Source organism: Oryctolagus cuniculus, chromosome 4 (assembly GCF_964237555.1).
Source record: "Oryctolagus cuniculus chromosome 4, mOryCun1.1, whole genome shotgun sequence".
NCBI lineage: Eukaryota > Metazoa > Chordata > Mammalia > Lagomorpha > Leporidae > Oryctolagus > Oryctolagus cuniculus.
The window spans coordinates 130,350,841-130,472,736 of NC_091435.1; the positions used below are offsets into that span (position 1 = coordinate 130,350,841).

At 43.9% G+C, this 121,896-nt stretch overlaps 1 protein-coding gene and 1 long non-coding RNA gene across 2 annotated transcripts; one reads left to right on the forward strand and one right to left on the reverse strand.

Annotated features, from left to right (window-relative positions):
• Nucleotides 1-68,740: 68,740 nt before the first annotated feature.
• LOC138849501 (uncharacterized) lies at nt 68,741-80,008 on the reverse strand. The gene is made up of 3 exons (XR_011388388.1): nt 79,530-80,008; nt 76,762-76,832; nt 68,741-70,722 (listed from the first exon to the last, which is right to left on the reverse strand). It is a non-coding gene; the product is annotated as an uncharacterized lncRNA (long non-coding RNA).
• Nucleotides 76,998-121,661, forward strand: CLRN1 (clarin 1). Its single transcript, XM_002716269.5, has 3 exons — nt 76,998-77,392; nt 106,488-106,667; nt 120,063-121,661. The coding sequence occupies exons 1-3, from the start codon at nt 77,140-77,142 to the stop codon at nt 120,326-120,328; spliced, it is 699 nt and encodes a 232-aa protein (XP_002716315.1). The 5' UTR covers nt 76,998-77,139; the 3' UTR covers nt 120,329-121,661.
• The last annotated feature ends 235 nt before the right edge of the window (nt 121,662-121,896 follow it).

The window sequence follows — 121,896 nt, forward strand, 5'->3', positions numbered from 1 at the left end:
TATTTTACTTTAGCTCTTATTCTGTTATCCAGATACAAATGAAAGAAACATAGAATCATTAGTGGAATACTTCAAAATTTCATAGAAACAAAAGAAATGTTTCCTTTTCCTATATTGACAGAACAATCCCTTGGTCTATACTAGATGTTTTGTGGAATGCATGTGAGTCAAACCTGCAGCAATGGCCAGGCACAGAGCAGAGTTAGAGATGCGAGACCATGTGTTGGAGTTTGTATTTTATGATCTGAAAAATGTCACCTTACTGATTCCCCCCCCCCCCCTTTTTTTAACAACAAGAAGTATTTATTACACTGAGGTGAACAGAATATGTTAAGAGATACCAATCACTTAACTTTCCTTAGCGCTGGTATCACTGATAGAGTTTGATCTTGGAATGGTTTTATTCTTCAGCGTAGATACAAACCTCAAGAAGAGGTATGGATTTATATATGATGTTGTCTTTACAAATGAAGGGGGGAGAAGGAGCTGTGGCATAACTCACTACTTTTGAACTTAAATAACTCCCTGTGCTTCAGAGTGAGTGGATTTGACCTTTAGGGAAAGATCTTTTCTACAGGGCAATCAATTCTTGCCATTCCCTGGAGCATTTACTTAGGAAAGGCTTTTCTGTGATCAAGTCTCCCCGGGAAAGACATTATTTATAACAAACACCAGCTCTTATCTCACAATTCTATGGGCTAAACTCCGCGCTTACAGTGTGCTGCTGGGGTGGAGAGGCACCATGACTTGAATGGATAACTTTAGATTAGGTTGCACAAACCCTGCGTGCAGACACTGTGACCTAGGAGGAGTTTTTCTATCACAAATTGTTTTAACAGTTCCGCCATCCATTTCAGATCTCTTGGTATTGCAAAAATGGAATTTATAAAAGGAGACAGTCCCCTTTTCTTCTTTCTGATTTAACTCAAGGGACATTTTGGGGGAAGGTAGACCTTAACAGACTTGGAGGAAAGACATCAACAGAATATTTATTATTCTCTCCACTTCCTTTCTTCAAAGTATTATAATTGAGGCCATTATAAATCTTTGAAAGCAACACTTCTTTCCTGCCTTCTATACCCACTACTAGAAGATATTTATAGAAATAAAACAGTATCTCACATCCCTTCAGTAAAGTTCCATCAAGCTGGTTCCAAAGAAAAATGAATAAATAATGTTTATCTAGGCCTGTAGATAACACTAAAAAGCAAAAAAATTGATTAGTCCATCAGTTCTGTTATGTGCTGACACTAACACCCTCACATTTTGGAGGTTGGCTTATTTTAAGAGAAAATGGTTTAGAAGCTGCAAGAAAAATAAAACCAGGAGAAAAACCCATTAATAGGTATTGGTTTACTTGGAATATTAATTTGATAACTGCTATTCCATTTCAACAGTGGCAAACTAGTTGTTAATAAGATGGTGAAAGATTATGTATGTACACAAATTTTACCATTTTTATGCGTTATGTAGACAGACAGAGAGAGAGACTATTATTTCTACTTCCAGCTCAGAGAAAAATCTAAGGTTTGAAAATCAACTCGGGGCCGGTGCTATGGCACATCCCATATGGGCGCTGGTTCAAGACCCAGCTGCTCCTCTTCTGATCCAACTCTCTGCTATGGCCTGGGAAAGCGGTAGAAGATGGCCCAAGTGCTTGGGCCCCTGCACCCATGTGGGAGACCTGCAAGAAACTCCTGGCTCCCAGCTTCGGGTTGGTGCAGTTCCAGCCGTTGCAGCCAATTGGGGAATGAACCATCAGAAGGGAGACCTCTCTCTCTCTCTGCCTCTCCTCTCTCTGTATAACTCTGACTTTCAAGTAAAATAAATAAATCTTAAAAAAAAAAAAAAAGAAAAGAAAATAAAAATCAACTGCAGGGGGCCCACACTGCAGTGTAGTGGATAAAACTACCACCTGCAGTGCTGGCATCCCATATGGGCACTGGTTCAAAGTCCTGGTTGTTCCACCCCCGCCCCCCGATCCAGCTCCCTGCTAATAAGTCTGGGAAAGCAATGGAAGATGGTCCAAATCCTTGGGCCCCTGCACCCACATGGGAGACCTGGATGAAGCTCCTAGCTTCTGGGTTTGGCCTGGCCCAGTCTTGACTGTTGTAGCCATTTGGGAAGTGAACCAGCAGATAGAAGATGCTCTCTCTCTCTTTCTCTCTGCTCCTAATTCTTCACTGTAACCCTGACTTTCAAATAAATAAATAAGTCTTTTTAAAAATGATTAAAATCGGCCGGTGCCACAGCTCACGAGGCTAACCCTCTGCCTGCGGCACCGGCACCGGCACCGGCACCGGCACCCCGGGTTCTAGTCCTGGTTGGGGAGCTGGATTCTGTCCCGGTTGCTCCTCTTCCAGTCTGGCTCTCTGCTGTGGCCCGGGAAGGCAGTGGAGGATGGCCCAAGTGCTTGGGCCCTGCACCCCATGGGAGACCAGGGGGAAGCACCTGGTTCCTGGCTTCGATTGGCGCAGCGCGCTGGCTGTAGCAGCCATTTAGGGGGTGAACCAATGGAAAGAAGACCTTTCTCTCTTTCTCTCTCACTGTCTAACTCTGCCTGTCAAAAAAAAAAATGATGAAAATCAACTGCATGATACCAATATGTATTAGAAATCAATTCTCAACCATGGCAATTCAGACTGCTTATTCATGTTAACCAAAGATTAACTACAAATCTTGATAAAGTTATAAGGATTACCTTCCAAATTCTGTGGCATTTCAAAGAAGGTTCCTCTCTCTTGATGAGATACACTTGCATTCAAAGCAACAAGTGCTTTAGTTAAGTTTGGGTTACCCCTGCGATTTCCTCAAAATGTGTACACTGAAGGCCCAGGGAGCTGTCTGCTCTTCTTTGATCCCTGAATTTTTTAAAAAAGATTTATTTATTTATTTTACTGAAAGAGTTACACAGAGAGAGAAGGAGAGGCAGAGAGGCAGAGAGGCAGAGAGGGAGAGAGAGAGAGAGAGAGAGAGAGGTGTTCCATCCTCTGGTTCACTCCCCAGTTGGCTGCAACGGCCTGAACTGTGTTGATCCGAAGCCAGGAGCCAGGAGCTTCTTCCTGGTCTCCCACACGGGTGCAGGGACCCAAGCACTTGGACCATCCTCCACTGCTTTCTCAGGCCACGGCAGAGAGCTGGATTGATCCCTGAATTTTGAGGTGGCCATCTACTACCTTCTCTTTATCTCCCTGGTTCCACACATGATGTTATACACATAGCAGGCCCTCTAAAAATGTCTGCAGGATGAAATGATCGTGACTGACTAAGGCTTTAGGATGATGGAAAATCCCATAGTAAGCCATTTCCCCCCTGTTATGATTCCACCTACAGCGTTCTGCATCCTCTTTAGTCAGAAGCAATTGACTGTCACATTTGTATGCTGGTGTGCATGCAGCCCTGGTCTTTTAAATACTTTGGGCAAGAGGAATCTTAGCATACATCACATGATTGGACATGTGTGCTGAGTGTGCTCATCTCTCCTGGAAGTCTCTGAACTCCATTGTTTCTCCAGTTTCACATTCCTGCACTTACGCAGTGTGCGACAGACAGACAGTAGGTCTTCAGTGAGCATTCCATGACTAGTTGGAAAACTTCTAGGATCACATCCGAGCTTTCCGTGACTTGACTCTGGGTAAGTCACTGCATCTCCAGGGTCACAGTTTCCTCTTTCATAAAATGAACACATTTATTATTCTGTGACTCCTGCCTAACAAACTGGAAAGAAATAATTGGCTGCAGAAGAGTAACAAAAATCGGGTAATTTATGGGATTATTTTCTCCCATGTAGAGTTTATTAGGAAAGGAGCGAAGAAAAGGAGGTGGAATTTATTATACGACTTAAAGAATCCCTTTTGCAGCCACCTTGTGAGATAGGATGTTATCCTTCCTCTAGGTAAAATCTGTGTTATTTTATAGATGTAAAAAATTAGCTCTGAGAGGTATGCTATTTGTCTAAGGTCACATAGTCAGTGAATGATTGGGCCAGGATTAAAATTCAGTTCTGCTGACTTCAAAGTCTGTATGTTTTCCTTTGTGCACATGATTCCACCTGCTCAAATTCTGAAGCAGGATGGGCTGGCATTGTGATACGGCAGGTTAAGCCTCTGCTTGTGACGCCTGCATCCCATATCAGAGTACCATTTTGAGTCTTGGCTACTCCACTTCCAATCCAGCTTCCTGCTAATGCACCTGGGGAGGTAGTGGAAGATAGTCCAAGTGTTTGGGTTCTTGCTACCTGTGTGGGAGACCAGGATGAAGCTCCTGGCTCCTTGTTTTGGCTGGGCCCAGCCTTGGTCGTTGTTACTGAGGAGTAAGCTGGCAGTTGGAAAATGTCTCTACCCCCTCCACCTTTCAAATAAATCTTTTTTTTTTTTTTTTTTTTTTTTTTTTTTTTTTTAAAGGTAGAATTACAGACAGGGAGAGGTAGAAGCAGAGAGATCTTCCATCTGCTGCTTCATTCCCCAAATGACTGGGCCAGGGTGAAACCAGGATCCGGTAGCTTCATCTGTGTCTCCCACATGGGTGCAGGGCCCAAGTACTTAGGTCATCTGCTGCTGCTTTCCCAGGTGCATTAGCAGGGAGCTGGATCAGAAGTGGAGCAGCTGGGACACAAACTGGTGCCCATATGGGATGCTGGCACTGCATACAGAGGCTTAACTAACGGTGCCACAGCACTGGCCCATAAATAAGTAAATCTTTAAAAAAAATTCTGGTGCCAGCATTGCGGCATGGTGTGTTAAACTACCGCCTGTGACACGAACACCAGTTGGAGTCCCAGCTGTTCCATTTCTGATCCAGCTCTCTGCTAATGGCCTGGGAAAGCAGTGGAAGATGACCCAAGTGCTTAGTCCCCTGCACCCACATGGAAGACCAGGATGAAGCTCCTGGCTCCAGGCTTTGGCCTGGTCTGGCTCTGGCTGTTGAGGCTACTTGGGTAGTGAACCAACAGGTGGAAGATCTCTCTCTTTTTCTCTGTCTCCCTCTGTCTCTGTAACTCTTTCAAATAAATAAATAAATCTTAAAAAATAAATAAGCAAATTCTGATAAGAAAAGGGAATGGGTTTGCACTTAGGATAGGATATACTATTTTCATTTTGTGCCTTTTCCTTTTATAATTTGAGCAGAGCAAAAATATGAGTGATTCTTGCAGGAAACATATTTCATAAGTTCTACTTCATCTGTTTAAGTCTCAATGAGGGTACAAGGCTGTGTGTTCTATCCTCAGCAAGACACATCACTCACTGGACAGCGACATAAGAAGGACTGGCAGAAAATCAAGCCAGTGACAGGGAAGGCCTGGTGGGGCTGGCAGAGGAGCAGAGCAGCTTATGTGAAAGGGAAGATGCTGGGGGTCGACCAAAGAAATGACAAATTGGTGGTAGTTTCACAGGAGAAGCCCCACAGGACCCCTGCCGCCTGTAGGGGGTTAGATGGCTACGTGCACCGTGATGGGCACAGGCCCTGCAGTCGAGTTATAGCTCTGATCTGATACCAGACCTCTCATTGTTTTAAGGACTATTCCTCAAACCTTTCACTGCTTGATTTTAATGGGTTAACTTCCCATACACTATTTTTCAGTGTTGTAAAAAGAACAATTCTAGAGATCTGTTTGTTGGTGAGATCAAAGTGTCCCCACACAATCATAGGAGCAGTATGGGATGCATTTGTGTCTCTGTAGGAAACCTGAAGCAAGGTGATATCTTTGACAGGAAATAGAAATGGATTTCAGTGATGCTCAATTTTCTTTCCCTTGCCTTAGCTCTTCTCAAAAGTTACTCATTAATTCACCATATTCCGGTTCTAAAATAAGAAATTTTATCCAGTGGAAGTTTTAAACATCTAAATTTGCTGGTAGTAATGAGAGAGAGAAACTTCTAGAAAGAGTGTGTGTATGAGAAGGCAGGTGATGCAGGGGCACTAGCCAACAGTGGCAAGTCGTGGCTGACTCAGTCTGGGGGTAAATCAAAGGGAACGTGGTGATTTTTCTTCACACTTCAGAACGAGACATTCATCTTAGTTCTTCATTGCTAGCACCATTCTCCTACAATGGGAGCCAGGCCTCCTTAGAGAAGTGGATGATTCTATGTCTGAGACAGGAAAAGGATGAGTTAAGCTTAGAGCACCACACAGTGCCAGAAAGTAAGGAAGTTCTCAAATGAACAAAGAAAATGAAGCCATTGTTTGGGGTATGCCAAAGGGACCCAGGAGCCAAATGAAAGAGCTCCCAATTGGCAAAGTTGGAACAATTTGAGCAAATAAATAAAGGAGTATTGGATGATAGCCCAAAGTACAAAATAAATATCCCTGAGTCTACACTGATATAAATAAATTATTAAAAAAATAAATAAGTGGAGGAGAAGAGACAGATCTTTATGCAGAAGCATTCCAAACAATTTATACAACACTCTGTCTTCAAGGAGGGAGCACCTAATCACCCAGTGCTTCTGGGAAGGCTCATGGGGAGCACAGAATGGAAAAGGAGTGGAGGAGAAGAGTAACTGTACAGTGGAGAAGCCGCGGCCCCTGCGAGCAATCAAGGTCAGCTTCAACAGCAAAGTGTCACGTTCATAATGTGATTTAAGGAGAGGCGCTTCACCTCTGCGCTTCTCCTCCCCAGATCTCATACCCAATATAATCATGAGACAAATGTCAGAGCTGTCCCATTACAGGGCATCCTATAAAACACCTGGCGGGACTCCTCAAACCTGTCCAAGACAGCAAAACAAGGAACGACTGAGAAACTGTCAGTATAGTGGGGTTCAAGGAGACAGGGCAGGTTATCTTAACATAGGCTCCTGGATGAAAGTGTGGAACAAAGACTACGCAGATGAAGAACTAAGGAAATCTAAAGAAATTATAGACTTTAAGGAATGACAGTGTATTAGTATCACTTTATTAATTTTAACAAATGCATCATACTAATGTAAGATGTTTAGAATAAAGGAAACTGGTATAGAAAGGAAACAGTATAGAATGATAATATATAAGCTAACAATGGGCTGTGTGGACAACAATAGTTTCATAAAACTGTCATGGAGTTCAAGTATTCCTATCACCCAGTGATGCTGTAGCTATTTTATTTTTTTATTTTATTTAATTTTTTAATTTTTTTTTTGACAGGCAGAGTGGACAGTGAGAGAGAGAGACAGAGAGAGAAAGGTCTTCCTTTGCCTTTGGTTCACCCTCCAATGGCCGCCGCTGCAGCCGGCGCACCGCACTGATCCGATGGCAGGAGCCAGGATCCAGGTGCTTTTCCTGGTCTCCCATGGGGTGCAGGGCCCAAGCACCTGGGCCATCCTCCACTGCACTCCCTGGCCATAGCAGAGAGCTGGCCTGGAAGAGGGGCAACCGGGACAGAATCCGGCTCCCCGACTGGGACTAGAACCCGGTGTGCCGGCGCCGCAAGGTGGAGGATTAGCCTATTGAGCCATGGCGCCGGCCCGCTGTAGCTATTTTAAAGTCATAGTGCAACATCTAAATCAGGTGCTTTGGTGGTGTTGCTGGTGTAAATAAGTCTACTGGGCTGCCAATCTTCTAAAAGTACAGGTGGACCATTTAGTAATTGAAAATATGAAATTGAAAAGACTCCTACATCCAAAATGGGAGCATCAGCATGACATCACAAGTGGAAAAATCTCACAATTTGAACTTTTTGTTTTCACGCACAAAATTATTAAAAATGCTGTGTAAGGGCTGACAGTGTGGCATAGCAGGTTAAGCCCTTATTGGAATGCCAGTTTGAGTCCCTGCTGCTCCACTTCTGTTCAGCACCCTGCTAATACACCGGGGAGATCAGTAGATGATGGCCCAAGTGCTTGGGCCCCTGCCACCCACATGGGAGATCTGAATGGAGTTCCTGGCTCCTGCCTTTGGTCTGGCCCAGCCCCAGCCATTGAAGCCATTTGGGGAGTGAACCAGTGGATGGAAGATTTCTTTCTCTCTTCATCTCTCTCTCTCTGTCACTCCATCTTTCAAATAAATAAAGTCAATCTTTAAAAAATTATTGTATAAAATTATCTTCAGGCTGTGTGTAGAAGATGTACATGAAACATAAGTGAATATTATGTTTAGCCTAGAGTCCCAGTTCTGTTATCTCATTATGTATATGCAAATATTCAAAATAGAAATTAGAAAGATTTCTGTTCCCAAGTATTTCACATAGGGATGGGGATATCCGACCTATTGAGAACATATAATTATGTCTAATTTATAATACTTGATAATAATAAAAGACTGTGGTACTCGCTTATGCATTTACCATGCTATACCTTCTGGTTCTACTTTAAAGTATACTCCTCTAAATATTTATATATATTTAACCATAAAGCTGCTTCAGGCAGGTCCTTCAGGAGTTCCTCTAGAAGGTGTTGCTATCATAAGAGATGCCAACTCCACATCTTTTTGCCCCTCAAGACCTCCCAATGGGACAGATGTGAAGGTGGAAGGCAGAAGTGGAGCCAGAGCTGTGAACAGATACTCTGCCTCTAAATCCAGTGACATTTCTCCCCCCAACATTAGTGACTACTCAGTGAGTCATGGGACTATTGCTCGAGAAGAGACAAGAAAGACCCATGAAGGTCTAGGCTAAGGTGTGTGTTTGTATCTTAGATTTTTTTAAAAGATTTATTTATTTATTTGAAGGTCAGAGCTACACAGAGAGAGAAGGGGAGGCAGAGAGAGAGAGAGAGAGAGAGAGAGAGAGAGAGAGGTTTTCCATCTGCTGGTTTACTCCCCAGTTGGATGCAACAGTTGGAGCTGCACTAATCCAAAGCCAGGAGCCAGGAGCTTCCTCCGGTCTCCTGTGCAGGTGCAGGGGCCCAAGCACTTGGGCCATCTTCTACTGCTTTCCCAGGCCACAGCAGAGAGCTAGATCAGAAGTGGAGCAGCCAGGACTCGAATCTGCACCCATATGGGATGCTGGCACAGCAGGCAGCGGCCTAATCCACTACGCCACAGTGCTGGCCCCTTGTGTCTTAGTTTTTAACAAAACACTTAAAAAGTAAAAAATAAAAAAGATTTTTAGATTAGAAAAAGGTTATTGAATAAGGATAAAAAGAATTTTTATACAGCTATACAATGTGTGCTTTAAGCTGAGTGTCATACAGAAGTCAGGAGTTTAAAAAAATTGAACAGTTTATAAAGTAAAAGTTACAGTAAGAGGTTAATTTATTGTTGAGGAAAGAAAACTTTTTAATAGGTTTATTGTGCTCCAGGTGTACAGTGTGTATAAAGTACAAGAGCTAAGGTAATGCACCAGGTCTTTACATTCACTTACTTACCACTCATTTTCTGCCTCACCCAGAGCAATTTCCAGTCCTTCAAGCTCCATTTATGATAAGTACTCTACACAGACACACCATTCTTGACCCTTTATGTAGTTCTTTTACAGTACCTTTTAGCTGTTTAGACACACGAATACCTATTATTGTGTCACAATTGCCTACACTATTCAGTACAGTCACATGTAGTACAGGGTTGTGCCCTAGAAGCAAAACGCTATACCAGTGGCCTGGGTGTGCTATAGACTATAACATCTAGGTCCATGTAAGTACACACCATGATGTTCACATAACTACAAACACTGAATGCTGCGTTCCCCAGAACATACTTGTCATAAGGAAATGCATAACCTTTAAATGCCACAGTTGGATTAAGTGTCTGCTCTCTTAATACCCTACAGGGAGCAAGGTTCAGCAAGCCAATCAACGGGAGATCCACTTAAACCAAGCCTTAGCACATGTATGAGTAGTAGCTCATTCTCACTGGGGGTCTTTTACTGTATGTATGGCTGAAGGTTGGGTAGATTAGAGGGGAAAAGAAAGCTGAGACTGCTGTTCACCTTATACTGAGGAGGAAGCAGAAGTGGAGCCAGAGCTGTGAACAGATACCGTGCCTCTAAATCCAGTGACATTTCTCCCCTCAACGTTAGTGACTACTCAGTGAGTCACGGGACTATTGCTCGAGAAGAGACAAGAAAGAGACCCCAGCAGACCCTGACTGCCGAGCCACATGTCTGTGGATTTAGGGTGAGCGCCTTCCTCCACCTTGGAAGGAATGTAGAGCATCAGTGAAAAAGATTCAATTTGTCTCCTGCAGACAAAATTATAGATGACTTAGAGGCTTGCAATATGTTCCTTTCCTTCTTCTTTTCCTACCTCTCTCCCACCACCATTTCTTTCGTTTTGCCTAATAATATTTCACTATAAATAATTCTATGAATATTAAAGTGTTTCAGGCAAAAAGAGAAACATTCTGCCTTTTTCGTCTATTCCCACCATCTGATGGCCATCCAAATCTATTTGGAGTGTGTATGTGTGTGTGTGTTTATAACATGCTATGGATTCCTTGTGTGGTTGCAACTAGGCCCCCCAATAATAGTCCCCTCTTTGGAAATGACCCAAGATACCCAGGGATAGATCTTGGAGACTCTGGAGAACTCTCCATGCATTTCCAATCTTTCTTGGACATGATCAATGATCCAGGAATGGAAAACTGACCCAAGTCAAGGCCATCAGAGTCTCTCTCCAATGGAGGGACTGGGGGCTGGGAACTGGGCCACTTCTCTGGCAGTATCTAAAGAGCAGATCAGGGCACTGCTGCCACTGGTGCCCACTGTAGCCCTGGTCTTTTCCTTTCCTTTTCTGGATCTTGGTGCTTACCCATGTGCCACCAGTTGATCAGGTGTCTCAGTTCTCATCCAAAAAAACTATTTAATTTTTAATTTTTTGTTCAAGCTGACCCAAACTACTTTTCCTTACAATTAAAAACCTATGATGTACAAATATACACACATTGAATATTTCTGAAATGGATTCATAGAGTTCGTTATGTTCTGAAATTTCTCCTCTACTTTGTGCTATGTATTGTGAACACCATTCTACACACATGCATAGATTTACCCAGTTCATTTTAGTGGCTGCCTAGCACTTTGGGTGTGGATGCAGGGTTATCCCCCTTTTGCTAGGGTATTTCAGGGATTTTGTTTGGTTTGCTCTTGTTTTCGCCATGAAAAAACAATGCTGAATGCAGGGGATGGGTAGGATTATGGGAAGTTGGAAAGGACATGATTCCTTTTTTCTCCAATCCTAACTCCAATCTTTCTGCCTCTCCTGAGACAAACAGCTATAGGAGACTCTAGGGTCCATAAATGTTCAAGGAGAAATTTGTACTCTGTGGATTGGGGAAAACAGCTAGAGAATTCTCTCCACCCAGTCCCCATCCTGGGAGTTTTGCATAAATCAAGGAATCTAGTCAAGAGTGGCTCTCCAAGCCAATGACCTCGGCCCTACAGGGGTGGGCCAGATCTCCTGGGCTCCCAGGAGACCTACAGGAAGTCAGCTCAGCAGGCAGAGTCCAGCTCTGACCATTGTGGCCTTTAGGGGAGTGAACCAGTGGATGGAAGACCTCTCTCTCTCTCTGCCTCTCCCTCTCTCTGCCTTTCAAATAAATAAAATAAATCTCAAAAGAAAGAAAAGAAAGCTTACACACAGGATCCCATAGTGGACTGCGGTGGGTGATCTGGTCAGAAGCGATCACAGATTCTTGCAAGCAGGGCAGCAGGTAGGGGAAGGATTTCCATGCTTACAAACCAGAGCTGGGGTAGGAGATTCTCTTCCAACATTCGTCTGTGCTTGCTTTAGAAGCCAGCCCCTACGCATTGTGTTGGCATTCCTGACCTCATCAGGAAGACTCGTGATAGCACTGAAGTTTTCTGACCAGAGAGTGGCACCACTAACCAGCAGGTGGTCAGTGTCCTTCTGAAGTTGAGGGAGAGGTTAAGATGGAGGGACAACACTCTGCATGATGTCACTGTGGTTTGCTTTCACACAACACGCCAAGATCTCAAAGCCTAGACGTTCGAGCGTGGGAAGTGCTGAGTCCTGGTGCCACCGAGATCTTTCCCAGAAAAGAAAAAAAGGGAAAGGAAGGAAACAAATGTGTTCAGAACTATGGGAGGTGTTCACCTTGGGGGAAAAACTGCCAGCTTGCTTTCAAGGAGCAGAGGAAAAAGTTCTTACAGCATAGGAATAGAGAAGGTACTTGTTGATACACTATAAAATAGTAACAGATGTTCCATATTAACACAAGACAACAAAATGAGGGGAAACCTAAAATTTATCAAGCTGGCAAAGAAAAGTAAAGAATAAAATCTAATCCTCTTAAGAATATTCCAAGAAAATCTAACAAATGGAAAGCACAATCCAGGGCCAAGGGAGAGCTTGACCAACACTAATAAGTCGAATACTACTTCCCTTCCCCAGGCTGATCTTACTGTATAAAAAGTCCAGTTTTGGAAAAAATTACACATGTAAATATATAATAAGTTCATATATATGTATTATATAAAGCTATAAGAGAGCTCAGTAGCTGGGCACAAAACTTTTCTTTTCCTCACAAAGCACACTTCTTTATTTCCCATCACGTTTTACATTTTTATTGAGGGAAAACAGGTATACACAAAACACACATATTTAAAATATTTAATTTGATGAATCTTGCCATATGATTAACACCACCACTGAAACCACCTCCACACTCAAGATAAGGAGCATAACCAATACTCCCAAAGGTTTTCAGCGCCCTGTTAAAATACATTCCTCTTTCTCCATTCTGCCCCCATGGGTTCACGTGTGCATTGCATTTCTCATCTTCCCGTCTGGGACAACCAAGTGCCTCGGTGCTGCCCAGAGGGATGTGAGTGGAAGTAGGAGCATTCCTCCAGACCTGGGTCAAAAACCTCCCTTGTGTGAGCCTTTCTCTATTTCCCTATGTGTCGGCTGCATCTGAATGCCAACATGACCTACGAAAGAAGTCACCATGGAAGCAGGCAGAGGGAGCCTTCACGGGCCCTGGTCTCTGAACAACAGTGTAGGGCAGAGTATCCACATCCCATTGCTGGTAGACTGAAATTCAGGTGTGTGTTATGGCGACTTTGTATTACCCAAGATAATACAGTAATATTCACAGATTCGTATAAATTGACACGAAATGATCAAACAACAGAATGTGAAACGTTTGGTAAGAGTCAGTTCACATAAGAGCAAATCCACATTGAAAACACATGAAGCATATGAAAAGATGTACTGGCAAATATGGAAATTCAGTGAAGTAGCATAGACTGGTAACCATTAAGGAGATGAACAGGGGAAAACAGGAAGATATTCAAACACTGGTGATAAAAATGTGAATTGCTATAGACTGTTGGGAAAATGAATCTGCCAACATACGCTGAAGTGAGAAATACAAATATCCTTTGATTTAATAGTTCCCCTGCCAGGAACCTAGCCCATGGGAACAAAGGCAGTAAGACTAAGGGTAAAGTACATATATTTGTAAGAACTTACCTTTGTGTGAGAATGTTTATTGTAGATTGTGTGCATAGAAAACAAAAAATTAAAACACAGCTAGGAACAAACGTAATACTTATTAGAAAAAATGCTTGAATAGATTATCAGAATATTCATTCCATGGAAAGTTATGTTGCAAATTTGGAAAAATACCTTAGAACGTATGATATCTGTTTTAGGGACGGCTTATTTCACTAAATATAATGGTTTCCAGCTGCTTCCACTTTGTTGCAAAAGATAGGATTTCATTTTTTACAGCTAAATCGTACTCCATAGTGTATATATTAATGTTTTCCATGATCTGTGGCAACTGATAGAATACCTAAAATATTTGGGGTGCCAGATTCTGTCCCGGTTCCCCCTCTTCCAGTCCAGCTCTCTGCTATGGCCCTGGAGTGCAGTGGAGGATGGCCCAAGTCCTTGGGCCCTGCACCCACATGGGAGACCAGAAGCACCTGGCTCCTGGCCGCAGTGGCCATTGTGGGGTGAACCAACGGCAAAAGAAGACCTTTCTCTCTGTCTCTCTCTCTCTCACTGTCCACTCTGCCTGTCAAAAAAAAAAAAAAAAAAAAAAAAAGAATACCTAAAATATAATGTATTGGAGTGAAACGGACATTTTGAGTTTCGATAGTTGTTTACAGCCCTTGTCTCTACTGTTGAGGGACAGTGTTTTTGTCTTCATACTATTTGTTTATTTTATTTTATTTTATTTTTTTATTTTTTGACAGGCAGAGTGGACAGTGAGAGAGACAGAGAGAAAGGTCTTCCTTTTCCATTGGTTCACCCTCCAATGGCTGCCGCAGCCAGCGCACTGCGGCCGGCGCACCACGCTGATCCGAAGCCAAGAGCCAGGTGCTTCTCCTGGTCTCCCATAGGGTGCCGGTGTGCCAGCGCCGCAAGGTGGAGGATTAGCCTATTGAGCCACGGCGCCGGCTCGGGTAAGAAAAAAATTTAGAAAATTGGCCGGCACCGTGGCTCACTTGGCTAATCCTCCGCCTGCATTGCCAGCACACAGGGTTCTAGTCCCGGTTGGGGTGCTGGATTCTGTCCCGGTTGCCCCTCTTCCAGGCCAGCTCTCTGCTATGGCCCGGGAAGGCAGTGGAGGATGGCCCAAGTGCTTGGGCCCTGCACCCCATGGGAGACCAGGAGGAAGCACCTGGCTTCTGGCTTCAGATTGGCGCAGTGTGCGTGATGACCATTTGGGGGGTGAACCAATGGAAGAAAGACTTTTCTCTCTGTCTCTCTCTCTCTCTCTCTCTCTCTCACTGTCTAACTCTGCCTGTCAAAAAAAAGAAAAAGAAAAAAAAAAAGAAAATTGTATATATAAGGATATTTTCATTAAACAATGACCAAAAACTTCCAGTGTTTATGCTTATATATGTAAATGTGTGTATACATGTGTATGAGCAAAATTAAATGAGTATGGAAAAATATTTAAGGATAATATAAGACATTTAAATAAGAGAAGAAGGCCCACTTGTGCCCTTTTATTGAACACAGTAATAGACATCTGAGCCAGAGCAATTAGGCCAGAAAAAGAAATGAAATGTATCCAAATGGGAAAGGAGGAAGTCAAATTATCCTTTTTCACAGATAGTATTATTTTATATATAGAAAAACTTAAAGACTTCACCAAAGAGCTCTTACACTGAATAACTGAAGCCAGTACATTGTAGGATGCAAAAATCCTTTTACCAATATTATTATTGCTTTTATACACCATTAATACATTTGCTAAAAAAATTAAGGAAGCAATTACATTCACAGTAGCTACAAAAAAAATGAGGAAAAAAGTTAACTAAGAAAGTGAGTGATCACTAGAGTGAAAATTATAAAACGCTGATAAAACAAAATTAAAGAAGATAGGAACAAAATTAAAAGATTCCCCATATTCATGGATAGAAAGAATTAATATTGTTCAAATATCTACAGTACTTAAAGTGATTTACAAATTAAACTTAACTTTATCAAAATACCAAGGGCATTCTTCACAGAAGTAGAAAAAAAATACTAAAATTCACATGGAATCATACAAGACCCTGAAGAGCAAAGCAACCTTGTTCAAAAGTAACAAAGCTGGGGGTATTGCAATTCCTGATTCCAAAACATACTTCAAAGCTATGGGATGTGCTGGCATAAAACCTAACACATGGATCACTGGAACAGAATAAAGAACTCAGAAATGGATCCTTGAACCTACAAACAATTGATCTTCAAAAACAACCAAAAACATGCATTAGAGAAAGATAAATCGTGCTGGGAAAACTGGATATCCATAGGCAGAAGAGTTAAATTGGGCCCCTATCTTCGCCAAATGTAAAAATCACCACAAAATGGATCAACGACCTAGATGAGACTGGCCGAAGAAAACAGAGGACACACTTCAAGATATAAACAAAGTTTTTTTGGATCAGATCCCAAAAGCACAGACAACAAAAACAAAAACAGACAAATGGGCTTATATTAAACTAAAAAGCTTCTGTCCAACAAAGGAGAGACCACTGACAGCATGGGGGAAATTATCTGCAAACCCTCTGAAAAGGGACTAATATCCAGAACATGTAAGGAACTGAAAAACTCAACAGTAACATTAAGAGCAACCCAAACCATCAAATCAATTAATGGGCAAAAGATCTGCATAGACATTCCTAAAAAGAAGATACACAAATGGCCAAAAACGTATGAAACAATTCTCAACATCATTAAGCATCAGGAAACGGCAAATCAATTAAGTAAAGTATCTACCATCCTGTCCTAGTTAGAATAACTATAATAAATAAGATAAAACCACAACAAATGCTGATGAGAATTCAGAGAAAGAGGAACCCTTATATGTAGTCAGTGAATTAGTATAGTGAATATGTAACGTAGTTAGTACTGTCATTACAGAAAACAATATGGAGGTTCCTCAAAAAAAACCCTAAAAATAGAGCTTCCATATGATCTATCTTACTACTGGGTATTTTTCCAAAGGAGATAAAATCAGTATATCAAAGAGATGCCTACACTCTTACATTTATTGCAATATTATTCACAATAGCCAAGATGTCTATCAACCTAGGTGTTCATCAATGGATAAAGAAAATGTAGTATATATTCACAACAGAATATTACTCAGCCATAGATCAGAACACAGAAGAGAAGGCAGTAGGAAGATGGAAACAGGGATGGGAGTGGTGCAGCTACAAAGCAAGGCGTGTCTGCTGCCAACCAGAGCTGAGACTGGCAAGGAATGTACTCTCCCCTGGAGTCTCCATAAGGAATTAGTCCTACCTTGATTTCAGCCTCAGAAAACTTATTTTTTGGAGTTTTATAACACCAAATTTGTTTTAAGCCATTATACGTATGGTACTTTTTTTTTTTTTTTTTTTTTTTTTTTTTTTTTTTTTTTTACAGTAGAATACTACTGCAGGGGTGTTGCTGGTTGAGGGTGTGTTAGGTAAGAGTCTAAGATGACCCCACACTGACCCTCACCCATGTGTAATCCTCTCCCCCTGAGTGAGGGTGGAACCTGTGAATATGATGGGACAGTACTCCTGTGACTGTGTTACATAGCAAAAGTGATGGAATTTTACAGATGCAATTAAGGTTTGGCTTCAAGTTCGTCCAAAGGGAGATTATCTTGGGTGACCCTGATGCAATCAAGCAAACTCTTTCCAAGGGGGATTAGGCCTTCCTTCCCTGGGATCAGAGGCATGAAGCAGCAGAGACTTTCCTCACTGCTGGCTTGAAGAAGGGAGTCGCTGTTGAGTTCTGCAGCCACTGGAATGAGTCTGCCAATGACTACGTGAGCTGAGAGGATGATCCCGGCCTCAGATGAGATCCCGGCCGCAGGAGACACCTTGATTGCAGCCTTACATGAACCTGAGCAAAGGACCCAGCCACGCCATGCCCAAACTCTCGACCCAAGGAAATTGTGAACGGGTGTTGTGCTAAGCCCCTGCGTTGGCAGTAATTTCTTACACAACAATAGAAAACTGACACAGATGGTGAAAAGATAGAACAGAGGGAAATTCAAGGGGATGAAAGAAACAGGGACACTAGAAATGTAACATTGACTACACTTGCAATCAGGAAAAGCTGCACAGATATGCATAAAGTAAAAGTGACTATTTTAAAAATGAAAAATCTAATGTAAATTTGAAATTTGACAGAACAATTGTAGACTAAGTTTAGAAAATCTGTGGAATTGTGGGTGAGAGAGGAGGTGGAGATATTTGTATTGCTGTAATGCAGCTATGAGAAAGATATAGCTAACCTGTGTGTTGTAAGCAAAATTCCCTTTGGTACGTATTTTGAATATTTCAGTCAAGATTTTCATTGTATTCAATGACTTGGGAATGTCAGTGACATCAGGGGACCTCAAAGTTTGTGAAGAAATGAAATTAAAAAATAAGTTTATTTTGTTGCAAAAATCATGAAATGCACACATATGCAGGGTCTTCAAAAAGGTTGTGGAAATGTGTTATTATGAAAAAAATGCATAGATTCCAAAATTTTTGGCACCAAAGTAAACTTATATTCTAATTCCACTTTCCATGAACTTTTCAGCGTATCTTCTTTTTTAGAATATGCACATTAAATTTTGATTGAATTCAAACTTTATACTTTTGATCTTGTTTGTCATAAAAAGCCAGTAGCAATCTATAGTCTCTCCACAAAGGTACTAGAGAGCCCATTTGCCCACATCTTCCTTCAATATTATAAATATCTACAATACTTTCAAAGTTTTAAAAAATTTTGCCTAGCAGGCTAAAAATAATAGGAATACATTTTTCTAATATGCATCAACCATTTGTATTATTTCTTTGACTTGTCTGCTCAAAGCCTTCCGGTATGAAATGATTGTTGCCCAATTATAGGCAAACCATCTTCTGTGGGATGTATCGAGAGAAAAACCTTCCCCTTCCAGCAATGTCACCACAGAGCAGCGAGGACTGAGTACCACACTACTGAACTATTCTGTTACTCTGACAGCACTGCTTTGGGAAAACATTCTGGGGAGTAAAACTGAAAATATTCCTGCCTACTAAGGTATGTGATGTAACACAAATGAATCATTAAAGCCGCTTTAAGACTAGCTCTCATGGAAGTATATGGAAGTCAGCAGGGGAATTTTTTTCAGGGTTTGCTACAGTAATCTACGTTGACTTAATAGCTTCCCTGTTACAAGGTTCTAAAAGCCTTGCCAAATTTATCTGATTCACCTGCATCACTCCACTGACTTTAAAAGGAACTAGACCTACATTGTTGAAACTTTATATAGTAACATTTACTTATCTTTCTCTTAAATCTCTCTAGATAAGTCAATAGGGACAGTTCCCTCCATTCATGCATGTATGCATGCATTCACTCATGTACCATTCAAAAAATATTTAGCACTGATTATGTGCCAGAAATTCTGCAAGACTGGGGACACACTGATCAATATAACTGACATGTTCCCTGTCTTTGTGGATTTACACTTTAGTGGAAGAGGACAGTTAAATAAACAGACCACTATTACACAGTGCAATGGCTGAGGATATTCATGAAAACATAAACGAGAGTCAGATGTCATTTAGACAAGGCCATAGTCAAAGTGGAAGTTCTCTCCTCCCTTCAGAGAAAGGTACCTCCTTCTTTCTGGGTGCAAACTGTTGAAATCTTTACTTAGTATATACTAAATTGATCTTCTGTATATGAAGATAATTGAAAATGAATCTTGATGAAGAATGGGATGGGAGAGGGAGTGGGAGATGGGATGGTTTCGTGTGGGAGGGTGGCTATGGGGGGGGAGCCACTATAATTCAAAAGTTGTACTTTGGAAATTTATATTTATTAAATAAAAGTTTAAAAAAATAAAAAAAGAGAGTCAGTGTATCTGGTTTGGAGTGGGATTGAGGAGAGTGCTCCAAGCAGAAGAAACTGCTTGTCTTTCATGGAAGAACTGGGACATGATCACATATTCTTAAAATGATTTAAGAGCTATTCTTAAAATGATTTCCTAAGGATGCACAGCTAGGCATGGAGTCAGTGATAAATTCTTGGTAGAAGTCTTAAGAACTTCGATGCAGAAATCTCAAGACTGCATTCAAAATTACTACTCTACTAGCATCTCTGCCTCTGCCAAGCAGGGAAAAGTTTTCTTAGGGCTGCTGGAATCTCTTGCCTGCTCCCACAATCCTTCACACGGCACTCAGAGAGCACCTTTTCCATTCCTGGCTGGGTGCTGGGCATGGTGACTTTCCAGCTGAATACGACACTTTTGACTCTCATGGGTTAATAGTTTCATTGGAGTTGGGAGGAGGTAGACAAATACATAACTATAATTCAACTTAAGAACTGTAAAGAGGAGGTATGCATATGACAAGGAGAAAATAAAAAGAATGAAACAAACTCATTCCACCGGAGAGTTAGGGAAGAATTCACAGGTCTGGATGAGTACCCATCTTCTGGGAAGTCAAATCAATGAATGATTTGTTGTTGGTGGTGTTCATTTTTGTTTATTTGTTTGAGAGTCAAGAAACAGAGAGAGAGCAAGAGTGAGAGAGAGAGAACAAGAGCTCCCATACACCAGTGACTCTCTAAATGTCCACAATAGCTAAGACTGGGGCTGACTGAAACCAGGAGCTGGGCAGGTCTCCCATGTGAGTGACAGAGACCCAATTCCTGGAGCCATCACTTGCTCCCCTTAGGTCGGCATTAGCAGGAAGCTGGAGTCAGGAAGTGGAGCTGGGCATTGAAGCCAAGTATGCAGATATGAAACACAAGCATCTTACCTGCTTTTACTTTCATTTCTGTTTTTCCATAGGGGGACACAAAAAAACTGAACATGTGAAAAAGTGTGCAGGAAAAGTTAAGAATTTGCCTGTGGCTGGAGAACAGGATGCATGATGGAGAGAAACAGAAAAGCAGCATCTACCTGGTCAGGGTCTAAACAGGGTACCCAGTGATTAGCAATAATGTTTGCTCTATTGTTGCCAGGAAGGGGTGGTTAAGAGTGTTACACAGGGAGTGTCGTGGCAACCAGCATCTAAGCAGTGGGGGACTCGCTTTCTGTGCCCACTCCGAAGAGGAGGTAGCACTCACACCATTGGAAGTTTAATCTGCTCTTGCCCCTCTTTCTCTTCAATCACATCTCCAAGTAATGCAGATCCCACAAAGACACTGCTGACTCCAGGAGGTGCTGAGACAGATTTTCCCAAGACCAAACATTCCTGAGACTAATAATGAGATGATAAAAATGATCTGCAAAAGTAATAAGAAACAGAGGCAAAAACTGAGTATCTTTGAACAGGCTTCCTAGGAATCAAATAATGAGAAGCACACAGAAGGGTATTGGTGAAGGCAATGACCAGTTTCTTAGGATCGGCTAGAGACAACTACAACAACCCATTATATATCCCTTATGGCCAGCTGAATATCCCCATATATATATGTATATATATATATATTTGTATATATATTTATATATATGCATGTATAATATATGTATATTTGTATATTTATAAGATAGCCTTTATCGAGTTCTCATTTCAGTGTGGCTTCAGTCACTACCTTTGGTCATCTTCCCAAATTCCCTTGCTAAAGGACTCCTCATGGTATGGTATGACTGTACTGAACAGACAGGGGGATCTAGTGTCCAGACTGGGCAAAACCAAACCATAAAGCCTGTCTGGACGTGCTATTCACCAAACCAGCATAAGGTGCTTGGACTTTCTCCTAACCTCTGTGCAGGGGATACTCCACAACAGATACCGACCCTTCCAGACCGCGGGTAACCAGGCAGGACTTGGGACATCATAGCCCTGAGGTGTCCCTTTCAGCCACAAGTAACGTCTCCAATTTAGCCCATGGTGCATCTAAAAATATTAGTTTCCTGTTTGGTAATAGACAAAAAAAGACCAGAAAGCACCCCATATAATGAGGAGCCATAATGAACTCTGGCCATTATCCCTCCATCACCCTGAAACACGGGCACTCCTGACTCAAAGCCTTGGATGCCCCTGGGATGCACTGAGGAAATAGGCTTGTAGGAGAGAAGACCGGGGGCCTCCTCGCTGGGGTAATGAAGGCAGATTAGCAGGGAGGATTAAGAGCAGAGAGATGAAGTCATCGTTAAATTACCCTTCGAGATGCAATTATATGAAAGATAGTGAATAGCTGCTATCCATCTCTTCTTAGAAATGAAATGCAACTGGGTTTAAACTGCAGCCTGAGGAAATTAACGTTAGATGGAAGGATGCAACAGGACCACTTCCATGTTCCCAGGGCGCTTGCATATACACTATGGAGGCTTCCTTGCGTACCTATCACGGTCTGCTTTGATTTGGAGCTACTGGGTATCCATTCCTTGGCCATTTCCATTCATGTTTGTGTCCACAATACTCAGCAAAATGCCTCACACCGACTGTTATGTGCATTAACTTGTTAAGTGATAGTGACCAGGAAAGACAGGCTGATGTTCTCTGAAAGTTATTAAATGCAGAACAGTTTTTCCACTGGGAATATCTTAGGAATCACAGTTCATGGAGCTATCGTGGGTTCTTTTGTTCTCATTTTACTTCTCACATCACAGTCTCCCATGTTCCACACTGAGAAATTCATATTTCCTCCCATGGAGGCAGTTAAACTTGTTGAATTTCTAAATGCAGAATTTTATTGGTTATATTCCTTTGGAGATCCAGTCTGTGAAATGAGATGAATACATTCTTTTTTTTTTTTATAAGACTTATTTGTTTATTTTGAAAGAGTTATAGAGCGAGAGGGAGAAACACAGAGAGACCTTCCATCCACTGGTTTCCTCCCCAGATAGTGGCAATGGCCAGCTCAGGGCCATGCCCAAAGCTAGGAGCCAGGAGCTTCCTCTGGGTCTCCCACCGGAGTGGCATGGGCCGAAACCCTTAGGTCATCTTTTGCCATTTTTCCCAGGCCATTAGCAGGGAGTTGGGTCAGAGGTCGAATTTCTAGGACTTGACTCAGTGCCCATAGAGGATGCTGGTGTCACAGGAGGCAGCTTTACCCGCTGTGCCTCCATGCTGGTCCCAAGATAAATCCGCGCTGCAGGTGAAGGTTTACTGTGCCGTTTGCTGCATGTCAGGAGTGTATCATGCTGTTTCTGATTATTCATTTGCAAGTTCTTCACCTCCTTTCCTGTCATCTTGCTCCTCCCTGACTATGCACCTTGCCTGGCTGGACAAAGGACCAATTAACATATCGTTATTTCCTGCCCTATAAGCCTTATTAACCTTGAAACAGGGGAGAGGGAAAAAAGGGAAAACATTGTCTTTATCTTTGTCTGAATTTAACAATCTCATAGCTTTACTAAGGTTTTTTTTTTTTTTTTTTTGAAGTGAATCATTGATGACAAATAAAACTCCAATCTGCATATAGTGACACAAATCTTCAAACCCACTGTGTCAGTCAGGGACCTGGCAAGGAGCAGATGCCACGCAGTGAAGAGAACTGAGGAAAGTTTAATGAGAGGATTATTTCACAAAAACGGAGCGGAGTTATGGGAACCAGCAACAGATAGTGCAGCACCTTGGGATGAGCCCCCCGGGGCTGCTGTTATCATCTGGAGAATTGGAAAGGACAAAGAGAAGGGAGCTGAGCCCTGGGAGAGGCAACTGCCAGGCAGGTGCCATGGTCTTAGGCAGAGAAACACAACAAGGCCAAACCAAAGCTCCACAGGAGATGAACAATCCATTCCTCTCCTCTCTCCTCATCTCATCCAAGGATCAGGGCTCCCGTTAGCCAAACGTAGTTGGTGGTCTGTCGATTTCTGCCTGCTGGGATACAGAGAATGGGGGAAGGGGAAAGAGCATTTCAGAGGTCCAAGAAACACAGCACTCACTCCCTGTGTTAGTCACTGTCCGATAGGAACAGATAGCAACCCCTGGTTAGAACAGCTTATCGACAGATCATGTACACACTGTCTACTTCCAATAGTGTAGGCAGGACGTAGAGGAACCGCCAGGGATGGTGCAGTAACCTGGCATTAGTCGCAGAGAGATTGACCTTCCTAGTCCCCAAGATGCAAGGAGAGAGCACTGTTAGCAGAACTGAGGCAGGGGGCTGCCTTGGGAGGTGAGGCAAGCTTTGGAGAGGAACACAGTCAGCCTAAGGGATGGCCAGGTACCCTGACTTCTACTGCATGGCAACCTCCCGGCTCCACTGGGGCTTTCTATGGGTCAAAATGAACCCGGGACCAGCAGCAAAGGAGGCCCTGGTGATGGGTGCATATGGGTCAGCCCTGGACAGAGAATTGGGTGGAGAAAGGTGAAAAACAAATCAGAGAAACCAAAGCTATCTGGCAAACCTGCTTGTAACTGAGTCCCTTGCTACATCCTTCCACGCCGCTTCCCTCCCTCTCTTCTCTGGCCACATGTCGCACAGAAATGTCTTTCTTCAACGCTCAGAACTTCTCTCTAAGGCTGGAAATGCTGTCTTTCCCTAAGTGGACCCCATCGCGTTCACCTCTCAGCAGTGTTCAACCTTTTCCATAGAAGACCTCTTTCCAAAAAACCTCTGCCCCTGCAACCCCAATATCTAGTATCAATAAATCAGCACTTTCAGGGAGAGAATCTGAAATGTGACTGCACACAACCCTTTCTTCTTAGGAGCGGAGCCAAGGAGAACGACACCGATATTTGCTGACCAGCGCCTACATTTGACATCGGTTTCGCTGCCCTTGATGCACACCAGCAGCCACAAGCGTTGAGAGTCTCCTTGAAAGCAGAGTTTGACAACTGTTGATATAAGAGGCAGGGAAAACACGAAGCTTTAATTTTCCCAACCTATAACTCTTCAGCAATGCCCCCTTTTGTCACCAGAATCTCATTACTAGAACACATGAGATAGAACTGACAGCTTTGCTTTTCCGGTCACCTGTTCAGGAAACGTCTCATCCCCCTGAAAACTCAGCCTTTACGCCTCACTTATCAAATACTTTGGAGCAGCTTAGCCCAGGAAATGAAGGCTCTTGTTAAAAATATGGAGATTTAGGAAGCCAGGACGTGATTAACCATGTGGCATTTTGCCAAATGAGCAGTTAACAACCAGGGCCAGGAAAACAAGTGCTGATTAGTAATCCCTGGGCTTCCAAAAGGGGTTTAGACCCAATTCTAACAATCTACTGCGACGGACCAGAAAATTCCTAACCTATTGTAGCTGGAACTATGCTGCCTTAAAAGAAAGTATTAGAGTAATGAAAATTTATTCATCAGTGCCTCTATGCGTAACCAAAAAAAGAAAAAAAAACCTGCAAATTTATATTTAAATTTAGCAGACTGAAAATCTCCTAGGCATTCTCCATACAACATAAAATTAAACTTTGAACTTACTCATGAGATTTCTAATGGTTAATATTTGTTTTAAAAATGCTTTGATGTTGAATTGGCTAATTTCATTCACTTAACACATATTTGAGTGCCAGTCATGTACCAGGAACTGTTCTACATTCTGCTGATAAATCTCAGTGGGTTATACCAGAAAACACACTGGCTTTGGAGGTGAACGGAATTGCTATACCATCAGAAATACTAAACTTGCTTGTGTTCAAACTGTCCTTTTCAGTCCTGCGCAGTTACAATTCTAGAGGGAAGCCGCTGCTGCCTGTGGTTCAGGGGCTTGACCACAAGGCCACAAAGAACCCCATCCCTGCAAAGCTCCTGACCTTGAACTCGAACTCATCACTCCACTGAGACCAGATGGCTGCAAGAGGAGGATAGACATGGGGGAATGGGATGGGAGTAGTGTGGGGAGGAAGGGCCATGATGAATGTTGAGTTTCATTGGGGACTTTTGAGTCAGGGGGCTTGGTGATATGATGACACTGAGGGCATGTGTCTTACAGGTGATTAGAGATAGGGAATGGTATTTGAGGACAGAAATTTAAATATAGGAGAATAATTAAAAAGGCCAAAAGGCCCCAAGGCTCTAGATCACAAGCAAAGGGGATGCATTTCTTCTTGGAACTGAGAGAGAAATCCTCTGTCCGTAGACAGAGAATGACTTGCAGGGGAGGTGAGCTGCAGACGCAGCAGTTGAGGTTTAGCTGCTCCACTAAAGTGGGAGGTGAGGTCTCCTGGGAGGGGGCTTCCAGCTCCATTGAGCAGTTAGGTTGGAAACAACCACTGAGGGGATATACAAATGTTCAGAGAGCCTGGCTGCACTGGTGGCGTGATGACACTTGTCGTGACTCAGGTCTGCGTGTTTCCAAAGCTTTGAATGCAGCAGTTTTGTGCCTAGGTGTGGAAGCAGAGCTAGAGGATGCAGGTGATGCTCAACGATGACTGTGGGATAAGAGAGGTGGGAGTGGCCGTGGTGACCAGGCAGAAAGGGCTGACTGGATTCCGGCCCAGGCAGGGAGTGCGTGCAGGTGGTCAACCTTTTAAGAATGAGCCACCTGGGGTTATGTCTTGGGTTCCTTCTCTGGACCCACCATTCCTTGGGGTTCCTCTCCCTACAAGACCAGTTGTGTGTAGGGGCCACTGGTGGGTGGATTATCCAAGAAAAAAAAAGATAAGGGATCATGGGAATCACAACCCTGAAGACAGCCTGACCCCAGATTCCGTCAATTTTTTTGTGTGTCATAGAACTTTATTTCCAGATTCTGACTCATTTCTGAGGGGTTAGCCCTTAAGTCCCACTGGACTGAAATTTTCACTCTTATCTTTTTTTTTTTTAAAGATTTTATTATTTGTTTGAAAGACAGAATATCACAGAGAGGAAAAGGGAGGGAGAAAAGGAGAGGGTGAGGAAGAGGGAGGGAGAGGGAGGGAGAGAGGGAAACAGAGATTAAGAGAGAGAGAGAGAGAGAGAGAGAGAGAGAGAGAGAGAGATGGGGCCGGTGCTGTGGCGTAGCAGGTAAAGTCACTGCCTGCAGTGCAGTGCCGCCATCCCATATGAGTGTCAGTTCAAACTTGGTTTGAGTCTTGGCTGCTCCACTTCCGACCTAGCTCTCTACTATGGCCTGGGAAAACAGAAGATGGCCCAAGCCCTTGGGCCCCTGCACCCACGTGGGAGACCAGGAAGAGGCTCCTGGCTTCAGATCAGCACAGCTCCAGCTGTTGGAGCCAATTGGGGAGTGAACCAAAGGATGGAAGACCTCTCTCTCTCTGCCTCTCCTCCTCTATGTTACTCTTTTTTTTTTTTTTGGACAGGCAGAGTGGACAGTGAGAGAGAGAGAGACAGAGAGAAAGGTCTTCCTTTTTGCCGTTGGTTCACCCTCCAATGGCCGCCACGGCCGGTGTGCTGTGGCCGGCGCACCGCGCTGATCTGATGGCAGGAGCCAGGTGCTTCTCCTGGTCTCCCATGGGGTGCAGGGCCCAAGCACTTGGGCCATCCTCCACTGCCTTCCCGGGCCACAGCAGAGAGCTGGCCTGGAAGAGGGGCATATGGGACAGAATCCGGCACCCTGACCGGGACTAGAACCCAGTGTGCTGGCGCTGCTAGGCAGAGGATTAGCCTAGTGAGCCACGGCACCGGCCTCTATGTTACTCTTACTTTTAAATAAATAAATAAATTTCAAAGAGAGAGAGAGAGAAAGAGAGAGAGAGAGAGAGAGAGAGAGAGAGATTGATTTTCCATCTGCTCGTTCTCTCCCCAAATGGCCACAATGACTGGGACTGTGTCAGGCTGTAGCCAAGAGTCAGGAGTGTCTTCTAAGACTCCCACCTGGGTGCAGGGGCCCAAGCATTTGGGCCATCTTTGACTGCTTTCTCAGGCACATCAGCAGAGAGCTGAATCAGAAGTGGAGCAATGCCATATGGGATGCTGGCATCGCAGGAGGCAGTTTTTACCCACTATGCCACAATACCATCCCCTTCACTCTTATCTTTATCCTTTGTCTCTTTTTATTATGTTTTCAAGAGTAGAGTTCTCCAAATCTACCCTCCCATATGAGAGGGTTTTAACTTAGAAGAAAGACATCCTAGCTCCTCCCTAACTGAAACCAGCAGAGGCATTGATGCAGAATTGGTTATCCTTTTGTCTCAGGTGGTCATAGATACTTCCATGCCTTCCAGAATTGTCTCTGTCCTTGGAGTTCCTGGAAAGTGCCTCACACTCCTGCACTTGTCCCAAAAAAGTGGAGGGCTTGTGGGGAGGCAGGAGAATGAGGAGTGACCAGATGGTTGGAGGGTCTATTGTGCAGAGGGGTCAGAGGCTGAGGAAGGAAGGCCCTTCGGTTGGAAGACAGCATGGATGCCACGTGTGCAGTCTCAAGTGCAGGGAATGATGCCATGAGGGTGGCTGAGCTGATGAGACCAAACGATAGTTTCTCCACATCTTCACTGGGAAAGGACTTTAACCTTCCTCTTAGAAAAGGAAGGTGGTTTCTCTAATCTCACAGAATTCCAGGACCTCAATCTTGGAAGATCATCAGCTGGCCTCCTAGTGCAGGCTATCACTCCCTCCGTTCCCAAACTGCTCTCGCAGCTGGCTGTGTGTCATCTCCCCAGATGTTGCTGGGCATAGGTGCCTTCACTCGGTGTAGTTCCTTCCTTTCTGGGCAGGCTTGATTTTTAGACAGCTGTCTCTGACATGGGATTGTCATTCTCTCTGCTGTGGCTTTGATTCACTGGTCCATGTTTTATCTTCTGGTGTCTCCTGAGTAGACATTCTTTCTCAAACAAGTTTCCTTCCAATGTTTCAATGCTCTTCTCAGGCTTCCACTGTCTGTCTGCCTGCCCTCCTTCCTTTCTCTCCTTCTCTTCTTCTTCTTTTCATTTCTCTCTCTCTCTCCTCTCTGAGAGCCAACATCCCCAACTCTTCAGGCTCCCCTTCAGTGATGTGGTTTTAGACCTCCTCACCATGCTGCCCTGCATCCCTCAGCTGCTCACGCAAGCCCGAGGAACCCAGAGCTGGACACAGCATCCTGAACGTAGAGGGAGCAGCACGCACAGCAGTGGGGCAGCTCCCTCCCTGTAGTGGGACGCTGATGCTTCCACCACCACAGCCCAAGACTGCATTTGTCTGTTTAGCCTGGTGAGGCTATAACCCCATCTTCTGGGGTTTTGGTGTACTACCACTTAGCTCTGCTTTCCTCTTGTGGATTTGCAACTACAGGGACACTCAGAATCCGTCTGAATTCTTCTGCTTTAATATCTTGGGGTAAATTCCACTGCTATTTCTTACTCTTTGGAAATTTTTTCACTATCAACTTCCTGATGGCTGCTTCTATTTCCTTAACTGAGGTATGAGTTCTATTTAGTTTGGTGACATCAGAGTTCATGCTGTATGCCAGGAATTGTATTTTGTGCTATGGGGGAGGAGAGTGTAAATGAATGAAGGTGGAGAAACTCACTGGTTAGAGGAAGACACCCATATAAACACATCATGATGATGAAGTTTAGGAAAAGCAGTACCATATGTGCTCAGCAACCATAGGAATCTGGATGAGGGACAGTGGGCCCAAACTGGAAGTTCAGTGAAAGGTTACCAGGAAGAGAAGGTTTTTTGAATGGTACATAAGAGAGAACAGGTACTGGGAAGAATGTGGGAAGACAGAAAGAGCAACGTCAAAGAGGCAAGAAGCACCACTCCAGTGAGGAGCTACTGACTATCTGGTGATATTAGAGCATCAGGTACTAGCCAAGGAGGGGAAAGTCAATGAAAGCCGTACTCTTGAGCTAGGGTTTGACTCGGTAGGCAACAGGGAACCTTGAAGTGTTTTAAGAGGTATGTGTGGGGGAGGGGGTAATCAAATTTACATTTATCACTTTGGCCCCAGTAGAAAAATAGTTTTCAATGTGGCTAATCTGGAAATCAGCAAATGGATTGGGAATACTTAGGAATTTACTGTGCTAGTTCAAGAAAGAGTTATTGAGGACCTTAATTAAGAGTGTGTAAGTAGGATGGAATAGATGGATAAGCAATGAGACAGAATTGGCAGAACTGATGTGAAGATCCACGAATGACAGAGAACAATAAACAAAAGTCCACATTAACTCCAGATGTCTGAACTGATTGGCTAGGAGGATATGGCTGAGAGTATAAAGGAGATGTTCAGGTTATCAGGAATTCAAGTATTGACGTGTGAAACTTGAATTGCATATTAAACATCCAAGAATAGCATTCAGAAAAATAATTGGGTTTATGAATGTGCTCATCACTGGAGAATCTAGGCTGAGAGCTAGGGACCCTCAATTGCTCTGAGGAAGTTAAAATCATGAGAATAGACGAGCTGGTATCAGGGACATGTAAAGAAATAGCCACAAAGTGATTGTGTATGTGGTAAGGCACACCAATATTTAAGGCAAGTCTTATAAACAAGTTCAATGTGTTTTCCTTGTTTGGCACAACCAAATTTGACTTTGGTCCCAGCATTTAAAATTTAGGAAATTTCATCTGTAAATGAGGACTTTCAGTTTCTCTTCAAAGAAGGAGCTCTGGTCCCATTGGGCTTGCATTTTCATATAACAACATTCCACCAGAACCTAGTAGCTCCCCTTCTTTAATGGAATATACATTATTGAATTCGTTATTGCCACCACTGTCTTTCTGAAAGCAAGGCCAAATTTTAGCTCCTATTAATCCTACTCTGATGCTGTTGTTTCTTGTACCTGTTTCATTTTTTTAATATTGCTTGACTGGTCCTGGTAGATATATGAGTTTTTAATACTTGGCCTAAAAAGTGAATAAAGAGGATTCCACTGGGGACACCAAGAAGCATGGTCAGAGCAATGGGGAAGAAATCAGGAGAGGAATCTCTTTGTTGCCAAGAAATTGCAAGAATGAGGGCTTGCTTCAATAGTGGCAGGTACATACAGAGGTCTGATACAATCAGGACCGAAGCACACTTTGGTTTGTCAATGTGAAGAACACTGGATCTCTTCAACAGAATCATTTTCAACAGAGGGATGGAGATGGGAAGTGAGAGCTCAGAAATGTGAGGAATGAGTGGGAGGTGAGCGAATAGGGACAACATCTTCACTTCCCTCTCTCCAGAAATCTGACTAGAAAGGGAAGCAGAGACCTGGGCAGTCACCAGAAGCACTGGAAAGTGGACAGGACTTTCTCCTATAGATGGAAGTTTTATGTGTGAACAGGCAATAGAATTATTGTGCACGAACAGCCAATAGAACAGGAAAAATTCATGATATATTAGAGATGACGATTCCTAGAGGAAGATTCCAGAGATGGGGGTGAATGAGATTGAGCCTACAGGTGAAGATACTGGCTTTGAGCTGAAAGAGGAACTCTGTATCCTCACAAATGGTGCAAAGGAGAAAACTGTGGAGAATGTAAGCTTGTAGGCAAAGTAGTTTATGTCCAATCACTTTTCTTAATAAAGTAGAATGGGAATCACCTGCTAACTGTGTCAACTGTAGGCTGGAGTTGAGACATCAGGGGGGACTGATGAAGATTGTCAGAGTTCCTGGGTGAGAAGGGGAGTGGAGGCTGAGAACTATCACAAGGGATGTTACATGATCCAAGTTTTCAGTAATATCAGTCCGCCTGGTTGAACAATTTTTCTCGCCTCATGTACCTGGGAATACTCAGGTATGTAGTGTGTTTACAACAGCCCATGGCATAGTATCCTTAGGTGTGGCAAACACTGTGGCTAAAAACAGAGCTAGTCAAAACCGTGTGTCACTGCACTCTAAGATGTAGGTGTTCTAGAGATCTCAACTAAAATCTTGCTGTCATCTTTCATACACTCTCCCAAGTTTTAGCAACAGTTGGAAGATAACACTTGGCTCAAGAAGACTCTCACCGTTTTCTAGTCTTCAGAACTTGAAGTGTGAATTCTGGTCTAGCAGAAGTTTGTCATGTTTCAGGGCAGTTCCAAGATTAAGGAAAGGGGAGAATCCAAAGCCCAGTCAAGTCTTGAATGGAGAAAATACTGTAGAGGAAGAGCCAGGGGCCAGATCTCTGTTGCAGCAGGTTAAGCAACCAACTGTGGTGCCTGCATCCTATGTGGTTCGTGCCCCAGCTGCTCTACTTCTGATCCACCTTGCTAATGCTCTTGGGAAAACAGCAAGGGTGGTCCAAGTGCTTAGGCCCCCCATACCCATGTAGGACACCTGTGGGAAACTCCTAGCTCCTGGCTTTGGATCAGCCCAGCTCTGGCCATTGCAGCCATCTGGGGAGTGAATCAGCAGGTGGAAGATTTCTCTCTCTCTCTTCCCCTCCCTCTTTCTCTCTCTGTAAATTTACCATTCAAATTAAATGAACAAATCTTTATAAAGTATATTTTTTAACTTTTTAAAGATTAAAAAAAATAGAGACATAGCCAGAGAAAAGGCAGTAAGAATTAAAAGACAAAGATTGGGGTGGGGTTGCAGTCAGGATCAGAGGGAAAAGGGAATGAATGTTACCCTAGAAAGACTGGGAGAAAGTAAGAAAAGAAAGAAAGGAGGGGGTGGGAAAAGCGTGAAAGTGCAGAAATGGGGGCAGGTAGCAAATGTAGTGATTGAGATGCCCATTAGGAAGCCTGCCTCCCACACTGGACTATCAGGGATCAACATCAGCTCCAGTTCCTGACACCAGGTTCCTGCTATTGGAGACCCTGAGAGGCAGCAGTGAGGACTCCAATAGTTAGGTCCCTGCCACCCATGTGGCAGACATGTGGGAGACACCCATGTGGGAGACAGGCATTATGTGTGCGATTTCTAGCTTTGGCCCAGGCCCAGCCCTAGTCATTGGGGGGCATCTGGGAAGTAAACCAGTGGACAAGAGCTCACTCCCTGTCTGTTGCTCTCTGTCTCCCAAATCAATAATTTTTTAAAAGAAAGTGCAGAAAGAAAGCTGTAAAAAAGAAAAAGCAAAGACTAAAGCAAGAAGGACAAGGATAACATCCAACTCCAGAACAAAGAAGCCTGCCTGGGAGTCAACACCTTCTCTCCGTCTGCCTGGAGAGTGGGGCCTGGGGTCTCTCCTGCATAGCTCTCTTTCACAAACTCGGGGTGGGGACCTCCCGACTCCTACCCGCACCTTCCACGCTGCCGCTGAGAGTCCAGGCCTTTTTGTTACACAGGATCTCCGACAATCAAATGGGAGTGATGTCCAAGAGAAGCCACAAACATACAACCTGATAAATGTTCTATTTTTATTTACCCCCTCTATGTAAATGTAATAGGGCACCGCTGAGCCTTACAGTCAGGCCTGTTTTGCTGATAAACGTGAAACTGAGAGCTTTAAAACTTTCATCATTCTACAAAATGATCTTGTCTGAGTATGGGGAGACAAAGACCTTGCAACACACTCCCTTTCCTCAACATGCTCACTGACTAGCAAATGAGAACACACAGTTCCCCCCAGCACACCCTTTAGGGGACTGCCAGCTCCCCCAAAATATCCTTCAGCTGTTACCCCAGCAAATAATCATCCTCTTGGCTGTGACCTATTACAGGGAAAAGACACAAATCACAGGAAAAAGGACACAAGGGCAGAGTGCAGAGAAAGCCGGGCACAAGCTGCCAAGACTCCTCCCCAGAGGCACATGCGTGGGGTTGGGTTCTTCTCGCCACAAACTGCCCGAAAACGTTGCCTACTGGGGAAGCTCCTTTGTGATTCAGTGTCTGGGGTTTTTACTGGCAGCTGGTCACATAGACACCCTCTGCCTAACAGGTACTCAAATCCCCGACTCACAGAAGGAAAGCACGTTTTCAGCATAAACTGGATTGTTTGAACAAACCGTTTAGGCACAGGGAACCATTCTTATCACTTACAGAAAGCTTTGTATGAGGCAAGGAAACTGGTTACTATTCAGCCAAGGATCAACCTTGCAAACAGCATTTCTAGGCATAGCAGCCTCAAACCTGCTCTGTTAATTCTTTTTCTGCCTACCAACGTTATTGAGATACTTGTTGGTCATAACAAGCTCACCTTGCAGTATGGCCTCAGAGAACTCACTACTAACTCAAATTATATTATATATGCTTGCATGTCTTCACTTGCCCACTTGTTCATTTCCCACCTCTCTTACTAGTTGCCAGCTATGAGGGTAAACACTTGACCACAGTCATTGCCGAGTCTCTAGCACTCAGACCCAACCTCCCCCACACTAGACGCTCAATAAATACTGGTTGACAAGCTAACAGTTCAGCCTAGGACAGATTCAGACGTGTGCTTCCTTGGAATATTCAGGCAGTACAAGTTCCCTGTGAGTGGCCATGACCATCTGATCAGACAAAGGCCTGAGCTGTGCCTTTCCCAGGCAGTATTGTCACTGAGATTTCTCGTCTAGTGCACTTCTGAAGTGTGAGTCTGGAGACCTCACCTGCAGCTGTGTGAAGATAAAATAAACCTGCTCCATGTCTGCTTATTTCTCTCCCATTCTCTCTTTAAAAGTAAATATTGTGCTGATCCATCCCACTCTCAGAAGTATTTTCAATGTCCAGATTCAATCTTTCTGGAGGGGAGAAAGCACCGTATCCCTTTTGAAAAATGACCACACATGCAGTCTTGGAGAAACCCTGTAGGACTCATGAGCTAGAAAGGGATCTCGGGACCAAAGTCAGTTCTCACTTGATGTCTTCTTTGGCTATTGCTGTGGGAGTTGAATGGAATTGGGTTTTCATCTTACATAACATGAAGGGACAATTCAACTTCTGATGAGTACAGCAAATCTCCCTAGAGCTATGCAGGAGAAGAGTTAAGTGGTTACATAAACACACAAGGAAATGTACACATGTGAAAGAGATGCTAAAGACTCAGAGGGACCTGTCCTGCTCAGGGAAGCCAACAGCTGGGTCAACAAGCCGAGCTCTCCTCCAAGAACAAACAATGGATCAGAGATCCAGCAGGAAACAGCATGCTCAGAAGGATCTACTCAAAGGATTTAATTGCACTATTAGTTACACAGGTGTGGACAGGTTAAGGGAACTAACAAAAGAGGTGAGGTACAAGCCTGTCCAATGTCACATGCTGAACTGCTCATACAGTGGAGGTCCTGTAAGACTGTCAGATAGCCCAGGTGTAGTAAGCTATATCATCTAGGGTTGCATACAAAATCGCCTAATGACACACGTCTCAATATGTATCCCTATTATTAGGCTTAAGCAACATATTGACTGTATTTCTCGGCCTGAAAGTAGCAAAGTATGTAAATGGTGTGAGCGGAACTGGCAAAATCTGTACTTGTGGAAGAGAAGCCACCCAATAGTAGCTATAGCTGAAGGCAGACAGGATCAGAACCACTGGAGCACTGGAAGGAGAAGGCATCGGAAGAGGGAGCCATGATAAGTTCCCCCAAACTCTCTTTCCTCCTACTCACCAAGGTGCTGATGCTACCTCCCACTGGCCCAACCCAATAGGAAGTCAACAGGGTGGACAAAGTGTGTGAGATAGAACATAGAGGTCAGCTTCCTGGCAGAGAAGGTCATAGAAAGGCAGAGAAGGATTGGAGCAGTGGGGGAGGGCATATGGACACAAGTCAACGCAAATGATCCTTACTCTCCTCACTACCAGTCCACTGCCAACAATGGCTAGCATTTCTTAAGAGTCTTAGGCACATTTCTTTTTTTAAAATTTTATTTAGGTTATACAAGTTTCATGTATTTCATATATACAGATTTAGGAACATAGTGACACTTCCTTCCCCTGCCCCACCCATGCTCCACCCCTTCCTCCTTCTCCTTCTCACTCTTAATTTTTACAGAAATCTATTTTCAGTTTATTCATGATCATATAGTTAACCCTACACTAAGTAAAAGAGTTCAACAAAGAGTATGAAAAGTTAGGCATATTTCTAAGTCCTTCCTATGAATAATCCCCCTTTATATTCATGGTGTGATTTCTCATAAAACCAACCAAGTTGGAGCTTTGATGCGCTTCACCTGTGTAGACACCTTTCAAGATCCAGAGAGGTACCCCAATGATGAATTTACCCACTAATATTTATGTAATTTTGTTAACATATCTTTATCTTAATTCACATTATAATCTCTCTCGATTCAGACTTCACTGCCATCACAGTTCCGTTACTGTCTGATGGCCTAGAATGCCAGTGGGAATTTTCTGGAGGTAACTACCAGGTTGCTGAGTTGAGATTTCACTTAACTTGGGTATAGCGGGACATTTTAGGGGATTTGCACGCATCCTGGTGTAGAAGTGGTTCCCAGGGGTTGCCCCTCTTCCAGGCCAGCCCTCTGCTGTGGCCAGGGAGTGCAGTGGAGGATGGCCCAAGTGCTTGGGCCCTGCACCCCATGGGAGACCAGGAAAAAGCACCTGGCTCCTGGCTCCTGCCATCGGATCAGCACGGTGCGCCGGCCACAGCGCGCCGGCCGCGGCGGCCATTGGAGGGTGAACCAACGGCAAAGGAAGACCTTTCTCTCTGTCTCTCTCTCTCACTGTCCACTCTGTCTGTCAAAAAAAATAAAAAAAAAAATAAAAAAAAAAAGAAGTGGTTCCCAGGAACTCGCCTTCTGCCCGCTGTGCTGATTGATCACGAAACAAAGCCTCAGGCCAGGGGTTGTAGCACAATATGGAAGTAAATAACAGCATATCATGTTGGATTTGTGACTACAAGACCTGAAGAAAATAAAGGCAGAAGCAGGTCTCTGGAAACTTCTTTCCATCATCAGATGTGTCAAATTGTAAGGGGAGGATTGGACTCTCATTAATACTTAGACAAATTGAAAGTTCTTTCTTGGCAAAAACATACTATAGGATTCAGTGCATACAACTGCAACAGCATTGTACTTTTCCCTCCATTTTTGGATGGGAATTGTGTGAAACAGAACAGAATTCCTTTGTCTGTAGGCATTAATCAATATCAGCACTGCTTCTCATACATGTATGTTTGAACAAATATCTTTTATTATGTATTTTGTAGGCCACATAAGTGAAGCTATAAAAAAGATACATGTAAGTATATTCTAAAATAATTTAGCTAATATGAGTATTTAAGAGCATGTACTATATGTTGGGCATTATGCTAGGCACTTATAGATATTAACTCATTTAATATTCACAACATTTTGACAGGTACTATTGTTAAGCTCTCCTCGACTTTTATTTTCAAAAGCCTAAATTCATTGCTTTTGTTGTTGTTGTTAAGATTTGTTTATTTATTTGAAAGAGTTAGAGAGAGAGAGAGAGAGGGACAGAGAGAGAGAGATCATCCATTATTGGTTCACTCCCTAGATTGTTGCAACAGCCAAGACTGAGCCAGGACAAAGCCAGGAGCCAGGATTTTATCTGGGCCTCCCATAGGGATGGTAGGGGCCCAAACATGAGGGCCACCGTCTGCTGCTTTTCTCAGGCCATTAATAAGGAGCTGGATTGGAAGTAGAGCAGCTGGGACATGAACCAGCACTCATATAGGACGCCAGCGTCACAGGTGGTGGCTTTACCTGCTACCCCACAACACTGGCCCCTAAACTCATTGTTGAGACCAGAATTTGATGTGAGGGAGCAATACTTTTTGGAGAAGTGTAATCAAATAGGACTTTTCTCAGAATAAAGTGCTGAGACTGAAGCAGAGCGCAGTGAGTGGGTCCTGGGGTGTTGCTATCATGTGCCAAGGGATCCAAGGCTGGCATGTCATGTGTGGAAGGAGCTGTGTGCAGACCTGAAGGAGATGCTTAGGCTGGGCTGGTGGACATATCAGCAGAAACTGAGAGAACAGCTCAGAGACTGGGGGCCTCAAACTATAACTAAGTTGATTTATAGACATTAAAGAATTTAATTTTTTTGCAATTTGGAGTTCGAGGACTATGATTTACATTTTCCACCTAAATTGAAGTCATTCTGTGAAAATTAAATCAAAGGAATCCTGCAGCTTGGCTCCAACACTTTCCAAATCTGGGATAACTAACTGAAAGAGCATTGGTTTGAGATCCAAAATCAACTGGCTTCCAATCCCATCTCTGCCACTTATTAGCTAAATGTCCTTTAAAACTGTATGAGGTCTGTCTGAGCCTCATTCTCTCAACTGTAAAATGGGGATACTATGGACTTCATAGTGTCATGGTGGGAATTAACCCAGTCAGTTCATTAAAAACCCCGAATCTCCTACTGCCTAGCAGACACTTACAGACTGGTTCCCTTTTTAAGTGAAAATAAAATCTAAACACATTTTCTGGAGGAAAGTGTTGCAGAAGCACAAATTATACAGTCCTGTTTCAGCACCACCTAACTAATATGTTTTATGAAGAAACCCAGCTGTAATTTAAAAAATTTTTTTAACTCACCCAACATTCCCCCCTCCTGCTTCTAAAACTGGAAACCAGGGAGGTAATGAGCACCCATCTGTGCACCACACCCTTCTGAACATGAAATTTAAATAAAAGCCTTCTCACTCTGTTTATGCAGTACTCGGGCTTGAAGGCAGATAGATATGCTTCGGTTAGAACTAATCCTGCTCACTGCATACTTGCAATGCTCTCACCAAAACCAGTGAGAAAGAAAAACAATAGTCCAGTTAATTAAATTATGCTAAAGACTGGATTCAATCCATCTGTGTATTAAGATGTAAGATCTGGAATATTTATTACTATTCCCTGCACAAAACTCCACGACCTACTCCCCGAGCCTCAGTAGAAATGATATTTCTCCCACCTCCCACTCTTGCAGTTTTCATTTTAAAATAAATTAAATGTGTCTAATTCTAGACAAAGAAGAGTTTCATTGCACCCTAGACCCTCCACCCCCAGACCCTGCCTTCAACTCTCCATTCCTGGGTTCTGGAGAATTCTCTCTGTCCTTACCTATCCCAACTCAGGTGGCCACTTTCCTCTTGCTGCCCTATGTGGTCTTCCATTCCTTGGGCAGCACCCAGGGCTAATGGTAACCCTTGAAACTTAAGCTCATCTTTCCCAATCCTGTTCAGAACCAGCAAATACTTAGTCTCCACCATCAGAAACTCCATCATCTATTCTATGTCCAATGGTTTGGGAAGGCGACCATATCTAATTAAGGCATCCTATTAAAGTCTTCCTTCATAGATAAACTTTAGTGGCAAGGTATCTCTCAGACATTCTTGGACTTCAGCTTTTTTGGGGAGATGAAGGAAATGAATCCTTAATCCAATGGTTCTCAAGCTTGGCTACACCTAGAATCACCTGGGGAATTTTTCTTAATTCATTCCTCTGAGATCACAATGAGGCAAAGATAGCTGCTTTTACCACGTCTGTGCTATATAGCATTGAAATCCTATTTCAGAGAAACTAGGCAATAAAAATAAATATTTTAGAAATAGGCAATGAAATTAGACAATAAAATAAGCAACAAAAAGAAATAAGGCATATAAATTAGAAAGAAAGAATTAAAATTATCTCTGCTCATATATGACATATTTTACATGCAGAAAACCTTAAACATTTCATATATACAAGAATCTACCAGAATTAATAAATGAAGTCAGTGAGGGTGCAGGATACAAAACCAACTCATGAAAATCAGTTCATTTCTATAACTATCAATGTATAGAAATTTTCTAAAAGGAAATTAAGAAAAAAGTCTCTTTTTTTTTAAAATTAGGATGGTTGTATTTATGGACATTGAAACATGTTCCAAAACAGTTGCATTTATTGACATTGAAATATTCATTTCATGTAATTTCCAATTGCTATTAAATTTCCTTCTTCTAACTTTAAAAACCATTTTTTAACTTTTTTTTTTTTTTTTTTTTTTTGACAGGCAGAGTGGACAGTGAGAGAGAGACAGAGAGAGAAAGGTCTTCCTTTGCCGCTGGTTCACCCTCCAATGGCCGCCACTGCAGCCGACGCACCGCGCTGATCCTGGCAGGAGCCAGGAGCCAGGTGCTTTTCCTGGTCTCCCATGGGGTGCAGGGCCCAAGCACCTGGGCCATCCTCCACTGCACTCCCTGGCCATAGCAGAGAGCTGGCCTGGAAGAGGGGCAACCGGGACAGAATCCGGCGCCCCAACCGGGACTAGAACCCGGTGTGCCGGCGCCACAAGGTGGAGGATTAGCCTATTGAACCACGGCGCTGGCTCATTTTTTTAACTTTTATTTAATGAATATAAATTTCTAAAGTACGACTTATGGATTACAATGGCTTCCCCCCAATACCATCCCTCCCACCCACAACCCTCCCCTTTCCCACTCCCTCTCCCCTTCCATTCACATCAAGATTCATCTTCGATTATCTTAATATACAGAAGATCAGCTTAGTATACATTAAGTAAGGATTTCAACAGTTTGCTCCCACACAGAAACATAAAGTGAAAAATAATAGATAATTTTTTTTTAATGATGATGAAATCAGATCAGACCTATTGTCATGTTTAATCCCAGTGAGAGTCAAGTTGGGAGTTGATAATTTCTTTTTCTTTTTTTTTTTTTTTTTACAGAAGATCAGTTTAGTATGCATTAAGTAAAGATTTCAACAGTTTGCACCCCCATAGAAACACAAAGTGAAATATATTGTTTGAGTACTCGTTATAGCATTAAATCTCAATGCACAGCACATTAAGGATAGAGATCCCACATGAGGAATAAGTGCACAGTGACTCCTGTTGTTGACTTTACCAATTGACACTCCTGTCTATGGCATCAGTAATCTCCCTATGCTCCAGTCATGAGTTTCCAAGGCTATGGAAGCCCTCTGAGTTCTCCGACTCTTATCTTGTTTAGACAAGGTCATAGTCAAAGTGGAGGTTCTCTCCTCCCTTCAGAGAAAGGTACCTCCTTCTTTGATGACCTGTTCTTTCCACTGGGATCTCACTCACAGAGATCTTTTTGCCAGAGTGTCTTGGCTTTCCATGCCTGAAATACTCTCATGGGTTTTTCAGCCAGATCCGAATGCCTTTAGGGCTGATTCTGAGGCCAGAGTGCTATTTAGGACATCTGCCATTCTATGAGTCTGCTGAGTATCTCACTTCCCATGTTGGATCACTCTCCCCTTTATTTATTCTATCGGTTAGTGTTAGCAGGTACTAGACTTGTTTATGTGCTCCCTTTGACTCTTAGTCCTTTCATTATGATCAATTGTGAACTGAAATTGATCACTTGGAATAGTGAGATGGCATTGGCACATGCCACCTTGATGGGATTGAATTGGAATCCCCTGCTATGTTTCTAACTCTACCATTTGGGGCAAGTCAGCTTGAGCATGTCCCAAATTATACATCTCTTCCCTCTCTTATTCCCACTCTTATGTTTAACAGGGATCACATTTCAGTTAATTTTCAACACTTAAGAATAACTGTGTATTAATCACAGAATTAAACCAGTCATATTAAGTAGAACAGACAAAAAAACTACTAAGAGGGATAATGTATTAAGTTGTTCATTAACAGTCAGGGCTATGCTGATCAAGTCACCGTTTCCCATAGTGTCCATTTCACTTCAACAGGTTTCCTTTTTGGTGTTCAGTCAGTTGTCACCGATCAGGGAGAACATATGGTATTTGTCCCTTTGGGACTGGCTTATTTCACTCAGCATGATGTGTTCCAGATTCCTCCATTTTGTTGCAAATGACTGGATTTCATTGTTTCTTACTGCGGTATAGTATTCTAAAGAGTACATATCCCATAATTTCTTTATCCAGTCTACCGTTGATGGGCATTTAGGTTGGTTCCAGGTCTTAGCTATTGTGAATTGAGGTGCAATAAACATTAGGGTGCAGACCGCTTTTTTGTTTGCCAATTTAAATTCCTTTGGGTAAATTCCAAGGAGTGGGATGGCTGGGTCGAAAGGTAGGGTTATCTTCAGGTTTCTGAGGAATCTCCAGACTGACTTCCATAGTGGCTTGACCAGTTTGCATTCCCACCAACAGTGGGTTAGTGTCCCTTTTTCCCCACATCCTCGCCAGCATCTGTTGTTGGTAGATTTCTGAATGTGAGCCATTCTAACCGGGGTGAGGTGAAACCTCATTGTGGTTTTGATTTGCATTTCCCTGATTGCTAGTGACCTTGAACACTTTTTCATGTGCCTGTTGGCCATTTGGATTTCCTCTTTTGAAAAATGTCTATTGAGGTCCTTGGCCCATCTCTTAAGTGGGTTGTTGGTTTTGTTTTTGTGGAGTTTCTTGATCTCTTTGTAGATTCTGGTTATTAACCCTTTATCTGTTGCATAGTTTGCAAATATTTTTTCCCATTCTGTCGGTTGTCTCTTCACTCTCCTGACTGTTTCTTTTGCAGTACAGAAACTTCTCAATTTGAGGCAATCCCAATAGTTGATTTTGGCTTTGACTGCCTGTGCCTCCCGGGTCTTTTCCAGAAATTCTTTGCCTGTGCCAATATCTTGAAGGGTTTCTCCAATGTTCTCTAGTAACTTGATGGTGTCAGGTCGTAGATTTAGGTCTTTAATCCATGTTGAGTGGATTTTTGTGTAAGGTGTAAGGTAGGGGTCTTGCTTCATGATTCTGCACGTGGAAATCCAATTTTCCCAGCACCATTTATTGAATAGACTGTCCTTGCTCCAGGAATTAGTTTTAGATCCTTGATCAAATATAAGTTGGCTGTAGATGTTTGGGTTGATTTCTGGTGTTTCAATTCTGTTCCATTGTTCTATCCATCTGTTTCTGTACCAGTACCATGCTGTTTTGATTACAACTGCCCTGTAGTATGTCCTGAAATCTGGTATTGTGATGCCTCCGGCTTTGTTTTTGTTGTACAAGATTGCTTTAGCTATTCGAGGTCTCTTGTGCCTCCATATAAATTTCAGTCTCTTTACAGTAGCATGAAAATAATTCTGAGGAACAAGCCTAATTATGGAAAGGAAAGACTTGTACACTACAAACTATGAAAATTGATGAAAGAAATTAAAGAAGGCACAATAAATGGAAAGGCATCCAATTTTCATGGAATGGAAATTAAATATTGTTGAAATAGCCATATTAGTCTGACGCCATGGCTCAATAGGTTAATCTACCTAGCAGCGCCGGCACACCGGGTTCTAGTCCCAGTCGGGGCGCCGGATTCTGTCCCGGTTGCCCCTCTTCCAGGCCAGCTCTCTGCTGTGGCCCGGGAAGGCAGTGGAGGATGGCCCACGTGCTTGGGCCCTGCACCCCATGAGAGACCAGGAGAAGCACCTGGCTCTTGCCTTCGGATCAGCGGTGCACCGGCCGCAGTGCGTCAGCCGTGGCAGCCATTGGAGGGTGAACCAACAGCAAAAGGAAGACCTTTCTCTCTCTCTCTCTCTCTCTCTCTCTCTGTCTCTTTCACTATCCACTCTGCCTGTCAAAAAAAAAAAAAAAAAAGAAAAAGAAAAAGAAAAAAAAGAAAAAATAGCCATATTATCCTAATCAGTCTACAGATTTAGTCTGATCCCTATCAAAATCCCAATGACATTTTCTTTGCAGAAATAGAAAAATTCATTTAAAAATTCATGTGGAATCTCAAGAGTACCTCAGCTGTCAAAAAAAAAAAAAAAAAAACTCTGAAAAAGAACAAAGTTGGAGGTACAGTAATCAAAAGCATGCTATGGCACAAAGAGAGGTCTGGTGGTTAAGCCACGGATAGGATGTCCACGTCCTATGTCGGAGCACCTGGATTTGAGTCCCAGGTCTGCTTCCAATTCCAGCTTCCTGCTAATGTACAGTGTGGGAGGAAGCAGGTGATGGCTCAGCTGGTCCCTGGCATCCATGTAGGAAATCTGGTTTGAGTTTGTTATATCTGACTATGGCCTGGCTCAGTTCTAACCATTGCAAGCATTTAGGGAGTGAAGCAGCAGGTGACAGCTCATTCTCTCACTCTCTGCCTCTCAAATAACATTTTTTTTTTAAAGACAGATACACAAACCAATGGAATAGACTAAAGAACCTTATGTATCTAGTTATTTTTGACAAGGGTACATATTTGTGTCCATAGCACCATTATTCATGATCACCAAGAAATGGAAGCAACTCAAGTGTGTGTATGTGTGTGTGTGTGTGCGCGCGCGCATATGTGGGCCTGTGAAAGAATCGCTGCAGTGCCTAGACCCATCACTTACGCCAGATTCTTGCAAGTTACCTTTCCTTCCCTCCTCACCACCGCTCAGGCTCCCAATGCCAGCTCTCTTCCTCCCATCAAACACTGTTCTCAGGGGAAGATCTAGTTAATTCAGCCACACTAAGGTTTACATGACTCATATGTTCCTATTTGTTAAAATATCTACATTTCAAAAGGGCACAAAGTATTCCAATAATGAATAAATTTCTAGTGATGGAAATTTTTAGACACGAGTACTTACTTATATAGAATTTCAAATTGTCTTGGTTCATTGCCTTGTCTTTGAAGCCTAATTCATTGGAGGCAAGTGAACTTGTGTATGCCTATATGAGTATAGCTTTATATAACAACCATTATGGACTATAGCTATTCACAGTGGGTCTCACCATTTATGCTCCTCCTATGCAGAAAAGTGGCTTCAGCAACATCAAGAAAGCGTCATCTCCATCATCAGTATTTTTTAAGCATTTATTATATGTCCAGTGACCTAAGCATTGTTCAAAGCATGTTACATGCTAGCGTATTTCAAACAGTTCATGGAAATGGAACTAAAAGAGAAATTCATTTTGATACAAAAATTTTGAAATCTATACATACAAGAGGCTTTCAAAAAAGAAAAAACTGCACGTGTATTTCAATTTTTTCACCCAAATAAACCCATTTTTAGTTCCATTTTCTTGAACTTTTTGAAGCATCTTTGCAGATTATCTGATCTAATCCTGACTGGTATTCCTTGAAGTAGCCACATCATTCATATCATACTGCATCTAAAGAAATAAAAGTGTGGAAAAGTTAAACAATTTGTTCAAAGTGGCACAGTTACTTTAGTGGAAGAAAAACGATGGAACTAAAATCCATCAGAGACATCGGGGTGGGGCTGGTTTCTAGGTTCTTCCTAGATTTCTGGGAGTCAAGAACTAACATTTTATTATTTTAGAATCATAGAATTGAGAGCCAATTGGAGTGTCCAATGTATCATGAAAGGACAGAAAAGCGACATCCAGTCAGAGTGTCAGAAATAAAACTGAGTCATCCACTTTGCACTTCCCAACCTGCTCTCTGCATTCATTCATTTATCCTCTTTCCAACCTCTGCTCTTTAATTCATTGCCATTCATTCATTTATTCACTCAGCATGACCACTTCATGAACAAAGAAAGTGTTCTTGTATTGTACACGGAAAATATTGGAAATGCCTTAATAGAAATACAAGTACATAAACAAATAAGCTCTTTGCTCTCAAAGTAACAATGGTGCTTGGGAAAAGGAGTTAAAGCCTAACCATACAGAGTGCAGTAATTACCACTTAGAGAGGGGAGCCAGCTCTGCCTCGGGTCCAAGGAAGACGTCATAGGGAAGAAGAGTGGGAGCTTTCAAAGGAAGTCAAAGCAGAGAAGCATATTCCCAGAACAGAACAGTACACAGGTGAGGACTCAGTAGTGTGGGACAGCAGCCAAAGGGTCAGGGAAATCGTGTGGATCTGGAGGTGAGACAAGAGAAACAGGATGGATGGATGGACGGATGGTTGGGTTGACTGATTTCTTCCTTTCTGTCCAAAGCTTCCTTATTTATTTATTTGAAAGGCAGAGTGATAGGGGGCAGGACACACACACACACACACACAGACAGAGGCAGAGACAGGGAGACAGAGAGAGAGGGAGAGATTTATCCACTGGTTCACGCCTCAAATGGTCACAATGACAGGGCCTGGTCCAGGCTGAAGCCAGGAGCCTGGAACTCAAACTGAGTCACTCACACATCATGGGTGGCAGGGACCCAAGAACTTGGGTCATCTGCTGCTGCTTTTCCAGGAACACGAGCAGGAAACTGGGTTGGAAGTGGAGAAGCACTTGAATGAGCGCTTGGATGTGGGATGCAGGCATCACCAGCGGCTGTTTAACCCACTGTGCCACAATGCCAACTGCACAAGGATTTCTAATGATCGGCTGAGGAATCATTCTTTTTTGGGACATTGATGTTCTTGGTCACATTTTAAATTGGAAAATAATTAAATTTTAAAGTCTGAAGAAGTGGTTAGAGCCGTGTGCTTGGTAGAACTTGGTGGACCATTTCTAAAAATAGTCTTTATTTTTTTAGAGCAGTTTTAGGTTCACAGCAGAATTGAGGGACAGGTACAAGAGATGTTCCATATGCTCTCTGCCCTCACACAAGCATAACTGCCCCTATGGTCAGTGAAGGATTTTCAGCATGAAAGTGACCTGGTCAGGTTCACTCTGGGGCAGGGTAGGGGCTGGGGTGGAGACGCCACAGGAAGTAGGAAGGAAAATGGACCGAGTGGTAGCAAGGCAGGCTCTTCCAGGGCCCAGTGCTTTCGTGGAGGGTGAGGGGCACAAGATCTGAGCAAATGACCCAAGGTGTAGCTCAGAGACAAGGCCCAGCAATGTGTTTGAGAGGCACTGGGGAAGGAAACTTAGGACCAGGTCCCTGATCAGCTATGGGGAGTGAAGGAGAAAGAAAAGGCAGATCTGCCTCCCTGGTTTCTCAGCAAGGAGACCGAGTGAATGCAGGTGTTTCTCACCTGTGTTCTGCAATCACTCCCGGAGGATGCGAACCATTCAACGACTCTGAAGTGGATGACATACTGTGTGACCGGCCCCTTTGCTCTTCCTGCATCTGCCCCAGTGCCACTCCTGTAACAGTCAACGGTAACATTGTGGGGTATTCATTCCTCCAGAGGTTTCTCCATGCCCGCGGTGAGCTCAGTTCATTTTTCCAATGCAAAGAACATTTCTGTTGCAAAGATGTCTTGTCAAATCCTCAGTTTCTAGAAAGGATGCTTACTGTTGGCCACATGAATCCCAATGCGGGACAAAGTTTCAGGAAGGGGGATAGTTTCAACAATGACACTTCTTACAGAAGTTCTGGGAGTTCATTTTGGCATAGATTCAGTACTTGTATAGCATAGTCATTCATGAGACCAAAAATACTACTATACAAGGCCCAAGTGTAACATACCGGTAATTAAATTGATAAATCTTTTTTATTACCAGTTCTCTAGAATAGAGGTACATTCATACCCCAAAGTTAAACATAAAATATATTCTCTTTGGTATTCAATGCCCTGGAAATGCCAACAGGATTGTGTTTGTATGTACATGAGCTTTTAGTTGGAGAATTAGCTATGGAAAATTTACTCTCTCCTGCGACCTGGATAATATTACTCCTACAAATTAAAAGTAAGGCAAATGTTATAAGGATATGAAGCGAGGAGTTTGATGGCATATGAAAATGCAGTTGAATGTGATCCTATACACACACATACCCTCAATATGTAAATGCCACTCAAATTTTCAGAGGAAAAAAGTTTGCCTTTTTTTATGAAACTAAAATAAATCATATTACACTCACCACATTGTGCATATCCCTGTAGGAATTCACTGGTGGAGAGCTGTGACCAAGGACTAAATTGGAATAAAATAGCCTTATTTAAGGACTGTAAATTGTTCTAAAGTTACATTTCAGAGAGAACCTATAACAAAAGATCTATTAGAATAGTAACAGCATATTAAAACTTCGGGCAAGAAAGTGCTAAAAATTTAAATAATGTGCTTAATATTTTTAAATGATAAAAAAAATAGAAACAATTGAAAATGTTAGCAAGGGTTAATTCTTGGTCCAGTGATTTTCTTAAAACCTCCTTAGTATTTTAACTGTTTCCAGCAAAGCATCTCCTCCATTCAGAAAGTAATTATAATATGAATAGAACTTATTGTATAAAGAGCAGCTAACATTTATTAAGCATGGGTTGTGTGCCAGACATTATTTCAAGGTGTTTATATTATTATTCCAGTTCATCCTCACAACCCATTATTATCCCACATTTTAAACAGATGAGCATTTCTGACTTCTAGTGCTGAATATTACAGATGCGAAAAGCTGCTTAAGGAGGGTGCTGCTTGGAGGTGACAAGAGATGCAATGATTTCAAAAACATTTGTGCAAGGAGGGAATTCTGGGAAGATGGCAGAGTAGGAAGTACCAGGAATCCTCCCCCACCCAGAAACCAATCTGACTGGCAGAATTCATCTGATAGAATTATTTCAGAACTCTGAATCTATTGAAGGCTTGCATCTTCCAGGCAGTAAATTGTGATATTTTTCACCTATTTCAGCTCTTAGAACTGTAGCAGTTATCCATCCCCACCCCCAGCCCTGTCACAGGCAAGTGTGCCCATGTTCTTGAAGCAGCTTGCATAGAGGCTGCAGAAGCCAGAGTGGGTAAGCAGGACTCTGACTTCCACACATTGGAAATCTGTTCCCTGACCATTGATTGCCGCTTCTGACCACAGAAGTGCAAACTGACAGGTTGGCAGCCGCTGTGGTTGCACTTCCCCCTCTAGCTGGAGTGATTTTGGGGGCACTTAAGGGGTTGGCACCACTTTCACTAACCCTCCTTTTCTCTTCCCATACACACTTATTTAATTTTTCTTTTTCTCCTTTTGGTAGCCAGACAGCAAAAGCTAAGATACTCAAAAGCAACTGCAAATGTGGGGAAAATTAGAAGGGAATGGAACCGGCTTAGAGAAGACCTGGGAAGATCTCAATTTTCCTATTTCTTTCTTCCTCTCTCTCTCTTTCATGCTTTAGTTATTTATTTGAAAGTCAGTTACAGAGAGAGGGAGAGAGAGAGATCTTCCATCTGCTGGTTCACTCCCCAGATTGCCACAACCGCCGAGGCTGGGCCTGGCCGAAGCCAGGAGCCAAAATCTTCATCCAGGTCTCTCACATAGGTGGCAGGGCTCAAGCACTTGGGTAATTTTCTGCTGCTTTTCTCAGGTGCATTAGTAAGGAGCTGAATTGGAACTGAAGCAGCTTGGGGGCTGGCGCTGTGGCACAGTGGGTTAGAGCCCTGGCCTGAAGCACCAGCATCCCATGTGGGCGCTGGTTCTAGTCCCGGTTGCTCCTCTTCCGATCCAGCTCTCTGCTATGGCCTGGGAAAGCAGTGGAAGATGGCCCAAGCCCTTGGGGCCCTCTGTACCCACATGGGAGACCCAGAAGAGGCTCTTGGCTCCTGCTTCGGATCAGCACAGCTCGGGCCATTGTAGCCATCTGGGGAGTGAACCAGCAGATGGAAGACCTCTCTCTCTCTCTCTCTTTCCCTCCCTCTCTCTCTCTCTCTGCCTCTGCTTCTCTGTAACTCTGCCTTTCAAATAAATAAATAAATATTAAAAAAAAGGAAGTGAAGCAGCTTGGACACAAATGGGTGCCCATATGGGATGCCAGCATTTTAAGTGGTGGCTTTACCCACTGTACACAATACTGACCATGAAAGATCTTAATTTTATACCTCAGGCTGATTCTTGGCACAGGGACAGCCAACAACAACAAAAAAGAACAAGAAACAGTAAACCCTGGGGAGGGGAGAGAATCTGATTTCCATAAACAAAAAATTCTAAGGCATACCAAGAAACATGGAAGTGTGTCTTATTCAAAGAAAAAATAATAAATCAATACAAACTGACATGAAAAAGTTCTAATGGCAAACTTACTAAACAAAGACTTAACAACTGCCCTAAAAAAAATTCAAAGAACTAAAGGGAAATGTGGAGAAAGTCAGGAAAAATAATGTATACACAACATGGAAATATCAATAATGTGTTAGAAAACCTGAAAAGCAACCATAAAGAAATTTTGGAGCTAAGAAGTACAATAACCAAAATGAAAAATTCACTACAGGGATTCAAAGGCAGAATTGAGCAGGCCAAGAAAAGAATCAATGCATGAGAACCCAAGACAACAGAAACCGTCAATTCTGAAGAACTGAACCAAAAAAGATGAAATAAGAGTGAAAAGGACATCAGTGACATATGCAAAGTGGGAGGTCAAGAAGAAGAGAAAGAAGGGGGCAGAAAGGATATCTGATGAAATGATGGGTGAAAACTGAAACATGAATATAAATATCCAAATAACAGCCTTCAAATACAATGAAGTCAAAGAGATCTACACTGAGACACTTTATAATCAAAACACAAAGAGAAGAACTTGAGAACGGCCAGGGAGAAGCAACTTACCACGTAGAGGGGTTCTCAATAAGATTGTTAGTAGGTTTCTTACAAGAGATTAGAAGGCAATTTAAAGTGGTAAAAGTGGGGAGGAGGGAAACTTCTCAGCCAGGAATCCTCTGTCTAGCAAACCTGTCTTCAAGCAATAGAGAAATTAGGAAATTCCCAAATAAAGCAAAGCTGGGAATGTTCATTACTGCTAGACTTGCCTCCAGGAAATTGTGCAATTATGCAGGGTGAAATGAAATGACAGAAGACAGTAACCTGGGGGCCGGCACTGGGGTGAAGTGGGTTAGACTGCTACCTGCAGTGCTGACATCCCTTATGGGCACCAGTTCCAGTCCTGACTGCTGCACTTCCAATCCAGCTACTAGCTCTGGCTGTTGTGGCCATTTGGGGAGTGAACCAGAGGATCGAAGATCTCTGTCTTTCTCTCTGTAACTCTACCTTTCAATTAAATAACTTCTTAAAAAGGCAGTAACTTGAATCTATGCAAAGAAATAAAGATCTCGGTAAAGGTAAATAATGGGGAAATATGAAAGCTAGTACAGGGGAACCTCATAAAACTCATGGAAAATGCAATTAAAAGAAAAATCAGGGTGGTCATAGGTATAGCAATTATGATACTATTTGGGATGCCTGAATTCCATATTATAGTCCCTGAGTTCAAGTCTTGGCTCTACTCCCAGTTCCAGATTCCTGCTAAGGCAAACCCTAGTAGGCAGCAAATGATGGCTCAAATATTTAAGTCCCTGCTACCCAGCTGGGAGACACAGACTGAGTTTCCAGATTCTGCAGTCAGTCTGGCCCAGAATCAGCTGTTGCAGGCATCTGGGGAGTGAATCTGCAGGTGAAATCTCCCTCCCCCACCTTTTTGCTTCCAAATAAATAAAACTAATATAATATTTTTTAAATGGAAGGTTCTTTTCATGCAAAGTTTTGAAATTCATGCATAGTTTTTCTTAACACTTTCCCTGAACTTTTTTTTTAGAAGATTCATTTATTTATTAGAAATCCGGAATTACAGAGAGAGAAAGAGGAAGAGAGAAAGAGAAAGAGAGTGTCCATCTACTGGTTCACTCCCCAAATGGCTGCAATGGCCAAGGTTGATTCAGGCAGGAGCCAGGAGCTTCTTCAGGGTTTCTCGTGTGGATAGTAGGGGTCCAAGTACTTGGGAGATCTTCTACTGCATTTCCCAGGCCATTATCAGGGGGCTGGATTGGAAGTGGAGCAACTAGGACAGGAACTGGTGACAATATGGGATGGCAGCATTGCAGGCAGTGTGTTTACCCACTATGCCACAGCACCAGCCCCTCCCTGAACTTTTTGAAGACCCCTTGTATTATAACAGTAATTTTTAACTCTACTTTTGTTTTTTACATGATTTAAGAAATTAGTACATTTTTAAAAGGAACTGTTGATTTAATAGCTACTATGTTGTAGCTTTGGTTTGTGACTCCACTTTTTTTTACTTAATTGAATAAGTTAACCTATTTTAAAATATTAAGTTTATGTTATTGGGCACACCATGTATAAAGTTGTAATTTTGTGATATCAACAACTAAAAGAGGTGAATTCAGAGATTTTATACATTATTGAAGTTAGACAGCTATAAATTCAAATCAGAGTATTATGCAAAGTGCAATCACTGTGGTAACTGCAGAGGAAATAACTATAGAATATACATAAACTAAAATGAGAAAGGAATTCAAACCTTTCACTACAAAAAATCATCTAAGCTCAAAAGCCAATAGTGCAGGAGACAAGGAACAAAAAGATAAGACACATAGAAAATAAATAGCAAAAGGACAGAAGTAAGTTTTTCCATAACAGCGATCACATTAAAGGTAAATAGATTAAACTCTAATCAAAAGACAGAGATTGGGTGGAGAATGCATAAAAACAAAGGATCTGACTCTGTGCTGTCCACAAGAAACCTACTTCAGATCCAATAATGCAAATAGACTGAAAGTGGAAGGATGAAAAAAGATATTTCATGCAAACAATTAACTAAAAGACAGTGGAAGTGACTGTATTAAATCATACAAGACCAACTTTAAATAGTTTACCAGGGACAAAGAAGGCACTATATATTAATTAAAATTCAGCAAGCAGATATGACAATTATAAACTTTTATGCATTTGATAATAGACTGACAAACTATGGAAAGTGAAAACTCAGAGAACAGAAGGGAGAAACAGACAGTGCTATAATAATTGGAGATTTCAATATCCTATTCACAATAACATACAGAGCAATCAGGCAGAAAGTCAGTCAGAAAATGGAAGACTTACACAATGCAATATACTGACTAGATCCAAGACACATACAGAACACTATGCCCCAAAACAGCACGCACATTCTTCTCAAGTGCACAAGGCACATTTTCCAGAACAGACCATATGCTAGGCCAAAAGTAAGTCTTGATAAATTTTTAAAAGATAGATATCATGCAAAGGGATGAAGTTAGGTGTCAATAAAACAAGGCTCTAGAAAACACAATCCTGCAGAAATTAAGCAAAGCACTCTTCATATATATATATATATATATGATTTATTAATTTGAAAGGCAGAATTAGAAGAGAAGAAGAGACAGGGAGAGAGGTCTTCCATCCGCTGGTTCACTCCCTCGATGGCTACAATGGCTGGCGCTGGACCAGGTGGCAGCCAGGAGCCAGGAGCCTCTTCTGAGTCTTCCGGATGGGTGCAGGGGCCCAAGCACTTGGGCCATCCTCTACTGCTTTCCCAGGTGCATTAACAGGGGGTTGGATTGGAAGTGGAGCAGCCAGAACTGGAACCAGCATCCATATGGAATGCCTGCACTGCAGGCCATGGCTTTAACCCACTATGCCACAGCCCTGTCCCAGCAGAGCACTCTTAAAAAACAACGGGTCAAATACAAAAATCACAAGGGAAATTAGAATAGAGACAAATGAAAATAAAAACACATCATATAAAAATTCACTGTATGGGCTGGCCCCGCGGCTCAATAGGCTAATCCTCTGCCTGTGGCGCCGGCACACTGGGTTCTAGTCCTGGTCGGGGCACCACATTCTGTCCCGGTTGCCCCTATTCCAGGCCAGCTCTCTGCTGTGGCCCAGGAGTGCAGTGGAGGATGGCCCAAGTGCTTGGGCCCTGCACCCCATGGGAGACCAGGATAAGTACCTGGCTCCTGCCTTGGGATCAGCACAGTGCGCCGGCCGCAGCACGCTGGCCGCGGGCAGCCATTTGTGGCTCCCCCACTCGCAGAGGAATGACACCGGTCGCTGTTTTCTTTCCCCAGTCCTTCCTGGATTTGCTGCCGCTCCCCCGCTTTCGCGGAGGAGCGGCACCAATGAGCTCTCCTACCAACTCTCTCAGGGGGCCCCACATGTTGTCTCTCTCCCCCTTTTATAGTCCTCTCCCACCAATCCGTGCTCTGCCGGTGTTCTCTCTCCACGCTGAGCACGCTGTTCTCCTCCAATCAGAGGTTGGATCAGGAATCAGCTAATTGACGAAGCAGCTGTATAAGATTTGTTTACTCCCTCTCAGCGCCATATGGTGGGAGATCAGAGGCACAGAGTTAGTTTCAGTCCACAGTCTCAGTACTTATTTGTCTCCCAGGCGCCCCGCCATGTTGCGGGAGGCAGACCCTGCTCCCCACAGCCATTGGAAGGTGAACCAACGGCAAAAGGAAGACCTTTCTCCCTGTCTCTCTCTCTCACTGTCCACTCTGCCTGTCAAAAAAAAAAAAAAAAAAAAAAAAAGAAAAAAAAAGTATAAATTCTTACATTAAACACATCAGAGCAAAATGGTGCCTGCATAAGATGCTGTGGCAATAATTTCTCCACAGACACCCATTTAAACAGCTATTCAGGCACCCAGTCACCTCCACAAGAACTATGGAAGCCAGGTTAGAGACCACAGTGTGTGATTTTAGTATAATAATGTGAAAGATGCATTGAAGAAAGCAGGAAGGAAAGAAATGCCTGCCTCCTCATGCCCAGCTTCAAGAAGTGCAACATAGAAAGCAACATCTCACTTCCCACTCGGGAGAGGAAGAGGCAATTAATTCCAGACCATAGACATGAAATCCAGTACCGGGTCCACTATAACAAAAATCCATGTGGCCTCAAGGCCCCTACCTCCAGGTCCAAACCTGCAGACCAACTCTTTGGAACACTTATCCACCACCCTTCTCCCAGCCTCCGGCAGACTGTGGAGCAAGGTTCCAGGGCTGAAGAGTAGAGCAGGAGCAAGATCTCAGGAGCTTGCCTGGGAGCTGAGAACTGAGCGGCCACCCTGAGACCCAGTGCTTGATAAATCCCAGAGGCCTCTATTTCAGGCCAGTGCTCACAGACAGAACCTCCAGAGCTGCCCCAGCATCAAGCTGAGTCACACTCCAGTGGAAGGGACCCATTTTGGCAGGTATCACCACAGCCTCATGGGGGCCTGGTGTACATCATTAAGATTGCTTGGAGCCTGGTGGTACCCAAGAGATCCAGGTGTGACCCAGCTTAGTGCCAGCCAGGGTGGCCAAGGGTCTGCCTTTATTAACTTTGGGACGACCATAGGGAACCACAGGAATGTGTCTCAGGACTCAGCACAGGGCTGGTAAAACCAACACTGAACAGATCCTCGGCCAGTGTTGGTGGATGGAGCCTCTAGACTTGCCCTGGCGTCAGGTGAATGTACCTCAGCTGCACAGACTCGTCTCAGCATGTATCATTGCCAGCCTCACATGAGCCTGGTGTGTACCCCCAAGATTACACAGGCCTGGTCACTGTGAGATTCAGCTTGGTGCCAGCCTAAGTGGTCAAGGAGTTGCCTTTATCATCTTTCCCCTATCCTTGGACAGATATCAAGGAACCGTGCAACTGTCTTGGTACTACTCAGTGCTGGGCTAATACAACCCAATATTGGGCAGATCCTAATGGTCCCTATCCCCCAAATTGCACTATCAGTCAGAGCCTCTGGGCCTGTTTTGGTGCCAAATGGAGTTCCATGGCCCTAGCTGATCAGACTTACATCCCAGCCAACATCACCTGGGCCTGGTTGTAGAAGGCTCAGCTGAGCGTCCATCTGGGCAGCAAGCTTTGCTGGTCTTGGCAGGCTGTGGGCACCACATATATTTTAGCATTGTGATGCTAGCAGCCACTGGATTAGACAACCAGATCTATCCTGGGCCCATGAAGTGGCTTGTAGGGATAGACTACCCCTTTTTTATATACTTTCCCAGTTCATTACGCACAGCACACTATATACCAACTGCAGACTGGGGACAAATCCGAGCTCAAATATTCTTCTAGGCTTGAAACAGTAACAACACATCAACCACAGACTTGCAGTACGCTTCAATTTAGGATGGCATCTGGTGCTAAAATAACAAAAATTTCCATAGGCCCAGAGAAAATAGCAGACTACTTAGAATTTCTGAGAGGACAACCACAAATAAAGCTAGATTATGAGGACTGAAAAAAAATAAATAATCCTACAATTGTGCAAATTGTGCCAAAAAATATCAAAAACTCACAGGCAACCATGACTACAGCTAAAGAACAAAATAAGTTGCCAGAAACCAACCACGTAAGAACTGACATTTTCAAATGCTCAGATAAAGAACTTTAAATAGCTGTTTTAGGTAAACTCAATGAACCTCAAGAGAACACAGAAAATATAATGCTTAAACAGAAAGATGTGACAGGGAAATGGAAGTAATTTTCAAAAATTAAACAGAAGTCCTTCAACTGAAAAGTACAAAATTTAAAATGTGATAGGAAGCATCAACAGATAAACAGTAAAAGGAATCCATGAGCCTAAAGACAGTCTATTTGAAAACAGACAGTTGGAGTTTGAGAAAAAGAATGAAGAGGAATGAAGAAAGCTCACAAAAAGAGAAAATATCAGAATAAATGGGGTTCAACATAGATTTGAGAATGCCAGCAGGGTAGGAATCATATTCAAAGAGATTGTAACAGAAAGCTTCCCCAGCTTAGAGGAAGATACAAGTATTTAGGTACAGGAAGGTCAGAGGTCGCAACACAGCTCAGTCTACCCCAGGACATTGAAGTCAAGATATCCAAGGTTAGAGTTAAAGAGAGGATTCTCGAAGCTGCAGGAGAAAAGAAATAATTGACACATAAAAGCAATCTCAGTTCACCTGACTGCATACCTATTAGCAGAAATCTTACAAGCCAGGAGGGAGTGGAATGAAACTTTCAGAGCCGAGAAAGGAAAGAAAAAGAAAAAGATTAACTGAGAATAGGTCATTTAGAAAACTATCATTTAGATATGAAAGAGAGATGAAGACATTCTCAGACATAAAAAGGTTGAGAGAATTTGTCACCACAGACTTGTTACAAGAATGCTAAAGCGAGTCCTCCAAATTCAAAGAAATAGACAATAATGAGTAAGAAGAAAATATCAGAGCATAGAAAACTCAGTGATAAGAGTAATAATAAAGAAAAATTCAGAATGCCATAATATTGTTAACATTATATATACACCATTCACATCTTTAGTATGAATGCTAAAAAACATGAAGTTAAACATAACAGCTACATTAATATGTTAGGAAACAAACAATAGGAAGAGTTAAAATAGGACACCAAAAAATTCAAAATATGGGGGGAATGCAGTGCAAGTGTAGAGTACTTTATTAATATTTCTCTTCCATTTTTTGTTTATTATCTTTATAATCAATGTTAAGTTGTTACCACTTCAAAATAGTTTTCTATAACCAAAATATATTTTGTAGGCCTTGAGGTAACCATAAAACAAAAATCTATAATATATTTACCAAAAATAATAGGCAAGAAGTCAAAACACACTACTAAGGAAAAAAATCACTTAATCACATAGAATATTGTAAGAGAAGGAAAAGGAAATGAACTAAAATAAAACTAGAAAACAAGTATCAAAATGGCAATAATAAGACCTTATCAATAATTACCTTAAATGTAAATGGGTTAAATTCTTTAATTAAATGACAAAGAGGGACTGAATGGATAAAGACACTCAATTATATGTGGCTTATAAGAAACTTACTTTACTTCTAAGATCATGAATCAACTAAAAGTGAAAGAATAGTATAAGATAGTCCATGTAAATGAAACTCAAAAGAAAGGAAAAGAGCCATATTTTTATCAAATAAAATAGATTTTAAATCAAAAGCAGTACAAAGAGACAAGGAAGACCATTATGTAATGATAAAGAGTTCAATCCAGAAAGAGGAAACAACATTTGTAAATATATATGTATTCAATGTTGGAGCACCCAAATACATACAATAGATATTATGCGGTCTCAAGAGAGACAAAGGCTCCAATAATAGTAAGGGACTTTAACACCTCACTTTGAGAAACAGACTGATTTCATTCAGGCAAAAAAATCAGTAAAGAAAAGCAGAATTATATTGCATGCTAGATCAATTGGACCTAACAGACATCTACAAAATATTCCATTCAATAGTTGCAGAATACACATTCTTTTCAACAGCACACAGAACATTCTCCAGGATTTATAAAATGGTAGGCCACAAAACAAGTCCCAACAAATTAAAACAAAATGAAAATCTTATGTTTCTTTTCTGACCACAATATAATAACCAGAAATCATTAACAAGAAAAACTCTAGAATGTAAGTACATGAAACTTAAAATAACTTACTCCTGAACAACCACTGAATCTAGGGAGAAATGAAGAAAGAAATTCAATATTTCTTGAAACAAATGAAAATGGAAACACAACACACCAAAACCAATGGGATACAACAAGACAGTGAAAAAAGAGATATTTATATCAATGAATGCCTATATCAAAAAATAGAAAAGATTTCAAATAAACAAATTATCATTGTACCTTAAGGAAGTAGAAAAATAATAATGAAGAAACCCAAAATTAGAGCAGAAATGAAATTGAGAATTAAAATTCAGGCCAGAAACAATGAAATAGAGACTCCCCACCAAAAAAAAAAAAAAAAAAAAAAAAAAAAACCATAAACATTTAATGAAGCAAAGGGCTGGTTCTTTGAAAAGAAAACCAAAATTGATAAACTCTTAGCTAGTCTAAGAAAAAAGAGACAATATTCAAATAAATAAAGCCAGAGATGAAAAGGGAGACATTATAACTGACACCACAGAAATACAAAGGTTGGGGCCAGCGTTGGGGCACAGCTAGTTAGGCTACCTCCTGCAACACTAGCATCCCCTATCAAAGCAGTGGCTTGAGTACCAGCCACTCTGCTTCCTATCCAGCTGTTTGTTAATGTGCCTGGAAAAGTAGTAGGAAAATTGTCCAACTACTTGGGCCCTGCCACCCACATGGAAGCCCCAGATGGAGTTCCAGGCTCTTGGCTTTGGCCTGGTGCAGCTTCAGGCATTGTATCTGGAGTGAACCAGCAATTGGAAGATCTCTCTCTTCTCTGTCCCTTTTTCTTTATCACTTTAAATCATTTAAATAAATGTTTAAAGAAAAAACAAATACAAAAGATTGTTAGAGGTTATTGAACAATTATATGACAATGAATTAGATAACCTAGAAGAAATGGAGCCCTGGACACATACACCTTACTAAGATGCACTCAGGAAGAAACAGAATACCCAATCAGATCAATAATGAGTAGTGAGATCGTATTTGTAACTTAAAAACAGTCTTCATTAAAGAAAAACCCAGAGTCAGGTGGCTTCATTGCTGGACTGTACCAAACTTTTAAAGAGGACTTAACACTAATTTTTCTTAAATTACCCACCCCACCCCCACAAAAAAAAAAAAAAAAAGAGAGAGAGAGAGAGAATGGTATTCTTCCAAACTTGTTGTGAGGTTAGCATTACCTTGATAGCAGAATCAGTCAAGGACACAACAAAAAAAGAAAGTTATAAGCCAATATCCTTGATGAACATAGATGCAAAAGTCCTCCACTAAAACTAACAAACTGAATCCAACAGTATATGAAAAGATTATTACCATGACCAGATGCATTCACACCAGGGATGCAAAAATGGTTCAAAATACGAACATCAATAAATGTGGTATATTAAATCCGTAGAATGAAGGATGAAAGTCATGTGATCAACTCAATAGATGCCAAAAAAGCATTTGTTAAAATCCAGCATCCCTGGGGTCGGCACTGTGGTGTAGCAAATAAGGCCTGCAGTGCCGGCATCCCATATGGGTGCCAGTTCAAGCCCAGCTGCTCCACTTCCTATCCAGCTCCCTGCTAATGTACCTGGGAAGGCACTGGAAGATGGTCCAAGTACTTGGTCCTTTGATCTCACACAGGAGACCCGGAGGAAGCTCCTGGCTCCTGGCTTCAGATTGGTCTAGCTCTGGCCTTTGCAGCCATTTGGGGAGTGAATCAGTAGATGGACTCCCCCCAATCCTGAGTAACTCTGCCTTTCAAGTAAATAGATAAATCTTAAAAAAAAATCTGATATTCCCTCATGGTAAAAAAAAAGACCTTCTGGACAAATTAAGTAGAAATAAAAACAGAAGAAATGAACTTTAATATACTAAAGGTCTCATATAACAGTCACATCACATGGAAAGGGAAAAGTAGAAAGCTTTCTCCCTGAGATGTAGAACAAGACAAGGAAGCCTATTTCACTGCCTTTATTCAACATAGTAGGGGAACTCCTCTCCAGAGCAATTAGGCAAGAGAAAGGGGGTATCCTCTCCAAATTGGAAAGGAAGAAAGAAAACCATCACTATTTGAAGATGACATGATAATATATACGGAAAACCCAAAAGATTCCATCAAAAAATATTAGAACTAGTGAAGGATTCAGCAAAGCTGCAGGATACAAAGTCAACGGGTAAATATTAGTAGCACTGTTTGACACGAAGAGCAAATTGTCCTGACAAAGAAATCAAAACAGCATTCCGATTTCCAATAGTCACAAAGGAAATAGAATATGTAAAAATAAACTTAACTAAAGAGGTAAAAGATCTCCACAATGAAAACTATAAAACTTTGTTGAAAAAAATTGAAGAGGAACAAAGAAATGGAAAGATAGTCCATGTTCTTGGGTTAGAAGAATCAGTCATTAAAATGCACACACTTCCAAAATAGATTCAATGCAATTGCTATGAAAATACCAAGGACATTTTTCACAGTATTAGAAAAAAAAATACTAAAAATTTTGTGGAATCCCCAAAGACCCCAAATAACAAGCATAATCTTAAACAAAAAGAACAAAGCAAGAGGCATTATACTATCTGACTTTATAATCTGTTACAAAATTATAGTGATTAAAACACAATGGTTCATGGAAAAACAGACACAGACCAATGAAACAGAATAGATACCCTAGAATCAAACCCATGCATCTACAACCATTTTTGACATGTTTGACAAAAATACTAATAACACGTATTGAAAATGGATAGTTTTTTCAATAAATGGTGCTGGAAAAATTGGATATCCATATAAAGAAGAATGAAATAGTCCCCTATTCCATTGTACATTTTGTCCCCATGTACAAAAATCAAGTCAAAATAGATTAAAGATTTTAAATATAAAGCCTGAAACTTTGAAACTAGGAGAGGGAGGAGGAGGAAGGGTTGGAGCGGGAACAGAAGGGATGGTAGGGTGAGAAGAATCACTGTTACTGAATCTGTATATAGAAAATACATGAAATTTGTCTATCTTAAATCAAATTTTCAAAAAAAGAAACTACCATAAGAAAACACAGGAGATGCACTTTGGGACATTTGAATGGGAAAAGTTTTTTAAAAATATATGAATATGACTACTGTCTATTCATTGATTTGAAAGGATGAGTGATAGAAAGAGGGGAAGAAAGAGAAAAAGACAATCTTCTATCTGCTGGTTCACTTCCCAAATGGCTGCAACAGCCAGGGCTGGACCAGGACAAAGCCAGCAGCAGGAATTCTATCTGTGTCTCCCACATGGGTATCTGGGCCCAAATACTTGACTTTCAAAAATATTTTCTTAAGGATTTATGTTTTAAAAAATTTTATTTATTTATTTGTAAGGCAGGGTGACAGACAGACAGACAGACATCTATTTACTGGTTCTCTCCCCAGGTGATTATAACAACTGGAGTTGGGCCAGGCTAAAGCCAGGAGCCAAGAAGTCTATCTGGGTCTCTCGGAATGGGTGGCAGGAATGCAAGTACCTGAACCATTTGCTGCTTCCCAGGCACATTAGCAGAGAGCTGGATTGGAAGCAGAGTAGCCAGGACTCAGACCTGCATTCCAATATGGGATGCCTGTGTCCTAAGCAGTGGCTTAAACCACTGTGCCACAATGCTGGCCCTGAGGAGCAGATTTAAACAGATATTTCTTAATTCAAATAGGAAACAGGTGTGTGAAAAAATGCTCAATATCACTAATCATCCTAGAAATGCCAAAAAAAAAAAAAAAAAACACCACACCACACAATGAGGTATCACCTCACTCTGGTCAGACTGGCTATTAGCAAAAAAAAAAAAAAAAAAAAGATTGTAAGTGCTGATGACATGTGGCAAAAAGCGAACCCTTGTACGGTGTTGGTGGGAACGTAAATTACTTTAGTCATTATGGGAAACAGTATGGAGCTTCCTCACATAGCTAAAAAGGGCAAGCATTTGACCCTCATTGTTTTGGGCACTTGGGGAGTGAATCAACAGAGGGAAGATCTCTTTCCTTCTCTCTCTCTCTCTCTCTTTCTCTCTCTCTCTCTCTCTCTCTCTCTTTGTGTGTGTGTGTGTCTTTCAAGTAAAAAAGTAAATACATTAATATTTTAAAAAAAAAGAACTAAAAACAGAACTACCATATAAACCAGCAATCACAGTACTGGGTATATATCCAAGGGAAATGAAATCACTCTGTTGAAAGGTACCCGTATTTTGCAGCACTATTCACCAAGAAATGGAAACAACCTAAGTGCCCAACAGCTGATGAATGAAAAAAAGAAAATATGGTGCATACACAATGGAATACTACTCAGCCATAAAAAGGATGAAATCTTGTCATTTGCAACAACATGGATGGAACTAAGGGTCATTATTTTAAGTAAAATAAGCCAGGCACCAAAAGCCAAGTACTACACAACCTCACTTACATGTGGAATCTGAAAAAGCTGACGTCATAGAAGTTAGAGTACACTGGTGGCTGCCAGAGGCTTTGGAGAATTGGGAGGAGGCGTGCTGAATTGGGAGGGGAGGGTTGATTACAGTTACAGTTCAATAGGAACAAGAAGTCCTGTTGTTCTATTGCACAGTAGGGTGACTATAGATAACCAAAATGTACATTTCTTTAACATACTAGAAGAATGGATTTGAATCTTTTTACCATTAAGAATTGTTAATGTTTGAGGAGGGGCCAGCACTGTGGCATAGCAGCTAAGGCTGCCACCTGCAATGCTGGCATCCCATGTGGGCGCTGGTTAGAGTCCGGCTGCTCCACTTCCAATCCAGCTCTCTGCTGTGGCCTGGGAAAGCAGTGGAAGATGGCCCAAGTCTTTAAGCCCCTGTACCCACTTGGGAGACTCTGAAGAACCTCCTAGCCCCTGGCTTCAGATCAGCTCAGCTCCAGCCTTTGCAGCAAGTTGGGGAGTGAATCAGCGGATGAAGACCTCTCTCTCTCTCTCCCTTTCCTTCTCTAACTATGACTTTCAAATAAATAAATAAATCTTTAAAGAAATGTTTGAGGAGTTATATGTTTAGCCTGATTGGACATTGCATAATGTACACGTGTATTGACACATCACAAGGTACCCACCCCATTAACATCTTTATGTGTCAGTTAAAATTTTTAACATTTAATTTAAAAAATCTAACAATATTTAGGATAGAAAGAAAAGCAAACAAGATCATAAATGAATAACCTCAATTTACAACTCTTGAAACTAGAAAAAGAAAAATAAACTAAGCCTTAAATTAGCAGAAGGAAGGAAAAATAAAGATTAGAGCAGAGATAAATGAAATATAGAATAGAAAAATAGAGAAACTTAACACAATAAACAGTCAATTACTTTAAATGAAGAATATTAATCAACCTATAGATAGACTAAAAATAATAATAAAAGACTTAAACTATTAAAATCATAAATAGGAATGGGGATATTACTGGAAATTCTAGCTAGAGCAATTAGACAAGAAAAAAAATTAAAGAAAGGCATTCCAATGAGAAAGAAAGGAGGGGGAAAAGTGTATGTAAAAAAGCCCTGTTTAAACCAGATATTTAGAACTGCTTCATGGCTGAAAATAAATTGTCCAAATCGCTTACAGCATGCAGCCAAACTTAAGTGTCTGGTTCCACCCCTGACACACACTGAGTCTTTTCTTATTATTTTTAGTCTATCTATAGGTTGCTTAACGAAAAAAGCTTAGATGCACAAGAGTTTGTATGGTATATTTCCACTGATTTAGAAAGCAGGCTATAAGAGGGACGATGTATGAGAATAAAGTTAATGAAATCAAAAAAGTTTACTTCAGTACAAAATTGTTTTGAAATCGATGCATATAATGGGTCTTCAAAAAGTTCAAAAAAACTGTGTATCATGAAAAAACAATGTATGGATTTAAACATTTTTGCATCAAAATAAGCTTATCTTGTAATTCCTCTTTTCCAAACTTTTTAGAATATCTTCATATTCACATCTATGCTAAGATGATCACAGAATATAATAGGAAAATCTCACAAGAAAATATGCTGGTGGACAGTGCCTGGGAGACGGACAGTCAGACATGGGAGAAGCACTAGTTTTTACTGTTTATTTTTTAAAAATTTTTTAGTTTTTTAAAATCCTATGTAAGCATCATTATTTAAGGTAGATAGATAGTGGAGAAAGAAGGAGAGGGAGGGAGAGAGGGGGAGGAGGGGGAGGGGTGGGGAGAGAGAAAGAGAGAGAGAGAGAGAGAATATGAGTGACTCAACCATGGGGTTTCTGACTCTCCACGTCCATGTTCCAGCCATGGCCACCCTGCCACAGGCCCTGAGAGGCTGGTGTCTGCTTTCCAGCTGGGTTTGATCAGTGGGAGCACCAGCAGCAGATTTCCCGTGTGGTAACAGTGGGCTCCAGAAGTCAACAGAGGACACAGATGGTCAGGTGGCCCTCTCTGTGTCTGCAGACTCAGAACGATGCCCTCGTCAGCCCCCTAGTCACATGGAGATCCTATCACTCCTGGTGGCTTTCCTAAATCCTGCTCAACTTTCTACACTGTCCCTTTATTAAACTTCGCTCCTCACATTACCACACCTGAGCGAGCCCAAGGTTCCTGCCGAAATTCTCAGGGGGGCCAGGGCACCACATTCCAGAGGCCCTCAACCTTGCACCCATTAATTTGATTTTGCAAGGACTCTAAGAATGAGTCTCTTCCTACCAAGGTCACAAAAGACAAGAATAAATGAAAACATCACTTGACTTACATAAAACCAAATCTAGACAAAAGATCTCGCTGCTCAGGTCCTCTGAACAGCACCCTCCCTCCCTGTAGGGGGACACACATAACTCCAGATACAGCTGGGGGCAGACAACCAGGGTCAGAGTGATGGGAGCTGGGGAGGTCTCTCACTGAAAGGGATTAAGCCATCATCATCCTTTGTGTGCATCTCCATTGCGGAGATGCCCTTGTATCAGGAACACAACACATCGGGTGTGAAAGTCAGGAAAAGCCTCTCCCAGCAGCTGGAGGCGCACTACTAAGTGGTTCTCTCTGACATTCTTTTGATTTCTCTTTGGATTGACACATGTTCTCTGTGGACCTGTTACTATCCTTTATTTTGCAAAGGCATTAAGTAAGTTACTATAGACGGCCTTTGTTTGCTCTTCCTACTTCTGATTTGGAAAACTATTTTACTTCTATGGCTTACACACACATACACACACACACTATCCTGGCACTTAAATACTTATTTAGAAGGTCTATGCTGTGCCAGGAGATGTTTGTTCTATGCTCTGGAGATACAGTAGGGAACAGGAAAATTCCCTGTCCTCATGGAGCTTACATTCTTGTGGGAGAAACAAAAAGATAACCAAGTTGACCAACAAATAGATCATATCATATAAATTTTAGGTGGCAAGAGAATAAACCAAAAGACTAGGCTAGAGCGGGGTGTGGTCCAGGAAGGGCCCCCTGAGATCGAAGCAAAGAGCTGAGGGAGAATCATTGCAGCACAGGGATGGGCAGGTGCAAGGTCCCCAGGGCTGAAAAAAAAAAAAAAAAAAAAAAAAAAACACTGGGTGTTCCAGGAAACATAAAGCAGGTTCATCTGTACAACCCAGCAGGGGGAAATGTTATAATTCCTGGGCTAGATGGCCAGACCACAGAGCATCTCATAGGCCAGAATACAGCCTAGATTGTATTACCCATGCGCGGGGAGGCCTCTGAAATGCATGCAGCAGAAGCGTGGGAGGCCCTGATTCTCTACTGTCTGCTCTGTGGAGAATGAATTGCACATGGAAGAGAAGCTAGGGGGCAACTGCAAGAGCCCAGGCCAGAAAGTACATTGTTTGGGACAAGGGTGCTAGCTGGGGTGATCCTAGCAAGTGGCCACAGTCTGGGCAGAATTTGGAAACGGAGCTGGAAGAATATGTAAAGAGATAGGTGACTGCAGCAGAGCAGAGTGTTAAAACCAAGGATGGCTCTTTGAGTTCTGACCCGAGCTGGGCAGGAACGGGGCCACCATCAGCTGAAACAGAAAACGATCAGGACTGGGGAGGAGTTTGCTTTGGTCTGATTGAATGATTCATGAAGTCACTGTACTTTCATGGTTCATTTCTCAGAGTTCTGGAGGAAACGCAGCGCATGGTCTTCGTCTTAGAATTTCTTGTTCCGTCTCTGCTCCCTCCCCTCACCTCCATCACCTATAATACCAGGAACCAAAACATTCAATTAACTGGATTTTCTCCCCTGCCTTCTGTTTCCATGGAGAAAAAGACATGTCAAACAAATGGGAATGGATTTATCAAAAAATGAACTCCTAAGGTCTCATAAGGTGAGCAGAGATTGAGCCTATGCCTCTATAGCATCTGTACCCACTGCTCAGCCTGAGAGGAGCTGATGATCCCATGGCCATGGTGATGAGCTTGGGACACTGCAGGGTATTACAGTCTTCTGAATCATCACAGAAAGTGAACTCATGTGCAACATAAGACTAGAGATTGGGGCCGGCGCCGCGGCTCACTAGGCTAATCCTCCGCCTAGCGGTGCCGGCACACCGGGTTCTAGTCCCGGTCAGGGTGCCGGATTCTGTCCCGGTTGCCCCTCTTCCAGGCCAGCTCTCTGCTGTGGCCAGGGAGTGCAGTGGAGGATGGCCCAAGTACTTGGGCCCTGCACCCCATGGGAGACCAGGAGAAGCACCTGGCTCCTGCCATCGGATCAGCGCGGTGTGCCGGCTGCAGCGCGCCGGCCGCGCCGGCCATTGGAGGGTGAACCAACGGCAAAGGAAGACCTTTCTCTCTGTCTCTCTCTCTCACTGTCCACTCTGCCTGTCAAAAAAACAAAACAAAACAAAACAAAAAGACTAGAGATTGGTAGACATTTCTTTTTACACAAAACATATAAGCCCTCTGCAGAATCAATCGTTTTTCAAACAAGTAGAGGATAATTCTCCCAAGAAATTTGGATGAGTGGGAACTATAAAATGCCCATGTTCTCCTAAAGACACTGAAATGATCCCTTGGTGTATTTTTTTCTCCCTTGGTTGCTTTCTCCAACTCCCTGAAAAATCACCATCTGTGATGAGACTGGTTGCTCCCTGTGAGTGTTCCTTACCTGAATCTGTGTGTGCAGAAGATCATGTCAAATCTGTTCAAGAGAAAGAGGAAAAGATGAAAGCCATGTGATCATTGGGTAATCAGTGTCAGGAACCAACCATATTGCACCCAGGTCTCTTGACTGAGCCACTTCTTCCAAAACAATTGAATGCTTAAAGTAGAACAGTTTTTGGAAGAAGCATTTCTTGAATTACAACTCTTTTGGAAGCAATGATTTCAAATGTAATAGCATATTAGTGTCAAGTCTGTTAAACCCAATGTTCAGTTGATTAGAATATGCTGTTTTTTAATTCTAAGAAAGAGGTTAATTCCTGTTTAAGGTGTTAATCATGTTTAATGCATTTGCAGGAGAACTTATTTGGATAACTATATGCTGAATGGTGGTATTGCAAGATATTTTAATTATTTTCCATTTTCAGACATAACTTATATATATAGAAAAATTCTACTTTGGGGAGGTATACATTTCTAGAAATTTTGACAAATGTTTTCAGATAAATAATCTTGCCAGGATCATCACTGGACAGAGCTGCCTTGTACCCCTTGGTAGTAAACACCATACCCAAACCTCTCATAACCCTCGATGTAATTTTTGTCCCAATAGTTTCATCTTTTTCAGATGCTGTATAAATTAAATCACACAATGCATAGCCTTTTGAATATGGCTTCCTTCACTTGGAAGAAGCATTTGCAACTTATCCATTTGGGCGCTTGTGTTAGTAGTCTATTCCTTTTTGTTCTTGAGCTATTCGCAAGTTCATGGACAACTGGGCTGTTTTCAAATTAAAAATTAAAATTCACTATAAACATTTGTGTACAGGTTTCTGTGTGGACATACACTTTTCTCTCTCTTTGGTAACTGTTTAGAATATAATTACTGGGTCATATTTTAAAATATTTCTCTATTTTGCCTGGACACAGATATTTCTTTTTTTCCTTTTTAAATTTGAGAGGCAGAGAAAGAGAGAGAACAAGACAGAATGAGAAAGAGAGAGAGCACACTCCTCTTTGCTAATTCACTCCCCAAATACCCTCAAAAGCCAGGGCAGAGCCAAGGCCAAAGCTGAGAGCCAGGAACTCAATTTAAGTCTCCTACATGAGTGGCAAGAATCCAGTTCTTTGAGCCATTACTGCTGCCTCCCAGGGTCTGCATTATCAGGAAATGAATGTGGAGCCAGAGCTGGGATCTAACTGAGGTACTTTGATGTGAGACACAAGCTTCCTAGCTGGCATTATAACCACTAGCCAAATGCATGACTTTACTGGGTCGTATTGTAAGCGGATCTTTAACTTATGTAAAGAAACTGTTAAAGTATATCCCCTAGTAGCTGTGCCATTTTGTATTCCCACCAACCTATGTAAGAGTTCCAGTTGCTCTGTATCCTCACGAGGATTTGATGGTGTCAGGTTTTTTTTATTAGATCATTTAAATGAGTGGTGGTGTCCTAATGTGATTTTATTTTGATGATATTGAACATGTTTTCATGAGCTCATTTCCCAGACATTTTTCTTCTTTAATGAAGTGTCTGATTGAATGTTTTGTCCATTTTTAAATTGGGGTGCTTGTTTACTTATTGTTGAGTTGAGAGTTCTTTATAAGTGGTATATGCAATTCCTTTATAAGATACCTTTTTTACAAATTTTTACCCTGGCTGTTGCTACTCTTTTCATTTTTATTTTTTTTTAAAGATTTATTTATTTATTTGAAAGTCAGACTTACACAGATAGAAAGGAAAGGCAGAGAGAGAGAGAGAGGTCTTCCATCCCATGGTTCACTCCCCAATTGGCTGCAATGGCCAGGACTGTGCTGATCCGAAGCCAGGAGCCAGGAGCCAGGAGCCAGGAGCCAGGAGCCTCTTCCTGGTCTCCCATGCAGGTGCAGGGGCCCAAGCACTTGGGCCGTCCTCCACTGCTTTCCCAGGCCACAGCAGAGAATGAGATCGGAAGTGGAGCAGCCGGGTCTCGAACCAGCGCCCATATGGGATGCCAGTGCTTCAGGCCAGGGCGTTAACCCCACAGTGCCGGCCCCTTCTTTTCATTTTTTTTTACAGTGTCTTTCAAACAGTAGAAGCTTTTTAATATGTCAATTTGGCCTTAATTTTATGATTAAATTCTTTATGATTCACAAAGATTTTCTCCCATGTTTGTTTTCTTCTAGAAGTTTTCTATTTTAGGTTTACACTCATATCTGTAATACATTTCTATCTAATTTTTAAATATGGTATGGTTTTTAAAGAATATCCTTGTTAAAGTAATCTTTTCATAGTGATAAAATATTTCTTGTGTAATTAATAGGGAAAAATCATCAGCTAGCCTGGCTTTCACCCTAGTAGAAGCAAGAGCATACCGGGAAGTCTGATTTTCCTCCACAAGGATCCCAGGTTTGTTTAATTTGCATCCACTCTCGGTAGGACCCATCAGCTTACTGCCCAGGCATTTTACATCATGTCAAGACACAGTGTCCTGTCTGGTCAGGCTTACTGGAGATTTTCAGCATGTGCAAAGTCAAAAAGTTTGGTTCCCCACTACGATAATTCAATAGGCAATTGCCAGTCCAGCTTGGGTGTCTCAAGGCTCACAACCTCATCACCCAGCTGTGGCTGCTTATCTTGGAAAGAGACTCTACAGATAAGACATTCAAAAACGTCTAGGTTTCTCTGTCTTTAATCTTCCTTGATAATTTTTTCCAAATAAGAACTATGCACATAGAATATATACAGAAAAGTCAAGAATTAAAATGATCTTATATTGATTTTAGTCTGAATTTCCAAGCAAGGAACTCTTACCCTAGAAATTTCGCCTTGCTTTACTAGTGCTTAATGGAAATGGCTCAAGTTTAAAATACTTAGTTGTAACACTTCATTGCCCTAGTGACTAGCCTATATTTCCCCATACGAGAGAACAATATATTTTTCCAAGGTTCAAAGCTATGTGCTTTATTGAAGGGTTACATCTTTCCATTTGTGGACAACATACTTAGCTTGTTAATTAAATTGAGGGGAGGGAGAAGGGGGCAGGAGAGGAACACACGTGAGGTCCAGGTCATCGCGCCTACTGCCCCGTTATCCAGTCCTCGTCATGACCAGCTGGGGAGGTCCATCACCAGCCAGCAGCCAGCAGTGTGTGAGCTGTTGGCCCTAGGTAGGGTGTCTGTCTGTATACACCTGTCCTTATCTCTCTGTTCCTGTCCATGAATTCCTCCCAGGACGTTCAGTAGCTCAGTGTTGCTGTGGTCCCTCCAGGATTGACAAGCATGGCCTGGTCATGTCTGCATGAAAGGGCAGTTCTCACCCCTGATGGAGGAGGGTTGGATGGGCTCAGTTTGACTGACAGCTTCTATAAGCAGCTGGGGCAGTGCTGGATACAGAGGCCCTGTGACTGGGGCGACAGACTCCAACACCCATGGGTCATGCACCACGTATCTTCCATTCAGGTGGCCGTGACAGCCAGTTTCAGCAAGCACGCTGGAACAAGAACTGGACGGCGGGGAGAGCTGAAAATCAGTGCTTCCTGGGAGCTTCCTTTAGAAAGCAAATAGGCAAAAGACTAAGAATACTTTGAAGACAGAACCACATTTGACTTCCAGGAGGGAGAATGGTGACAGCTGATGCAAAGACTGAACCATGAATCCAGGCAGTGTGGGGGCAATTCAAGACCTTTTTGGTGGGGAAAGCCTACTTCCTTCTCTCCTTCTGTAGACTGGCTTCCAGCGCTTTGACCTGTGTCTCTCATACTGCCGAATTTCTGGCGATATCATCCGACTGGTCCAGGTGGCTGTTCCCCATCAAAACAGGCTAGAGAGAGTGGGTAACATAGTCCAAACATGACAGCCACAGAGTTTATATCTGTAGGTTTGAAGGAGTTTCTCACAGGGCTGAGCCAACACCCCAAAGGTGTTTATTACACTGTAGTAGCACTTGCAATAGTCATTTCACACTTTTGGTTCCTGCCAAGCTTGTGGTTTAGTTAATTGTTTTTCTTTTTCTTTTTCTTTTTTTTTTTTTTTGAGCTTTGTTCTTGTTTTTATTTTGGTAGTCTAAAAATTGCTTTATAACACACATGCAGTAATGTATGCAAGCTTTAAGTGTTCAGTTCAGTGACTTCCTCTCTATGTACATACCCAGGAAACCACGCCTGCATCAAAGCACACAACACTTGTAGCTCCCTAGCAAGCTATGTTGTATCCCATTCCGGTCATTAACTGACAGGCTTAGAGGTCCCAAAGAGGACTCAATTTAGACAGCTCACTAGAAGGGCTCACGTTACCCACTGAACACAGTTACACTGATGGGTACTTTCTAATACAGATTAAGCTAGAATCTGCCAACCTTGACCCCCCTGGGACATCACTTTTTTTTTCTTTTAATGCCAGCATATCTTGCTGCTTTGGTCCTATCCTTATAAACTATTGAGACAATCTCAAATCTCCACTTGGTTTTTTATTAACTAACTAATTTTTTTAGGTATTTGTTTAGTTTTTAGCTGTCTCTGCTCAGTGTTAATGCTCTAATAAACATTTAACGTGAAGCTAATATTTTGGATGAGATACAGACTATGTTTTATGTCACTGATAAAAACTGTATGGGTGAGTTAGTCTCAAGATCTCTCTGGCTGGTATTGTTCCATAAATCAACATTCCTTATTTCTGGAGATCCAATGAGATCTAAATCTACATCATTATCCTACTATCTAGTTCTTCACAACAGGAATATTTTAGGAAATATTGTGATCTGTCTGTCCAGAGATCAAACTATCATATTTTCCGAAATAATTCTCACAGAGAAAGGGTCAGAAATCCAGTCATTGCTCCAGGTTGTCTGAAAAGAAGGAGTTGATAAATATAAAACACTCAGAATAGAAATGAAACATATAACATCTCAGAGGTACTAAATCATGTTAACATTGCTAATATCATTTTGGTACAAGTCATTAAGGAAATGACCAGTATTTTAAGTATCCACATTGACAGAAAGGAAAACATTTATACAATGATAATAGGTGGAAAAGACAGACTCAAACTACTCCAAAGTTTACCATGTTGGTACATCTACCCTAGGTTATATCAATGATGAAACTTTTACCAATTTCCTAGAAATCCAGTCCATCTATTGTTGAGATTTTAAAAAATATTTTAGTTTTCAGTTTATCTGGAAGAGACAGCGATGTAGACATCTTCTATCTGCTGGTTTACTCCTCAAATCCCTGCAATAGCCAGGACAGGACTAGGCTGACGTCAGGAGCCTAGAATTCAGTCTAGGTCTCCCATATGGGTGGCAGGGACCCAAGTACTTGAGCCATTATTTGCTGATTCTCAAAGTCCACTTTATTTGAGAGGCAGAATGACAGAAACAGACAGAGACGCTCCCATCAGCTGGTTCACTCCCCAAATGCCCATAAGGACCAGGGCTGGCTGGAGCAAAGCTGGAAACCAGGGAAGCAATCCTTATTTCCCACCTGGATGGCAAGAGTCCAACTCATCTGCTGCCTCCCAGGGTATGTACTAGGGAAGCTGGAATCAGAAGCAGAGCCATGACTTGAACCCAGGTACTCCAGTATGGAAGGAGGGTGTCCCATCCTCGCTTAGCAGCTAGGTCAAACACCAGCCTCTGTCTACTACTATTGAAAGAAATGTCTTAGACCGTGCCTTCCGTTTTCACCTGTCTGTTTAGACAACACGTGCCTCCCTCCTCTAACAGCTCGGGCACTTGGCTGGGCTAAGTTCTGGAGAATCAACACAGCCTTCGTGTGAGATGCAACAAGAAACCCATACAAACCCAAAGTGCCCTGCTTCCTATCTGACAGATCCCATGAGCAGAAACTTTTCCTCCACTGCCTGCTCCCTTGCTGTGACTGCTCTGTCAGAAACCCATCTCTTCTACTCTCTCTGAATGTCCCCAACAGCTATCATCAACACTGAAAATCCCCAGTACTGAATTCTCCTTCCAGTCTGAATCCTCTGTGGGTTCATCTGTATTCTAAGAGATCTTTGTTTTCTTTTTCTTCCCTTCCCTCAATCCTTTTAATCCTCTAGTTCAAGCAATTAGCTCCACAAATATTAGCTGCAATCAAGGTCTAGCACATGTGGTAATTTTCCCTCTAATAAATCAATCAATTCTCTCCTTGGAGTGTTTTTTTCCCCCTCACAGTCATTAGAGAATTACAATGCTACTTGAGGATCACCAGCAACTTGCATTCGTCAAGGAACGTCAATCAAATTTGCCAGATTTTGCTTTAAAGATGAGCAAAGTGGGAGAGATTCACAAAGGCCTCTTGTCTTAGAATAGGAGGCCTGATAGACTGTCGTGGAGTCTGTCTTAGAAAGGCCTTGGAGCATAATGATCCATTTGGAGGAAAAGCAAAATCAGTACTGCTGGTGAGAAATCAGACAAAACGCAGAACCTCGCATTAAATAATCTAAAAATTAATAATTAGAGTAATCAACCACGCTGTATTTCTAGGCAATGCTGTATTCCATAATAGTTAACAGGTTCAAAGGACAAGAGAGAGAGAGAGAGAGAGAGAACCTAGCAAATGGACATATTTTAATTATATAACTTATCAAAAATACTATTTTATTTTTTAGTTAGAAGGGAGCTAAAGGACACAAACTGTGCATCTCAGAGCTGATTCTAGGGTAGGGGCAGGGAGTAAGCAGTGAGGGACCAGCAACAGAACTCCCTTCTCGCCCAGCCCTTCTAGTGCAGCAGCTCACGTCGTCCAGAGCCCAGGTGAGGAAGCACCTTTCCTGCCTCGTGTGGAGTTGAGGTAACTGAGCTAACTCAGACCGTTCTCTCACTAAGTGCAGAAGCTGAATGCCAGGCAGCTGGATGAGGGAGTTCATGACTTAGTGACAGACCTGAAGGGAGACCCAGGGCCCCATCTTTCCCACACCGTGCTCTGCCACTGCTTACAGGTGGGGAGCGAGTCAGGGTGAGAATTCCCACGCTGTGATAGCCAGGCCTTTTTTGGTTTTGGCTTTTGTGTTCAAGTGACTCCTAAGGAAAAGCCAGTGCAGCCAAATTAGTATGGAAGAAGCCTGAAGGCGATAGTGGAAGCAAAAACAGATGCAAACTGTGCTCCTTCCTCTACTGTCTTCCTCATCACCCTGAAGAATGACATCATTAGCCCACACCTGAGAGGGTCGCGGGCAGGGGGAGAGGCCTACTTCCACTTTCCTGTGTTACCAAATGTATTCCTATTAAGATTGAGAGAAGCAAAAATGTCAATAGGATACTTGGTGAAAACTTGCTGACATTAATGCCTGGAATCTCAGAGAGACTGCAAGGAAGATGGTATCATCACTGTCACTCAAGACATTTAAGATGAAATTTAAAAAGAAGGCTGTCAGGCATAATGAGTGCCAGGCTCCATTATATCCTGCTCAGAGGGTGGATCACACACTACTATGCAGCCTGTGGGTGGCTGATATTGAAGTTTGAAGGAAGCTGTGCAGAGAAGAGGTGAGGGTGGGCGGGGGTCCCAAGGGGACTGCTTTCACGTGACCAAGATCATCGCCCTGGATATTCACACGGTGAATTGGGGGCAAATCTAGATCCCAATCTCGGTCTTTAGCCTTGGATATGCTGAAACCTGACCCCCTCAAGACACTTAGACCAAGACTATGCTCCTGGGGCTGAAAACAATTCAAGTTGGAGCTTTAATGGCTAGTACCCATTTATTAATTTACTATGAGAATATTCCTCTCTAGTACCCAGGGTGCTCACCACTGCATGCATCTCAGCACTAAGATGGCTGTGAAGCCTAGCTCAATTAGTAGTCAGAAGGCAGCTGTGTGAGAAGCGGCTAAGAGCAGGCCTTCAGCCCTGGCTGCACATTGCAATCGGCTGGGGTGATCTGACATGAAGGCTGTACTCTAAACTCAAATAGCTCAGAATCTCAGGGGTGAGAACTCAGACAGCAGCAGTTTTAAAAGCTACTCAAGTGACTCCAATAAACAACCAAAGTTGAGAATCACTGGGTTAGAGCAAAGAGGGAGGCCTTTTACTTTACTGAAGGATCTGGTTTCCAATAGACCAGTGGGGTTTGTTTTGTTTTAAACTGGGAGCAGACATAGGTTTGCCATTTTTTAATTTGCCAAGTAAGAACATTAAAACTCCAACTACTATTATTTCCTTTAAGAAAGAGGAAATTTTAACAATGAAAATCAGCAAAGACATATGTTCAGGATGTATATCACTATACTGGATTTATTTTTCACATGTTCCCATAGATCAGCAAACACTTTACTGTAGACTGATGAAAATTTAAGACGTGATGTGGGGGCTGGCACTGTGGCATAATGGGTAAAGCCACTACCAGCAGTGCTGGTCATACTATCCGGGCACTGGTTCTAGTTCTGGCTCCTCCACGTCCGATCCAGCTCTCTGCAATAGCCTGGGAAAGCAGTAGAAGATGGCCCAAGTCCTTGGGCTGCTGCACCTGCATGGGAGACTGGAAGAGTTCCTGGCTCCTGACTTCAGATCAGCTCAGCTCCAGCCATTGCGGCCATGTGGAGAGTGAACCAATGGATGGTAGACCTCTCTTTCTCTCTGTGTAACTCTGACTTTCAAATAAAATAATAAATCTTAAAAAATTTAAAGACGTGATGTGATCAAACTGTTCATCCATAATCAGAGCTTCTTCCTTACACAGCTTTAGATATGCTGGGCTGGGTTTTAGTTCTCTCAGCCACTGTCCCAGGCACCCCACTCCATCTTGCTCTATCCTCTCTGTAGAGTTATTAATAACACTGATTAGGTTACAGGTAAATTTTGTTTGCAGGCTTTGGAAATTTTTTGTCTCTTTCACTGAATGAGTGTTGATTTAATAAGATCACCTCTCCTTAGACATCTAAAATTAAAGGTTTGTAGGCTGGGTGTGGCACATACAGCCCCCAGATACCTGTCCGTTGGGGGCACCTGTGCCCTTGTTTTGCTAGTGGACAATGATGGCAATTACCCTAAATCCAAAGGAAAAATCCTTGGGAGTCCAGTAATCGGCAATGACTTGTTTATTCTTGTGCCAAGTTACACAAAATAAAGTATTATTTACAATGTAAACACAAATTCAAGAGTTTCTTTGGAAGCTTCTATACACCCAGTTCTTCCTTGGCCATCATTCATGTGACTCCCATCCTCTCCTGCAGAGCTGTTCGGATTCTTGAGTCGGTTCTATTCTTAGGAGTGTATCCTTACACTCTGGCAACTGCTAAGAAAGGGTAGCTGTGCTGCGTTCACCTACACTCAAAGACCACATCCCCAAGTCCCCTTTACAGCGTGCATTTAGTAGAGACTCAGTTATGCTGATAACGGTGTGAAATCAATCCTCGTTTCTTAATTTTTACTAATTCTATAAAGGTGGCTCAAGGGACTAGAAGTCAGCATAAACATGTGTTTGGGCCTGTTGGGGAAGTTCTTTGAAGATGTTTGTGTTCCTCAAATGTCCAAGATGTAGAATTAATAACAGGCTACCCCAAGCCCAGCAAAACCCAAAACAAAGGGCTTGCCATCTCTTCAGGTTCGGGAGTTTTGGTTAGAATGGATCCGCAGTGCAGCACCACTGCTCTCTTCAGCAAGTTGTCTCATCTTTCTGTACCTCAGTTTTCTTAGAAATAAAAAGGGGATATCATCTTTGTTCATCATCACTTTATATATTAATGGTGAGTGCTAAATAAGACAATGTAGATAAACGTTTAGCAAAGGATCAAACGTATTAAGTGCTTATTAAAAGTTAACTTTGTAGGTGGGAGCTAAGCACAATAATACAGCATATAATAGACATTCAGTAAACAATCAATCTCACACACACACACACATTCACACAGCAGTCCCGTATCCGTTTGCAAAAGTAGGAATCTCACTGGAAATCCAGAGTTAAGAAGCTGTCATGAGGAGAGTGGGCATTTAGCCTAGTGGTTAAGACACCTACATCCCACATCACAGTGCCTGGGTTCAAATCCCAGATCCAGACCTGATTCTGGCTTTCTGCTAGAGCAGACAGTGGGGGGCAGCAGTGATGGTTCAAGTAATTGGGTTTCTGCCACCCATGAAGAAAACTGGGCCCCTGGCCTTGGCCCTGGCCAGCCCTGGTTGTTGCAGGCATTCACGCAGTGAACCAGCAGTTGGGAGTTTCTCTCTCTCTCTCTCTCTCTCCCTCTGTGTGTGTGTGTGTGTTTCTGCTTCTCAAATAAACAAAACAACCCCAAAAAGTGGCTGTCACTGAATCTTGAACTTCCGTTTTCAGGTCTTGATAATTCCAACAAAGCCACCCTGCCACTCCATCTTGTTCAGGACTTTGTCTCATCTCCCTAACGGGTGACCTCTGTAGGATCCTTGCTCCCTGGGGAGAACTCTGAGAGCCGTCCTTCTGACCACAGCGCCTCTGTCTTTGATGATTTCCTGAGCTTTACAGACTGTGGTACTTTTTGAGCCCAGAACCACATTCCTCTGCTATTATCCTGAAGCAGCCAAAAGCTCTACAGAAAAGCATTCAAGACGCTAGATAGTTACATCTGCAGCCCCACATATTCTGTGCAATGACGAACTGGAATCAAATTCTCTACTGATAGATCAGCTCTAAAGCATAGATTACATAAAGAAATAAAGTTAGGAAGACAAGCCCCTGGGCTTGGCCTAAGGCACTTCATATCCACAAATAGCTCAATTCACTGGATTTATGCTGCTACACTTAAAATTTCTCAGAATCAATTAATTACGAACACACAGGCATACTTTCTTCGTACCTCTGCCAAACCTCTCTCCCCCCAGCAAAAGAAAAACACATCCATAAGGGAATTTCTCGAGTTGCAAAAAATGTGCCCTAGGAGTGCAGCCTGTTACTGCACAGTTCCGACTCACCCAGGCTGGGGACCGGAGGCACCGCTCAAGTTACACAGAGGACTCCATCTGTTACCTTAGACCTTTGTTACCTAGGGACACAAGAGGAGATACTCGAAGGCACGTTGGAAGTCTTAGTTTACAGATTCTCAGTCCAAAACATTCAAATTAGAGCAAAGCAGCAGCGGCGAAGGAACAAAGTCAAATACGCGGGACGAAGAAGCCATCGTCCACTGACATTGGACCTGCAGGGAGCTGCCGCCCACCGTGCAGGCGCGTTTTCAGCTGGGATCTGTGTGTTCAGCCGGTATAATAAATGCCGTCGAAGGGGCCGTCCCTGCTCCTGGCTCACAAAGGTCTTGCTTTCGAGCCGTGCCCTCGCAAAAGCCGGCGCTCATTATGCCAAGCCAACAGAAGAAAATCATTTTTTGTACGGCCGGAGTGTTAAGCTTCGTGTGCGCCCTTGGAGTTGTGACAGCCCTGGGGACGCCAGTGTGGATCAAAGCCACCATCCTCTGCAAGACAGGGGCTCTGCTGGTCAATGCTTCAGGGCAGGAGCTGGACAAGTTCATGGGCGAGATGCACTACGGGCTTTTCCACGGAGAGGGCGTGAGGCAGTGCGGGTTAGGAGCCAGGCCCTTCCGGTTCTCATGTGAGTAACAGATGCAATTTTTTGAATTACCGAATACTCTAGGGACGCTCTCCCAAGTGTTGCAGGAATGATTTTTTAGGAGTCTTGCGCTATCTGTTGAAAAACTTTCAAAACCTGTGTGGCTGATTTGAAATACCTGGGACTCAGCAATTTCTCCTTCCTAGTTTCTTTTTAAAATTATTTTATTCTTGCTTTTTAAAATTATGGTAGCATATAATTAGCTATTATGTAATTAAGGTTTTTGAAAATATAAGCAACTGAGATTCTTAACTATTCATATTTATGTAAGAAAATATGGGCTCTTTTTAAAGGAGGGAACTTGGGGAAGTAAGAAAGCTATAAGCAATGATCTTCATGCCTTTTGTTCTTCACAAAGGACTAACCCCCCTGCTTTTCCACCTTGATCTTGAGGTTTTGTTCCTATCTCCTTCCCCTTGCCATCCCTGCTAGGACCTTGGTTGCTGATAAATATTCTGTTTTCATTTTCAACCAATTTGGAATCACTTGGCTATAGAAATTTCAAATGATCTGCTGTGCTACCTGGGAAAGAAATAGATGCCTGTTTAGTACAGAACATTTGCACCTGATTGACCTTCAGATCATGCAGAGAGTATGAGACAGATTTTCCTGTCGTGATTTTTGCGAACTCCGAGTGTTATCCAGAGTGTTTTTAACCTGTTTATCCTAAGAAGAGAATTTTTAAAAAATTACCATCTGAATAGGCACCTCATTAAATGAAAATTAATAAGAAGTCATTTGTTATATCTCTCACAACACACATTCAGAAGTTATTATTATTTCAAAAGGGCTGGTTCGGAACAATCTTATGAAGACACAGCCAGTAAATTACTGCATAAATCACTCTTCAGGAAAGGAGGTTACCAACTGAGGCATTTAAAATGAATTATTATTTGCCTGGGATTTTTTTTTCCTTTAGTATAGGTAGAAAGCTCAATTAATTGACTTTATTATTAACATATGAAGTGTCTAATTAAATTTCAGTGCTGGCCTATTTCTATTTCTGCAACATTCCTTCTATCTTCGAAGCAGTCTTTTGGGCACCCACCTTCCACTCACATGGGTTACTAAAGTGATATGCATCTTCACGGGGCTCAAGAATTAGGCTGCAGCTTCTGGACACCTTCTTACCGACTACCCTTGCTGATGCACACACCAGCTCTTTCCACTGAGTGGCTTTAGTTCATTAAAGGAACAGGGCTCTTAGAGTTGCCTACATTTCCTGGGGGAGGGAGGGACAAAGCAGAACATCATGTGGTCTGCAATGGCATTAGAAAAGGAAAAAGGAAAAAAGATGAGTGAAATGATTTCACCATGAGCCACACGCAGCTAAAGCGTTGAGTAAAGCTTCTCACCGAAGAATTTAGGCGACGGCAGGGAGCGTGCAGGGGTGTTCCGGAGCCTTTGCGTTTTCCCCAGTGAAATGAGCATGAACTCTATTTGTGTCGTGTGCCACGTTTCAGGATAAGACGCGTTCTGAACACTTACTGCACACCAAGCACTAGTGCATTCCCTCTCGTAGAATCCTCATACCCCGGGCTTCTGTGGCTCTGTGGATGCTGTTTGTGGTGGTGTCCTGTGCTGGCCCTCTCAGGTGCCTGTCCCGGCTTCTGAGGACTCACAGAAGTGGAAGGTTGAAGCGATGCTGTCTCCTATCTCACAGAATTGCAGTACTTCCCAGGATGCCCTGAGCACGCCCGCCCCCAAGCCTGCTGACGATATCAATTGTGTTCTGTGACAACCCTCTTTCTATACCGTGGACTACACATGTTAGCACTTATTCATTTGGGTGAGGCCCAGCAGAGTATACTTGTAATGTATCTTTTTTTTCTCCCTAAGCATAGAAATATCTCTTTCAATGGACCACGGGAGAGAGTTGGGAAAATTGTAGAATAGATAGAGCCACAGGACTCCCCAAAGAATATAACACTCATTAAATAAGCACCCTGCTTAATGTTAAAATTTCCCTCCAAGCCTATACCCCCATTGCAGTACAGTTTCATGGTTCACACCTTCCCATTCAAATGCCAGCCCCTGTCAATGATGCTCCCACAACGTATCCTTGAAAGAGAGTCCTCTGACATTCTTCCTTGTTAATATAAAGGAATAAGAGGCTTACCATTGTCTCAGTGGTGGCTTTCTTCCAGAAAAATCCAGGGACTTCCAGAGCGCTCAGGTTAGGGATTCTTCACTCTTCTTCCATAGCTCAACTTCTGATTGGAGCCCAGCTCATTCCTCAGAACTCCCATCTTTTTTTTTTTTTTTTTTTTTGACAGGCAGAGTGGATAGAGAGAGAGAGACAGAGAGAAAGGTCTTCCTTTTGCCGTTGGTTCACCCTCCAATGGCCGCCGCGGCCGGCGCGCTGCGGCCTGCGCACCGCGCTGATCCGATGGCAGGAGCCAGGAGCCAGGTGCTTTTCCTGGTCTCCCATGGGGTGCAGGGCCCAAGCACCTGGGCCATCCTCCACTGCACTCCCTGGCCACAGCAGAGGGCTGGCCTGGAAGAGGGGCAACCGGGACAGAATCCGGCGCCCCGACCGGGACTAGAACCCGGTGTGCCGGCGCCGCTAGGCGGAGGATTAGCCTAGTGAGCCGCGGCGCCGGCCCAGAACTCCCTTCTTTCTCACTGAGCCTTTAGATAGTGATGCAGCAAACCTCGGGATCTGCAGAAACTTCCGGTGTAGCACGAATGGGAAAAGTCACTTAGCAAAGCATCAGTCACTTTTGTAATCATATTATCATCAGTTTGTATGACTATTTATGTTGATTCTGCTGAACAGATGAATGCTATCTTGCTTACCCAAACTTTTCATTTAGATCAGCATTAGGCAACAGAAATAAAATACAAGCCATAAATTAATGCAAACCACATATGTAATTTTAAATATTCTAGTAGGGGCCAGTGCCGCAACGCAGGGGGTTAAGCTGCTGCTTTCAGCACTCTCATTCTAAACGGGTGCCGGTTCAAATCCTGGCTGTTCTACTTCAAATCCGGCTTCCTGCTAATGCACCTGGGAAAGCAGTAGGGAGTGGTCCAAGCACTTGGGCTGCTGCAGGACCTGTGGCTTTTGGCTTCAGACTGGCCCAGCCCTGGCTGGTGATAGCCATTTGGGGAGTGAACCACTGGTTGGGAGATCTCTTTCTCTCTCTGCCTCTCTCTCTCTCTGTAACTCTGCCTTTCAAATAAATAAATAAATAAATACTTTTTAAAAAGTTCTAGTAGCCATATTAGAAAATGAAATCATTATCTCACTTAATAATGATAATAATGTAAGATACATTTTAACTGAAGATATCCAAAAACATGAGAGGTTTTCAAAAAGTTCATGGAAACGTGTATTGTGAAGAACTGTGTATGGATTTCAAAGTTTTTTGCACCAAAATAAATATCTTTTAATTCCATTTTCCACAAGCTTTTGGAAGTATCTCATACTATTATTTTAAGATATAATCATTATAAAAATTTTGAGATATTTTGCATTCTTTTTATTCTTGGTGCTAAGACTTTGAAATCCCACGTCTATCTTTTTTGTTTGTTTGTTTGTTTTGTTTTTGTTTTGTTTTGTTTTGTTTTGACAGGCAGAGTGGACAGTGAGAGAGAGAGAGACAGAGAGAAAGGCCCACGTCTATCTTACACTCAAAGCACACCTAATTCAGACAGCCACATTTCAAGTGCTCATCTCACTGGCTACAGTACTGAATAGCACAGATTTAGATGGAGACTCACTCTGAATAAGTTAACCACCAACAGTGTCAATATCCTAAATGAGTTTTTGCTTGGTTCTGCAGTGCAAGTCTCTGTTATTTTTATGTGCAATGTGTGTGTGTGTCACTTTAAAAAGCCAGATAAATGATATAACTGGAGAATGAAGAATGGACCAGAAAAATAATTTGGCAATGTAGTCATGTTTGTTCCTACTAAATGTCCCCTATTGACCACTCCCTCTCTTTTAATTATAACAAGAGTCTGCCCTGCCAGCATGCACAGCTATGCTGGGAAAACTTCCGCCTCATTTATTCTGCCTGATTCGCATCCATTTATGGGTCAGTGCCTCATTTTCTAGAGGTCACCAGCATTCATACCTAGCACACAATTTCATTCATTACAATGAAGGAATGTTTTCCTTTCAAAACAACACAACTGGTGGGCTTCATTTTTCCTGATATGTCACCTGTAAAATTTTAATGATGATGTTTAAACTCTAAGTGTAGCCATCAAGACAAAAACTGCCAGTTTCAAGCTCAGAGTGTGTGGGTGGGTTTCTGTTTTGGTGGTTTGAAACACTGCAAAACATCATCAAAATATGATACCCAAAAATCATATGGTATCAGTCATTCCTAGATATACTCACATATTCATTGCCAAGACAGTTCAATGAGCTGGTTAAAAAAAAACATATGGAATAATTTTTTTTTGAAATGTGAAAAATAAAATTTAACCAATCACGTATCACAGCTTGCAACTCTAGCCGTACTTTGAAAAGAATTTTAATTTGGATCGTAGGATTGAAAATTTGTAAAAAGCTTAACAGAGATTTAGCTTCGTTCATATTTTAGAACAGCAGTTTCTTTACCAAACAAAGCATATGACCCAGATTGCAGAGATGTTGAAACCACTTCTGTGAGCAGGTAGGCGGCTTCTCACAGGTATTTTGGGACAGAAGAGTTGGGACCCAGAGTCTCTGTGGCCATCACTGAGAGTTCGTGCTCTCCCTGCCGTGATCTCCTGCAAGTGTGACTTTTGTGTCTGACCTGCCCCAAGAAGGCCACTGGTCACCATCATGCACACCCTGCCCCTCGTCTATTGCTCTGCCCATGGAAGAACTTCAAAGGGCTATGATGCACCTGCTTCTGGCATCTCACTGCCAATCTCTCCTGTACCTCTGTTGGTGCATGGCCTGTACAGAAGCAGGCGGGGGTGGGGGAAGCCTATGGAACTTACCTGGGAAGACCACCTCGTGAGGGAAGAGGGGAAGGAAAGCCACTTGCAGCATCTCATCCAGCAAGCATGGGCCCTTGTACCTTGCCGTGTAGGGGCTTACTGCCTAGTCCCATCACCTGTTAAAATAGTCCAGCAAATAGAGGTTCTGTTTACCCCCCACTGGAACAAAGGTGCCTCCCAATGAAGTAGACAACAACAATGTGTGGGCAGCACTGGTGGGGAGGCAAAGCCTCAGCTTCCCTCAGCTGAACAATTCTCTGACCTCCCTAGACCGTGCCGTTCACCCGATTATTTCAAAACATCAATACCGTCAGTTTTGGGGTGTGTGTATTTTTCGTCCAGGAGATCCTAATCCCCAAGGAGGCAGGGAGTATATGAGGATACTTCCAAAAGTATGTGGAAAATAGAATTAAAAGATTGCTTATTGTAAGAAAATTTGAAATCTGTGCCATTTTTTCATAATACACGTTTTCCATGTACTTTTGGAACGTATTGTTCATTCGGGTCTTCCCTCAAACCAGGGCCTAGGGCAGTGCCCAGCACCAAGAGGTAGTTCTTAAACGATTCATAAACTGCCATCATTGGGATTAAGCTACCTAGATCGGAGGTACCCAGATCTATCGTTCACTAGGGACCTTGAGCAAATCCCAACGTATCACTAAGTTTCAGTTCTTGCATCCCTAAGTGACAGGTGAAACGAGGCGGTTTCTAACATCTCTCCCAGTTCAAATGCTCTGTGATCTGTATAATGAGGAGCTGGCTCCTCCAGACAAAGTCCTTGCAGCTTTAAACTCACACGACCCTTCTCCTCTCAGTCACTTGACGCCTCCGCCGACAGGATGCGGCTGCCGTCATTAGAAGTGTGCCTTTTCTCTGGTCCTCAAAGCATTCTGAAATAGCTACCGTTTGTTAGAACCCAGACAAATTTCATTATCAAAGGGAACGCTTCTTTTCTTCTCTGTCACAGCCTTTTACGTTCTGTGTGGGAAATTGCAGGTTGAAGACGGCGCAAATGAAGAGCGGGATGATTTGGAATTCTGAGGGGATGGGGTAGTAGGAGCTGCCGCGCGGGAGCGGGCAGACATGCTCAAACAATGGGGATGCTGGTGTCGAGGAAGCAGGGAAAGGAGAAGACGAACAACAGGGAGAAGCTGATCTGCTCCTCTCGGTTTTTTTCTTGCTTTGTTTTCCCTAGAAACCTCTCTTCCCTCCTCCACGAAAAGATTTGCTTTTGCTGAATCCGATTTCTTAAACCGATAACTGCGGGAAGTTAGGTATGCTCAGCGTGTTTGATATGACCATGGTATTCTTTATCTACAAGGGGGATTTGGTACAGAAATTATTCTCTAATTGGTGAGAAACATGGGGAAACTACCTCTAAGAAACCTCCAGTCTTCCCTGTGTAGTCCCTCCCAGCCCCTAACAACTATTGTCCAATGTTAAAAAAAAAAAAAATCCACAGGGGCTGGCAGTGTGGTGCAGCAGGCTAAGCTGCCATGTGCAATGCCGGCATGCCATATGAGTGCAGGTTCAGGGGTTGCCTGTTTCGCTTCTGATCCAGCTCTGTGCTAATGCACTTGGGAAACCAGTGGGAGACAGCCCAAGTGCTTGGGTCCATACCACCCACGTGGGAAACCTCGATGGAGTTCCTGGCTCCTGGCTTCAGCCTGGCCCAGCCCTGACCATTGTGGCCATTTGGGGAGTCAACCAGAAGATGAAATCTCTCTCTCTCTCTCTGCCTTTCAAATAAATTAATTAATAATCTCTTTTTTGAAGTCTACAGAATCAGCATTAAGAATGATAATTGTGTATTTGCACATGAGCAACCTCCCCCTCAATGAAACACACACACACACATTTTCCTTCCCTTTAAATAACCCTACAACTGAGGCAGGCATTTGGCCTACTGGTTAACCTGGGAGCTGGGATGCCTTTACCCCATATTAAAGTGCCTGGGTTCAAGTTCCAATCCACTCCAAATTCTAACTTCCTCATAATGCCCACCCTGGGGGGTAGCAGATGCTGACTTAAGTAGTCGAGTCCCAGCCACCCACATGAAAGATGTAGATTGAGTTCCAATCTCTGGCCTTTGACCTGGCCCAGCCCAGGTCATTGAGGGCGTTTGGGGAGTAGCCCAAATTGATGTGAGGTTGGGGGAGGGAGCTTGCTTTCTCTGTCTTTCTTTCTCTCTGTCCCTCTTATAAATAATAAAAATCACCCACCCCCCCTTGCTGACAGCTGGTACACTCATTGGCCTGAGCATATCTGGGAGATGAAGAGGAGGCCGCCAGTGCTGTTTGTGAAGCTCTGTGTGGCAGGTCCTAAGTGGGACTTCTACAGCCTAAATATGAAGGACAAACTTTACCTGCTGGAAGAGAACTCAAAAACTGTTCTCAACTTGCTGCACCACTTTCTCTCTCTCTCTTTTAAGGATTTTTATTTATTTATTTGAGAGGTAGAGTTATAGACAGAAGCAGAGACAGGGAGAGGTCTTCCATCCACTGGTTCACTCCTCAGTTGGCCTCAACGGCCGGAGCTGAGCCGATCTGAAGCCAGGAGCCTGCAGCTTCTTGGTCTCCCATGTGGGTGCAGGGACCCAAGCACTTGGAACTCATCTACTGCTTTCCCAGACCATAGCAGAGAGCTGGATTGGAAAAGGAGCAGCCAGGACTTGAACCGGTGCCCGTATGGGGTCCCAGCACTGCAGGCGGTGGTTTTACCCCCTCCCTATGCCACAGAGCTGGCCCAGCTGCTTTTTCTTCTGGTTTTGAGAGTTGTGCATCTTCTGCAAGGACTTTCAGACATCTCAGAAGCAAAAAGTGCTTACCTCCACTACCTGTTTAACTGGTGTCTCACAAAGGCAGGCCATGTTGTACAGATGATCTCTAATCATTCCAGGGCAGGGGCTATGATGTTATTGCTCCTGGACAAATATGGAAACTGGAAACACAGAGAGATCCCCAAGATATCCCAAGTCACTCATTGAATAGGTAGAACACCGCATCGATTTCAGATGTGTATGACAGATCACACTCTTCCTTTTGACACATTTGTCTCCTTAGAATATGCACAAAAGATACAGAGAGATGAAGAAAACAGAAGATTGCCTTCAGTTTCACCGACTTTTTTTTTTTAAGATTTATTTATTTATTTGAAAGTCAGAGTTACACACACACAGAGAAGGAGAGGCAGAGAGGGAAAGAGATAGGTCTTCCATCTGCTGGTTCCCTCCCCAACTGGCTGCAATGGCCAGAGCTGTGCTGATCCAAAGCCAAGAGCCAAGAGCTTCCTCCAGGTCTCCCATACAGATGCAGAGGCCCAAGGACTTGAGCCATCTTCTACTGCTTTCCCAGGCCATAGCAGAGAGCTGGATTGGAAGTGAAGCAGCCAGGACTTGAACTGGTGCCCATATGGGATGCAGGCACTGCAGGCAGTGGCTTTACGCGCTATATACCACAATGCTGGCCCCTTACCAATTATTTTTTTTTTTTTAAATCTTTTATTTAATGAATATAAATTTCCAAAGTACGACTCATGTGTTACAATGGCTTCCCCCCCCATACTGTCCCTCCCACCCACAACCCTCCCCTTTCCCACTCCCTCTCCCCTTCCATTCACATCAAGATTCATTTTTGATTATCTTAATATACAGAAGATCAGCTTAGTATACCTTAAGTAAGTATTTCAACAGTTTGCTCCCACACAGAAACATAAAGTGAAAAATAATAGATGATTTTTTTAAAATGATGATGAAATCAGATCAGACCTATTGTCATGTTTAATCCCAGTGAGAGTCAAGTTGGGAATTGATAATTTTTTTTTTTTTTTTTTTTTTTTACAGAAGATCAGTTTAGTGTACATTAAGTAAAGATTTCAGTCGTTTGCACCCCCATAGAAACACAAAGTGAAATATACTGTTTGAGTACTCGTTATAGCATTAAGCCTCAGTGTACAGCACGTTAAGGACAGAGATCCTACATGAGGAGTAAGTGCACAGTGACTCCTGTTGTTGACTTTACCAATTGACACTCCTGTTTATGGCATCAGTAATCTCCCTATGCACCAGTTATGAGTTTCCAAGGCTATGGAAGCCCTCTGAGTTCTCCGACTCTTATCTTGTTTAGACAAGGTCATAGTCAAAGTGGAGGTTCTCTCCTCCCTTCAGAGAAAGGCACCTCCCTCTTTGAAGACCTGTTCTTTCCACTGGGATCTCACTCACAGAGATCTTCTTGCCAGAGTGTCTTGGCTTTCCATGCCTGAAATACTCTCATGGGCTTTTCAGCCAGATCCGAGTGCCTTTAGGGCTGATTCTGAGGCCAGAGTGCTATTTAGGACATCCGCCATTCTATGAGTCTGCTGAGTATCTCACTTCCCATGTTGGATCACTCTCCCCTTTATTTATTCTATCGGTTGGTGTTAGCAGATACTAGACTTGTTTATGTGCTCCCTTTGACTCTTAGTCCTTTCATTATGATCAATTGTGAACAGAAATTGATCACTTGGAATAGTGGGATGGCATTGGCACATGCCACCTTGATGGGATTGAATTGGAATCCCCTGGTATGTTTCCAACTCTACCAATTGGGGCAAGTCAGCCTGAGCATGCCCCAAATTATACATCTCTTCCCTCTCTTATTCCCACTCTTATGTTTAACAGGGATCACATTTCAGTTAATTTTCAACACTTAAGAATAACTGTGTGATAATTACAGAATTAAACCAGTCATATTAAGTAGAACAGACAAAAAAAAAATACTATGAGGGATAATGTATTAAGTTGCCCATTAACAGTCAGGGCTATGCTGATCAAGTCACCATTTCTCATAGTGTCCATTTCACTTCAGGAGGTTTCCTTTTTGGTGTTCAGTCAGTTGTCACCGATCAGGGAGAACATATGGTATTTGTCCCTTTGGGACTGGCTTACTTCACTCAGCATGATGTGTTCCAGATTCCTCCATTTTGTTGCAAATGACTGGATTTCGTTGTTTCTTACTGCGGTATAGTACTCTAAAGAATACATATCCCATAATTTCTTTATCCAGTCTACCGTTGATGGGCATTTAGGTTGGTTCCAGGTCTTGGCTATTGTGAATTGTGCTGCAATAAACATTAGGGTGCAGACCGCTTTTTTGTTTATCAATTTAAACTCCTTTGGGTAAATTCCAAGGAGTGGGATGGCTGGGTCGAATGGTAGGGTTATATTCAGGTTTCTGAGGAATCTCCAGACTGATTTCCATAGTGGCTTGACCAGTTTGCATTCCCACCAACAGTGGGTTAGTGTCCCTTTTTCCCCACATCCTCGCCAGCATCTGTTGTTGGTAGATTTCTGTATGTGAGCCATTCTAACCGGGGTGAGGTGAAACCTCATTGTCCTTACCAATTATTTTTAAAATGATGTCTATGCCTCCCAAGAGTTCATCCTTATATATCTGTGTGATAGTATTTGGCCCTAAGACTTTAATTCATTCACTACCTCTTTATTTGAATTTCAGTGACTCTGGTGTCTAAATCCCAGGCTGTAACATTTGGGAAGTAAAATAATCAGCATAAGCCCATTTACCAATCTAGACTGAGCAGGACACATGCTTGTGGCCAGCCTGGGTTATGTGATTATATTTGTTGAAGACGACGTTTAGGTTTCAGACAGAGATACCTAATTGCACTTATAGTTAGCTGACAAGAACACAGCCAACCAAAATCTTTGTGGTGCCATCTTCAAAGTTAGTGACTTCCACTACAGCAGTGATTTCACCACACCCATGACAAAATGGCAGAATTTCCCACCGTGACATGAACAATTTTAAAGCAGAGTCAAGGACCAAAAGGAAAGCAGGCACATAGTACTCAATTCACTTTAAAAACATCTATCTTATTAAGAGTCATGGAGTATAGTTAGAGAATTGGTTAAAATCTCATTTTTAAAAATTGAATAAAAAGCAAAAATTCACTTTTATCTCTGAAACATATTAGTAGTTACAAGCATATCAAGTTACAGGCATATTTTCTTAAAACAAAAAACTCTTCTATGTGAAATAATGACAAACTTGCCTTTCCTCTACTCGTACAATTAAGCACCCAGCTGGGCTGTGGTGCGGCAGGCACACTTTTATTACAGGTATGATAGAAGTGACTAACAGCCAGTTTTGTCCCTGGCAGAGTAATTTATGCAGGGTTCATATTCTGCTCCCCCTCAGCACAAGGCCATTCTTGAGAGTTATTGTCCCCAACAGAATCCTACCCCTATGGACTGGCAGCAGATAAATGGATTCTGGTATCAGAGACGCCTGTGTGCCAAAGCAGCTGAAATCCCAAAGACCCCGGGGGTGGGGGTGGGGTGAGATCCAGATTTATAGGTGGGGCTGCTCCTGGTTAGGCTGAGTGAGGTGGACACACTTCAGCTGAGGGCAGTACAGGCAAGGAACTGGGAAACTTCTGTCTTCCACTGTTCCATGCTATCATCAAAGCACCTCCTTCTAAGGGCTGGTGTCATGGATTTCATTCTGCCTGATCACGTAGCCAGCAGAAGCCTGGCTGGATTCCTGGGTATGAGATCTGGGGTGATGTGAAAGGGGATGAATGCATTGTGCTTATGTCAGAGAATGTCTTTTACTGGATTCTCATAATGACTGGCTGCACATGGGCTGCGGGCAAAGTCCGACCAAGAGCATTTCTGGAAGAAGAAAGCAAGCTTCCCTTTCACTCCCTTTCAAGAAAATGAATAGCTGAGCGCCAAGGGGCCGACACCTTCTCTTTTTTTTCTCACACACCCTTTCATGTGGAGAAAGGCAGGTTGGGAAGGAAAGCAGGGCCTCTGCAGCCACCTGTCTGGCTTTAATCCAGGAAGGAGTCGCTGCACTGTTGCTGACATCATTACCACAGGCTGCCTTACTTCTGAGAGCTTCACAGATGGTGCTATCTGCATTAGACATCTGGCCAGATGAAGGCAAAAAGTACTGAAGAGCCCAGAGCCATTGGATCACCGGTCCATAACCCTGGCAGCATTTTAGGATCACCGTGGAGTCTTTAAAACTACAGATGCCACGTTCTACCCCAGATCAATCGAACCCAGATCTTGGGGACAGGGGCCTGAGGCTCGGATTGGTTGTACACCTTCCCAGGCAATGTTAATGGGCAGCCAAGGTTGAGAATTACAGAGGTGGTTGGTGGCCAAGATAGCTGGAATCAGGGGAGGCCAAGAGTTAGGGATGGGCGAGGCTACAGGAAGAAGGCTGGGATGCAAGGCTATGTTAGGCATTGTTTCTATGCCGTTGGGAGGTATTCTGGTCAAACTCAAGCTGGGACCCTGGGCTTCCACCCCTCCGCTGCCTGCTTCTGTGAAAGAGACTGCTTTGTCCACACCCACATGGCCTCAGAGGAGATGAGTGACCCGACAGGTGCATCGGCTGTAGGAAATGGAACGAGCTTGGCTCTCCAGCCCAGTTCTGCCCACCCAGTACCTGCCCACCCAGTTCTGGAGCCTGCTTCCTCACTGGTTGGGGCATGGGAGTCAGCTCTGCCTTTGACATGGAGCCTTCTATGGGTGATCCTGTGCCTGGCTGGTAGACTGCCTGCCCAGCCCATGCAGGAGATTAAGAGGGCATGGCACACCATGCCACCCGGGGCCCTGGTCAGGGGTTCAGCACACTGAGCCACACATGACCTGACTGCTGGCAAGTGGCAGGAGCCCCAGGCACATTTCCCCCACCCCAGCTTCCTGTTGAAGGGCCTTGTAATTGTCAACCAGGTAAACAGCTCCTAGGTGTGACCTAGACCCATAAGGACCAACTGGAAGGCTACCTAGGCTATGTGACCCTCAAGCTGATTGGAGAAGCATAGAGGCACCAGTACCTGCTTTATCTTATAGAATTAGTGTTGCTACCCTGAACTAGCTACTCCTCTTTGTCCTTTAAAAGCTTTTGCCTGATTAATAAAGGGACACATTCACCAAAACTGTCTCCAGTGCTTCTTGTCGAAGATGTTGTCGCCCCGACTGGGCTTCGCAGCATGAGCCCACAGCCTGCAGCTCTCAGCCCTGCCTGTGACTGTGTGGACTAAGCTGGTGAATTGGGGAACCTGGTACAAGATCTAAGACAAGTTATCTAGTTTCTGTATCAGAAACAAAGCCGACAGGGGCAGGCATTTGGTGCAATGGCTAAGATACCACCTGGGACACTTGCATCCCACATCAGAATGCCTAGGTTTGACTTCCTGCTCAGCTTCTGAGTTCAGCTTCCTGCTGATATGCACCCTGGGAGGCAGTGACCATGGCTGATGGTTCAAGTGCTTGGGTACCTGCCACTCCCATGGGAGACCTGGATTGAGTTCCTGGCTCCTGGCTTTGGCTAGGTCTGGCCCTAGTTCCTGTGGACATTCAGGGAATGAACCAAAAATGGAAGATTCTCTCTCTCTCTCTTTCAATCCATCTCTATCTTTCTCTGTCTCTCTGCCTTTCAAAGAAAATGAAAATTAATATTTTTAAAAACAAACATGCTAAATACAGAAAGCAAGAAAACAAGCAAACATTTTGACCTCCATCTGTCCATCTCCCGTGGAAGGGCTCTGCTTCTTGCCAAGACTCTCAGGGGTCCCTTTTGGAGGTGTGTTTTCAGTCCTAACATCATTTTAGACAAGCCATTACAGAGACGGTCCAAGAAATTGCACACGGGAAGCTGAAGTGAGAATGGGAACAATATGTCAGACAGTGAGTAAAATGTGTGACAGGTATCAAATAAGTAACTATAAATCTGAAGTTCCTGGATTATTTATAGCAATAGTCAACCTCCTGTTTGGAAAAAAAAGTCTAAGCTACAACACAGAAAGTTTACCTGAACTCCATGTAATTCAAGGACTCCTGCAGGGGGCTCTTCGATCCCAATGCACAGAAACACACTCTGACGTCTGTAGACCAATGTCCCGATGACTGTTCCAGAGATGTGAAAATGCAGGCATTCTCCCTGCAGTGAGCTCTTACTTCTCCCCACTGTTCTCAGAGATACACCCTCCCGCTGTTCTCATGATGTTAAAACAAACTGGGGCAATTACTTAAACTTTACAAAGAGCTTCCATATAAGTAATCTCATTTATGTTACAGACTCTGTGACTTTTTATTTTAAATATTTATTTATTTGAAAGACTGGCATAAATAGAGCTCTTCCATCTGCTGGTTCAGTCCCCAAATGCCCATAATAAATAGGGCTGGGCCACACTGAAGTCCGAAGACCAGAACTCAAATACTTGAGCCATCACCTGCTGCCTCCAGAGACACACATAAGTGGGAAGTTGTATCGGAAACAGAGGTGCGAATCAAGCCCAGGTGCCCTAATACTGGATGCAGGCATGCTAAGTGGGAGTGAACCAGCAGATGAGAGATTTCTCTTTACAAGGTGATATTTCAATACATGTAGAAATTATGTAGTAATCAAATCAAGGTAACCAGCATATCCATCACCTTAACCATTTATCATTTCTTTCTTAATCATTTTTATTCATTTGAGATAGAGAAATTATATCTTTGTGATGAAACATTCAGAATCCTCTCAACTAATTTTAAATATATAATATACATTATTATTATCTATAGTCACTGGACTATGCAACAGAACACCAGAACTTATTTTCCTATCTAAGCGTAACTTTGTATCTGTTGATCAATCTCTTCTTCTTGTTTCCTTCTCCCCTGTACTCTTTCCAGCTTCTGGTAACCACCATTCTACCCTCAGCTGCTGTGAGATCAACTTTGTTACCATCGACATTCACAAATAAGGGAGCCAAGATACATAGGGGCCCACATGCCAGGCAAATGGCAAAAAACAGACTAATCCCAAACTTTCCTGTGCTCTGGCCAACCTGCCATGTTGCCTCTAAGTTAATGCCTGGCTTTTTCTCTACCCTCCCCTGAGTGTCTCCAGCCCTTTTGCTTTGATGGTTTATTCTATTCCAACCACCTGTTTCTCCTAGATAAATCCTATTAAATATGGATTTAGATTAAATTTACTAATTCATGTTTTAAGATCTGTAGGATAACATATTTGACTGTTGGACTGGAGTCAGCATTAGAAAAGAGGAGAACAAAGTTTCAGGATAAAATGTAACATAAGAACCCAGCAGAGATAAAATAAATTTTAAGACAACTAAAATGAAAGTCATACATTTAGAGAAATCAAATAAAATAAGGATTAATGGTGAGCAATAAAGGGGCGTACTTTGCAGTTAGTACAAACAAATGCTTCTCATCCCTGTGACTCTCCAATGAGCTACCGAAAACAGCTTGACTTCACACGGAAGACACAAATTATTTCTAAGTTAAAGAGCAGAGGTGCCTTCAAACACCCTCCCACCAATAGGATTACTGGATACCTACTATGTGCCTAAGCCGCCTTCTACACTTGGAAGATGTGAGAGGAATAGCATACTTGGTCAACAACTTGGAATCTAGAAGTGTTTTCAAATAACTGATGGCTCTGTATCAGTCAGGATGGGCCAGGCTATGTCTTAATAACAAGTAAAACCAAACTTTCTGAGTTTAAATGGAGATGATGTGTGTCTTGCTTGCAGTCCAAGGTTTCAGAGATCAGCTACAGGTCCATGTGGAATGTTGGCAGTTGTGACAGAGGAAGGACTGTGAGGGCTCTCTCGCTGCCAATTACAAGCTCTGACCCGGAACTAAGACTACCACTTCCACCCATATTTTCTTGGCCAAAGCATATCACACAGCCACATCTAACCTCAGAGGGGTCAGGATTGCAATCCTCCCATGAGCCCAGTCAGGAATATCCATGGTTGAATAGCAATAATCACTCTCACAATTATTGTGTTTGTTCGGAAAGTTCTCAAAAAGAAAAGTCTCTCTCTGAGGGCATGGCACAGGGAAACCAGAGGAAAGTTCTTAAGGACACCCTACATGTCACTAGCTTGCATTGGCAATCATTCCAAGTAAAGTAAGAGCACGAGCAAAGACAAAGAGCTTACAGTGAGGGAGAGAGTAAGGAGGAGGAAGGTACGCCTCCAGGGGAGGCAGTGACCAAAATGTGACAAGATGGTTGCTGTTGTTACAGTTCCCTGAGATAAGAAATGTAGAACACAAAGTTTAGAGGGAAGATGAAACAGTTTAGGGTCAAGTTTAATTTGAGGTTGCACTTGTCACACCACAACCAGAGCTGCCCATCAGCTACACAAATCTGGGCAATGTGAGAGAGGCACGGGGTAGAGAGAGACACGGGCAGCAACAGCCGTTGAACTACAGCTGAAGGTGCAGTTTCCCAGGGAGGGGTCTCACCTGAGGCGGTGGACACGGGTGTGTCCTGGAAGTCACCCGTATGGATGGGCGGAGAGAGGGAACTTGGAAAGCGATTCAGGGAATGGTGTGCGAGGAGGCAAGAGAGCCGCTCACAGTGAAGTGGCCATCCTCAAGCAGCTAACATTCACCTCCTAGACACCACGGAGACATCCATCCAATAGGATGCCAGAGAAATCTCTCTGAAATCCTGAATGCTACAGCCAGGAGGTCACAGTGGATCTTCCCGAAGCAGCTTTGATGGAGCTGGGGAGGAGGGAAAGCCCTCCAGAAGCTAAGGGAGAGAGAGAGAGGCAGGGAGGGCCCAGCCACAAGGGCTGGGGGTGGACAGGGAAAGACGAGGTCAGGAACGAGCTGGGGAAGACTCAAGGCTGGGCTGTGTGTGTGCATGTCTGCACGAGCAACGGGAAGATCTTGGGAGTGCTTCTGAGCCGAGGTGGTAGAGCAGTACGAGAGCCGGCTGAAGGTGCACGGGGCGGTGGGTGATGGATTGGAAAGACCCCAGGGAAGACGGGGCAGGATGGCTCTGAAAGCACAGGCCTGGGACAGGAAGAAAAAGTCCCATTTCTCTCACTAAGAGAAGGTGGGACACAGCGGCCGAGGACAAGATGTAGGTGAGGGGCCACAGGGCTGAAACCTGGAGGGGTTTCCTGAGAGCTTCTGCCTTCTCTGGGAAACGGAACGCTTGGTTCACCAGGCATCCCGGAGCCGGGGGAAGGCAGACACCAGTGGACACAGCCCAAAGGACCCACCCACCAATGACGTCAGGAGGCCCAATTTCTGACGGCCGGAGTCTTGCATCTGTGTTTCCTCCCCCAGTCTCGAACTTCTGGCTGCCTGCTTCCTAGCAGCAGACTGGAGTCGGGAAGGTGCCAAGACGGGCAGCGTGGCTTCCTTCCTCACCCTCTCCCTCCTGAGACTCGGGGGCCCTCTGCTTGGCTAGGAGCCCAGTGAACCCCAGGCCCAATTTCTTCCAGCTCTCTGTTTCTGCCTGGATTATTCTGTCAGAGATCTCTGCTCTCCAGACTTGTGAGAGGGCAATGAAGCTTTGAATCGAGTTGAAAAACACTTCAATCCGTGTGTTACAAAACAGCCCTCCTGATCTCTAGCTTACGCTGTTTCGATGCCATAACCTAGCATTAATTTGCCAAGGGCTCTGTACCACACCAAGTCATCTCTTTCTTGGGAATTCATCCAAAAAGTTATTCCCATTCATTACCATCGTCATAATAAAAAAAGAAAAAAGTTTGTGTTTCAAGTCGTTTGTGAAGGCACAGACTATAACACTTCAACTATAGTAAGCAGCCAAATGGGCAGTAGGTCCAGTAGGTCGTTAGTTTGATAAAACAACCCAGGGAAGGCATTTGGCACTGTGGCTTACATCACTGCTTGAGACAGCGCATCCCATATTGCAGTGCCTGGTTCAGGTTCCAGCTACTCTACTTTCTGCTAATACGCGCCCTAGAAGACAGCAGATGATGGTTAAGGACTTGGGTCCCTGACAACCACACAGGAGACCTGGACTGAGTGCCAGGTTCCTGGCTTCAGCCTGGCCCAGCCCTGTCTGTTACAGGCTTTGGAGAGTAAACCAGATGATAGAAGAAGATTCTTTCTCTGCCTTTCAAATAAAAAAAATGAAAAATACATTTGAAAAAAATAATTTATATAGTTGCCTAAATGACAGTTACGAAGGTAACACATACAACATAGAAAAAACTTTGTATTCTGAGTGGACAGAATAGAATGTGAGGGCTGGTATTGACACAGTGGCTTAAGCCACCACCTGAGACACCAGCATTCCATATGAGTACCCATTTAAGTCCCAGCTTCTCCACTTCCTATCCAGCTCCCTGTTAATGTGCCTGGGAAAGCAGCAGAAGATGCCCCAAGTGCTTGGGCCCCTGCATTCATGTGAGAGACCATGAAGAAGCTCCAGGCTCCTGGCTTCTCTCTGTTTCTGCTCTGGTCATTGCAGTCATTTGGCATTTGGGGGAGTGAACCCTAGGATGGATGATTCTCTCTCTTTCTCTCTCTCTCTCTCTCTCTCTCTCTCTTTTTCTCTCTGTGTACTCTGCCTTTAAAGTAGGTAAATAAGCATTTAAAGAAAAAGAATCGAATGTGATATCAAAACTGCATAATGATCCTATTAGTAATGTAGGAAATAAAGAATAAGATGGACAAAAAATTTGAAAGGAGAAAAAAGAACAGTAAAGTTACTTTTTATGTTGTTAGGATTAGGAGTCAAATTTTTATTTTCATAATTTAGCTTGTCATGTTATGATGCTGTTCACCAAAAAATAAGAAAGTGCCTCCAAAGGCAATTGGGTCTTTGAAGAAACTGGAAAAAAAAAAAAAAAAACACAACAGGGTAAGGAGCAAGTCCATCTTCCTCCATTCGTCCTGTTCTGCTAACAACGACAACAACAAAGCCCTGTCATGTTCAGGTTTGAGAAACATTCTTTCTCCAAATCCCAAACTTTAAACCTATTACTAAACAGCAGTCAGTTTCCATGTAATAATTGACAATCCCCCAAGTATGTGGATTAAAATTTTCCATTTAATAAAGGGATTTGAAATTCCATTCCGTTGCCAGTTCAGCTCTTTCAACTTCTAAAAGCAAAGAACAAAACAAAAACACACAGGGTCCTGTTACCCCTCTGACTACTCTATTTTACCTCCACTTCCCTGGATTCCTCCCAAACCCCTTTCAGTTCAGTTTCTGGTGCTACTGCCACCCCCCCACCCCCCACGAAATGGCGCCACAAGGACTCTGTACCCAAAGGAAAAATCTTGATTCTTAACCAAAAATCTCTTCTCACTTGATGCCACCAGCCCTCCTCTACTTCTCTGGCCCTGGATTGCCCCCTCCTGCTCTTCTTCCTCCTTTCCTCCTCACCCATTGGCATTAACTGCCTTCAACCTGACCCACTGGCCTCTACCAGGAAACCCCAGACCTGTTAAACATAGCACACTCTGTCTCCATGTCCAGCTCAAAGCAGACCACACTCCTGTAACATGCATGTGTCCGAGAGAACCATGGATTCTCAGCGGGAGCAATAGTCCTACCAAGGGAGCTACTAAAGCTACTGAAGAGCTACCAAACCTACTAAGAGCTACTGAAAGTAGATCTGGGGGTGGGGGCAAAAAAAAAATCCCTTACAGTTTGAAAGATAAACGCCTGTATACATAGGACAGAGAAAGAAATACACAACATCATCTGTGGGTTACAATTTCATGGGCAGGGTGATCAAGAAAAATGTCAAAAAAAAAAAGACTCCCAACTTTGCGGGGGAGGGGGAGGTGATAATGAAAAATAAAATAATAAAATGGTGAAAAATGCTGATCTCCATTGTGCCAGGTGTTCCCTGGAACTAGGAACCTTGCAGCCAATAAAACAGATATTCCTGCCCTCATGTCGTGGGGAAAGCAAACAATGAACAAATAAGTGGGAGTGCACAGTGTCACAGATGGTGCTAATTGCTGTGGAGGACAATAAAAACAAGGATGGGAGTTGGGGAGTAGGGGGCACCGGCCAGTGGTGGGTGTGCAGTGAGCAAAAGGACAGGTAGCAGGTGAAGACGGAGGTGTGGCAAGGGGCCCAATCACATGTGGCCTTGTCAACTTGTGCTATGGGTAGAGAGGGGATTGCACTGGAGGGACCTGAACAGGAGGGTGATAGAAATCAATTTATTTCCTTTTTTAAAAGATTGATTTTTATTTGAAAGGCGCAATAGCCTGGGCTGTGCCAGGTTGAAGCCAGGAGCTAAGAACTCCATCTGGGTCTATAATGTGGGTGACAGGGACCCATGTACTTGGGCTGCTTTCCCAGGCACATTACCAGTGAGCTGGATTGGAAGTAGAGCAGCTGGAACTCAAAGCTGCACTCTGATACATGATGCTGTGTCATAAGCAGCTGCTTAACCTGCAGCGCCACAGTGCTGGCCCCACCAGTTCATTCTTAAAGCTCTCTCTGGCTGCTGGGTTGAGAGTAAGTGACGGGAAGTGCAGGTGGAATTAGGGAAGCCAGTTAGGAAGTCCTTTCCATCATTCAAGCGAAAGGTGAGGGCAGCTTGGGTTGGGGTGGAGCATGGAGAAGGTGCAGAGTGCTGATTCTGAAAATCGTGCCACTGGTGATCCTGATGCATTGAACGTGAAATGTGAGAGAGAGGGAAGAGTCAGGGATGATGAGTGCCGAAGATTCTAGAACAGCCAGCAGCTGCAGTGCAGAGGCTAAAGGAACAGGCATGAGGAAGGGAGAACACAGCTTTGGTCTGGGACTCGCTGCGATGCCTGTTCCATGTTCCAGGCAGGACAGTAAAGAGGTAATTGGAGGACATGCAGGGGGTGGAATTCAGGGGGATTTGTGGGCTGTGGCTATTTCCATTTGAGAGTGCTTCTATGAAAAGCCACAACAGAGCACCGAGAAAGGAGGTGAAGAGGGAGTGGTAAAGGGGCCCAGGAACATCTTCTGGGCAACTCAGGAGATGAGGGTGGATCAGCAATGCAGGCTGAGCGAGCAGCCAGTGCGGTAGGTTTGACACTAGGAGAGTGGGGTGTCCGGAGGCCGGGGAAAGGGGTGAGTGGAGAGTGAGGTTTGGCAGCTTGTCACTCCTCGGTGCCTTGGGGAATCGCTATCAGTGCAGTGCTTTCAGGAGAGGAAGAAGCTGAGATTCGAGGCAACTCCTTGAGGGGTTTTGCTGTAAGGGAAATGAGTAAGGGGGCAATAGCTGGAGGAAAATGAGTTTTTTTTTTTTTTTTTTTTTTTTTTATGAGCCAAGGGCAGCATGTTTGTGTACTTATGGGACTGACCCAATAGAGGAGGGAAAGTGATGATGTGGCCGGCCGAGAGAGGAGAGGCAACACTTCCTCACAGCACCTGCAAAGAGGTGAGAACAGATGGATCAGGACTGGTGGGACTGGCCCGAGGCAGAGACACCTTAGGGACCCTCTGCCAAGCACCTGCTATGCACCAGGAACTTCATACCCTGATGACAGTGATCCCCGCACTTGATGGAAAATTAGTCTCAGGTCTACAAGACACTTTCAACCAGTTTATAGAAAATGGATTAAAGGTTGGTTTTTTCTGCAAAAAGTTTTGAAATTCATGCATAATACACAGCTTTTTTGAACTTTGTGAGGCTGCCTTCTATGCACGAATTTCAAAAAAAAAATGCACCAAGATAAATTTTATCCTCTAACTCCATTTTTCCACAAACTTTTTGAAGGACCCACATTTTTCTTATAAAGAAAGCAAAGTGTGGGGGTGCACAGTTAGAAAGGGAATTGGGATGTGAGCCTCCTGTCTTGTTTCAGATGCCCACCCCTTTCCCAGACTGTCTCACTGAACATCCTCACTTTGCAGTGGAAAACAGGAGCTTGTTACTTGCTCAGGGCCCGTGGTGGGCGAGAACTTGGGGGGCCTGCCTTGGCACAGCCCTCCTCTCTTTCAGGAAGCCCTTTCTTCTTCCTTCTTCTGTCCCACATTGTCACATCTCTAGAAAGAACTGTTGTGCCACACCTTGTTCCTCCTGCCCCTTTCTGTATGAAGTCAGGTGTATTGTGCATGCAATGTATAGTCAGTAAAATTCACTCTTTCTTGTTGTACAGGTCTATTAGTTTTAACTAATGCATTTTGGCCTGCAATGACCACCTCAGTGGAGATATAAAACACTTCCATCACTCCTAAAGCTCCCCCGCCTCCCCTACCCCACTCGGAGCATCCACAGAGCTATATTCTGCCCTCATTATTCTGTCTCTTGCAGAAGGTTGCATGAATGGCATCACACAATAGGCAGTCTCTTGTGTCTTTTTTTCAGTTAGCATGATGCATTTCCGATCTCTCCAGGTTATTGTGTGTGACGGTCATCTGTTTCTCTTCATTGCTGACTATGCTTTTATTATACGGAAAGGCCATAGCCTGTTTATCCATTCACCCTTTGAAGCACATTAAATTGTTTCCAATTTGTGGTGAATATGAATAATGCCAGTGTAAACATTTGCATTCTGATTTTTGTATGGACACATGTTTTTCAATTCTCTAAGGCAAATACCTAGGAATAAAATTGTCGGGTCATATGTTAAGTCTATGTTTAGCTTTATAAGTTCTGGAACAATGAACTATCCATAAGCAAATAAAAAAATTAACCTTTATTCAAATTTGTACCATATCAAAAAAAAAAAAAAACCAAAATAGATCAGACTTAAACGTAGACCTATAACTAAAATCTGGAAGAAGAAAATCATAGAAGAAAATATTTGTGACCTTGCATTAAGCAAAGACTTCTTAGATTTGACATGTACAGCATGATACATAAAAGAAAAAAATCAATAGGTTAGACTTCATAAAAATAAGAACTGCTTTTCAAAAGGCACTGATAAGAGAATGAAAAGACAAGCGATAGACTTGGAGAAAGGTTGTGAATCTCTTATCTGATAAAGGGCTTATAGCCAGCATGCATAAAGGTTTCTCAAAACTCAATAATAATAATAATAAACACAGAGAACAGATGCATCACCAAAAATGATACATGGGAGGTAAATAAGCCCACAAAAAGATGCTCAGCATCATTAGCCATTCAGGAAATGAAAATTGAAAGTATTACCCTGTTACGTGTATATGAAATACATGAAACTTGTATAACTTAAATAAAATAAAAAAAAACAAAATTACTGGAGTCAGATCAATTACACACCTGTTCAAAGGCTACCATTTTCTAAAAAACTGCCACATGCTGGCAAGAATGTGGAACAACAGGGATTTCCGTACATTGCTGGCAGAAGGGCAAATGGCACTGGTGCTTTGCAAAATGCTTGGCCCTTACAAGGTTACACACACAGGGGCTGGAGGTGGGGGATGGGTTGAGTACAAGGCAGGAGCAGTTAGAATGATGGCATTGTTCTATACATTGATTGCATTAAAATACATGTAAAGCAAATGCTATGTAATTACTGGCTACTTTATTCTTATTACTCTACGTTGCTCTTTAACAAAGTTTGGTGATAATGGAGAGGAAAGAAGGGAAGCTGGGGTCTGGGGTGATTTCAGGATGAGAACTAGAACCGCTGACACCCTAGGTGACATGTGGAGGGAATCCGTGCTCAGAGAACCAGGAGCATACTGTGAACACATAGACCAACGCCATGCTCCACCGTGGCATCCACTGCCTGCTTTAGTAAATCACTCTCTTTCACTTGTCAACAGCTAATCAAGTAATTTCCTGGAGGCCAGAAGTGACTTACTGGATTAATGACAACTCCTCCACGGATCAAAATGTTCAAATGCTTTTTCTGTTTCCTAATCCTAAACCTAAAAGAACAGAAAAACCAAACAAATCTTTCCCCTAGCTAGACAATATCCAGTACCACTGAAGGACACCTCCCAATATCTGTTTTTGTTTGTTTTTGTTTTTTGAGAGGAGAAAGAGAGGGGAGGGAGGGGGCGGTGTGGGTGAGGGAAGAAGGGAGGGAGAGAGAGAGAATGAGAATCTTCCATCTACTGGTTCACTCCTCAAATGATTCCAAGGTCTAAGCTGGTAGCCGGGAACTCCACCCAAGTCTCCCATGAGGGAGGCTAGAAGCCCATCGCTTGAGCCATCACCGCTGCCTTCCAGGATCTGCATTAACAGGAAGCTAAAGTCAAGGGCAAAGCCAGGAATCAAAGCCCAGTTCGACGTGGGATGAAGCACCTTAACTGCTAGGCTAAACGCCCGCCCTCAACGCAAGGACTTTTGATTTAAGAAGAGAGAAGGAAAGGAAAAAACAAAACAAAACAATAAAATAGAAGCATAACATGTAGCACTGGGGACTTAAAGAGACTTCATAACAAATAAAAATGCTCTACACGCTGGTTTTGGCTTTTAGCTTTTCTTTCCAGAAAGAGAACCAGCGCATCTTCTTTTTGCATTTGTTTCAATTTGGTAACAGCTCTCAATTTTCACACAGGTGTAACTGAGCTACCCTGGCAGAGATGATTAGACTGTCACATTTTTACAGGTGGGGAGTTGGGTGGGAGCAAGTTTTTTTTTTTTTTTTTTTTTTTTTTTTAGTAACAGCTGACCCAGTGCAAGAACAGCAGGTTAGTGGCTGCGCTGTGTCAGCCCTTGGAAACACCAGCATGTGGGGAGTGCAGTCTAAGACCAGCTCGGCCCTGGTAGTTTGAGGCTGCCATGTGCCTGGAAAGTGGGGAGGAGTGGACCCTGCAGTCACTGACAACAGGAGCTCAGCCCCTGTGAACTTTTAACCTGCGCATTGCTGCTCCCCGATTCCTCCAAACAGAGCTGAGAAACCATATTTTATCTTTATCCATCCAATTACTCATCCATTAATGAAACCAATAAAATCAATTGCAATTCCAAATTTCATGTAATCCCCAGTCCACGTTCAATGTTCCCTAGTTATCTCAAAACCACCTTTTTCCAAGTAGTTTCTTCAAATCACAGACCATATCTGCAAACAATATGTACACATTGCATATGGATGATGTTTCTTAAGTCTCTTTCCATTTATAACAGTCATGGGGATTTGTGTCTTGCATTATTCTTTTAGTTATTAAAAAGTTACTTATGTATTCACTGAGTAGGCAATGCTTGTGAAAAGGTGAAAGTAAAATTCCAAAATATTACAAAATAGGCACAGAATGGGGGTGTTTGACTTAGCAGTTGAGACATGGGTTAAGGGGCCAGCACTGTGGTGCAGCAGGTTAAAGCCCTGGCCTCAAGCGCCAGCAACCCATATGGGTACTGGTTCAAGACCTGACTGCTGCGCTTCCGATCCAGCTCTCTGCTGTGGCCTGGGAAAGCAGTAGAAGATGGCCCAGCTCCTCGGGCCCCTGCACCCATGTGGGAGACCCATTAGAAACTCCTGGCTCCTGGCTTCGGATCAGCTCAGCTCTGACCATTGTGGTCATTTGGGGAGTGAAACAGCGGAATGGAAGACCTCTCTTTCTTTCTGGCTCTACATCTCTCTATAACTCTGTCTTTCAAATAAATAAAAATAAATCTTAGAAAAAGACGTGGGCTAAGAAGCCTGTATCCCACCTTGGAGTACCCGGGTTGTACTTCCGGCTCCAGCTCCTGATTCCTGCTTCCTGCTAACATGGACCCTGGAAAGCATCCATGATGGCTCAAGTAACTGGGTCACTGCTGGCCACATGGGAGACCTGGATTGAGTTCTGGGTTCCTGGCTTCAACACCCAAGCCATTGCAGACATTCTGGGGGAGAGAACCAGCAGATGGAAAATCTCCTTGCTTTTTTCTCTCTCTCCCCCCTCACTCCTCCCCTTCTCTCTCCTCCTTCCCCTCCTCCTCCCTACCTCTTTCTCTCTCCTCCATCTCTCCCTCCCTCTCAAATAAATATTTTTAATAATTAAAAGAATAATGAGGAGGAGGAGGCCCAAGGCTCCTTCTGGGACCCTTCTCAACTCCACAGCTCCTCCTTAGGTGACATCCATTCCAGTGAGTTTTAATACCAGGGCCCAGACTAGGATGAGGCCATGGAGGCAGCGAGCACGGAACCTTTGAGACATACACTCTGGCCTCACGCAGATGAAGGGCTGGCCCCCAGTGCTACCTGTATTTATACACTCTACACCCTGAGCACCTTGCTTGCCTCAGCTGGTCTCAGCCCTGTTTGACACTCAGTTTTCTCCCTGGGCCCTCTGGCAGATAAATCCTACTTGCTATCTGTACTTGAAGATCTTAAAGGCAGCTCAAACTCAGAATAGCTAAAACAGAATTCTTGCTTCACTTCCTGCCTGGATACCAAAACGTGTTCCTTCTGCTTGTTTACAAAGGGTCTTTGAAATGTCGGTGGAAAATGCATATTATGAAAAACTATGCACGATTTCCATTTTTTTGCACCAAAATAAACTTATCTTTTAGCTCCATTTTCCACAAACTTTTTGAAGTACCTTCGTATCTCAGCTACCAGCATGACCATTGATTTGATGGCTCAAGCAAAAGTCTGGCAGTGGGGGCTGGCACTGTGGCTCAGAGGGTTAACACCCTGGCCTGAAGCTCCAGCATCCCATATGGGCGCCGGTGGTTCTAGTCCCAGCTGCTGCTCTTCTGATCCAGCTCTCTGCTATGGCCTGGGAAAGCAGTAGAGGATGGCCCAAGTCCTTGGGCCCCTGCACCTGCATGGGAGACCCAGAAGAAGTTCCTGGCTCCTGGCTTTGGATTGGTGCAGCTCTGGCCACTGCGGCCATCTGGGGAGTGAACCAGTGGATGGAAGACCTCTCTCTCTCTACCTCTCTCTGTAACTCTGTCTTTTAAATAAATAAAACAAATCTTAAAAAAAAAAAAGTCTGGCAGTAATCCTTGAGTCCTCTCTTTTGACAAATCCTATCTTCTCTCAAACCTGACAGCCTCCCACCACCCTGGGCAAGACTCCCGTCTCTGCAAATAGCTTCCCCCAGGTCTTCCTGCCCCCTGCTGTCCTCTGCCACCCCCTTGGAGTCACCACTCGGCAGCCAGAGTGGCGTTGGGACATCAGCAAGAAGATGGTGTCACTCTCCTACCTAGGGCTCCCCAGCAGCTTCCCGGTGAATTCAGAATAAACACTGGACTCCCTATCAGCATCTCATCAGCCAGCAGGCTTCGTGCGCTGGCTCAACTCTGCTGCCCTGTGCTCCTTCTCCCAGGAGAGCTCCTCCCCTGGCTCTTACGCGCATCTTCCTTCTCAGCGTTCAGGTTTCAGCTCAAGTGTCCTGTCCATCCCATCCACGCACCAGCTCATTCCAAACCCCAGTTCCCTGTCTTACTGGACCACAGCAGCTGTGACCACGTGCAAGCACAGCCTTCCCTAGGTATCTGTGGACACTGAGCCAGTGAGGGGCAGCCTGATGAACTGGGGAGGCGAAAGTGGGATTGTTCTGTGGGGATCAGATCACTGAACCCATGGAATCCTGGTAGGGAATCTGGTCTTTACTGTAAACTTATTCTAAATTCATCCCTGCTTGGATAGCAAAATCCATGAATGCTCCAGTCCCTGGCATAAAAAGGTGTGGCATTTGCTTCTAACCTATGCACATCTTCCCACACCCTTTGTCATCTCTAGATCACTTACAATGCCTACTAAAGAGTAAATTACACATCAGTACTTGTTATACTGTATTGTTTAGAGAATACCAACAAGAAGAGAAAAGTCTCTGTGTGTTCAAAACAGATGCAATTTCTTTTCTGAATATTTTCTATCCACGGCTGGTTGCACCAGCAGCTGCGGACATGGAGAGCTGACCATGTCTTATCATTCCCACTGCATACCAGCCCTCCACAAAGTTCAGGGGCTTAAAACAAAAATGCACGAATTCAGCTGTGCAATCCTCGCGTGGGTCTCTCTTCCCTGCCCTGGCAGTTAGCCAGCGGCTGGGCTGCAGTCATCTGGAGGCTTTCCTGGGTGGACATCCAAGGCAGCTTCCTCTCTCACGTCTGCTGCCCCAGGGCTCCTCCAGGGGTCTGCACTTCCTCCACCGCAACTCAAACTGCCAAGAGAAAAGCGGCAGAAGCTCCTGGTCCTCTTGTAGGCAAGACCTGGAACTGACGCCCTGGAGTCCTGCTGGACGCAGCAGTCATGGGCCAGCCCACGTTTAAGGGGACTGAGAAAGAGACTCTGCCTCTTAAAGGGGAAGTGAGGTGTGGAAGGGGGGAAGTTACTGATAGTGACCATCCTTTTGGTGGTTAATTGATGAGAAAGAGAGAATGAATGAATGAATATTATGTTCCCATCTGCTGGTTCATTCTCCAAATGCCCACAGTGGCTGGTGGCCAAAACCTGGAGCCAGGAATTCAATCCAGGTCTGCCACATGGGTAACAAGAATCCAATTTCTCAGGCTGCCTCCCAGGGTGTGCATGACTAGGAAGCTGGAATATGGAGAGGAGCTGACTCAAACCCATGCACCCCAACAGGGGCATCCTAACAGTTAGGCCAAGTGCATGCCCCATATAGAGGTCATCTCTGGGGATAAGTTCTCTCAAGCATTTGTTTGCTTCCTTGCCTCTGGTCTCCACTCCTGTGAGGTTATAAGTCCCATGAGACAAGGGGGACTTCACCTTATTTTAAGTGCTACTTATAGCACCTAAAACCATGCTTGGTACCTAGTAGGGACTGAATAAACAGAATTCTTGCTAAATCTCTGGACTCAACCGCCCCAGACTGGTCTTGCTGGCACAACTGATGCCAATGCTTTACCAGAGAAGAGAAACCCTCCATTTAGAAAGTCTCATTTCCTCTGCTAACAAGAACCTGCCCTGAACACAAAATCTAGAAACAGGTTGGCATGTTTTCTAAATGGGAAATATGTCTTACAGCACCAGAAATTATTTTCCCACAGCTTTGTGCCACATAGAAATATTGAAGTTAACAGAAGATATCCCATTCTTTAATCTTGGTGTGGGCTTGAAACCATTTTGAAGGGGTAGGGGTGGGGAACAAAGCAAAAGCAAAAACCTGATGTTTGAATTCCCCCAGATATCCCCAAACTTAAAATGCCATTAAAGTTAAAATAGATTTTTTTAAACATTACTGAGAACTGTCATTAAAAGTTTGATAATCAAAATGTATAGTTTTGGGTTATAAAATCAGCATTGTTTATTTAAGTAATTACATGTGACTAAGGGCAAGAAAAAAAGTCCTCAAATCCCCCTTCTTCTAGTTTTTAATGGTGATTCCAGAAAATGATTCTATCTTTAAACCTTTTTGTAAATCCCTTGTAAATTAGTAAGTGAGAATGTACTAATCAGAAGGATTTTAGCGATTTTTAAATTAAAAAAGAGGGATTTAATTTTTTAATTATACTTGCAGAGTGCTGCTAATAAAATGTCTTCTAATTCTTGTTTTATCTGCAGTTTTCCCAGATTTGCTCAAAGCAATCCCAGTGAGCATCCATGTCAATGTCATTCTCTTCTCCACAATCCTTATTGTTCTGACCATGGTGGGGACAGCCTTCTTCATGTACAACGCTTTCGGCAAACCCTTTGAAACTCTGCATGGTCCACTAGGGTTGTATCTTTTGACTTTCATTTCAGGTAAGTACAAAGTCCTGTCTTTGAAGACAAATACATACATACATGAATGTTCACTGAAGCATTATTATCTGACAGCAAAAAGTGGGAGATATCCTAATTATCCAAAAAAGGGACTTCGATAATTACATTACTGTAGTTTATATGAATGACTGTGGTGCTGGCACTAATCATATCTTTGTAGGTAATTGTCGCTCCCCCTCTTCGTGGAGGAATGACACTAAACCCTGCCTAGGCTTCATATCCGAGTCACGGCACCATTATGTCGCTCCCCCTCTTCGTGGAGGAACGACACAGGACCCTGCGCTGTTCTTTCGTCTGCTCGGCCCTCCCCGGGTTTGCTGCTGGTTCTTCCCGGGTTGGCTACTATCCCTTCCACCTCCGTGGAAGGGCGGTTCCCCCTGGCCACATTCCCCACTTCCGCAGGGGAGCGGCACACCGCCGGCCGGCTCTCTCGGGGGCTGCACGGGTGTTCCCCTTAGGTGTTCCCCTTAGATGTTCCTGGTGCATGCCGTCTCTCTCCTCCTTTATAGTCCTCCTCCGCCAATCCCAACTCGGCTGCCCACACGCCGAGTACGCTGCTCTCCAATCAGGAGCAAGTCCTACAGTTTATTGGTTGAACTGGAGGCAGCTGTGTAAAAGCTGTTTTCTTCTCTCCCAGCGCCATATTGTGGGAGAGCAGATGCATAGAATAAGTCTTAATTCCAGTAACTTAGACTAAGTCCGGGTTGCTCCCCACAGTAATATAGAAATTAAAAGCACAGGCCGGCGTCCCAGCTCACTAGGCTAATCCTCCGCCTAGCGGCGCCAGCACACCAGGTTCTAGTCCCGGTCAGGGCGCCAGATTCTGTCCCAGTTGCCCCTCTTCCAGGCCAGCTCTCCGCTGTGGCCAGGGAGTGCAGTGGAGGATGGCCCAAGTGCTTGGGCCCTGCACCCCATGGGAGACCAGGATAAGTACCTGGCTCCTGCCATTGGATCAGCGCGTGCACCGGCTGCAGCGCACCACCTGCGGCGGCCATTGGAGGGTGAACCAACGGCAAAGGAAGACTTTTCTCTCTGTCTCTCTCTCTCTTTCTCACTGTCCACTCTGCCTGTAAAAAAAAAAGAGAGAGAGAGAAAGAAAGAAAGAAAGAAAAAAAGAAAGAAAGAAAGAAAAAAAGAAAGAAAGAAAGGAAGAAAGGAAGAAAGGAAGAAAGAAATTAAAAGCACAGTGGTGGTTGCCAGAGGCTGGGGAGGGAGCTGGGAAGGGAGAATGGGAGAAGGTTGGCTGGTGAATACTCCTGAGAGCTGCATAGGAGTAAGATGTTCTGGGTTCTCTTGCATAGTAGGGTGACTATAGATAATGGTAATGCACTTTATATTTCTCTACTTAAAAAACCTAGAAGGTAGAGTTTTGGATACTTTCACTATAAAAACAGGTTAAATGCTTGAAAGGACAAATATGTTTACCTTGATTGGATATCACACAATATATATGTGTAACAAAACATCACATAGTACCCCATAAGTATGTAAAATTTTTATAACCCTGTTAAAACTTTTTTAAAATGAAAAATAAAGGCAAAACAAAAAATTATATTTTTTAGGATATAATCAAAAGGATAAATAAAAAATTAAGAAAGCAGTATATAAGATTTTAAACGTTATGAATGCAATTTGATTACATATTAAAATACAGATTTGTATGTGAAATGCATTTTGCATATATGCAGTATATATGTGTGTATGAATATGGAGACTGGAGCTAGACACTGTGCTCCATTAGCTGCTGTTATCTCTGATCAGGGAAGCCTTGGGTGATTTGAATTTCCTTCACAGTTATCCATATTCTTAAACATTTGATATTGTGCTTTTAAAGTTCATAATCAAAATAATAAATAAATGCCATCCCTAAAAAAGAGTAAGAAAACAGTGTTCCACCTGCACGAGTTGCTATATTCAGGTTGGTAGGTACATGGTGTAGCTTAACGGTAGGAGGGTCAGGACAAGGATAAACTCCAAACCCAGAAATTACTTCACTGATAAACACCTGCCACTCAATAACCAGGGCTGCTGCGAAAGAACATAAAACCCAGTCCATGCCCCAGGGTGCTTACAACAGATTTAAAAGGTGGAGAAGGAGAAAGATAAGAAAATGAAAAATACACAGAATTCACATGTAGATGCTCTTCTACAGGTAGTCTCTGTTTTCACCTTATTCCAGACTTGCAAAATGGCTCAAACGGGTTGTCATATTCCTCAGAGGCAAGTAATTTTATTGATGATGTCCTGGAGAAAGATTACAACTTAACAATACAAAGAAAATTCCTGGCTGTTTCTTCTCCCCTAAAGTTGCCCTTTGCCTTCTGCCCCCAGGCTCCCTTCTCTGGTCCGGACTGTGCACCTGGCCTCTCTATAGAAAAAGTGCTACAGTTACTAGGTGGCTTTGGAGGCTCTGTTCATTGTTATTTGAGCACATGTCCTAGAATCTTACCCAATTCATGTCTCGCTAACCCAGTCATTCACCCAGGCAAGGCAGATGTCTCTCTAGTGTGGATTCTGCTAATTTGCTCTCTGCAATTTCCTAAGAATAGAATACAGTTGCACCTACTATAGATAATGATTAGCCTATGAGGGTAGGGGCCAAGTGTTTCTCATCTCTGTATCTCCAGCAGAAACATCCAGCTTGAAGCTTTGCACACAGTGAGCAAGTCCATATGAGGAGTGAACCAAAAGCTTCATGGACAATGCATTTTATAAGAAAGAGATGCATGGAAAACAATCTTTGCACCAAAATAAACTTAATCTCTTTATTCCATTTTGTAAAAATATTTTGAAGTGCTGTTGTGTGTATCTGTGGACTTGAGAAAACAATCCCAGGAAGGAGACGTCAACACTGTCTCCTGCAGAGTAAAGGACAGAATTCCAGTGACTTGGAATTAGCAGAGCAGGCCTAGAGAGGTAGTGGGACATGGGCTAGAGAGGAAAGCAATGAGACACAACAGCAAGCACTCGGGTGCAGGGTGTGGGCAGGCAGGCCAAGTCAGCGATTCAATCTCCGGGGAAGGTCCAAGCCAGAAAGTGAGGGGATTGCTTCCCCCAACCAAACCTCCCAAACCAAACTGGTGGATGGGGCCGGCGGGGTGTTATTTTCAGTGCACTCCTTGAATCACCTGGCTCCTAGCTAGACAGCAAAATGCACACTGCGTCGACAGAGAAAACACACCGTGTACCAGCGGTCCTGAGTCCCCAGAGAGCAGCATGGGCATCACCTGGGATCGTGATAGGAAAGCCACTTCTCAGGCCGCATCCCAATCTACGGGGTCAGAAGCTCGGGCGTTCAGCCCAGCCCCCTGTGTTTTAAGAACCCCTTCAGTTGATTTTGATGCAAACTCAAGTTTGAGTTCTAGGGAATTGAGGAAATAAGTGTTTGAGGACTGGGAAAAAAAAAAAAAAAGGAGACCTTGGGTAGGATCCCATCAGGATCCCTCATGGATCCCATCCCTGGGGCTTGGGGATCAAACAAGAGACTGGGGGTTACCAGAACCTGGAAGCTGGAAGGGAGGCCCCAGGACCCTGAGTCCTGCCTCTGTTGGGATGCAGTGAGGAGCTGGACACACCCCATTGCTGCTTCCAGGGCTGTGATATTGGGGAGAAGAACACACTCCCCTCACCTCTCCCCACAGGGCCCACTTTCGGCAGAGCTCATGACAAAGCAGCTGACAAGGCAGGCCTAGTTTGGGGAGCCTTGATCCAGCGTTTCAAAGCAGAGTGAAGAAAAGCTGGCTTGAAGCCAGGACACGCCAGCTTCTTCCCTGGCCCAAGCATCCAGCACCCCAGCTCCTGAATGACATTCAGAACAGTAGCCCATTGGAAAGAGAGATTATTTGACAGCTCTGATGGACGACCACACTAACGGTATTTGAAAAGCAAGATGATTCAGGGAGTGCAGAATTTAATGCAAGTCCCAGATCTCATCTCGGCCTTTGGCCAAGTCTAACGCCAGGAGAACCTGAGCAAACACAGGCATGCAGGAAGGATCGGACACTGCACCTACTCCCTCATCTCATTTATCAGCAAACTCGCTGTGAGGGTGGGTGTTCGGGAAAGGTTTGTGAATCAGGGAAGGCAGGGAGAGATGGGGAGAAGGTAAGCAAGCAGCCGGCTGGAGAGCTGTCTTGCAGAGAATGAAGGTCTAGTGCTTGCAGATCCCAGGGCTGTTTTTTTTTTTCCAAGTCTCCAATCCTAATTTTTAAATTACAAAATTTTCAATAATTTTTAAACACTGTGTCTAACAATCAAAACATGTTTGAGAGTCAGAGCTACTCACAGTCTGTGACCGAGGGTTAACAGGTGTCTCTTGACTAACAGACTAACTTGGCCCTCCTAAGTCCATATATGGCACCTGGAAGTCCCCTTGAGCTCCAGGCCTGTTTCTCTAAAGTTGTGATAATTGTGCAGACCCCAGCTCTACACCCTGATTGGATCAGGGAAGGGTTCTTAACCATGCACATGTTAAATGCCAGCCAATGCATGGCACACTCAAAGGCCAGAGACTGCACTGGTGGGGGGGGTCACAACAAGAGACCCCAGGAGGTAGCTCTCTGCCATGGGTGCCTCTCACAGGCGTGCACGCCCAGGTGATGTCAATCACTGTTAGCAGGTAAAACTCCTCCTCCTCTTCCCCTCCCCCTCGTGCTGCCTCCTCCTTTGCTCCCTCCCGCTCACCTCTGGGTCCTGAGCGTTCCCCTTCCCTGGGCTAAAATCATCCCAGGACCACTTAGTTAGCCATGTCATTCCCTGCTGGATGGGGACCCACACCCTGGCACCCGGAGGCTTGCAGAAGGGGGAAGGGAAGGGAACACAGGTCTCCCACATCATCTGTCTGGAATCTGCCGCCCAGAGCAGCCCACGGAGGGAGGAACAGAAAGGATAACCCATTGGATCAGGCAAGCAAGGGCTTCAGCCACCACAGCTTGCCTCACCCTTACATCCTAATGAGCTGCTGCCTCCTGGGCCAGGTGCCCCTCCCCCTGCTCACAACCTCCAGTTTGGCTCCTGTACCCCAGCCTCGGCCATGCGACATTTCTGATCCTCGCTGCAAGGAACCATGCAAGTCCAGTCATTTGCCCTTCTCATCTTGTCATGTATAAGCCCAGCTCTGTGAAATCTTTTCCCTAAGGTTGCACTTAAATACCTCCACGGTTCCCTATAATTCATTTTGGGCAGGGATTCTCTCCCAGGACTGTACATTCAAACCACTTGAAGAACTTCCTGAAATCCCGATTCGAGTCCCACGCCACACTGATTCAGCTGCAGTCGGCTCTGGTCTTTTGTTTAGCTCTCGTGGGTGATGCTACCTTGTAGACAGTGATGAGGACCACTGACACAGGTAATACATTTCATCTCTTTGCAAACACAGTGCCTACTGTGTGCTGGCCATTATAATAGGCACTGGTGATACCACAGTGATCACACACAGTCTTACCTTCCTGGTGCTTGAAACCAGTGTGAGAGTTGGACAAAAGTGTACACCGATGAGTGAATGATCACAGATGACAATCATTCCAAGACTGACAGGCAGGTGGCCACGACAGAGGACAATAGCAGATTCCAGGCTCTGATGCAGTGGTTAGGGAAGGCTGCTTCAATTAGCCGAGTTTGCTGGTTGTTTTTTATTTGAGAGGCCAAGAGGCAGAGAGAAATCTTACATCTGCTGGTTTACTCCCCCAAAATGCCCCGAGCAGCTAGGACTGGGCCAGGCCGAAGTCAAGAGCCTGCAATCAACTCAGTCCAAGTCTTCCATGTGGGTGGCAGGGATTCAACCATTTAAGCCATCATCTGCTGTCTCCCAGGATGTGCATTAGCAGGAAGCTGGATCAGAAGCAGAGCCAGAACTTGAACTCAGATGTGGTTTGGGATGTGGGTGTCCAAAGGGACAAATTAACTTCTACACCAAGAGCCCACTTGAGCAGTTGAGTTTTGAAGGTGAAAAGGATCTGGGGTCCCTCAGAGAAATCACCGAGTGGAGGAGAATCCACCTGAGGATTCTAGGGAAAGGGGTCAGCTTGCTCTAGGAACCAAAGGAAACCTTGGGGTAGGCAGTGCGGGGCAAATGCCACAGCAACGGCAAATACCTAAATCATAAAGAGGTTAGAAATCTTCTGATTCCAGGTCACGTCAGACCTCAAAAGCCATGGTGAAGCTTTGAGCATTGATTCTGTCTTGAGAAACTTTTGGAAGATTTTTCAGATGACTCATAGCTGCATTGCCCTGGAGATAGAGATAGATTCTAAAACATGGTGAAATTAGATTCACGGGTCTTTTTTTTTTTTTTTTTCAGGTAGTTTGCACAATTACTAGATACTGGTGGCATTCATCAAGATGGACGAGACAAGCAGACAAACAGGCTGGCAGTTTAGGGAGAGAGCAGGATGGGGGAAGAAGCTGGGCGCTAGAGATCCAGTGTTCTGTTTAGGGCAGGTGGAGTCTGGATGCTTCAAGATGGAGCCATCCAAGGGGAGAAGGCAGGCAGAGGGTTGGATGTATGAGTCTGGCGCTCAGGGAAGAGGTCTAGACGAAAAGCATAATTTTAGGCATTGCCAGGATATGGATGTTATGTAGAGCAATGAAAATGGATGAGATCATCCAGGGAGAGAATGCGCATAGTGAAAACTTGGCCCAGCACCCATGCCTGCAGAACACCGTCGGTCAGGCTGTGGGAGGCGGGGGCGATGGTACCTGCAGAGGACACTGGGCAGGGGTGTCCAGGGAGGAAGGAGCAAAGCAGGCTATGCCTAGGGAATGGTTCGAGAGCATCCGGCCGCAGGGAGCTTTGTATAGGTAGTCACCTGTGAGAGTGGGTGAGGGGTGGGGCTGGGGGAGGGCAGAAAACTTCCCTCGGATTTAAAACAAGGTGGGAGGGAGAGAGAGGAGGAGAGAGGGAACCACTGAGCATAGACATAACTAGACCATAGTTTCAACCTGGAACATGGTTATTTGAACGTATGCCTTTCACAGGGGCCATTCTAGATGTTTCCCAGCTGGTGGCACAGGGCCTGACCCAGATCCACGCGTGCAAGAGAGCACAGCAGCTGGACCAGGGTAGAACACCCTAGGGTTCAACGACTACTCTCGGAGGATGACTGAAATGTGTGGGCTCAGGCCGTTAGAGGTGATAAAACCCAGCAAACCATGGACTTGTTTAAAATTGCATTTCCCTGTCTTCTCTCATCTATGGCATCTTGCTGTGAGTGGTCCCAAGCAAGGAAAACAAAGACAATTGCTATCTTTCTTTAAAAGGGGGCTGCTCCTGGGATGGGCCCAATCAATTATGATAATTACCAGGATGCCATGGAACATAAATAAGCACAGTCATGGATGAAACATGAAGGCAAGAAAATAAAGAACAGCACAAAAATAGAAGAACGCTTACCGTATATATCACTTTCAATATTAATAAGACTCCGGCTTCTGTAATATGTCTAAGGCATGTGATTCTGCACTGAGTGGCGGGGGAGGGACTCTGTGTCTTGTTTCCTCTTTGGTCCTCATGGGGGAGCTACTGTTCGGGAGTCTGAGAGACTGAGGGATATGCAGCCATTGAAGCTACAGAGCCTGGGGAAGCATAGAGGACCGGTGGGAGGGGAAGGCAATGATGAAACTAGGAATATTCCGGCTGGCACCGCGGCTCAATAGGCTAATCCTCCACCTAGCGGCACCGGCACACAGGGTTCTAGTCCCGGTCGGGGCACCAGATTCTTTCCCGGTTGCCCCTCTTCCAGGCCAGCTCTCTGCTGTGGCCCAGGAAGGCAGTAGAGGATGGCCCAAGTGCTTGGGCCCTGCACCCCATGGGAGACCAGGAAAAGCACCTGGCTCCTGGCTTCGGATTAGCGCAGTGCGCCTGCAGTGGCAGCCATTGGAGGGTGAACCAACAGTAAAAGGAAGACCTTTCTCTCTGACTCTCTCTCTCACTGTCCACTCTGCCTGTCAAAAAAAAAAAAAAACAAAAAAAAACCACTAGGAATATTCCATATCCAGGCTTTCTACCAGTCTCTCCACGTAGCCACTGAGGGAAAGAAAGTAACACGAGACAGCCCGTGACATCATGGGGCAAGCACTTCACTTTCATAGGCAGGGCCAGAGTGCTGGGTGAGGGTTGAGCTCAGGATGTTGTAAGAGGACCCTGCCTAACTCACTCTGCGTGTGGACACTTCACGAGGACGTGCTCGGGATTTGTCTATCACAATTGCGAAGAGATTCTTAACCTGTTCAGAGCCACTATCTTCCCTTCTGTTTCATTTGCAGTTGAAGCGTCCGTCTTTGCTCTCACCTCCAAAGCACCCTGATGTGTCCACTGCAGACGCTCATAGGCGGCTCACCTCTTACTGTACTTTCCCTTCCTTGCGTCCTCCCCCTGTTCAAACCACTTGGTTCCTTTGCACTTGGCCTTCAGCCTGAACTACTCTCTGCCCAGATGCCTGCCTTCTCCTTGCCTCCCTCCCTCCAGGGCACGCTGAGATGCTATCACGTCTAGGACGCCTTTCCTGGCCATGCTCCCCTAACCTTCCCAGCCCCTTCCCTGCCTCATGACCGTCCTTCCTTTCTGAAAATCAATTCTAATTAAGTCAGCATTGTGGTTTTGGACCTTTTCTGTTTTACACTAATTACCCTTCCCAATAACATGACATTTGTGACACTTAGGTTCGATGCGGGCTCTTCAGCTCCCCATTCCAGGAGACGGAGGGAAAGAGTTCCATCTAACTGGAGTCACTCATCTACCTCTGTTCTGCTGGAAATCCCAGAACCAGTTGCTTGCCATAGTGATTGCAAGGCCAATCCTTAGATACTAACTGGCTTTCCTTGTCCCTCTGCCCCCTTTCTAGATGATAGCTATAGGTCTCTGAGGCACGGGGGAGTCAGAACCCCTTGTCATGAAGGAAGGAGTCACTGCTGGTGACCTTGCTTTCAATGACCGACCTGCTAGCGAGACTGCCTAATTTCACAGAAAATTAGCACCTACACCTGCAAAGTTATGGCTCTCCCACCCCCATTTATCATCTCTCAAGACTACTTACAGAAGGAAATGATCCATTTCTCACTCTGTATTCAAAATGGAAGACCTCTAATATTTGCCACCCATATGAGAATTGAAAGATGATGTGTTAGCTTTCTGGAAATGCTGGTCATTACTTTAAATGGAACTAAAATTCTAATTACTTCCAAAAATTTGAACTTAGTGACAGTAGGAAAACATTTCCAAGATTTTTTTTTTCCCCTTTGCGGACCTCAACCCTCCACAGATCTCCTTCGAGGATCCTGGCAGGGTCACACAGGGATGAAGAAGCAACTCGCCCGCCCGCCGGCTGTGACCTCGGCTGCCCCGTGGTGAGCACCGGAGGAGGAGACAGACGCCCCGCTCTGCAGCCCAGACAGCTGCCAGAGGAGAGTCATGGGTGCCGGTGCCTAGCATATTACAAACCTGGTTAATTGACTGATCATTCATGGTGTGACAGCTCTATAACTCAGCTATCCTATTCACTCAGAAATTAACTCAGTAATCAAAGTCATTAGGAGGAAAAAAAAATAAAAACCATGACAGCATCAGCCAGATGGTGGGGAAATCAGATGAAAGGGGAATGCCTGCAGGTCACAGAGCCCAACACTGGACAGCAAAACGTGGGCTTTGGATTCCAAAGTCTGGCTTCAGCAGGGCTTGCCACGCTCTCCAGAGTCCTAGCTTATTCCAGCCTTTCTGGAGACCAGGAGCAGCGTTGTTCGGATACACAGGTGTGTGGGGGATGGGTTCCAGCGGCTCCAGCCATGTGGCTCTTGGAGTACTTGGATAACCGGAGGAAAGAGGAAAGAGGCGTGCAGATCTGATCCTACTATTTAAAGTTTTATGCCAACAAAACTGTCAAATAAAGACCAACTATCCCAACATAAGGTCCTGAAAGGCTACATTCAAATTGACAGTGCTTGCCCTTGGGGACTGTGCTCTGCAATAGGGCGACGGGAGTGGAGCTGGCCTGGCTCTGCCTACTTCCTGTGCCCTGCCTGGCTCCACTGCACACAGTAAGGGTCTCAAGCGCACGTGTATGGGTTTTCCGCTGCACATCCAAATGGCGGCGCCTCAGCCACCCTCAGTTCTCAAGGACATGCAACACCAGCCACAGAGACTGCCCTGGGAGGGCTCACCCAGGGAAGGTGCTCACCACCGCCCTGGAAATGGCCCCTGGGCCAGCTGGGGAGGGAATTTCAGGGTCCCCGGAGTTGATCTTGGCTGCAGGGCAGAAGCTCCGGATGGGCACATTCAACTGACTGCAAGGATTCCTCACTCTGCGGCAAGTACCTCTCCAGAGAGGGACAGGGCAGGAGCCTCTGTTTTACTTTTTAAAAAAGATTTATTTACCGGAAATGCCCAGTGATTGGGGTAGGGTCTGGGGAGAGGGAGAGAGAGAGAACTTTCATCCATCCACTGGTTCACTCCCCAAATACCTGCAATGGCCAGGGCTGAAGCCAGGAGCTCCATCCAGGTCTCCCACTTGGGTAGCAGGGGTCCAGGCACTTGTACCATCACCTGCTGCTTTCTCAGACTCCTTTGCAGGGAGCAAAATTGGAAACAAAGTAACTGGGAATCAAACAGGTGCTTTGACATGGGATGTCCACATGGTAAGTGGTGGCGGATTCTGTTGCGGCACAATGCCAGCCCCCAGAGAAGGGCCCTCTGTCTGTGGGACCCACAGCACGAGCCCCCACTGCTGGCATCTGCGGCTCACGCTGGAAATATACCACGTGCTATTCTCACCATCACTCGCAACCCCAGGGGCCGGGACAGCATCTCAGCACTGCCTCTCTACTCCTCGGCCCCCAGCTCTGTGCTGGGAGCCCATGCACTTGAGATACTCAAGACAGCAAAATGCCGTGAGCCCTAGGACACCCAAGTCTCCTGCTCCGGGAGCTGGAAGCGCAGGCTCCCTGCACAGCGCTCTCCTTAACAAAGTAGCACCTGTAAAATATTTAACAACTTGAAAAGGAAACCGAGCTAGAATTTTCCTTTCAGGCACTAAGGAAAGGGTGTTTCACTTCTGTCTGAAATCCACCGTCTGCTCAGACAAAGACAGCTCTTACGGTAAAAGCAATGGCATTCTCGCCGCAATTTTCAAATAAAAGAAAAAGAGCAAACAGCGCTGCCACTTTTTTGTGTGGTTAGGATCTAACAATAAAGGAATAATGTGGGTTTGCCAGGGGAGAGCTCTGGATTTAACCGCAGAATTACAAAAATAGTTAGGCTGGCAAATTCTATAAAGGAATATTCTCAGCTCCTTCTCTGAGGCTGGTGGGAAGTGAAGTTTCGGGAAAATTATATCACTTGATGGGCTATTTGAGGGTGTTTTATGATAATAGCCAAACTGATAGGGCCAGTCCTATGTGGGACTCTCGGGTGGAAGAAACGCAATGTCACCTTTTCTGTTCAACTCCATCCCTCGTGATCCTGTCCCTGTCTCCACCCTAAACATAAAGCAGATATTTGTAAATGGGATAGGGGCCATCCTTTGGGTTTTTCCCAAAGATTTATTTATTTATTTGAAAGGCAGAGTTAGAGTGAGAGTGAGAGTGAGAGCGAGAGAGAGGAGACATCTCAAATGGCCACAATAGCCAGGGCTGGACCAGGCTGAAGCCAGGAGCCTAGAACTCCATCTGGGTATCCCACATAGGTGGCAGGTGTCCAAGCACTTGAGCCATCCTCCACTGCCTTCCCAGGCACACTAGCAGGGAGCTGGGTGGGAAGCGGAGCAGCTGCGACCCAAACTGGTGCCCATATGGGATGCAGAGTCACATGCTGTGGCTTAACCCCCTGCACCACAGTGCCAGGCCCCAGGCCATCATTTGCACAAAAGGCCCCATGCCTGGAATGCTTTCGCCCCATATCCTATTCCCTTTGCTGACTTAAGGTTTCCTGCAACTCCTTCCAGCTGCGCTCCTGATGGAGTCCCTCTTGCCACCTGCTCTGCCCCCTCTGCCATCTACTCATCAAAGATGACACATCAGTTTCCAGGTCCCACCTAGTATGGAGCGCCCTTGTCCTGCAAAGCTCTCACCTGGACCACAGCTGCATCTATTAAGATTAGATGAAGCTACAAGCAAGTCATAAGCAAGGGAGGAAATAATAACAAGAGATTAAACAAAATAAATGTTTCTTTGTCTGACACACACAAAGATCTAGAGGTTAAGTCCAGGGTTGTTGTGGTGGTTCCAAGTGTGTGGGATCCAAAGCCCCTCTTTCTTGTTTTTCCATAATACATGGCTTCTACCGATGAGGCCACCTGGCCCTAAATGTTTGTAGAGGCTCCAGCCATTGCATCCACATTTCAGTTGCAGGATGAAAGAGTAGGGTCCTAATACCTGTACACTTCCAGGAACCTTTCCTGCCCTTACAAACCAATCACCCTCAGCCAAACAACATTTTTATTCAAAGCAGCCACATATCCAATTAAAAATCTGAATTCTGTTGTAAATAGGATAGGGACTGGTGTTGAGGTGCATGGGTTAAGCTATCGCCTGCAACACCAGCATTCCATATGAGCACTGGTGAGTCCTGGTCCACTTTGGCTCCAGCTCCATGCTAATGAGCTCAGAAAGCAGTGCAGGATGGCCCGAGTACTTGGGCCCCCAGCCACCCAAATGGGAGACCAGGATGAATCAATTTCCAGGCCTCTGTCTGTGACCCGGCCCAGCCCTAGGCCATTGCAGCCATTTGGGGAATGAACCAGCAAATGGAAGACCTTTCTTTCTTTCTTTCTCTCTCTCTCTGGAACTCTGTCTTTCAAATAAATAAAATAAAACTTTTTTTGTAAAAGAGAGGAAACAGTTCTGCTGTGCCTCGGCACCTTGTCCACGGCTGCTGCTGCTCACGTGGGAAGCCTTGTGAGCAGAGGCCCGGGGCCTTTCTCAAGGGCCAGCATTTGTCCTGCACAGCCTGTAGCAGGGAGTGTGTACTCCTGAAGCCACTCCGAGCAGGGGCTGCTCTGCAGCCGACCCTGCCTGCCATTCAGGCTCAGGCCAAGCAAAAAGGACGCTCTCTTTCTGTAAGATCAGCTCCATTCTAACCACTCACATCCTTATTACAGCTCCCTGCCCCCAGCTCGAGTCTAACCACGCCCCCATCCTCCTCCCTATAGCCTCCCCCCCAAAACACGCTCACACACACATACATACACAAATCGTCCTCACTCAGGCACCCCCACCCATAGACTCGCGAGTCCGCTCATGATTGCAGATTTGCAACAATAGACTGAGCAATGTAACAAAGCTGATGGTGAAAGGCCTTCTTTGGTTTGCACATTGGCCCTCTGCCCTGTCCCCTGCGACCCCGGGGAAGTATTTGTCCTAACATGTTGTCTGTTCCTCTGCTGGCAGGCTCCTGTGGCTGTCTCGTCATGATATTATTTGCCTCTGAAGTGAAAATCCACCACCTCTCAGAAAAAATCGCAAATTACAAAGAAGGGACTTATGCCTACAAAACGCAAAGTGAAAAATATACCACCTCATTCTGGGTCGTCTTCATTTGCTTTTTTGTTCATTTTCTGAATGGGCTCCTGATACGACTCGCTGGGTTTCAGTTCCCTTTTGCAAAATCCAAAGATACAGAGACTGCAAACGTAGCTGCTGATATCATGTACTGAAAGACAAACATTTCTGCCGAGTCCCGAGTCCCGGAATAAACTCAGCTGGGGTCGCTTCTACACGGGGTTACTTTTGCCCATGCATTTCATCTTTATAAATATAAGCAGCAACCCCCTAGGGGACAATATGGACAAGGTAACGAGGACGCAGGCTGGAAAGTTGAGGAAGCAGGAGGAAAGTTCTGGAAGACCGCTTCACCTGGGGTGGGGCGTGGGGGGAGTCGCTTGACCTGGGCTGTCAAGAGCAGTTGACAAGAATGGTGAAATTTGTCACCCATGTGCATGTGAAAGTGCACGACGCCTCTTCCACCAGGGAAGGCTCCAAAGGCACGTGGAATATGTCTTCACAAAAGCAAGCACTATGTCAGGGAAGCCACGTGTTTGTTGCTACAGATGCCAGAAATTCAGGCTGCATTTGCTTCCCTTAAATGATGCTGCCACTCAGGGCCAGTGCCGTGGCATAGCGGGTAAAGCTACTGCCTGCAGTGCCACCATCCCATATGGGTAGTGGTTCAAGACCCGGCTGCTCCACTTCCGATCCAGCTCTCTGCCATGGCCTGGGAAAGCAGTAGAAGATGGCCCAAGTGCTTGGGCCCCTGCACCTGCTCGGGAGACCCAGAGGAAGCTCCTGGCTCCTGGCTTTGGATTGGTGCAGCTCCAACTGTTGCAGCCAACTGGGGAGTGAACCAGCAGATGGAAGACCTCTCTCTCTCTCTGCCTCTCTTTCTCTGTGTAACTCTGACTTTCAAATAAATAAATTTTAAAAATACTGCTGCATTAAATGAGCAACTACAAAACAGACCAAGGCACCTTTTAAAAACATTTGTTGAAAGCACAGTTTTATTCACCACGCCTGTTGGTAAAAATTTGCAAACCTCAAGGGAACAAAATTAAAGGGACCTGCTTTCCTGTGCCTACACCTCAGCTACCTTAGCAATCACGCTTTCAATAGACATAATTGCTAGGACCCTCGAGAAACGGTGGAAATGATTCTCACTCATAAACCTGATGCAGAATGGCTCCTTGGAGATGGTCATGTCCCATGCCGATGTCTGATGCCCTGGTCCCAGTGGTGGAAATTATATTAATTCTGGATTTCCAAGTCATCTTGGTCTTTGGTCTAGCTCTCACAAAACGTGATCTAAGTCAATTCATTTTTTCCTGAATTACCCAGGAAATTGATCTGGTGCCCACCAAAGGCCACAGATGTCATGGAACTGCCCCCCTTCTGCTCTCCTCAATCAGCTGCCTGCAAGCGAGTACTTGGGACAAAGCAGAGGACAGAAAGCATGCCACCAGCCCTCTGGGGCTGGCTGCTGAGTGCCTACCAGCCCTGCACTTCCTCAAAGGGGACGAAAGTGCTCCTTCAAGCCGAGTCTCTTCCCTTTTGCAGCAAGTTACAAGGAAGAGACCGCTGTGTGTATACCTGGGAAACAGCTTGCTCCACTGGTCCTGGTGCACTCCCAGGCAGCTGTCAGAATGCACCCTGAGCTTCCTTCGCCTCAATTCAGGAAATACTCCTGGAGAATTTCTGTAAGACCGCGAGTCGGTGTAGCCCTGAAGAGGGT

Bases quoted from the DNA above. Each gene is read 5' to 3' on its own strand.
- CLRN1 (XM_002716269.5), top strand. From the start codon at position 77,140: ATGCCAAGCCAACAGAAGAAAATCATTTTTTGTACGGCCGGAGTGTTA. The intron at 77,393-106,487 runs GTGAGTAACAGA...TTTTATCTGCAG, and splicing joins CAGGCCCTTCCGGTTCTCAT to TTTTCCCAGATTTGCTCAAA. The intron at 106,668-120,062 runs GTAAGTACAAAG...CTCTGCTGGCAG, and splicing joins TCTTTTGACTTTCATTTCAG to GCTCCTGTGGCTGTCTCGTC.